The sequence below is a fragment of the Bolinopsis microptera genome, chromosome 8 (assembly GCF_026151205.1).
Source record: "Bolinopsis microptera isolate Bmic1 chromosome 8, MBARI_Bmic_1.0, whole genome shotgun sequence".
NCBI lineage: Eukaryota > Metazoa > Ctenophora > Tentaculata > Lobata > Bolinopsidae > Bolinopsis > Bolinopsis microptera.
The window spans coordinates 3,328,925-3,456,099 of NC_087079.1; the positions used below are offsets into that span (position 1 = coordinate 3,328,925).

At 38.5% G+C, this 127,175-nt stretch overlaps 4 protein-coding genes and 2 long non-coding RNA genes across 10 annotated transcripts; 4 read left to right on the forward strand and 2 right to left on the reverse strand.

Moving 5' to 3' along the window:
- The first annotated feature begins 4,520 nt into the window (after positions 1-4,520).
- LOC134819214 (dnaJ homolog subfamily C member 25-like) lies at positions 4,521-10,922 on the forward strand. Of its 2 annotated transcripts, XR_010160736.1 has the most exons (11): positions 4,521-4,639; positions 4,762-4,790; positions 6,463-6,570; positions 6,890-7,048; positions 7,275-7,346; positions 8,184-8,368; positions 8,489-8,627; positions 8,810-8,875; positions 9,108-9,178; positions 9,541-10,297; positions 10,362-10,922. XR_010160736.1 is itself a non-coding variant. In XM_063829025.1 (10 exons), the coding sequence occupies exons 1-10, from the start codon at positions 4,537-4,539 to the stop codon at positions 9,584-9,586; spliced, it is 978 nt and encodes a 325-aa protein (XP_063685095.1). In that variant the 5' UTR covers positions 4,521-4,536; the 3' UTR covers positions 9,587-10,922. The 2 variants fall into 2 exon arrangements, 1 of the variants encoding a protein (XP_063685095.1); XM_063829025.1 differs by having other exon boundaries at positions 9,541-10,922.
- A 3,594-nt stretch (positions 10,923-14,516) lies between these two features.
- On the forward strand, positions 14,517-15,080 carry LOC134819877 (circumsporozoite protein-like). Its single transcript, XM_063830029.1, has 2 exons — positions 14,517-14,534; positions 14,664-15,080. Exons 1-2 carry the CDS (start codon positions 14,517-14,519, stop codon positions 15,078-15,080), a joined length of 435 nt encoding a protein of 144 aa, XP_063686099.1.
- A 552-nt stretch (positions 15,081-15,632) lies between these two features.
- Positions 15,633-31,486, forward strand: LOC134819714 (putative sodium-coupled neutral amino acid transporter 11). 3 transcript variants are annotated; one of them, XM_063829807.1, is made up of 13 exons: positions 15,633-15,705; positions 23,609-23,677; positions 23,894-23,941; positions 26,503-26,642; positions 26,857-26,975; positions 27,129-27,223; positions 27,424-27,556; positions 28,864-29,058; positions 29,934-30,031; positions 30,285-30,390; positions 30,495-30,616; positions 30,868-30,953; positions 31,115-31,486. In XM_063829807.1, exons 1-13 carry the CDS (start codon positions 15,677-15,679, stop codon positions 31,294-31,296), a joined length of 1,422 nt encoding a protein of 473 aa, XP_063685877.1. In that variant the 5' UTR covers positions 15,633-15,676; the 3' UTR covers positions 31,297-31,486. The 3 variants fall into 3 exon arrangements, with proteins under 3 accessions (XP_063685877.1, XP_063685879.1, XP_063685878.1); XM_063829808.1 differs by lacking the exon at positions 15,633-15,705 and adding an exon at positions 22,729-22,809 and having other exon boundaries at positions 31,115-31,397; XM_063829809.1 differs by lacking the exons at positions 30,868-30,953; positions 31,115-31,486 and having other exon boundaries at positions 30,575-30,616.
- Positions 31,487-51,346: 19,860 nt separating this feature from the next.
- Positions 51,347-116,311, reverse strand: LOC134819497 (uncharacterized). 2 transcript variants are annotated; one of them, XM_063829452.1, is made up of 21 exons: positions 116,202-116,311; positions 115,930-116,070; positions 115,321-115,407; positions 114,953-115,153; positions 114,550-114,714; positions 113,430-114,303; positions 113,117-113,240; positions 112,670-112,972; positions 112,316-112,493; positions 110,607-112,203; positions 110,335-110,487; positions 110,031-110,183; positions 109,706-109,858; positions 66,814-66,966; positions 54,051-54,203; positions 53,734-53,886; positions 53,196-53,421; positions 52,861-53,076; positions 52,534-52,650; positions 52,155-52,336; positions 51,347-51,917 (listed from the first exon to the last, which is right to left on the reverse strand). In XM_063829452.1, exons 1-21 carry the CDS (start codon positions 116,202-116,204, stop codon positions 51,853-51,855), a joined length of 5,397 nt encoding a protein of 1,798 aa, XP_063685522.1. In that variant the 5' UTR covers positions 116,205-116,311; the 3' UTR covers positions 51,347-51,852. The 2 variants fall into 2 exon arrangements, with proteins under 2 accessions (XP_063685522.1, XP_063685523.1); XM_063829453.1 differs by lacking the exon at positions 66,814-66,966.
- Positions 78,265-83,329, reverse strand: LOC134819713 (uncharacterized). The gene is made up of 5 exons (XR_010160793.1): positions 82,831-83,329; positions 82,507-82,600; positions 82,255-82,391; positions 78,653-78,739; positions 78,265-78,495 (listed from the first exon to the last, which is right to left on the reverse strand). It is a non-coding gene; the product is annotated as an uncharacterized LOC134819713 (long non-coding RNA).
- Positions 101,141-106,536, forward strand: LOC134819097 (uncharacterized). The gene is made up of 5 exons (XR_010160725.1): positions 101,141-101,230; positions 101,368-101,455; positions 101,555-101,670; positions 104,513-104,594; positions 106,426-106,536. It is a non-coding gene; the product is annotated as an uncharacterized LOC134819097 (long non-coding RNA).
- Positions 116,312-127,175: the final 10,864 nt, after the last annotated feature.

Genomic DNA, 127,175 nt, shown 5'->3' on the forward strand with positions numbered 1-127,175 from the left:
ACTCTCCAGTTCCGACCAGGTTGAAGAGAATTGAGAAATCGTTTATAAGCGCTTTTTAATTCCGGGCACACCCCCGTTCCAAACAGGTTAGGGGCAGCATTGAAAAAACGCTTATAAGCGCTTTATAATTCTTGCCAACCAGGCCATGGGTGATAGAAAAAGCGGTAGAAAAGCGATCATAATGCTTTTTAATCCTGACTCTGCCGGTGCACCCCAGGTTGCTCAGAAAAGCACTTATAAGCGGGCACTCTGATTTCCAGTTCCGACCAGGTTAGGGGCACTCAGGGCAGCATTTAAAAAGCGCTTTTTTATTCCGGGCACTCCCCCGTTCCGACCAGGTAAGGGGCAGCATTGAAAAACGCTTATAAGCGCTTTATAATTCTTGCCAACCCATGCCATGGGTGATAGGAAAAGTGGTAGAAAAGCGATCATAAGCGCCTATAAGCGCTTTTAAATCCTGATTCTGCCGGTGCACCCCAGGTTGCTCAGAAAAGCACATGAAAGTTCCAACCAGGTTAAGGGGAATTGAGAAATCGCTTATAAGCGCTTTTAAATTCCGGGCACTACCCCGTTCCGACCAGGCTAGGGGCAGCATCGAAAAAGCGCTTATAAGCGCTTTTTAATTCCTGCTCACCTGGTCATGGATGATAGGAAAAGCGGTAAAAGCGGTGAAATAGCGATGAATTAGCCGTTATAAGCGATTTCTAAAAAAACGCTTATAATCGATTATAAGCGGTTATAAGATGTAATATAGCGTTTTCCTGACTCAATTTTAAAAGCGCTTATAAGCGCTTTATTTGCGCTTTACAAACAGCTAAATTGCACCCCAATTATAAGCGCTTATAATCGCTTATAAATGGTTCAAAAAAGCGCCTACGAATCGCTTATCCGGCCAACCGCTTATCCACCCGTTTTTGGCGCTAATCCTACTGGAAAACCGCTTTCAAATCGCTCAGCGACGCTAGTAAGCGCTTAAAAGCGCTTATAAGCGCTTTTAAATTCAAAAAAGCGCTTTTTTGAATTATGACACCAATTATAGTCGATTATAAGCGATTTTTTTTGAACCGTTTATAATCGTAAAAAAAGCGATTGTAAACGGTTTTTTTTTTAAAAAGCGCCGAAAAAGCGCTCAATAAGCGATTATCGGCGACGATCATAAAATATCGTTTATGGAAACTTGCCGATGAAGACTTACTGATAGGACCGCTAAATGGACTGTTTTTTATTGGATGGAGTGGACACACTGACAATGCACCCGAACCTACATTCACTGGCTGTATGCTGGAAAATGATGCAGCCAAAACAATTTTGCTAGCACTACCACGATTAAGTGATCGTAGTGATATTTATTGGGCAGTTTCTCTACTTACTTTATTCACATTGACCCAATTTGAAAACACGAGATTCTTTGAAAGAAGTGTAAAATGGAAAGATGATATTTTTTCTAATCTGCCATTACTTATTAGAGTCACAGAAAAATTGGATAGGAGTAAGAATGAGCGTGTTTATAACTCAATATTGGATATCCTTCAATATTATTTGATTAGACAAGACGATGAGGTGGCTTATTTTAGACCGGTCGTTCGGTCCTATATCCAGGATGGAACAATATGTAAGTTGGTGAAAATATTCAGGGATGGAAGTGACAGTGACGGTTTTGTCGAAACTTACCTTGTTGACATGATCCGAGCTGTATATAAAGTCACTCGATGTGATGTCAATACTGTCTACAACGGCTACAATTATGGAATCTTTTCTGAACTTCGAATCTTGAATAGAATTGCGATCGACAATCTCTCTGTTGTTGCTAAAAATAACATTGCTTTCGTGATATTCTTGAAAATGATTATTGCTCAACTTATAAAAGATGATAAAGAAGATCGAGACTATTTTGTGAAACAGAAACTTTTTCAGAAACTGACACTTTACTTGGTCATAGAACTCCGTTCCAAAAACATTCAATATGATAAGTTGATGTGTTTGCTTGATGCTCTAACACATCTACGTGTTCGGCTAGAACAACCTATTCTATATGAGATTTCCATTGGGTGATTAAATATCTACCCCACCTTATAGATCCACAGAGGCATTCAGCTGCTTATTCATTAACTGATTACCTGAAAAAAGCAATACATCTAACGAATTTTTTAGTTGCAGCCAGTGAATTGTTGAAAGAGGATAATCTTATTCAACTCAGAGCGTCTGGGTTTATTTCACTATTGGTTCAGAATGCAAAGATATTTCACACCGGACTAGAAGACAAACTAAACAGAATATATGTTTGGGAATCGATATGGGTCTGCTTATTATGCAATAAAGGAAAGTCTCATAACCTCTCCTTGACTGACATTGATCAGCTGCTACCTGGTATACCATTATATGTTTAGAGTTGATTTCACAAAAAGACACTGATAACTACCCCATAATCTATAGTATCACAGAAATCATTGGGAATATACTCTCGGTGTTAGTGAAAAATTTAAAGTCAATTAAAGATGATGGAAGGGGACAAATTTCTTCACAGCTGCAAGCTCTTGTAGAGTGTGATTTCGTTTGTGGGATTGGAACAGCTCTTATCCCCACTGAAGACCTGCAATTTATGTATCATCTGGTTGAAACATTAGATTTCACCTGTGATCTTATGGGAACAAAGGAAGTAATGGAAAAGTTTGTTGACTATTTACCAGATCTTGCTAACAAACAAAAGCATTATGTTGATATTAATGAGACGAATTCAACGATTAATGCAGATCTAAGAAATAACTTAACCGTTCGAACAAAATTCATTTTCATAAAAGCAGCTGCTTATGTATTGGATGATATTTCTCCAGCCCTTGTACCCCAAGTCATGGTTGCAAACGTTTTATATCTGTGGAAAGCCATTGTTTTAAAAGATAAGGAGATGTTTTTTATACCATATCCAGGCAAAACAGAGGAAGAATTTGAAATATTCATAGATGTTCTGAGAGCAACATGGAACATAACTTGCAAATTCCCTGACATCATCTATTTGCAATGCCGAAATTGATTCCTTCCTTGTTTGGCAAACCTCTAAACCGCGAGGACTCTAGTTTTACAATGTTTGCCTTGATAATCAAAGTTGTTATATCGTATCTTGATCATTCACAAGAATACAGTCTACCCTTTCTAATAAAGTTGACTACTTTCGTTAAAGACTTATCGGATGATGCAGTCAGTTCTGAAGAAAAGAAAGCTTTGTTTTATGACTTAAAGTCAGCTTGTCAACGTTTTCTGAAGAATAATAACAACAGAGTCATAGTTGAAAATGCCAACTATTTTGTTGAGTTTACAAAGAATGATTAGATATTATTAGGAAATGGAAGTAACGATATTGTCAAACTGGTTCTACCAGACATTGTATGTTTATTTTTAATGTCATCAAAAACGTTTTTGGTAGAGCCTTGATGATCAAAAGTTTTTATTAATATCTGAATCTCAAGTTCTGACAATTGTTGCATTATAACGTTACTGTAAAAGTTGATTATTGAATCGTAATCTTATCTTTGTAAGGAACTCTTTGCGCGGAACTCTCTTAATTGCATGGAACTCTCTTCCACTGATGTTGCGATGTATTACCAACACTAACTGCTTCAAGCGAATATTGAATGTTATACAATCCGTTTTGATGTCCTTCTTTTTCCCATTTGTTCTCATTTTAGTGAGACAGCTTTGATTTTATTTTTTCCGCACTCCTTTAGGTGTCATGTTCTACTTTTTTAGGATCTGTATTTTATGTTCTCAATTATCATTAATGTCACTACCTCTTATTTACCTGCATTAACTTGTACTGTTTCCGTTCAAGTTACTTATGGTTATCTTAGTGTGGTTTATAATAAGAGATGTTTTAATTTTGTTTTTGCCTTTTTTGAGTTACACTTTTGTTCAATTTTCTCATTTGCTCATATCACTCACAGCCAGCCGCTTTGACGACTGACATGGTTAACCACCTTCCTTGTGTTATTGGTTAATCATATGAGCGGGTTATAGATATCTCATTTCATAACCAATATCTATTACGTCTTATTCTTTACATTTTACATTTTCTAATTTTTCAAGATTATTTCACCACAATCACAATTTTGTATGATGAAAATTCCCTTGGCTTTACTTCTGTTATATTGTTAATTTTTCTGTTTATAAAATTAATTGGACTCATCTCTTTAAAACTCTAAATATAATTAAACTAACCGACAAAATTCAACAATCATGCAAAATATGAGAATTACCATATTTTATGCCTTGGTGCCGTTTATCTTAAAAATATTGCAAACTTAAGCATTGCAAACTGCAAAGCTTTAAAATGTTTTTTACTGAAGCACTAAGCATAATTTATATAATATGTCAAGTCATTCCAAACGTGTAATTGGATGACCTAGATTCATGGCATAAAATGTCAGTTTGGACAAAAATTTAAGCCATCTATGCCATTTTACATGTAATCTATGCCATTTTATGCCATTTTATGCGTCATTGCCCCCGTACTAACTAAGAACCCTCGGATAGGAAGTTGTCGTTATGTTAAGACTCTCAATTCTACTGCTGCTTTCTGCGACGGTGTGTTTGGTCCAGGCCGGAATATTCGACAGCATGTACTGCGGACGACACAATTGTTACGAGAGTAAGTTTAGTTGTTTATTTAGAAATAATTTTGTTTTGAATTATCTATTCTGTTGTTTTAAATAGTGAGCCTGATATTTGCTGTTTTTCTCTTATGTAACTCTAACATATGTTTTATTTCAGTTATGGATATTGAACCGACAGCGACAAAGGTTTGTGTATAAAGATGTTGTGAAATTTTTTGAAAACATCATTTTACGCTCAAAATCTTTGTTAAAAAGTTAAAACATACTAACAATGTTAAAATATTTTAACAATGCCCTAACTTCTCGTTAACCTCACCACACACTGTTCAACTAACTGGCCGTCAGTACTTATTGCACATTTAATTAGATTTTAAAACAGTCTCCAGCTGCTGCTACTGCTAGGGAGCTCTTTTTGTGACACGTGTTAATTCTGACACGTGTTGTAAAGCGCAACAGTGTTAACACTCTCGTAGGTTTGTTAGGTGCTCAATTGAAAAAGTCATAGTGTGCTAAGAATGCAAATGAATGCAAAATGCAAATGCCAAATTAAGAAATTTATTGGTGATAATCAGTAAATTTATTGGTGATAATCAGTATCATGGTAGCAAAGTTTGCTGTAGGCTGTAACGCTGTGGTTATCACAAGGAAAGATTATATTTGATATTATTATTACTAGTTAGAAGTCGTGCAAAAGGAGATGTTCAATGTGGGTTTGGACCCTTTCTATTCTCTAATCTGAGTTATAACACGTCATGATAAAGTAACGCGTGTGTAATAATTGGCTTACATTCTGTGTAGTTAAAGTCCAGGGGAGCTGGAGGGCTGAGTAATTGGCGGGTTTTAGTGGGGGAATCCTGTGAGATCATTATAGGATGTAATGGGAATTGTGATCTGGTTAATCTGTGATGTTCATTACATCACGTGTTATATTATAACGCGTGTCAGGTCACGTATAATATCGACCAGTGATTGTAGCTGCGCTGAGTTACTCGTTAGCTGCGGGAGGGGGAGGGTGATCAGGTACTAAATTCTGTACGTGACGTCGACTAAGTGTAATTTTGGAATTTTTCAAAAGACCCACCCACCCCCTTCGCAGTACTAACTGTTTTTTAGGATAATAATTAAGACACCCACCCCCTTTTGCCGGCTTTTGCGGTACTAACTGTTGAGAAATCTTGGTATATAAAATAAGATACCCACCCAGAAATTGTTTTAAAAAGCTCATTAAACATTGGGAAATGGGCAAATTATTTATTATACCCACTATTTAGGAGGAGTTTTGTTTTCAATGTATTCGAATTAGATAAAAAAGTTACAAAAAAAGGGAAGAAAATAAAAAATGTAACAAAAAAAAACTCAAAAAACCTCAAAACCCATTTACAAAATTGAAATTTGAGGTACATGGGGTTTTTTTGGGTTTTAGTACCATGTACTAACTATTTATCTGGGAAATGAGCAGCAGACCCACCACTTAGTACAAAAGTACTAACTGTGTTTTGGAAGAAAATATGACCCACCACTCCAACGTCATATACAGTAGTCAGTACTATGTGTATGACCCCCCGCCCCCCCCCCCCCCCCCCCCCCCCCTTTCGAGTTAATGTTAACGAGATACATTATAAAAGTGATGAATATTGAGCAATTGTTGCTTTGTTTGTCCATCTTATTGTATTATAGTGCTTTGTTCTACACTACAAAGTCTATTTTCTATATTATCTACATTTTAACACTTGTGTGACGTGTGTCCGTGAAACTTTACCCACACACAGGTGGCCCATAATAGCTTACACGTAATTCAGGAAATTACCCTAATTATGCAATAAATTATCCAATTAATAATTATGTGATTACTCCACAGAAAGAGATAAATAAACAGTACCGGAAATTAGCAAAGGATTTGCATCCTGACCATAATAAGGCGGAGGATGCCCACGAGAAGTTTGAATTGTTGGTGGCAGCGTACGAGGTATGTGTGTACAATTGTCACGTGATATTATCACGTGATATTTATCACGTGATTCTTAGCAGTTTGTAGGGAGTAGATCCCTGTCTAATCAGTTAGCGTGGACCCATGTCCCATAGCTTAGGGATTGCATTTCTAAATTTTAATTTGACCAGAATCATCTTCCCTTGTTTCTGTAATCTGTGCCTAAATTCATCTAATTATATACTTGATACAATCTCATCTATGACATTTGATATAATTTACTTTATAGCTCAATATGATAACTGTAAAAACTAATAACTTAAAACCCTCAATATAATACAAAGCTTTCCTAAAATAGACGTTAAGAAATGAAGTTTCCCGGACCAACTACGACTACCTACTCGAAAACCCTGACATCTACATGGAGCATTTTTACCGGTTCTTTTCTCATTCTACTCCCAAAGTTGATGTCACTCCCATTCTTATCATTTCCCTTATCGTCCTTTCTTTACTTCACGTTAGTTTCCTAATTTGATAAAATTTGAGTTAAATAATTAAATTGTTTTATCTTCTTCGCTGGTTCCTGTTATTTTGTTTCAAATATCATTGAACCACAGACACGCATGTAAATCTGTTATTCTGGACGCCTAATGGCTATTTGCATTTTGCAGTTCCAATTCAAGGAAAGGGTCGACAGAGCAGCTTAATGAAATGTGTGGGTCCCTCATCATATGTATTTTCAGTATTTCCACAAGCACAGCTCGTACAACAGAGCGATAGACTACGCACTCAACGTGCCACATATACGTAACCAGGTGAATATTGTAGTTATTTAAGCGTTTGTTGTTTTAACTGCATCCTATTTATACTTACTAATTGTTCTGTAGTTCATTATGTTGCTCAGTATTGAAATACATAAGTTATTGTCTTTTAGTTCCGGAAACTGTGTCCTCTAAAGTCGCGCCCTTAGTAACACGTCATATATACGCGTCATTTTCATGGTCTCAATGTTGAGCAACCCCAGATTTGACTTGGAGTAGCGCGCTCTGACATCCGACTAGAGAGCAGCGCGCAACACAGTCATCTATTTTTGTAAATTCGACCGAATTTGTCCGGTACGTGCTTATTTAATTGGAATGCATATAATAATAACGGCATACCACCCTTTTTGTGCAACAAGTTCGCCAAACTTTAACTTTTTAAAGGTTCTGAGAATTGATTGTTACTTAATGTTAGTCTATCAGAGGGGAATCACTCTGCCAAATTTTTTTACATGCATTTTTACGTGACATTTTCCTGCTTTGCGGTAAAATATGCAAATTCCCGCTTTTCTCGAGATTCGTTCGACGTAAAAGAAATATGTGGGTGTCTTTACAGCTTTCTGTGAACTGAAATGGTATACGGAAACTCTAGAACGCTGCCGGGGAATAAATTAAGGGCCACGAAACATTTGGGGGTGCCACAGTTCCAAGAAAATAGTTAATGAATTTCTCCCTTTCGAAGTAGGCCAGGATCAATGATAGAACTAAGTTTTCGTGTTCAGACCATCTTGCTCGACTTAGTAAAAAACCTTTAATGGATATGTAATACTGCTGCATTCTTGTAGTTTTATGTAGATAATCGAGAAAAACTCACAGCTCTCTTATTCTCAGGCGAAGCAGTTGGCTGAATCAGAGGGTCTTCTTGAAAAGAAATTCTTCAAAGGAATGTCAAAAGAGGAACAAAGATTGCTAGAAAAGAAAATCTTAAGAGACATAGTGGAATCCAAGCTGGACATCCAGGGAGGATACCAGAAACCAGAGTGGACGGATATCTTGGCTTTTCAACTTCTTATGTTGTAAGTTGGAAAGTAATATTCACTGATTTATTCGTTCAGACACCAACTAATTTACCAGCTTGCCTAGAAATTCCCACTTATAACCCTCTCACACATTAACCACTGATTTCATCGTTTCAGACCATTTGTATGGGGTAAACTGGCTTGGTTCCATACAAAACGCTTCTATAAATACAAGATAAGGAAAGAAGAATTTGACGAGGACGAAAAAGATTACCGAACAAGAATGTGTATAGGCCTAAACGAAGTTCAGTGGGAAGTAAGGAATTTAACTTACTTATCGTGTGTCATATAAGAAGTATTGCTACGTTTCTAAACACCGTGTGATTTTATAATCGGTATGATGGAACTGTTGAACAATGAACCCCTATTTTGCATTCGCTACAATATAATGATTGACAATTTCGTTTTTTTACAATGTTTAAAAATGATTTTTTTTAGGCTGTATCAGAAGAGAAGAAAGATTCGCTCTATAATAAGGAACTATGGTACGAGGCTAACGCAGAGGTAATTATACTTTTTATGAGTTTTTAGGAGTCGAGTGTTTGCTTTCTAAAGTTTAAACTTTGCCGACGAAATATTGTGATATCCTGGTTACTGGTTAGTGGTTAGGTGTTGACTTTCCGAAATTTGGTTCGTGCCATTTTAACATAGTATGTAATATGAATAGATAATAATTTTTACTATCGTTACTGAAGGTTACCATTATTGCAATTAATTATAATTGAACTTGTTGTAGGCTTATTTAGAAGAACGGAAGGACATGGAGAGAATGGCCAAGGCTACAAACAACAAATACAAACAACAGAAGTAAGCACTTAGCAGACCTTACCAATTTAATTTATCATGATCATTACCGGAACAGAAAAGTATTGGTAAAATAAAGATGCTAATTTTCTGTTTGATCCTTTTTTGCATCTATATTCTATAAGGACCGTTCACATATTATTATGTAATCAATTTTTGGCCAATTTTTAACCCACCCCCCTCCCCCTCCCTGATCAGTTTTACACATACCTATTGTGTCGAACCCCCGGCCCCTCCTCCCTCGGCTGATAACGTAATATGTGAATCGTGGCGACCCCTAATAGTCTATATCACGAGATTTGGCTCCAAATTAGACCAACTATCATCCAGTGTGCTGCAGGAATTTAACACATACTAATCTTCAGGAGAATGGCGAAGAAGGACAAAGTACCAGACAACTGGAACGACTAACTTTTTTCAGAGAAGAAGGCGAAAATTTTGGAAGATCAACCATCCACTGAACCCCGGTCTTCTGAATTGAGAGATTTTAAGAGCACGTTATTTAAAATGAAATGACACATTTCAGTCAACATAGGATATTAGGATTCTGTTTCGTTAGGCGTTCTTGTGAGAACTTTTAAATCCACCTGTATACATTAACATAGATACATGAATAAATAATGTTTTAATAATTTAAAATCGTTGTATGTATTTTATTATCATGCTCTCCAAGATTTTCTTTTTAGTTTCATATAGGAAGTGCCGTCTAGAGTTTGCCGCACCAACAATAGGTTCCAGCTCATTAAATATGTTTAATTTGTAAAATGGGCTGGGGAATAGTTATGATTTATAATCAGTATATAATAAATATATAATTAGTTCTTCAGTACGTAATAGTAGTCCTTCAGTAAAGGACCCTATGGATAATATGGAAATTAGAATACGATTTTTCAACTGAATATAAACGATAGTTCCATCTAGTCCTAGTTCTCAGTCTTAACATGAATAAAGGATGTCTTACATATTATATCTTTTTTTCAGAATTTCCATCTATAATGCCTTTGTAAACAAGAGCTTTGTCAACACACGGGAATATGTATATTTCAGCATCTTGAAGTAAGGGGTACTTCACATAGTAGGTAATCAGCTGAGGGGGCCGGGGGAGGGGGGGAGGGGGAGGGAGTTTCCAAGTGATTACGCTAGTGTGATTTTGACACAATAGCTCTATGTAAAACTAGTTAAGGAGGGGGGGGGGTCATTACGTAATATGTGAACGACCCCTATACAATAAGATGCATGTTCCTAGAGGGGCCTAGATTAAGATCTTTATATCGGAAATTCAATAATCAATATACCATGATGGTAGGCATATTGTATGGGGACTATGAGAAACCCTAGGAGAGTCACCGTCATAAGTACTGAACTTGACAAATGACAATGGAACCATTGCAAATTTTAATGTGATTTCTCTCATATTGAAAATTTCCATTTGATACCCCGTTGAGAAATTGAAGTGTTCAAGTTTTATTCTGTTTATTGACCATGGGGTCCTAAAAGGCGACGTTTGCAGTACATTGTACATTGTACATTTTATGGGGGTATTAGAGTGGTAGCTTATTTTAACGTTCCCGTCATGATACATAACCATACATAGAGTTAGCAGTAGTAGTTTGGGGTTACAAACTATCTTTTGTGTCATATAGTTCAGTTTGCAATTATGTACAAATCTCACAGATTTTCAACCTTCTGACAGATTATATGTATTTGTTCGATACTGTAGTTCTTATTTATTTCATGGTTTATCCGAGATTTGATTTATCCTTTTAGTTCGTTACGAGAATGACTTGTGCACTTATGAATAGAGAAAATAATGAAATTAATGCAAAAACTTAACGTCTCAATAAAATTGGAGAATGCGCCCGATAAGATTGGCAATTTTGTTCAAATCGTTCTAATACCCAATATGTATGATTACTAAGCTGTAATCACTGTATAACTTGTGCTTGATATGAGTCGCGATGCAAAGCGAGTTAAGATATGTTTAGGCTGGTCACTGCTGCTGCACAACAGAAGGGCCCCTCAGATATAACTAAACAATTATCAGACTAATGAGTGGCAGCCACTCAGTGGCTGATTGATCCGACACGTATTAACCAAGCAACTAGATCAATTAGAATTCCCGACAATAAGGTCCCTTGGTTAGCATGTATGATACATACTCTGCAGTCTCCGCTCATCAAAGTATTAACTACCTCGCTACCTCGCTACTACGCGACAAACTCAAAGATATTGTATCAGGTTAAATAACTAATAAATATAAACCTGTATATTTTGTTAACGCAGGTTTTGAAATAAAAAGCAGCTTACTTTCTGTAAGATTAAAGAAAACCTGCCGATTTAACTTTAACTCTGTCATAATCCATCCGGTCCGGTATGGATTAAACATGTTATACCAAATCCTGCCAAGTTAATTACACTTACAGCATTATCCATTAGCAAGAAGATGGCCAATATTGTATACAAAAATAGCTTATCCCAAAGAAAGTTCAGTTGTAAGGAACGGTACTCGGTACCTAGGGATCCTATTATATCACGTGACCGCTGATCCTATCACGTGTTAACGGGTGATACTCGTAAAATATTTGTTTCAAATATTAGGACCGTCGACGAGTCCAACTCGGCGGGATGATAATTAATCACTCTACACTCGACTGTCACGTGACTTTTTCAACCCGTTCTCCAGCTGGTCCTGAACGACTATTCGAAACCCTAACCCTCTTATCTGATCCCAACCCGAACCCTAACCCAATCCTTAACAAAAGCATATGCTGAAACCCTAACCCTAACGAGAAATTAGATTAACTTCCTTATACGGTCATATCACGTGATCGAGACAGTTTTTCGCCTATATCTCGTCAGGGGAGCATTTTAACCCTATGGCTATGTCATGGGGGTGATTCGGAATCAGCGTCCGAAATTACATCGATTGAAGTTGGTTTCAACTGTCGGGGGCCCTTTTAGAACAATCTCGAAGATCGACTGTAGAGTGATTTAGTACGCTCGAACTCGGCGCGCGTCTTGGTACTGGTAGGTTATAAACCTACAAATCACGTGACCAGGAACGGTTATTTTAATTACACTCCCGGAAAAGGTGGTTTTGGCAACCATAAATAGTTTTCAAAATCGTTTTTAAATTAAAAAATAGTAAAAATAAAAGAACTTGATAGATTTGTGTTACATTATATCCCAAGGACAATTCATGGAGTTCCTCATTCATTAATAATTGCACGTGATGAGGAGTAGTGATCCTTTTAATTTTATGCCATGGTTCAATTATTCAAATAAGCTCATGATCTTCGCAGTAACGAGTGATGTATCTGATATCCAGACAGCAAGTCGATCCAATTTGGCGGGGATTTTAGCAATCGCAGGCCCGTTCAAAAGGTAAGTCTTTAAAATTTGTATTTTTATTTGATCGCATACTTTTTTATTAAAATGGCCAAGGACACTGTGTTGAAATTTCGGTCAAGAAGACTGCAATAAGCTTCTATTCAAAAAACCTTCCAAAATGTGGTGATGTTCCGTTTATCAAAGCTTTCTTTGGTAATTTAACTTTCATTACCTTAATCGAGTCTTGTGCCATCCACAGTGACTTCATTAATTGGTCATTTAAGACACATTCAGTTAAAATAGTGAAAGTACCACGAGCCTTCTTTGAGGTGTACTTATTCATATTGTCCATCAACAGTCGTGTAGACTGTAGGTGGGTTCGTTTGAATTTATCGATAACAGATTCAATCTACATTTTAAACATATGGGATCTTCATGTCAATTTTAGCTTAACTATACTTATAAGACTTCCCCCCAGTCCATCGATTGGACCCCCAACAAAACTGCCAGCCAGCTCCCACGAGCCGCCTCTGTATGTAATCAGCTGAGATTTATCACATCAATCGGAAAATGTATGTGATATGATGCTCCAGAATTTGTGTTACTGATAAACATTGAGGAACAAATCTTCATCAGAAACCTGTCCAGTGTTCATTCTTAAAGCATTCTCAAAGCATTTCCTCCTCTATTTGATCTCCTAAGCTATGTTCAAAATATTCTCCCCCCCCCCCCCCCCCCCCCAACGTCGGCAATGACACTGTTTCTATCTACCCTGAATCTCCCGCTGCTCATCTCTTTCTGCTCACCTTGCCCGCTCATTATATATCTCTCCAACCCTCTGTTATGACACGGTTTCACTCTACCCTGCTATCTTCTCACTTCCTTCTGCCCATCTCGCCCGCACAATACTGTTTCTATCTACCCTGAATCTCCCGCTGCTCACCTCTTTCTGCTCACCTTGCCCGCTCATTATATATCTCCCCCTTCCCTCTATAATGACACAATTTATCTCCACTTTATCTCCTTCTGTTATTACACATGCTGAGTTTAGTTTTATAGCTGAAATGATTAATACAGAGATACAGGAAGTATAAAAACCCAAATAAATTAATTTAATTTAAATTTATCACAGATCATAGTAACATACTGAAGTGTAGCACAGTTTAACTACCATACTATAAGTTACATCTTGATGCAAGCTAGTAAAGCCAAAGTATCTTGATTCTTGATGCAAGCAAACTACAGTGGAATTCTTATTTAGAACGGCCTTTTTTCTTTTACTTGAACATTTACAAATTTAAATTTATCACATATCATAGTAACAGATTGAAGTGTACGAGACTACAAATATATATCTTGATACAAGTAAGCAGATATGGAGGAACGTTGAGACCAAATATGATGAGCACAGCTCTGCTTAAGCTACGAGACTACAGATACATATCTTGATACAAGTAAGCAGATATGGAGGAATGTTGAGACCAAATATGATGAGCACAGCTGTCCTTAAATAGCTGCTCCACTTCCAGTTCACTAACATTCAGTTCTCTTTAAGTTTAAGTTCTTTGTCTAAGACTCTGGGACGATATTTCAACGAATGGTTATCTTTTCATGACTCTCGCCCAGACTCAAGACTGTATCTATTAAAGGCATCCACTTCTTTGATTTACGATAATTATCGTGAAAAAAATTAGAGTCTGTTATTTTTCATAAATAGGTGTAGTTCTTCAAAATAGGGGCAAGGGATGTAAATTTCGTCACATACGTCATTTTAAAATTTAGATAGATTTTCTTTCATATCAACAGTCTTTATTATAGTTGAAATGGATTTATACAAGAAATGTAGAAACCCATGCCAATTTTTCGTCACATTGAAATTGTACTGTTGGGGCAGGAAAAGTGAATTTCGTTACATTTCAGTAACTTAGTAAAATTAAACTCAGCATTGTTAAACTTGAATTCTAATTAACCAATAATTCCTGGAAGAGCATTGAATTCTAACTGCCGAGGTATGGTTCTTCAAAATAGGGTCAACTATAAGTAGTCCGAAGTTAGAAAACTTCAGCAGTTCAAGAACCCCATCAACATTTACGTCTAATATTACAAATTACAAGGGGAAATCATTGACTTTCATAAGATCTTATATTGAAAATAATAGATCACCTTCAACAACAACCCTAACCACAACCCTAACCACAACCCTAACCACAACCCCAACCACAACCCTAACCACAACCCTAACCACATTGACATACCTAACCACAACCCTAACAACAACCCTAACCACAACCCTAACCACAACCCCAACCACAACCCTAACCACAACCCTAACCACATACCTAACTACAACCCTAACCACATACCTAACCACAACCCTAACCACAACCCTAACCACAACCCTAACCACAACCTTAACCACAAAGCTAACCACAACCCTAAAACCACAACCCTAACCACAACCCTAACCACAACCCTAACCACATACCTAACCACAACCCTAACCACAACCCTAACCACAACCCTAACCACAACCCTAACCACAACCCTAACCACAATCCAATTTGCGTTTTACTAGCCTGTCTCACGTGACCAAAACAGTTTTTGCTCATAACTCCCCAAGGAAGCATTTTTACCCTACGTCATAGGGGTGATTCGGAATGAGCAACGTTACTGTCATACCCTCTGGGCCTTTTCACAAGAATTTTTCAATTTGGGCGAGCGATTTAGTAGAAGCGGTCTCAATTATCACGTTATGATTTTTTCGTATAGAAATCCTAGTTTCCTGTGCTTAGACTCAGTGATGAGGACGTTCAAACAAAGGGAAGTAGATGTTCTATTACGACGTATAACATATCTATGATATTCGAAGAAATGCATGGTATTCGAAGAAACATGTTTCTTCGAAACGGCTAAGATTTCGAATCATAATTAAATTCCATCATTACATTTTTGATGTAGATGGTTTGCTTCGAATATAGTCATAATGTTAATGTTATTGTATAAGAAGTTTTATTGCTAAAGTTTTGTTGGGCTACTAAGTACTATAGCTATTAAAGAACTTGTGAAAATTGATAGTTTGCCTTGAATTAAATCAGTACTGTTTCTGTCTGGACCTACATCATTAACAAAAAAGTTGTAGCTAATTTTAAGGATACATACTCTGTATATACGATGAAGACTCTATATGGATCAATCAAAAGGTAACCTTCACCTACGTGTTTGTTGCATGTTTTATGATATACTTAATATATAATTGTTATGGGTTTATGATATGTTTGGTGATTACCTCGCGCTAGTGTACTCACCCACCTATTTAAAATGACAGCAATAATCCCCCACAATCGCCCCAATAAACACTCAACCAGGCGGCGATCATTAGAATTTATGTCGCACCCACCACATACACGAATAATTACCAACTTGGTAGTTCACTGCTGCAACCCAGAGCTAACTGCAAGTCATTAACACGCACCTGCCTATACTAATCACTAATACACCAAAGTAGGGTGAGCCATTCTGTCGTTTAGTGGTTACTGACAAGTTGTTAATTATTTGCCGCTCCCTGACGGTCTTTTACGATGTAATTACGTAACTTATTTCGTATATGATTCTCTCATGTGTGTTGTGAGGTCAATCATTTAAAATACCTTATTTAGGTAGAGTTTGGATTTAAAGTTCAGAGGACCTAGCTGTTTCGTTAAACGTTCCTATTATTAAAGCGTCTTGAATTCTCAATATGACGTCCCTCTATTTTCTGTGCATCTACATTTTCCACGTAGTTTGACATTCCCCGAGAGGCCAGGCAAATTGAGAATCTGCTGTAGCATGGTAGGATGTTCATGGAAGGAAGTTTACGGAAGGTTGAGTGACTTGTCTTAAGTATGAATCAGAATGTTCCTCTTAAAACCCATATCAACCCAACCACTCTAAACATTCGAATTTTTTGATGAAATTTGGTGTCCTGCGTCCTAAGGGGCTATCTTAGATATTGCAACAGTGATTTAAAAAAATTGTGTTTTGCTTATGACATTTTTATCCCGTCCATTTAAAAGGACACTGAATTCTGTCCCGTCCTTTAAAAAGGACAGTGTTTGGAAAAATTACTTAACGTCCTTTATAAAGGACAGCATTGCAAATAACTGTCATTTTAAAAGGACGGCTTTCAATTTTTACTTTAGCAAGATGCTATCATGTTGTTAAATTTTCAATTTTTATTCATGATTGGATTAAGCATCAATTTTTAATATCATTGAAATACAGAAGTAATTTTCCGCGAAAACATTCAATGAATTGTGGGGTGTTAGGGAAGCTAGAGAGCCAGGGAGGTGTAGTACTGGATTGAGGGGTGTTAGGGAGGCTGAAGGGAGGGGTACTACTGGATTGTGGGGTGTTAGGGAGGCTGGAGGGAGGGGTAGTACTGGATTGTGGGGTGTTAGGGAGGCTGGAAGGAGGGGTGGTACAGGATTTTGGGGTGTTAGGGAGGCTAGAGAGCCAGGGAGGTGTAGTACTGGATTGTGGGGTGTTAGGGAGGCTGGAGGGAGAGGTAGTACTGGATTGTGTGGTGTTAGGGAGGCTAGAAGGAGGGGTAGTACTGGATTGTGGGGTGTTAGGGAGGCTGGAAGGAGGAGAAGTACTGGATTGTGGGGTGATCGGGAGGCTGGAAGGAGGGGTAGTACTGGATTGTGGGGTGTTGGGGAGGCTAGAGAGCCAGGGAGGGGTAGTACTGGATGGGGGGAATGCAACGGCAATTAATGTCAATTAATGTCAATTAATGTCAATTAATGTCAATTAATGTCAATTAATGTCAATGTCAGTTTTGCAAAATTTTGGAATACTGACATTAATTGACACGATATTTTTCGACCAGAGATTATGTAGTTCTACCATATTTTTAGCACTTTAGAACGTTTATATCATCAATTTATTCACTACTATCACATATGGAAATGTGAAATGTGAAAAAATTCAGATCATTAAACAATAAAACAAAAATAATACGGTTTCCCGAAATTTAATTTTCTTAAATGGGCGTGGCCATCCAAGGGCGTGGTTCTCAACATCATCAGAACTTAAAACCCACATTAAACAAAATGCCTTCATGACATTTATACTTGAAAAACGAATCTTAAACAGCTAACATTACTCCTTCATACTAAAAAAGCCGATTCTAGATATTTTACGAGTATAAGAAACCAATAAAATATGGGCGTGGCCGGTGGGGACCGAAGGTGGAAGAGTTGGAAGCTGAAATTTTTTTCGGTGGTCTTTGAACCTAAGCATCAACAGATAAGAACATACTCATAATTATTCAAGGACATTTTGTTTTTTTGAACCGGTCTAACTTACATAGACGTGAATATCTTGAATATCTTGAATATTTATCGAATAATGATAATCTCAAATTTCAAGACATATTAATGTCAATTAATGTCAATTAATGTCAATTAATGTCAATGTCAGTTTGGGGTTTTTATGGAATACTGACATTAATTGACGTTGCATTCCCCCCTACTGGATTGTGGGGTGGTGGGGAGGCTAGAGCGCCAGGGAGAGGTAGTACTGGATTGTTGGGTGTTAGGGAGGCTAGAAGGAGGGGTAGTACTGGATTGTGGGGTGTTAGGGAGGCTGGAGGGAGAGGTAGTACTGGATTGTGGGGTGTTAGGGAGGCTGGAAGGAGGGGTAACCAGATTGTGGGTTGTTAGGGAAGCTGGAAGGAGGGGTAGTACTGGATTGTGGGGTGTTAGGGAGGCTGGAAGGAGGGGTGGTACAGAATTTTGTGGTGTTAGGGAGGCTGGAAGGAGGGGTGGTAATGGATTGTTGGGTGTTAGGGAGGCTGGAATGAGGGGTAGTACTGGATTGTGGGGTGTTAGGGAGGCTGGAAGGAGGGGTAGTACTGGATTCTGGGGTGTAAGGGAGGCTGGAAGGAGGGGGTGGTACAGGATTTTGGGGTGTTAGGGAGGCTGGAAGGAGGGGTAACCAGATTGTGGGGTGTTAGGGAGGCTGAAGGGAGGGGTACTACTGGATTGTGGGGTGTTAGGGAGGCTGGAGGGAGGGGTAGTACTGGATTGTGGGGTGTTAGGGAGGCTGGAAGGAGGGGTGGTACAGGATTTTGGGGTGTTAGGGAGGCTAGAGAGCCAGGGAGGTGTAGTACTGGATTGTGGGGTGTTAGGGAGGCTGGAGGGAGAGGTAGTACTGGATTGTGGGGTGTTAGGGAGGCTAGAAGGAGGGGTAGTACTGGATTGTGGGGTGTTAGGGAGGCTGGAAGGAGGAGAAGTACTGGATTGTGGGGTGATCGGGAGGCTGGAAGGAGGGGTAGTACTGGATTGTGGGGTGGTGGGGAGGCTAGAGAGCCAGGGAGGGGTAGTACTGGATTGTGGGGTGTTAGGGAGGCTGGAGGGAGAGGTAGTACTGGATTGTGGAGTGTTATGGAGGCTGGAAGGAGGGGTAACCAGATTGTGGGGTGTTAGGGAAGCTGGAAGGAGGGATAGTACTGGATTGTGGGGTGTTAGGGAGGCTGGAAGGAGGGGTGGTACAGGTTTTTGGGGTGTTAGGGAGGCTGGAAGGAGGGGTGGTAATGGATTGTTGGGTGTTAGGGAGGCTGGAAGGAGGGGTAGTACTGGATTGTGGGGTGTTAGGGAGGCTGGAAGGAGGGGTAGCACTGGATTGTGGGGTGTTAGGGAGGCTGGAAGGAGGGGTGGTACAGGATTTTGAGGTTAGGGAGGCTGGAAGGAGGGGTAACCAGATTGTGGGGTGTTAGGGAGGCTGAAGGGAGGGGTACTACTGGATTGTTGGGTGTTAGGGAGGCTGGAGGGAGGGGTGGTAATGGGTTGTTGGGTGTTAGGGAGGCTGGAAGGAGGGGTGGTACAGGATTTTGGGGTGTTAGGGAGGCTGGAAGGAGGGGTAACCAGATTGTGGGGTGTTAGGGAGGCTGAAGGGAGGTGTACTACTGGATTGTGTGGTGTTAGGGAGGCTGGAGGGAGGGGTGGTAATGGATTGTTGGGTGTTAGGGAGGCTGGAAGGAGGGGCAGTACTGGATTGTGGGGTGTTAGGGAGGTTGGAAGGAGGGGTAACCAGATTGTGGGGTGTTAGGGAGGCTGGAAGGAGGGGTGGTACTGGATTTTTGAGTGTTATGGAGGCTGGAGGGCCTGGGAGGTGTGGTAATGGATTGTTGTGTGTTGGGGAGGCTAGAGGGAGGGGTGGTAATGGATTGTTGTGTGGGGTGTTAGGGAAGCTGGAAGGAGGGGTAGTACTGGATTGTGGAGTGTTAGGGAGGCTGGAAGGAGGGGTGGTACTGGATTGTGGGGTGTTAGGGAGACTGGAAGGAGGGGTCCAGTACAGGATTTTGGGGTGTTATGGAGGCTAGAAGGCCAGGGAGGGATGGTACAGGATTTTGGGGTGTTATGGAGGCCATAGGGGATGGGGGGGGGGGGGGGTGGTAATGGATTGTTGGGTGTTAGGGAGGCTGGAAGGAGGGGTGGTACTGGATTGTGGGGTGTTATGGAGGCTGGAAGGAGGGGTGGTACAGGATTTTGGGGTGTTATGGAGGCTAGAGGGCCAGGGAGGGGTGGTAATGGATTGTTGGGTGTTAGGGAAGCTGGAAGGAGGGGTAGTACTGGATTGTGGGGTGTTAGGGAGGCTGGAAGGAGGGGTATTACTGGATTGTGGGGTATTAGGGAGGCTGGAAGGACCGTAAATAATTTATTCCAGTGTATAACGATGGCTTTCCGGTGGAAGCAATTACTGGCCAACCTGTAGGCTCATCACAAGACAGCACCTGCACAAGGCTGTCTTCAACACATGGCTGCACTCGCAGAGTGGAACACCGCCATCCACTGAGGAGTGGCCACTAGAATACGAGGTGGCCACACCTTAGCTTGTTTGCTGAAGAAGGAAAGCTATCCAGACTTATCAGTTATGCTAAAATATATCACTGTGGTTGAAATGTCCTTTAAAAAGGACATGTCAAACGTAGAATCATGTCATCTCAAATAGGCGTCCTTTTAAAAGGACGCCCTTCAAAAATACTGTCCTTTTAAAAGGACGTAATTTAAAAAGGACAGCGTTCACAGAAACACTGTCCTTTTCAAAGGACACCCAAAATCTACTTCATTTAATTCAATTTAAAGAAAGTCAGTATACCCCATGTCAGGGTTTATTGAATAGACAATCATTGGGGCAATTTATAGTATCCAAAGTTTTGATTTGCCAGGACTTAAAATTTTTCAAATTTTGCCTGAATTGAGCGACATTTGAAAGTACAATTTTTGACCATGTTTGGCTCTAGCCCATGAATTCTTTGACGGTCTAGATATTTTCAAAACATTGTCAAGTTACCTAGAAGACCTTTTCCCAACTAATACAGAAAACCAAATTAAAAAATATAAATACCTTCCGAAATTACACTGGTATTTAAAAGCCGTCCTTTTAAAAGGCCCATGGGTGAATATGGGTTAAATTCGTTTTAATTCCAATTTCATCCGGTTTCTGATTTGATTTTCGCATGCATTAAAGTTATATCTGACAACATCCTTCCGGTTTCAACTTTTATATAGTCATTATGAGAGGCCCAACTTCAAACTTATTTATTTGAAGCATTATGTCTGATTCTATTCTGATAATTATATTAAGATGATTCCTTTTATTTAAGACCAATAGAGGAGGCTGTTATAATATTTTAAGTATTTTTCTAGCACTGACCAGATTGAGTCTCACTCTCAGTCAGAGCGTTTGTCTAATTCTTATCCTAAACAGTCGGAAATTGTAACTAAAATAGTCATTATCAGACTTTCCTTCTTTACAACTCGTGCTGCATAAATATTATATGCAAGCAAGCTACGTCCACCGTGTGAAACTGCAGTCTGCACTGTGCAATATGCATATGAGCATAACTTTGAACCTTTTCGGTTGGTGATTCATTAGTTGATGGTACCCTCGAATACAACAGCTTCATCTCATTAATAAATGTTAGAAATATCCTGAGCAATTCTAATGTAAGATTAATGAACGAGCAAGTTAGGGGTATTACATTGGATATTGCGTGGGCATTTAATCAAAACTAGCTACACAGCAGCTCATTTATTTTTGTGTTTCTTGCCTAGTTTGCAGCAATTACATCAACCCTGTATATATTATTGTGCAACTTTCGTTAATCTTGGAGTAGGGTAGAAAACATTATTTTTGTCAGTAAATAGCAAATTTAACAAAACATTTATTGCATAAAATTTCTGTTCGCTAGTAACCACAGACCACTGACCCGCGACCTTACAATATTTGATGAGCTTATGCCCATGGCCCTGTGATTGGTGATATCTGATCACTATTGTGCAATGGACATTTCTGATCATTTATATTGAGCAATGATCGTACAATTTCTGATTTGACTATATCGGCCAACGAGTCATCTTGATGTTGAACTGTTCCTTTTTTACTGCACTGTGCTTCAAGTTGAAACTCTAAATTGGCCTTTTGTTTTAAATCAAATTATACCTTAAATAGCCATGTGAAGTCAGTCGCATAATGAATCTTCTTGACATTTTATTTTAAGTAAGTACGTCTATTGTTGTCCTTTCGGAACTGTTTAGAAAATCTTCAACGTCTAATTAATCAAAATGTGCTCCAGAAAGTTACTGCTCGGATTTGTATGTGGTTCACTACTTTTTTGTCTACATATGAATAAAATACTGAACAACGACGTCACGATTCATTAGCTTTTTGATATCAGTTCGTTTTAATGATGAATCAGTTTTTCCACTCCGCCCTTTAGAGCCGCTCTGATTTAGTTATTGTTAGTGACTGCCCCCTGTGCCAGCTGCTATCCATATGGATTATGGGCGGGATATAGGCACATTATTTCATTTTAAAAGATAAGTATTCTTATTCAATTTTCGTCTCGTTCGTGGGCAATAGGATTTGTGTCTTGTGAGTTTGAAAATGAAAATGTTTATGAAGGAGTAACTAAGCTCTGAAATAAGTGTTATGGCGGAAATTTTGAATGATATCTAATCGCTGTTTTTAATGATACTATTGTATCAAATGCCATCTCTTGAATCATTGATCGTGCCAGTAGATTTATTAACGAGGAAATTCAGAAGTGACCGTTAGAAATGGATTAGTAAAGACGTGTCTTCTTGTGAATTAATCGGATAGATCTGTGTTTTGATCCCTCAACCACCTTTAAACTGCACCTTCCAATGGCATTTTCTGCTTATTTCTGATAAATAACCAACGAGTCCAGATACTCCAACTCAATCACCAGAACTTCTTTGATATTTGAGGAAGCTTTTACCCATAATGGAGATGTCATCGTGAGTACGAGCTAAAGTTATTTGACTTTGAGTGGCTTAAAATGTAAACATGAGTTTAGACTACAGATCAAGTGTCCACAACTCAATCACAGTGGCGACAGCCGACCATGGCTTTTATCCATCGGCGACACTTAGTGACATTACAATTTCCCTTAAAAATGTATGTTAGGATTTTTTAAAGTAATTGTACAGTTTTGAAGAACTCTTTGTATGAGATGCCCAGGGAAGCATTGCAGTACATTTTATCTTATATTAACGCAAATGCAATAGGACCGCGTTATATTTTCAAAATTTTCAATGGTTCACTGAGCTCAATGACGTCATTGGAACTAAACTCAATGCCCAATGGCTCTAACAAATCATTGGGCCACGCATGAAATTATCGGTATCAACGAAACTGAAGGTTCGAACGATGCGCCACAATAACTATTTGATAGGTCCAAATTGCCATTTTCAATTTTAAGAGCGATGGTAATGGTATCGCCAGTCGTCACTAACTATACGTACGAATCGAACTATATTAAAATTAAGATGGTTTATAATATAGCCATTAGCCAATGAGTGATTGAATGATAAAGCCATTAAAGATATAACTATAAGCCGGATGCTATTACTGTCTAGAATCTAACTATTCAATCCGAAACGAATCCCGATACACGTTTTTAACCTCTTTCAACCCGTAAGTCGGTACTCAGTACGGACCATTGCGGCATTGCTGAAGTACAAACTCAGTTAATATAAAGACAAAGTAAAAACCAGACTTAAAAACCAGCACGAGTTCAACACATTTTTACTTCAGAGTCAAACTCGAAGCAAAGACTGTTTCAAAGAGTTCGCCTCTCCACCTGAAAAGCTCCTACGAATTCAGGTAAAAGTTCAAGAATTTTAAATTATTATCATAAGATATGAGCTCTCGTATGTCGATAAAGAGTAACTTTTGATTTAATCAGCGACGAAATAAATCAATTTTAAGTATCATTTAAGTTTCATGACAGAAGTAACTGGGACTTCTTAGTTCTTAATGACTCAATTGTAATTGTATTGACATCTTTCATAAATTTTTATTAAATCGTTTATTTTTCAGGCATTTGCTAGCTGATTGGTCGAACAGTGACGAGTTTAGCAGCGACGAGTGAGTTACTTAAATTCTTAATCAGTCAGCTTTACTTGTTAATTAAATCATCCAATACTTACAAAAATAATTTATTGTTTTTTGATGTTTTGCCGATCGACTTAAAAATTTTCAAATACAGATATACTCAACATTAAATTTGACAACTTCACGCGATGGACGTATCAAGTCACCAGCACATATTTTGATTATTGCAGCCGAGGACTCCTCAGTGAGGAGCTCATTTGAACTTCTCACGCCTATGTAATTTCTGGAACGTGAATTCAAATAAAATCAATGTCTTCCTTTTAGATTATAGATTATGTTGTGCTCTCTGTCTTGCTCTATTTGTAAAGATACGAGAGCTCTTTCGCAGTTTCCAGTGACGTCTCATAGTCTAATCTCTGTATATGCGAGCTGTTTAGTCATTAGTGTTTACTCTATTCATAGTCATACATTTTGAAGAAGTTCCCATTAAAATGTCATAGTTACAGGCGATCATTCGTCCTCAAATTAATGTAGATAGAGATAATGCCGAATTACTTATTTACGAGTGTACACTACGGATCGTAGTAAAGCAAATGCACGAGCCATAGAAAGGTACGGATCCGTTCAGGTTGCTAGATTCAATGCGGTATATATAATTAATTACTCTTATAAGGAACTTATCCCTCATGCAAATGTTGCGTTGAATAAACAAACAAAGACGTTTAGACCTTTGTTCGATATTGATGAGTTTAGTTAAAGTTGGACAATGTTTTGCTCGTAGTATACCTAGTATGAGGCAGTTGTTGCTGTTGAGCAACCCACTGGCCAGACTGATCGCTCATCAGTGGACCATTACGGTGCCAGCTGATTGTGAGGGAGAGTTTTTGTCTTCATTCTGGATGATCTTTGAGCCACCTTATGCCTATGGTTGCGAAAGGTAAGCAATAATTAAATTTGATAAGTACATACAATGATACACAGTGAGACTAAAGCTGAGAAGATCACATCAACATGTTTTCACGTCGATTACTGGTGTCTGTATAGTGTATACTAATATAGATTAGTCAAAGATCGCAAGTCCGATGCTATCGGCACTAGTGTACTGGTATGACTGTTATAGTACAGCATCATTGTATAATCATATAATAAAAACTAGTTCAATGATTGTTCTACTTTTTATATCATATTTCTACCGAGAATATCATATAAGTAAATAAACAAATTATATGACTCATAGCACGCTCCCCAAAAAGATATATTCAAGTGTGAATATGATACTATTTTATTGAAATTAAATTTTGATTGCGCTTTAAAGTTTAGCCAGAGAAAAATACAGATTACTCGTCAGTATCAGGTGTTGCTGATGTTTGATCATTGCCTGTATCGGCGTCCGGCGATTCGGCTTAGTTCATAATCCCACACAGCACTCAATTAATTACGGGTTGCTTGAATGGGTGCTTATTAGGAAAATCAACTCGTATAATGTGGACATATTTGGTATTCACCAACGTATTATAGTGCTTGTATTTCGCTTATAAAAGTATTTCAAATAATCTAACTACTGAAATTCACTGATTCGCACAACGATGCGACCTAAAAATGAATTGATCTGAACACTACTCAACTGTTATTTGAGGTGCGTGCAGGACTCGGTTGAGGTCGGAAACGCTTCTTTGACGTTGAAGGCTCACTTTATTTCAACAAGGAAGAGGATGTTCATATGTACTGCTACTATACTCACCTCTATATAAAGTCCCATGTTCACGGCCGGTTGATTACCCATATATCTTGCTGTGTATCTTGTATCGAGAAGTCTTCAGTCAGCGGTTTTTTTCCTTTTTTGCTGATACACTTACAGTTGTGTCCAGCTCTAATCCTAGTTCCTCAGGGTATGAACCCCCTGTTTCTAATAGGGAAACTAATAGTTTGACTATCTGGCTGATTTGCTTTGCAGTGTAGACTGTACACCAACCTAAGCTGAATGAACAATTCTTCAGTCATTCTTGCATGGAAAATAGGGAACAATTCCCAAATTTGCAGCATTAGGTACTCTTATAGGTCATGGATTACTCAACAGTGTTGTTTCATGTAAATACATGTTTTTATGTTATGTATAACGTTGCCTTACGCGATTATGTTGATTTTAATACAAAAAATAAATTACGACAAGTTTCATGACAATTCAAGATGTATAAATCTAGAGCTACCTCCATAACAGGTTTAACAATTATATGGATAGGATGCCTCAGCCTGGGACTAGATGAGTAGATTTATATCAGATTATAAGTAACTTTGCATCATTGTCCACACTGTATGTACAAGCTCACTTTATTTCAATAAGGAAGAGGATTTTCATATGTACTGCAAGTATAATCACCTTTATATAAAGCCCCATGTTCATGGGTTGATTACCCATATATCTTGCTATGTATCTTGTGACATCAAAGTTTTTTGACCAATGTGGAATTTCACCAACCAGCAAAATGTTTTAATCTGCGTCTCTCTCTCTGATAAATACATATTACATCGTGACTACCTAATTCTTTTCCAAAAACACCAACTACAAAACCATGCTCACCACCACCTCCAACCAGTGAGATGGGTTCTGAAGAGCGAACACAACTAACAGGAGCCTCTAAAGAAACAACAACTGTGTGTAAAGCTTACTTTAATCTGACGGTGTGTGTGGTGGCGTCTGCACTGCTCAGTATACCTTTCGGCTTCGATAAAACAGGTTTGAGAGGGTCGGTGCAGTTTTTATCATAATTCAGTCTTTACACTTTGTTGTTGTTTTATGTGAAGTGATTCCTGTTTAGTTGCTCTTAAATTGCTTTTTAATTACTTTTTAATTGCTGTTTAATTGCTGTTTAATTGCTTTTTAATTGCTGTTTAATTGCTTTTTAATTGCTGTTTAATTACTGTTAAACTCACCTCTAGTCTCTTACCAGGATGGTTGGGTGGTATTCCACTTCTAGCCTGTGTAGGATTACTAGTGGACTACACTTCTCTTTGTCTGGGTGAAACCTGTATGAAGCTGGACGTCTATGATTATCAGGAAATTTGCGAGGTACTTTAATTCTTTCTTCAATTTTCGACACTACGCGTAAAATTCCTGATTTCACGGTTTTATCATTTTTAATCATGCGATATGTTGACCAACCAGGCTGAGTAAAACGGCTAACTGCCATGTCTCAACGGTTGAATATTTTTACAATTTCAGATAAGTTTTGGAAAGTTTGGACGATACATTCAGGCGACCACCCAACTTTCTTTAAGTCTCAGCCTCATGATTTCTTACCAAATTATATCCGCCGAGTAAGTTTAATTAATTTTGTTTTGTGCCTTATATAATTATATATATATAGATTGGTCCTGAATTAAGTATTAACCTAAGTTTGGAGAGGAACAGCGCACACAAAATGTTTTATGCAAGTCGCACAGAATCTGCTTTGATTATAATAATACATTACATACTTTCTCTCTTAGCTTTCCTTTCTCAACCACTTTACTTTCAGTAATTTGATGGGTATTTTAAGGACGGACTGGGTTAAAAATGCCCTGATTTCAAGTATCCCCCTAAACACTGTACTAGTGTTACTTCTAACAACTGTTGTTATCCTACCTTTATCTTCATTCGCTACACTCAAGGTTAGCAATTTGTCACTGTGTCACTTTGTCACTTGGTCACTTGGTCACTTTGTCACTTGGACACTTTGTCACGGCCATTTACTTTACTTTTTTTTTAAATGTAAACAATTATTGAACAGAATAGCAATGTTGATTTTCGTAACTGGTTTGTTGCAAATACTGTTTTGATTTAACCACGTGATGCTACGGGGAACCGGTCACTGCGGCGGAAGTCACTGCGGCGGTGGGCGGTACAGCGGAGGACGGTACAGCGGAGGACGGTACGGCGGTAGTTTCCAAAAAGGTTGGACGGTACGGCGGATCACATGACACCCACTTTACTTTGGACAGTACGGCGGTACTACTAGAAACTGTACCTAAGACAGAACTTACACATTCAACTAGTTTCTAAGTTTTGTTCTAGATTCTCATTATAAGTTTTATTTTTTATTTTCTCTTTATCATTTTGTATAATTCTTGTTAGTTCAGTTGTTCATTTTTTTTATTCAGGGCTTTGCAGACAATGTAAATCGAGAATATTGAGTTGTTGAAAATCAAGAAGTTAATATAACTTGACACACACAATAGCAAGTTCTCCCTCTGACCACCTTCACCGTATCTTCATCGAACAATGAACATCGTTGTAGCTGTTGTACTCAAGTTGTAGTGTTGCAGTACTGGAGAGTGGAGATGGTAGTGCTAATGAGATAATCCCCTCAACTTTGATCCGCTTTATATACTGTTTGCCTCTATCATTATCTACGTTTCACTGAGCAACCTCTCTTCTTGGCTACGGTTGATCAGATTCCTGGATGCGATCCCTCGTGACGTGTTCTCATGCCCTTGTTATTACCCATTGCATCTCGGCGAAGTGATATGAGATCTCACCGTAACAAGCTCATCATGCACTCGCTTAACCACCGTTGTGCAGACCGGACGCGATCTGATACGAACCAGAAAGTGGAACAAGAACTGCTCTTAGTAATCACAATGTATATGTTAAACTTTATCCAATTTAATTTTAATTAAAATTAATTCGAAGTAACAAAGAAGAAAATAGAACTTTTTAAAGCTAATCGATTTTGTTATATTAGCAGTGCTAGGTCTATCTTATAGGTACAGTTTCTAGTAGTAGTACCGCCGTATTGTCCAAAGTAAAGTGGGTGTCATGTGATCCGCCGTACTGTCCAACCTTTTTGGAAACTACCGCCGTACCGTCCTCCGCTGTACCGTCCTCCGCTGTACCGTCCACCGCCGCAGTGACTTCCGCCGCAGCGTCCTATACCCGATGCTACGACACGATAAATTATTGATCGATATCTCTGCAGATGCTGGGATATTCCTCTATGATATCAATAGTTTCTATCCTGATCTTGGCTCTATCTCTCGTCTACTTCGACATCACCAGAGAACCAATCAATACCATAGATAGGTTCGGAGGGGAGGTATTGACTGGTTTGGGGGTGTTTGCGACGGGGTTCGTTTGTCATCAGATCATTACACCCACCCTTCAGAGTCTACCGGTGAGAAATCAGCTTTGTAACGATTTTGTGAAATGTGGTATATTGGGAATATCCCCCCCCCCCTTCGGACAACTCTGACATCAAGATCAATATTTCTTATGGTCACTCGTACCACTACAATCAAGATTAAGGGGGCCGGGGGGGGGGGGGGGGGTCTTCATCAAAATTCTCTCGAAATTGACTTTGTAGTTGTTTCTGATGGAGGGGAGTGATATCTATCAGCTGTTTTTGGTCCCATGGAAAAATATTGTTCCTAGCCGAAATTATTGCCGGTCAAAGATCAGCGCTTATGTGTAATTGTATTGCGCGAGCGATTATCAATCGCGCGCCCTGAAAATCGAGTCTAAAAATCTATCTTCTCCTACATTGTTTGAGCAATCACCCTGAAACTTTCAGGATATGTTCTAAGGACCATTTAGAAGAGATTGTCGGGCCAAAATTTTGAGATGGGCCTTAGAAATTTTTAAAAAAAATTTTTTTAAAAGATTTTCAAAATCGAATAAAAAATTTTCTAAGGCCTATCTCAAAATTCTGGCCCGACAATCTCTTCTAAATGGTCCTTAGAACATATCCTCAAAGTTTCAGGGTGATTGCTCAAAAAATGTAGGAGAAGATAGATTTTTAGACTCGATTTTCAGGGCGCGCAATTGAAAATCGCTCGCGCAATACAATTACACATAAGCGCTAACCTTTGACCGGCAATAATTTCGGCTAGGAACAATATTTTGCCATGGGACCAAAAACAGCTGATAGATATCACTCCCCTCCATCAGAAACAACTACAAAGTCAATTTCGAGATAATTTTGATGAAGACCCCCCCGGCCCCCTTAATATATTGTCAGACATGAGCATGAAGATCAACAATATATTGCAGGGGGACAATGTGATCGCGAAGAAAGGGAACTATCACAAGGTGGTCCATCTTGCTATCTCAACATCCTTCATTTTCTTTTTATTAGTCGGATTGACTGGGTAAGGAACCTTTTTTTAATAGCACAGTTTTATTTTAAGTTTGATAAGCCTCGTGATTTCAGTTTCAGTGCGCTCTCCTCAAGTGTCCAAATTGGGAAAGAAATGTACTAGACATTACGCATATTTTAGTGGGCTTTATAGCCAAGCTTCCCGTATTAAAAATTTCAAAAAAAGCATGGATATCATCAATGTTCGTTAGAAGCACATAATATGACTTCATTACTTAGTTTAGATAATATACTGATTCTTCCAGCTACTATCTGTGTCATGATGCGGAGGGAGTAAGGAACTGTCCTGGAAACATATTGTCATGGAATAACCCTGACGTCGGCTCCATTGCAGGGAATTGTTATGGGAAGGTGCGAAATATTTATAACTAATAATACTCATGTCAATTGTCAGTAAGGTTGTTTTTTGTGGTTTATGTCATCCTATGATTTCACATTTCTAAATTATTGTTCAGATTGCTATGGGGATGTTTTTGATAACAGCTTTGGTAGCTTACCCGCTGGAACATTTCTCCTGTTATAACACAATTTGCAGACTTCTCTACGGTGAATGGGGACAGCCGTCAAAATTATTGGGGTGAGATGAAAGTTAATGGCAAATAATGGCAATGTAACTGAGGGTCATAATTGATAACGTCATCAGTTAAAAGCAATTATTAAATTTGTGTTTAATAAATGCTTTGATTAGATCCAGGTAGGCTCATACTGCAAATAAACAACATCGTCCTCAAACATAGGCTAATAAACTGATTTAGATAAAATGAATTTAAATTATAATTTTGATAAAATTGATTAAAAATTATTTTGTAACCGCTCTTTAACCAACAGATTAACGATAAAGTTAATGCTAGTGGTGAGCACCACCGTACCAGCCATATATCTCGATAATATTGGCCCACTTCTGGCTTGGGCAGGTTCGTTCCCAGATATTGATAAGATCATGAGTTGTTGTGTAGATCGAAATTTTTACTTTTTGTTCAACTACATGCAGAATTCGCTATCAATCACCCATAATCATGATAATGATTTGTACTTTAGGTTACACGAAATCTTGTACCATTCAACTTTCCTCCAGGTAACCTAGCAGCATTTCCTCTGGGATTCATCATTCCTCTCTCCCTCGCGCTTAAAAACAGATCTGTCGGAGGTCAGACCTCTCTTTTTCAGACACTTCTCAGATCGGCACTTTTAGTGGTCTCTATTATTTTAATGATTTTACAAACTTTTCAGAATTGTTCTTCTTTTGAATTGCTATAACATATGGAAATTTTAAACTAAAATCGGTAAGATTATTACTGATTGCTTTTTTAAATATTACAAAATTACAATTTTGTTAAATTTCAGCTCGAATTTCAGAACAGCTGGGGAATTTCAATTATTTTCAGTTTTCGCAATGAATTTTGATGTAAATACTTAAATATGTTCAATTAATTTATTTATTTCATAGAACACTCGCATTTTTCTTTCTAGTCAACTACATGTATATTATTACTGATAAGCAATATTGAAATGACTTGCTCTTACCTTTGTAATAAGAGTGAGCTAAAGCTCCATGCTAAGATAAGTAACATCGTTAGTAACAATCATAACACTCCTCATATCTCAGATTCCACGTTATCTTCCAATGTATGTTACTAGACGTCTTTCCAAATGATACTTATTTGAATCGTTATCTATCTGCGTATCCTTTACATCCTTCCCAATCAATAAGCTGGATATTGACATTGGGGTAAAAGTCCAACGTGATAAAATATTATTATTCATGTAAATAATGTCCCTCATGATAATAATAGTGTCCGTTCATCACGTTATAACAAGATTCTTATCGTCAATAAAATATTATTAATCATGTAAATAACGTCCCTCATGATTATAATAATGTCTGTTCATCACGTTATAACAAGATTCTCATTGTCAATAATATATTATTAATCATGTAAATAATGTCCCTCATGATAATAATAATGTCCGTTCCTCGCGTTATAACAAAATGACGGTCATGAATTGACTGTCATGTATAATATAATATCGTTATGTATCATATTAATCCAATAGTCATGATAAATAGTATAACATATTTGTATCATTTCTATCATGTCCCAAATGTCCTATTACCCTCTGAAATACCCCAAATTCCATCAATCCTCATCTGCGTCTGTTTGTCCGCTGGCCTCTGCATCTTCGTACCGCTTCTTCTTCCCGTCCGCCTGCAGTAACCTCACTGGATTCCTAGTCCTCCCGGATCTCCGAACGGTTAGCGCCGCATCAGGTGGAGCTACCGGGGACTGTTCCATGACCTCCGGAACACCGTCGTTCACTTGAGGGTGTAGTTCATCTCGCTGGGGTTGTGTCATCGTAGGGCTGTCTGGCTCCGGAGCCACCTCACTGCTCACTACTCTCTTGTGCGTTTTCAAGTAGTTGAACCGTCTATCTTTACGCGTGCCTCTACTGTCCTTATCCACTGGCTCCATCGTGTAAGTATATCCGTCACCCTTGATCACTGTTACCCTGTACGGCTCCGAGTAGCGGGGGGATGTCTTCCCGCCTTTATTGCTCCTTGCTTCGTCCGTGAGCCTATAACGCACCAAGTCGCCTACTTCGTACGGGGTTTTGCAGGGTCCTTCTTTCTCTGCTGATTCCACTCTCTCCTCTTGATATTCGACCAGGTTTGTTCGTGCTTGCTCAGTCAACAGTCTGCATTCTTCGTCCCTCTCCTCCAATACAGTTGTTCCAGGCTTTTTCACCTTATCCCTCTCCTGAGCAATCATGTCGTCTGGTCGGTTAAAATCCCTGCCAAACAAAAGCCTAGCTGGAGTAAAACCTGTTGTAGCGTTGATCGAGTTGTTGTGGCTCCCTTGTACCAGGTATAAGGCCTCCGGCCACTTCTCCCCATCGTTCTCGCAAAGGCATCTGATCTGGTTCATTAACTGGTTCTGCCTCTCTACTTGCCCCTGGCTCTGGGGGTGTCCCGATGAACCCAACTTGTGTCTGATACCCACTCTTTTACACAGTTCCTCGAACACCTCTGCAATAAAATGTGGACCTCTATCCGATCTCATCTTTTCCGGGATCCCGAAAAGACTTATCCATCTTTCGACCACTGCATCTGCTGCCGTTTTTGCTCTTGCATCAATGGTCGGTACAAAGATTATGAATCGACTAAACACATCTTGCATTTGGAGGACGTACCTGTATGGATGCTCCCTCGCTGTCTGGAATGGACCAAGAAAATCAAGCATCATCTCCTCCAGAGGTTTTCCGGGTATACTCGTCTTGGACACTGGCGCCTTGTTCGGGTTGTTGACGTGTTTGTTCAGACCACACTCTTCACATGCCTGAACGTATTGTTCTATGTCTTGCCTCATGTTCGGCCACCAAAAGTTATCTCGTGCCCTCTTCCAGGTGCGTGTGTTCCCCATATGAGCCGCTGTAGCACTCCTATGAACAAGATTCATAATTTTGTCCCTGTACGTCTTAGGAACTATTATCCTGTTCTTTTCCACTGTTCCGAAGGGGTTGCTTTCCCGCTTCTTTCCCCCGTTGAACCGTAATCTTAATATCCCCTCTGAGTCGACGAAAATCCTGTCCCTATGCTTCCACATCGCTTTGACTTCCTCATCGTTGCTCCCGCTGGGCTTCCTCCACGATTCTGATTCGCTATTCCCGGGGTTCAGATCAGTTCCTTTAAAAACCGCCTTACGCATCGTTTGTACTGCTGCGTCATTGCTCTGCTCGCTCAGGATCTGTTCTCGACTGACAGTTATCGCCTCCTCGCCTCCAGCGGTCATCACGACAAACACTTCGCTACGGTCTTTCACAGCTACATTTCCGTCACATTTGACCCGTGAAAGGTAATCAGCTATTCTCATCTCTGGGCTTTTCCCTTTCTTATGAGTGACTTTCATGTCAAACTGCTGAATCAGGTCTAACCAACGTCCCCTTCTCCCCGTCTCATTCTCCGGTTCAAGTGAACGAAGCCAACTCAGTGCTTGGTGGTCCGTAATAAGGTTGAACTGCTTGCCTAGATACACTCTGAACTTCACTACCGCCTTAAACATCGCCAACAACTCCTTCTCGGTAGCTGAGTATCCCTGTTCTGCTTTGGATAACGCGTGGTGGTAGAATGCCACAGGCTTCAGGGTATCCGGTGCTTCCATGCACCTCTGTGCCAGCATGGCTCCCGCTGCCATTTGACTACAGTCCGTTACTAAGGTGAATGGCTTATCCATGTCGGGCAAACTCAACGACACTGCGTCCGCAATCAATTTCTTTATTGTTGAAAATGATTCATTCATTTCCTCCGTCCACTTTAGCCGGGCATACGGCTGGTCCGTGATCGCATTATACTATTATACAATGGCCTGGCAATCTGTGACAATCCTGGTAGCCACCTTTGCACGTAGCCAAACGCACCTAAAGCCCTTCTAAGCTCTTGTACATTATGAGGGCGCTCTATGCTCCTCAGTTGCTGCACTCTCTGTTCATTTATCTTCACCATGCCTTCTTTGATGGTGCATCCCAAGTAACTGACTTCCCTGACTCCAAACTGGCACTTCTTCGATGCCAAGGCCAGGCCTGCATCCTTCACCTTTTCCAGCACCTTCTTGAGCCGTTTCATGAATACCTCCCAAGTTTCCCCCCAGACTAGGATGTCGTCCAAATAGCACAGTGCATCGACGAAGTTTGAACTCCCCAAGATCACTGACATCATCCTTTGGAACGAATATCCCGCACCTTTCAAACCAAACGGGGTTCTTCCTGCAAACTCATAATGCCCCCATGGTACTACAAATGCCGTTGTCTCCGAATCTTCCTTTCGTAGTGGTAACTGGTGGTATCCCGACTTTGCATCAAGGACTGCAAAGTACTTAGCCTTCCCCAGCCTGTCCAAAAGATCGTCAATGAGCGGTATTGGATGTAAAGTCGCTGTATTTGACTTCTCATTGGTTATCCGATAATCAATCGCCATCCTCAGGCTCCCGTCTTTCTTGCGTGCACACACTATGGGTGATGCCCATTGGCTGTTAGATTCCCTGACTACTCCTTGTTTGAGTAGCTCATCGACGTGTTCCCGGACTTCATCGGCTAACTCTTTTGACAACCTCCTCGGCTTGCTCACTACTGGTGAGCTGTCCTCTTTCAGCCTTATGGTGTGTTCCACACCCACTCTAACAATAGGCAGCTCTCCTCTCTTATAGAACACACCTTCATATCTGTTTAAAAGTCCTATTAATTGACCCCTCTTGCTCGGCTCCAGCTCACTGCACACCAACTCGCTCAATTCCGTTGCTTTGCCTTTCTTTGTATCCCTGGTGAACGCTTTACCCGCATTGTGGTTTGATACCCATACGGTCCCGAGTTCAACTGTAGCAATGGGATCCCCTTCTGCCAGGGTCACTTCTTCCTCTCCTAGATTTGCTACCCTGATCTGTACCTTACCGCTCTTTGTTCCGTGAACAATCCCGTAAGGTGTGCTTACTAGCTTATCGTCAAACGTTATTGGTTGAACCATATATTCCTTACCCATCTCCATGTTGGGGATGTAACATGTCACTAACGCCTCACTCCTGGTAGGGATCTTACATTCGGCATCCACTACCACTTCCACTGAGTTCTCCTCCTCAATGGTCCCTGCGACGCTGTTCCTGCCTGCAGCTGGGTGGCATAGCAACTCTATCTCTTCACTGTTACCATTGATAGTCATCACACTCTTGTTGAAGTCAAATGATATGTTGGCTATCCTAGACCAGAAATCTATCCCCAATATCATCGAGCAGATCATCTTCTCAACCACAATGAATCGCTGGTGGGCAAAAGTCAGTCCACCCACAGAGACAGTTCTTCGTATCTCTCCCGTGACAGGTATTCTTTCGCCGGATACTCCTCTCCCACATAACGCCGATTTCTCCATTGTGGCCTTCTCCTGTTCTGTAAGTAAGTCCTCACATATTAATGACCACTGGGCCCCTGTATCGAACAGTGCAGTTTCCTCAACTCCATTCTCCCACTTAATCCTAATATATGGTGTCGAGTTCAGACCCTCTGAAGCGATCCCCTTCATCTGTTGTAACTGCTTCCGCCGTCCTTTACCACCCTTCTCAGGAGTAATGACCCGAAATTGGGCTCTGGCACATGCCCAAGGTTTCACGTCATGCTCCTCCCCTTCTCTGCTGCTAGGTTGCTCTCCAGTATTCTCCCCGCCCCCATCACTCTGCCCGTCTATAGGGGGTTCTACCGAAAATCCGTACCCCTTCCTCTTCCAGCCTTGTCACCTCTTCTTGCCGGTCTCCACGTAGGGTCCTCCTTCTTTCGCACTGTGCAGTGAAACCATCCCCCTCGGTGTTTCTTTTTACAGTAGAAGCATTCAAGGAATTCTAGTGGTAGCCCGTCTGATGATTCACCACTTCCTCTCGAACTGCTGCTCCTGTTTGACCGGCCTGACTCGCCGGACGATTGCTTCCTCCTGTCTCCAGCATGTGACGATGACTTTTGCTCCCACGCGCTAACCGAATATTCTTGTGCTGCGTTGATGCTGCCGGTCTCCTTACCCATGGCTTTTACTGCGTCGTCCGTCTTCTTTGCTATATCCGCTACCTTCAGGAGGTCCTCCAGGGGTTTCGCCTCTTGCCGTGATTTCATCCAGCCACCCTCTAGCAGCTTCCGCTTGATCCTCTCGTCCCCCAATCCACTAACAAACTTCCATGCTACCCTTCTGTCGAGGTCTAATTGGCTATCTCCGTCGTATGCCTCTTTCACCGTCATTTGCAGTCGGGTCATGTAGTCGCTGATTGTCTCCCTGGCCTCCTGGATACTCTTCTCAAACCCAAGAATGTTCAATTCGATTGCCTGTACATTCGTGAATTTATCCTTCAACTTACTTACAAGTAATTCGTCGTTACTTGTCCACGGATTCAGCATGGAGCTCGCAAAACTCACGTAATCAAATGCTTCCCCTTGCAGACAAAGCGTCAGCTTCCCAGCCCTGTACGATGGGGAGTCCCACCCTCTCAGTCGTGCCCGCATGTTCAGCTCTTTGACCACTTTATATCTCTCGATGAACCTTCTCATTGAAACTGCAGAGTAGTCCCCGTCGTGTCCGAAAGATAGGTCTATCCTCTCTTCCTTTCCCATCGCATCGTACGGCGTCCCCAGTACTTCTTCCTCTACTGGCTCCTGTTTCACCTTGGTGCTTCCTTGGGCCATTTCTCCGCCATAACTGCCCGTCAGCATTGTACAGGCTAGTACTGTTTCTGCGCAACTCTTCTGAAAGTACTCCGCCTCGACATTGTCATTCGCCAAGTCCTCTTGGGCCAATGTCATCCGCTGGAGCAACTCTACTGCTTCCTTGTTCATTTCCTCCCACTTCGCTTTATTCTCCTGGATCCGCTCCTGAACATTGCCAGCATTCTTCTTGATCTCCCGGTTCTCTACTTCCAGGGCTGCGATCTTTTCCGACATTTCCTTGTTGTTCTTCATCAACAAAGCCAAGCTGGCCTGGACCTCTTTCATCTGTTCATCCATAGCGTCGTTCGTATTCACTTCAGTCACCAATGAAATGACTTGCTCTTACCTTTGTAATAAGAGTGAGCTAAAGCTCCATGCTAAGATAAGTAACATCGTTAGTAACAATCATAACAATATCTCTAAAGCTCTAAATAGACAAAGTAAAAATTGCTCTGTCGTCATGTACTAAAGGTCACAGTGCTGGCAAGCACGACCGTTGCATTTATTGTGGGTATACTATGTACCCCATTTACTATTATACCCCCTTTACTATTATACCCCCTTTACTATTATACCCTCTTTGGTACACGTTACAAGCCTCTTTCGTGCACGCGAAGCGTGCACTCCGGCCGGAGGCGGCGGCCGAAGGCCGCCGCCTCCGGCAGGAGTTTTTCAGACATTAAGACTCATCGGAAGTCGTTCAGCAGATTTATTTTAGTTCAAAACATTCTAATTTGATGTCAAAGATGACAGGAATAAAAAATAGTTATGTTGAGATTTTTAAGAAATTTGCATAAAATACTCGCCAGCACTGTTATACGAAATTCGGTAAAAAACCCAAAATCGCCATATTCAGGTGCTTTAAAAACCATGTTAAAATTGAGTTCGAGATCTGAAATTTTTCAGGGCGTCTAGAAGTTGACCAAATCGACTGCAAAAAAAGTTTCAGGTTTCAGGAACATCGGGAAGTGGGTTTTCTAGAACCCCTGTTTTACGACAGATTGTCGTGATCACAGTGCTGGCAAGCACGACCGGTGCATTTATTGTGGGTATACTATGTACCCCCTTTACTATTATACCCCCTTTGGTACACGTTACAAGCCTCTTTCGTGCACGCGAAGCGTGCACTCCGCCCGGAGGCGGCGGCCGAAGGCCGCCGCCTCCGGCAGGAGTTTTTCAGGCATTAAGACTCATCGGAAGTCGTTCAGCAGATTTATTTTTAGTTCAAAACATTCTAATTTGATGTCAAAGATGACAGGAATAAAAAATAGTTATGTTGAGATTTTTAAGAAATTTGCATAAAATACTCGCCAGCACTGTTATACGAAATTCGGTAAAAAACCCAAAATCGCCATATTCAGGTGCCTTAAAAACCATGTTAAAATCGAGTTAGAGATCTGAAATTTTTCAGGGCGTCTAGACGTTGACCAAATCGACTGCAAAAAAAGTTTCAGGTTTCAGGAACATCGGGAAGTGGGTTTTCTAGAACCCCTGTTTTACGACAGATTGTCGTGATATCTATCTATATATATACATATATATATATATATTCAGGGATAGACGCTTTGCCAGTCAATTGTAGCCTGTATTTAATTGTCCATAGATTCAAAAGTATAAAAGATACAGCCATTTCCGACCACAGGTCTTGAAAATAATTGTTTACACTTTAGTTTACATTGTATAAACAAATTATTTGACGTCATGAACACCCCTTGATGACGTCATCAAGTTAACCGTTTTTAAAACTTGATTTTTGACAAAGTAATAACTTTTAAAAATGATTTTACACCATTAAAAAGTAATTGTATTCAAAATCTGAGGAAATTTTCATCTTAGATAATTGTTCAAGCATTCTGAAAATCTACCGGAAAGTTTTTCTAGCTTGCTCCTTCATAAAGATATTCGTCATTGAAGTTTGTGCTTTTTTGAAGAATTATTTTATAAAAACGTCAATTTTGCGATTTAGTATTCTCTGGTGTTGGGCCATGCCTTGGGTTGTGGAGCTCAGTTCTGCTTCCTATAGGTATAAATTGTGCATTAGGCTAGTTTTAAAGTTAAAAATCGAAAAGTTACACACGTGGGGACACGCCCAAATTGATAAAAAATTGCTAAAATCACTGAAAATTGCTGTTTTCGTCATTTTCTGTCAACTTTAGAGTGCCGTTGTGATTACAGTTCTTCTTGAAATACTTTGAAACTTTGCGTGCTTATCAAGCTATATATAAAACAATTACATGCAATAATTTACGGCGATTCAATATTGGATGCGCACGCAACGTCCGCTCAAAGTTTGCACGTGCGAAAGGTGAGAATTTTGCTCATTCGTGATTTCCAACAAATTCTGCTTTGCCACGACAGTTTAATGTCATTATAAATGAATTTAATGCCAACTTGAATGAGTATTAAGTGGCATATTCAGTCAGTGATCGACCGATATGCTTACCTAAACACAAGGAAATGTTTTTAAAGGAAAAATTTCGAAATTGTTGAAACTTCCTCCTTATTAATGAAGATATCAGTTTATATTTCGACTTTATAAAGTACCCTGACATTATAATCAAAAAGAGATGATATTTGACCAAAACCCATAATCATGGGTAGAGTGGACCGCTGCCAGTGTCTCTCTTTCCCAAACAAAAGGAAATGATATTAATTTGATTGACCGTTCTCAAATGCAAAATGATACCGAGAATGAAATCGGTCGCTCGCTTTTCCCATTCATTTACAATTGTAATAGATTAAGAAGAACTACCCAAAGGCAGCTGTACTCGGCAATAAAGATTCAATAAACTTCAGCTAATTCAATAAGTAATAACTACCAGTACCACCCTTACCCCGAAATACTAGGTATCGACCCGAACGCAACCCAAAGAGATTTTTACAGCATCTGATTGATGTACCTAATCAATCGAAACTTATTACAATTCGTAAGCCGTGAATGAATGGGAAAAGCGAGCGACCGATTTCATTCTCGGTATCATTTTGCATTTGAGAACGGTCAATCAAATTAATATCATTTCCTTTTGTTTGGGAAAGAGAGACACTGGCAGCGGTCCACTCTACCCATGATTATGGGTTTTGGTCAAATACATACATACATACATATACATAATATATATACATATATTCAGGGATAGACGCTTTGCCAGTCAATTGTAGCCTGTATTTAATTGTCCATAGATTGAAAAGTATAAAAGATACAGCCATTTCCGACCACAGGTCTTGAAAATAATTGTTTACACTTTAGTTTACATTGTATAAACAAATTATTTGACGTCATGAACACCCTTTGATGACGTCATCAAGTTAACCGTTTTTAAAACTTGATTTTTGACAAAGTAATAACTTTTAAAAATGATTTTACACCATTAAAAAGTAATTGTATTCAAAATCTGAGTAAATTTTTACCTTAGATAATTGTTCAAGCATTCTGAAAATCTACCGGAAAGTTTTTCTAGCTTGCTCCTTCATAAAGATATTCGTCATTGAAGTTTGTGCTTTTTTGAAGAATTATTTTATAAAAACGTCAATTTTGCGATTTAGTATTCTCTGGTGTTGGGCCATGCCTTGAGTTTTGGAGCTCAGTTCTGCTTCCTATAGGTATAAATTGTGCATTAGGCTAGTTTTAAAGTTGAAAATCGAAAAGTTGCACACGTGGGGACACGCCCAAATTGATAGAAAATCGCTAAAATCACTGAAAATTGCTGTTTTCGTCATTTTCTGTCAACTTTAGAGTGCCGTTGTGATTACAGTTCTTCTTGAAATACTTTGAAACTTTGCATGCTTATCAAACTATATATAAAACAATTACATGCAAAAATTTACGGCGATTCAATATTGGATGCGCACGCAACGTCCGCTCAAAGTTTGCACGCGCGAAAGGTGAGAATTTTGCTCATTCGTGATTTCCAACAAATTCTGCTTTGCCACGACAGTTTAATGTCATTATATATGAATTTAATGCCAACTTGAATGAGTATTAGGTGGCATATTCAGTCAGTGATCGACCGATATGCTTACCTAAACACAAGGAAATGTTTTTAAAGGAAAAATTTCGAAATCGTTGAAACTTCCTCCTTATTAATGAAGATATCAGTTTATATTTCGACTTTATAAAGTACCCTGACATTATAATCAAAAATAGATGATATTTGACCAAAACCCATAATCATGGGTAGAGTGGACCGCTGCCAGTGTCTCTCTTTCCTAAACAAAAGGAAATGATATTAATTTGATTGACCGTTCTCAAATGCAAAATGATACCGAGAATGAAATCGGTCGCTCGCTTTTCCCATTCATTTACAATTGTAATAGACTAAGAAAAACTACCCAAAGGCAGCTGTACTCGGCAATAAAGATTCAATAAACTTCAGCAGTAGTAACTACCACCCTTACCCCGAAATACTAGGTATCGACCCGAACGCAACCCAAAGAGATTTTTACAGCATCTGATTGATGGAATCAATCGAAACTTATTACAATTCGAAAGCCGTGAATGAATGGGAAAAGCGAGCGACCGATTTCATTCTCGGTATCATTTTGCATTTGAGAACGGTCAATCAAATTAATATCATTTCCTTTTGTTTAGGAAAGAGAGACACTGGCAGCGGTCCACTCTACCCATGATTATGGGTTTTGGTCAAATATGTAATACAAAAAGTAGAAACTGGAACAGAAAAGAACAAGGTTTGTGAAAGACACCATCATGACGTAGGTAAACGCTAAACACCCATTGGGGTAAACACCCTTTACAAGTACAAGTACACTTCCTCGTATCCTGCAATAAAAGGTAAAAGAAAAGGGTTCCCTCATTCTCATTATTTTGACTAATCTCGTTGTACTTGTTTGCTGATATAGCTCCTGCTGAATTGAGATGTGATTCTAAATTTGTTTCTTGAATTTTTGCCAAAGTATTAATCATTGTATGTTGCATTTCCACTTTCCTGATCTAATCAAATTTTAATTTCTCATCCTTTTTTTAGAATCAGTACGCCATTTTTAAACATTGAAATGAAAGTTTTTGGTCTATATCTCAAAAAGTGCCGATGTAATTCTAGGTTCATATAACAAATGATGTCAATAAAAGCATCATTGCAACCGCTCTTCCTTACAATATCTGTTTGTTTGTTTTTTATAGAACCTGTCCCCAATCTCGTATTGGAAAATGACTAAACTCAATACTGAGTGTGAGTACGGGTGATACCTGCAAGTGTATTCATTAAGCATTATAAGCATCCTTACAGTTACAATATTTGCGATCTTCAGTTACGAAGTTTCAAATATTTGATATCGAATTTTTGAATTGACATCAAAGTTTTGATTTTGGTCTCCTCCTTTATGACGATAAAAAGAACGTTATGAATCTAGTGATATGGCAACTAGTGAAGGTGACGATGAAAAGACCGTTATGAAGCTAGTGATATGGCAACTATATATCTCCTAAAGTGAAGGTGGCAGTAATTTAACTTATCCGTGGTGTGACCAGATTCGATACCTGCCCAAAACTTTTTTATGTGCAGCAAATTTGGACGATTTGTGATTTGGACAAAACACTGCAATTAGGCTAAAAAATTCGTGAATTCGCCAAATATGCTGCCTTTAAGTTCTCAGGTTGGATTCTTCAACAGCGTAGTATATAACGTATATATAATTTTAAATTTTCTGACAATTTTCAAGTGAGTAGTTTCGAAAGCATCTTTTGCTGCTGCTTTGGGAAAACTTTGTTGTTGTTTTTTCGAGAGGATGGCTTCCAGTTCCACGATGTTGGTTGATGGCAGCCAGATAGGGCAGTCATATGTATTCACTGGCTTGACTAAGCTATCAATGAGTTTTAGCATCGTGCTAGTGGTAAGGGCTCTCGTAGTCGTGTCAATAATTCGTCTCATATAGAAGAATGAACGAAGAGCTTTTTTCCTAAGCTTATCGATTGCTTGTTTGAATTATAAGGAACCGTTCAGAGATAATCAATAATTGGATTCCAAGGTATAGCAATATTTTCTGACTGGTGTGATGACGTGATGTCCAAGTTGCCTAGTTTGAACTTGAAGCCGTTAGCACATTTCAGTATTCGTGAGCTTGTGCTAGTCGTTGCTCGTATTAACTGTAAAACATCAATTTTGAGGGATAAGGAAGTGTTTGTGGCTTCTAAATCTAGTTAAGGGGGCAGTTATGAAATTTCTCTTGAAATTGATTCTATAGTTTTTTCTGATAGAAGGAGTAATATCTATTTGCTGCTTTTAGTCCCATGGAAGAATATTGTTCCTAGCCAAAGTTACTGCCGGTCAAAGGTCAGCGCTCATGCGTAATAAATTGAGTCTAAAAATATATTTTCTCCTACATTTTTTCAGCAATCACCTTGAAACGTTTAAGACATTTTTTAGATTCCATTTAGAAGATTCCATTCGATCAGAATTTTTAGATAGGCCTTAGAAATTTTTTATTCCATTTTTAAAATGTTGGACCTCGTTTTTTGACGACTTTTTCAGATAAATTTCATAAAGACCCCCTCCCCTCCCCCCTGCCCCCTTAAATCGATTTTTCGTGCAATTTTAGGTCAAGAACAGTCATAAAAATGAGTTAATAACAAGGTCAATTTTTCTCGGTTATTTTTACCTTCAATTCAAAGGGGGGTAACAAAAAGGAGTTACAAGTATGAAGTACAGTGTTACTGTTATAAGCGTTCCATAATACAAAATATGTGCATCACCCCTTTCTGACTTTCTCCTACTGAACAGGTATCAAGGTCAAAAGGAAATCGTGGCACGTGCGGAATCGCGATTTTTCCCATTCTCCGCGACAAATCGCGATTTTTGACTTTCGCCACGAAAATACGCAATTTTCTCAGATGCTAGCGACAATTGATGAACTCCTTCAATTTCATAAATCGTATTTTTCTCCGATAATAAATTGACATCAAGTCTTGAAAATTATTCGAGAACTGCAAACCCTAGCCATTGCTGAGCAAGGCCTTTATCTTTTCCGACGAGCGGGATCATCAATAATGAGGTCTGATCGTTATCTTCTTACAGTTACAGCGTTCGATGTCTGTGTGAAGGTAAAATGGTGACATCCTCTGGATCAGGCAGAGGTCGAGTGTTATCGGGATTACTTCTGTAGTAGTTGTTCAGCAATACTAAGGTAATGGGACTACTGCGGACCCTCTACCAGCCTCTTCCTCTATCGTTCTGTTGGGAGATATCTAATCTCAGTAATGCAGGATCAAACGAAGTTTTTCATTTTTAGGGCAGAATTTGAAAAGATCTTTAATGGACTGAGGGAGCATCAAATTTAAGGATTTTGAATAGTTCCATAACTAAAGGTAAATTTAGGGTTGCAATTAGAGTTTACTTAAAACCGTTTTGTTCGGCTGCAAAACCATAAAAACCAAAGTCAAGTGATACTTTTAAGGCGAGCGAATTAGCAAAAGCCGCTCCAGTGCCCCTCTCTTTTGGCTGGCATGACAATTGGCACCGTTTGACTTTGAGCAGGTAAAGATAAAAGACGCACTACGTTGTAATCTTACAACCAATTTAATTGCAGTCAGACACGTTGTTCAAATGTTGGTAGATTGTATAAACTTAAATTGTTATGTAGCCAATTAGAAGTACAATAACTAATTGTGACTAAAAATATATATAATTATATATAGACTATAAACTTAAAGTATATAATATATAGACTATAAAGTAACTCAATTTGAAGCTTTAATTGCCGTTGGGGAGTGCGTTGTTCGATCAACAATGATAAGTTCTTCATTCGCAGCCAAGTTTCACCCTCTTTTGTTGTTTTAAGTCGCCGCATTATCAGCTCACCGTGCAATTATATTGATAATGAACTTGTTAGATAATGGACTTTGTTAGGTATCTAACTCTTAATTTTTCATGTGCGTTGTCCATCCTTTTTGTTTTTATCGTTACATTATACGAATTATACAAATGAATAATATTGTGTTGATCATATAACTGATAACCAAGGACAAAAGAAAATCGAAATAATTTAGGCCAAAAATCGCGGCGCCGGCGAAAATCTCGAAAGTCTCGGCGAATTCGCAGAAATTTCCACGGTTCTTCAAGTGAACAAGTTGTTTTTAGGCACGTGGTTCTGGAACAAGGAGTTTTATGGCATATTATCATTATGGTTATCGGACAGAATGAGGTTTAAATCACTTAACATCTTTAATTATATTGAATAGTGGCAAAATTTTGCAGCTCAGTGGCTTTTTGTGGGCGACTTTGAGGTGGCGGCATGTTGTCAGCATTGAGGCATCCATTGTATAAGTTTTCCAATATCACTATAATGTTCGTAGAAATATTTCCTTTACCCTCATGAGGTTTTGTCCATATTGTTTTCACAAAGGTATGTTATAAAGTTATAATATAAATTAATCGTCTTAACAATTGGTCAATATTCTCATTGTTCCAAATCTCACTTAACAGATTAACTGCTAACTGACCTTATGCCTAACACATTTTACATCACATACGTATTATGTCATTTCCTCATCTTTGCCTTTGTTGATAAGAGGGCCTCCGGCCTCTATGTATCGTCTTCTGAATGTTTGCAGTTTTACAGTCATTAATTGGGGTGTATAGTGGTTAACTTTATGTCTAGTGGTAAACTTATGTCTAGTGGTATAAGTTTTTATGTCTAAGTTTTAGGGAAGTTGGGAAGTTTTTGACTAACAATGTTTCGTGAGCAGACGAGTGGGTTAAAAAACTCCATATACGATTTTGGAAGTTTTTCCTGAAACTACTTTTGTTCATGTTTCATGCTACTCTGATCATTATAAGCCTAACAGATTTTTTTTTCGTTTTTCTGACGTCCGTATCTAGTAGTACCTACTACCTACCACTCGATATACGATTTTGGAAGTTTTTCCATGTTTCATGCTACTCTTATCATTAAAGCCGAAAATATTCTAGCATCTTCCAGTTCTGTCTCAGGTCTCCAAACTCTACCAGAACGAACTTGGGGCTGGACTGCTTTAATCAGGTCATCCTTAGATGTCTGATAAGATTGCAACAGTCGACACTTCTATACCTTCCATGTATCTGTCAAGCTGCTCACCGGTAAGGCCACACTGGATGATTGACTGAAGTCTGAACAGACAAAGACCACTCAGAGTGTGCCCGACCCCTAACCACTTTCTGAGGAAACTATTGGTATTCTCCTCCCATCTGGTAAATGTTGTGATCGGAATATCATAGATGGCAGGAGGCCACTTCAATTTTGGAAGGACCATGTACTGATATCCCCAGCACTTCTGGAGTCCAGTTAGGGAACTTTCATCGAGTCTCCGAAGAAAAGTGTTAAGGTCGACCTTGGTTGAGTCAATGACTGACTTGTCATTTCCTTCCACTCTTATCCACCTCCCATGGAACTTTATCGGCTTCTCTGACACATTAGGAATCACCTCACCACCCAACTGTAAACACATCTCTTCTCTCTCCACCTCCTACTCTCCTACTGCTAGCTCCTCAACCCACCTCACAGCCACTCCCTTCTTCAATACCAGTGCTCTGGACTTGGAGGACTTTAACTTAAATCTGGACCACTTACTTCTGAAACATATTGAGTAACGTTTGCATGTCCTCTGCACGTGCAGTGGTCAGGCAGCTATCGTCCATAAACAGCTTCAGAGTTGGTATCGGTGTGCCATCCTTGATGTACTCAATGCTCCTCGGAACCTTTAACTTTAGATGTTCATGTCCAAGGTTCATGCACAAGACAAACAAGATGACTGACATCACATATCCCACGAAGATTCCTATCTCAAACTGCTGCCAGTCACCGTTCTTGAGGAGAACCTTCCGAATACCCCGGAGATGTATTGTAGGATAGTGTTGAAAGGGAGGGCCCTGGCAATCAGAACATGGGAACCACTCCGTAAGCGTTAGCCAGGTCAAGCCATATTACACTCAAATCCTTCTTCTTGACCTTTGCCTCCTTCAATACCTCCCACATGGCACCAAAATGCTCCGTGTACCCACGGACGCCTGGTACACCACCCGTATGTATAAGGGTGGTGGTCTAAATATCTATTCGAGACTACAAATCCTCTTCGCCAGGATCGCCAAATAGATATTCCCTTGAATGTTACCTAGGGAAATAGGGCGTCCTGAACTGGGCGAGAAGTCGCCATCAGCCTTTGGGATGTAGACACCCTCGAAATACCTACAGTTGTCTGGATATTCTTCTAACTTATATCCAGTTCTTTACAGGTCCCAGAAATTCTTGGCAATACCAGGACATCTCTTATACACTGTGTACGGGATCCCGTTGTTACCCGGGGCACTCTTGCTCCTCGCCTTCTTTACAAACTTAACCTCTCAAGAACTTAACAAACTTATTTTCTAGTTACCAGACAGTAGGCTGACTCATGAGTAGCATGTTCTTATTGTTATTTAATCAATTCTAAGATCATTAGCTTACCTATGGAAACAATAAGTTACACTAACACCATCTTGTCTTCGTAGAAATATTTCCTTATACCCTCATGAGCTGTTGTACCTATTGAGTTCGCTAAGGTTTGTTATAAAGTTATAATATAGATTACCTGATTTAACAATTGATCAATGTTCTCATGGTTCCAAATTTCATGACTTGATGTCACTTGACAAATTAACCCCCAACTAACCTTATGATCTGATGCCTAGCACATATTATTTTATTTCCTCATCTTTATAAGAGGTCAAATTTATATTATGTCTAGTGGTCAAGTTTTATATGTCTAGTGGTCAAGACTCAAGTTTATGTCAAGTGGTCAACTTTATGTCTAGCGGTCAAGTTTTAGGGACATTTTTTGGCTAACAATGTTACGTCAGCAGACGAGTGGGTAAAGAAATTCCAGTGAAAGTGGATTCCTGAAAACCAATTGTTTTCCATGATTCATGCTACCCTGATCATTATGAGCCTAACACATTTTTTTCGGTTTACTTTACTAAAGTCCGTACCTAGTAATAGTAGTATAAATGTATAATATATATGCAGATTCTCCGGATTCATATTTTTCTGCTCAGAAACAGTCAACAGTGGTTTAGTGTGTTCAAGACAGTAGTTCATGCTAGCCATAATATGCACATTTTAAGTAGTATTCTCTATGATCAAAATCAGGGATGTTACCGAATAGCAGTCTTATACATCGCTTTGCAATTGCACCAATTTTATTCTGCAATCTGACTGCCTGTTGTACGTGTAGTGTAAATAGTGTGGATATAATCATATGCGAATATATATTCTAATTTTTTTATTTTTTTAAATCTAAAACTTTTCAAACAATACATAATTATACAGAATTGAATGCTTCTAAATAAACCCAGTTATAAAAGGAAAAAACCGATATAGCCCTAATTTTCACTATCCCAGAATATCGAAACCCAAATTATGTATTGAAAGAGGGGTAACCAAAACACGGTAGTGTGCAGTAATACCACACCCGCAATAACATTGGGCCCTAGCAACAATTAATTAATCAATGAATCAAAAACATATAATATTGTACTTATAGAAATACCTTAGCATTTTCCAGGTTTAACCCCATTGGATCCAAATTAATCGAGATTTTACTTCGATCTGCTTCAAGGCAAACCCTTCACGCAAGCTTGGATGTTCTCGATGCAAAGGCGTTTGCAGGTTTTTCAACAGAGAGAAATTGTAAATCTTTATGACGCTGCATTTCCTTTCCAATCTCGTCATCCTTCATAAATAAATTCTCTGCAGATTCCTGATTTTGCCAAACTTTCTTCTTAAGAGTAACATCTCTTGATTCTATGATATTATTCGCAATCTATTATTCTTGAACACCTGTTGTCGTAGCTGTTTCTGTGGCAGATTGTAACAATGGACACATAATCGATCAGCGAACAGACACTGTCTCTACCATTCTTGATTAACCTCTCTCTAGACACATTTCTAAGTTCATTTGTCAAATGCACATCATCGATTGTGTTCGGCACGATTATTACTTCTAATCACCGTTGAAAAGACGTAGTTGCCATGTGTATCTGAAATAAAACTCTCAAGGCTCCTTCTCCGAGCTAATGACTCTAAAGTTCCTGATTACGTGAACTTTGTCCGGCTCTGCTGTCCTTTTATTGAGTAGCTGGACGACAACATTCTTATAGGCTATTCTGTCTGCAGCTGATCTATCAGGAGTAATGTAAACAGAACTAAACCCCTCTACATGTCTTAATAACTTAGTCTTGCTCAAGATGGTACGAGCTTGATCTGAGCTTGACAAAGTGAATTTAACTGGTCTGACTCGTTCACTTGTGTCCTTTCCAACTCTATTACATCTCAAAATTTTTGGTTTTTCGTTGAGATGGTCCAACAAAATACCAGATACCTTAGCATCCAGGTTTTCCTCAGTCTCTGGAATCCCAAAGATAATCAGACTTTTACTTCGATCGTCTTCTAGGGCAACCCTTTTCACTGCAGCTTGGATTTTCTTCGGTGCAAAGGCGTTTTGCACGTGTTTTTCAACAGAGACAAAAAGGTCTTAATCTCTTTCTGAGCTGCACTTTTCACAGTTCCAATCTCGTCATCCTTCTTCAAAGCTAACTTCTCCTGCAGATCACTGATTTTTGCCATATCTTCTTCTTGCTTAGAGAGTAACTTCTCTTGTAGTTCTATGATCTTAGTCGCATCTTCTATTTTTTCTTTAATGAACACCCTGTTGTCGTCAGCTGTTTCTGTGGCAGATTGTAACAATGGACCACAATAATCGTTCAGCAAACAGCACACTGTCTCTAGCCATTCTGATAACCTCTCTCTAGACACATTTCTCTGGTTCAGTTTGTCAAATTGCACATCATCGTTGTGTTCGGCACCGATTTTACTTCTAATCTCCTTGAAAATACTGTTAGTTGCCATGTGTATCTGATTCACATACTCCGTAAGGAACTGGCCATTCACAACCATAGCATCATCTACCATATCCAAGTGTTCATTCTGTAGCGACAAAGGCATCGTACACGTTGTACAGAAAATGTACAAACAATGTATACAAATCTACAAAGCCAGAGAGATCTGGCAATAACTTATAACTGACTGCCTTAAGTGCCTTTGTTTTGGGATTTTGATTCCACCCCAGCAACTTATACAATAGCTACTACAAGCTAAACATGAAAACAAGGTGCCGTTCTCACTTCTCTTGTGCAATAAGAGAATAAGTGCCGTTCTCCATGCGGTTCGGCTTTGTATTAGAGATTCCTTAAGGCACGCTGATCGAGAATAGACGACTTCAAGTCTCTGTAGTACTCCGTTTTATCGATCCACGTCTACCTGGATGTAATAGCTTAGTTATATAATTATTGTTTTGCTTATCGCTCCCTAATCTAGCTAAACTAATGCTGGTTAGTTTAACGAATATATGACATTTAACTTTATAGTTCTGCAAATACATTATCTTTCGCTGCGATTTTGCTTAGTTTGGCTTGTCGCGGCGCCGCGATTTTTGGCCAAAATAATCGCGATTTTTTTGTCCTTGACAGGTATTACTATTACTATTAAAGTAAACAAATGTCCCAATCCACATCTACTATAAGATGTATAAGTGATATTGATAAGCGACTAACATGATTAAAATTATATTATTAAGTGACTCAATCTCAATCTGTTGGATTACGATCCAGCTTGATAAGCTTATTTAGATGTTTATTTGCCAAGAATCGCCATCTTTTGTTTTTCATTAAATATCGATAGTATAATTACATATTAAAATATTAATATTAAAACGCATTATTAAATTGGTAATTTATGCAACTTGCAGACTTGCTATCTGATAATAATAATAATGAACTTTCTGTGTATGTTTTTAATCATATTTATGGGCACAGGGCATGCCGATCTTATTTCATTGTACACAGCGATACCAAGTTAAAGTACACAAATCTGATAAAACGAATAACAGCAGATTGTGCAAAAAAAGTGCGGTGATAGCGTCAATGGTGCGATACAGCTTCCACCGCACTTATACTTTATAGCTATAAGTTGCCTCTGTCCGTGGCTGGTATTTTATAATTTGATTAAATAACACACTGTCTCTGGTCTGTTACTTTCACTGTCGAAACAAAACACTACAACGTTTTCTAAAAATAAAATTGTATATCATTGAAAAAAATAAAAATTCGAAATCTGAAGTTATTCTATTTTACAAAACTTTCTTTAGATTAGGGTCAGGCTTGTATATTTCATAACAGTGAACAATTAATATTTAAAGTTTACATTCTACAGACATTGAGGTTCAACGAAATAAAACCATCTTACTACTTATTCAAAATAACTTTTGTCGTTTGATTATATAGTATGCGATCATTTGGTCATATCATCAATGATAGTGCATGGTTACCATATTATGAAAGTGATAGTTACTATTTGATCGCCATGACAACCATGTGATAGCCATAGTTACCATCTAGTAACCATGGTAACCATGTTTTAATCATGTGAAATTGAAGAGGTGGAACTTTTAATCAGTGCTAATCAATTTAATTTACTTTAACTATAGACGGTAACCACGTGATTGACTATCACATAGTTACTATGGTTACCGCATGGTTACCACATGGTGCGGGTATCACATATAACTTATTATTTATTTATATTATATGTTTCTACTCTTCTGAATTGTGTGTCTTTGTGTATTTGCGTATAACCTGAGAGTAGTCAAACTTATATGTCTGATACAATGTTTATTATACATCAATTAGAATGGAATGTTTTAAACGATTGTTTTGTATAAAAATGTAGGTTTTGATAGATTGAATGGTGCCGCCTCGTCCATCTGGCGGTCATTATGAAGTCAAATATTCCACGTGATTTCTATCCCATTTGGATGAAATCATATCAATGTGAGACGCATTAACAACAGCTGAAATAGACACAAAACTAACCAATCTTTAAAACATTTCTGCCCATTAAGTCCTTAATTTCACTTAAAATCTGCTGCTTGCCCAGTTTGCAATCGCCCGACAATGCTATGTCCATATGATCCGTGCCATCCATTAGAAGCAGGCATATGTAGCATCTGTCTATCGAGGAAAGGGGCTTGATGTATTTTCTCACTGACCAGTACCTGAAAGTGAAGTGGCAACTAACGAAATAATTTAACATTATTGGAAAATAATTTTGTCCATAAACCATTCTAAAAGTGTGGCAATGCATATAAAATAAAAAATGTAAGCCAATACGAAAACTTAAGATGTGAAAATTGAAAATCAAAAGTAGCAAAATGTTACAGATTCAAACGGACTGATATCAACAACAACTTACCCTCGTCTCGACCCCTTATAGTAAAGTTTGTCAGCTAAAACACTAATTTCACCATCGTTCTTCCTGTTGAGGGCCACGGCCAGTGCACTGTTGCCTAAGTCGAGCGTCATTCCGAATCTAAAAGAGATGAATTTAAACAGGGTTCATTCAACCAAACTTTTTCTGAACGGATATTGAATATACATTGTTCATGGTGCTCATTATTGCAATGGAACACCTAAAATACCTCGCGCTCGCACTCACATAGATCCTCTATGACACATAGCCTGCAGTAGACATTACCAATAAACGGTGAACAGAGTTTTCAACTGAAGAAACCATTCATACCTAGTCGCAGAGCCTGAGCATCTAAAGAATGCGTTGCCCCTTCTATGGACCCTGGCCATAAAATCAGTCACTGTTAACTGGAAAGGCTCATTGGAACAAGAGACTGAAGCCACTTCCCCTCCTATACAAGGCACTGAAGCGGAACTGTAAGGGGTAAAGCTGCAGTCTGATGGTGATGAGGCTCCGTCGGGACATTTCATGTTGGACACACCGTACCTGTGATGTGTGTTTCGTTAGACGTACATTTTTGGTTGCTGTTTTAAGTTCTTGTTTAGCAAATATACCTTGAATACAGTAATAGTATGTTTCTCAATATTATCTCTGATGGTTCTCACTTTGTTTCTGCAGAAATATCGTAGAACTCCTTGACATAAACATCAATGAGAGTGCCAGTCTTGTACCCCATACTTCTACACAAAGCATCCACCTCAGACCTCCCCATACCTGTCCGGCAAACTAACTTCCATTCTTCTTTCTCTAGACTTGTTGCCATGAGCAATCCAATACGGGGAAGGTTACCAGGCGAGATCGTTTTAAAGGAGTACTTTTGATCAATTTTATCTGGATAAGTTTTGTTCATTGTTAATCATAGTACTGGCAAACACGAGCGTTAGCTTTAAATATTTTATGAACCCAAAAACCAATATTGGGGAGAGTGGATAAGCTTTTCTCATTCGTTCACAATTGATGATAGGAAGCAGTCATGGGCACTTACGATGCGTTACAATTAGAGAACTAACTGAATTCGTTACACTTACAGTTTGCAGGCCGTGAATGAATTGGAAAAGCAACTGGCAGATTTCATTCTCGGTATCATTTTGCGTTTGGATACATGGTTCAGCTTTAAGGAACGTATTCCTACCAACTACTTACCAGAATAACAAGCATCCTTGGAAGTAGATCCAGCGGCTGAAATCATTCCATCAGGACATCCAATACAAGAAAAGGCTCCAGGACCACTGTACGTATTCTCCATGCATTCCTCGCATCTGTTGTTTGTCTTGTAGCTTCCAGCCGAGCAAGGAGCTGAAAAATTACATTTCTATACATAGCCAAAATAGTTCATTGAGAGTTCCATTTTGGCTCCAAAAAAGATGGTACCATTTCAATAATCAGAGGTGAAGTATTAAAGAATGCAAAATTTTCCCTTTACGTTATGATCAAGGATTTCAACTTGAGTTTAGTCTTACGGAAGTAGCAGTCATACACTGAAGTAGATCCGGCAGGGGAACGTTCTCCATCTGGACAACTAGTACAAGACAAGGCACCAGCGCCACTGTATGCGTTCTCTCCGCACTTCTGACATCCACTGTATGTCATGTAGTCTCCAGCCGTGCATGAAACTGAAAATTTTACGTCAATTCTGGCCTATTTTAGGGCCCTTCAAGGATGAAATAGGAAAAGCGAGCAACCGATTTCATTCTCGGTATCGTTTTGCATTTGAAAACGGTTATTCAAATTGATATCATTTCCTTTTTGGGAAAGGCCAAAGGGAGACAATGGCAACGGTCCACTCTACCCAATTATGGGTTTTGGTAAAATCTATTAAAGAAATGTACATTCACTCATTATCTTGAGAGAATCCTCATATAATATTTATCATAGATGTCACTTTTCAATAGCCTTCCCGATCCATTTTTTGAGGTCGCTTAATTTATCGATTGATGATATCACATATGGAATATGGGTCTGCTTGAATAACCACTAACTAGGCAGATAAAATAGATTCCAAGAAATTCATGTCTTTTACTATTTATTTCTAAATCCACCAAATGCCAATTCCTTGTGTAACTTTTATTTTGTTTTATGTATTTCATATGGTGATAATATGGTGAGTATTACATTCCCGATGATAATAATAATCACAGATAATGTCGCATAAAGTACAGACAATAGAACATGGGTTGGTGTAACACATTATCCAGTATCCCCTGCATATCTTAGTATCTTGGGTAAGGTAACCCACACATGATGATGCTCAAATGCTGGGAATATCAATTTCAATGAGACAAACAATAAACTACGATAGTTTCCCATTTTTACAATAATAGGGAGTGGCTTGAGTCTTCTTATTGGCTACATTATATTTGCTGATGAACTATCTGATGCTCATTCTCGTTTATATGTATTATTTATTGTGTATTTTTGCATATTAAAATGTTGAATGATTGTCAACTTTGTCATTTAAAATCATATTTTGACCTGGTAGATACGTCTAAAAATATTCGATCTACCGACAGATTAAAAAGCTTCCGAAGGATTTGTAACGTTTTTGAGTCCCACCTTTCTTGTTTGTCGAATATCTTTAGTTGTGAACATCGTAAAAGGTTGCGGATTAATCGAGGGTGTTCATCTTATCAGGAGGAAAAACGTTTGTAAAGACAATTTTTACGTCAGACAATTAGTTAATCGGATAATTATCAATTAGCTAATTAGCAAAAAGTGTTTGTATTGGCTCAAAATGATCGGAATAGCTTAAAACACGGAGAAAAGTAGTTTTTAGAATAACTTTGAAAATTTTTCAATGACATTGTTTTTCGAGACTTTTTTTGCCAAAAGTGATCAAAACGTGGAGAAAAATGCTTTTTATTTTATTTTTAAAAAACTCCATGAATTTTTCGTTTCAAGAATACTAAAATCACCAATATTTGTAGTTGGAGTTCAGTATATCTCGACAGATTTTGGTAATCAGGAATTACTTAGTGGAAAGGTCTGAAACTGAAAAACGTTAACCAAACGATATTAGAGTTTCATAGCCTTATCGATTTTCACAGAAACTGCACCAAAAACACAGTCAAGATCGAACCGATAGCCTGCTCTACTATCATTTTATTGATTTTAATGATGAATCAGTCACTTCAGTGGGGTTAAGATAATCACATTTGTAATAATTAAAACCTCTCTGTACTGTCAATCGTGCTAATCTAAACCGGCCTACCTGGATTACCAGACCTCTTCTTTTCCTCAACAATCAAACCGAGTTGTGCAAGAAATGTGATTTATCATAGTTCATATCGCATTTGGTGGGTGATGTAAGTACATATCGAGCTGTATTCAATCACAATACGACACAATACGTGTATATATATGGCCCTAATGCGGTATATGAAACGCTTTATACCGCGAGAGACCTGGTATAGAGACGTTTTACAGTTTATCACTTCACAACTTTTTAACTGTACAATGTAAGTAATTGTAAGATTCCAGCACATTGTTTGTATCTCCATAATAGCGACTAACTTGACAATCACAAAAGCTCCAAAGTGATAACACCCGATTCCCAATCATTGTCCACATTCAAGCCTAAAGACAAAGTGTTAAGTGACACGACTCCAATCTGTTAATTGAAGGATTATGATCCAACTTAACAAGTTACTCATTTGCCATGATTCACCCTTTTTTTGTTTTTCAATAAGATATCGGTAGTATTGAACTTTTTGGCCTCATTTGGCCTATCCTGTCTAACTGCAGTCCAACTTCACGATAGTTGCCGATTTATAAAATTCAGATGACATTGCAAGTTACTCTTTTGTACGGTGTTCAGTATCTTCAAGTAAGTTAGCAGAATACAATCCAGCTGTTAGCTGGCATGGTCAACCTAATAATTTATACTCCGCGATATTACATGTCAGGATTCATCAGAAGTTCAGAAGCCTAGCGATTATACAATTCAGATAACATTACTGATTACTTAAATTAGCAGGACACAGTTTGCCCCTTGTAGTCCAAATTTACATTACCTTATTACCTGTTTGCAGGCCCTAATATGCATTTAACATTGTATTATTTTAATCGTTCTTGAAACTGTGTTTCAGTTTAGAAATGATCTCTATTGCCAAATTGCTCAGCTAGGCCTTTTACAAATTTTGTTGCTTTTGAAATTCAGGCTGTGGCCAAAGCGCGTGCTGAATTTGAAAAACTCTAAGATTTTGGCCTCCTCATGAAGAAAATCATTCCTACACCCCAGCTTTGTAATTGTAAGTTGTTCTTGTTACGAATCGTTCTGTGATTTGTATGAGTAAAAGCAGCAGGTAACATGATCTTTTGTGAGTTCTATATCTAATTCTACCTCTAATTCTACCTCTAGTTCTACCTCTAATAATACCTCTAGTTCTACCTCTAATAATACCTCTAGTTCTACCTCTAGTTCTACCTCTAGTTCTACTTCTAGTTCTACCTCTAGTTTTACTTCTAGTTCTACCTCTGATTCTAATTCAATATTCGGGTCCTTTATGCAGGTGGTTTATTACAAATTCTTTATATGATACATCAACATGGTACAGTTCTAAGCAAAGTTAAGTGCGGTCAATCAACCGCATCGAGCATTACTAAAAGGTTTGTTATGTATATTATTTTACTTTGGGGACAAAGACAATCCGGCCGTGCAGTTAAGATTTGGATATTTGAGGCACCATTTACTGCGCAGGAATATTTTACAAATTATTTGTTGCCTCACCCAACAACGTGGCACTTAACTCTGGCAATGTTCTGTTGATTAATTGGTAAAGAATTTTGCTTAAAATTTCAGTTTTTTTAAATCGTTCATTTGTGCAAAAATTTGTTCGATAATTTAACAAAATTAGCCAACAATTTTTTTTATTTAGAAAACAATCCCAGTTCGGTCCCGGTCAAAATTCGGAATTTTAGCTGGGACCGGGATTCCTGGTCTCGGCAGATTTTTGACCGGGACCGGGATTAAGCCGGGATCCCGGTCGAACCTTGCTGACACTAAACCATTACACAGAAGAAGATTTGTCTTCTTCTGTAAAGCTTTGTGCTTATAAAGCTTTGAGCTATGTACTTACTCCCAAACACTTGCCTGAGACCCCCTGGAGCAGGGACAACAGGTACACTATTCCTGCTCAACTATTGTTTCCTACAATTTTATATAGATACACTCTCCAGATACTCTTTATTTTAGCAATACTATCGAGACTATATTATTATAATAATTATAAATATGTGCCCTTTAACACGTCTGCAGTCTGTTAGCAACAAAGCTTACCCGCGCCCGATACAGTTACACATGTACATGTAATATAACCAAATTACTATGAGGATATTATACAGGATTAAACAGGAATAGTTTATCAGAGATTGTATAACCGAGACCAGAGTGGAGACCAGTTTGGCAAACAGCACTGCTATACCATTTGATACAATTTTAGTTAAAACAATGTTTCTACAATTTTCTATTCACAATAATGTTTTCTCCTAACTCATTATACACAGGACTAGCATCCCAATACCAAAACAACAGTGCAAAAGCTCGTTTGGCTGGCAATGGCATCTGCTGACAATTTTCAATTTCGTGTGTGTAAAAGGGGCTGAATATCAAATAAGTATGTACTTACTTTGAGTACTTTGAGTAGGTTTGGCTGGGATCGCTTCAGGACAACAGTATCAAGTACGTCCTCCTATCACTCCACAGGGGTCTTTTTGTAAGTACCATTCCAAGAGTGAGTTGTTGTTAGTAGCGGTGTATCCTTTAGTCGGAGGTGTGTCGGGGAATTCTTTAAGGAATTTAGCCAGTGACGATTTTAACAGGTCCAAAGTAGAGATGGAATTAATTTCTTTGGGGAGAAGATTCCACAGCTGTGCCGCTTTCACTCCAAACGAGTTTTCATAGTGAGTTGCCACAGAACGCTGTGATTTGTTGTTCAGTGCTGGTACAGTAGCTTTTATTCCATGTCTGGGGTTGTTTTTGAACAGCATGCCAATATCATTTGGGGCCAGGCCATTGAGAATTTTCCATGTGTGGATCAAGATGTACCTTTCTCGACGTCTCTGCAATGATATGATATTGAGTTTCGTGAGACGTTCCCAGTAGTCTAAACCACTGCATCCGTTAATGCGTCGGGTAAATTGTCGTTGAACGTTTTCTATAGCCTCTATGTCCATGGTCTTGGCTGGATTCCAGACAGAGCAGCAATATTCTAGCTTACTCCGCACCATGGTTTTGAAGAGGGTAAGCATGAGAAATTGTGATCTATCTTTGAAGACGCTAAGAACCCAGGATGACATAGTGCTTGCTGATTGGATCATTTTCTGGATGTGGGGAGTCCAAGAGCAGTCGTTTGATAAAATCACCCCCAAGTCCCTGGCAGTTTCTGCTGGCTCAATTATTTGACCTGTTGTAAGAGTGTAACTGAGCAGATCATTTGTAAATGGCAGATTTCGTAGCAGAAGAGAATTATTGAGCGTATAATTGAGGATCTCAAATTTGGCTTCATTGAGCTGCATATTGTTTCTTCGAGCCCAGGCAATGACATTGAAGAGGTCTTCTTGTAGCGATGCTTTGGTGGCCAAGTCCAATATTTTACCGATGAGTTTAGTGTCATCAGCAAATATCTTTCCAAGAGAGGTAAGCAGTGCGTCCAATTGGTCATCGATGTAGAGAATGAACAGAATCGGTCCCAACACTGTACCTTGTGGCACTCCACTTATCACCAGCTGGAAGGATGACTTAGTTCCTTCAACGACCACTGTCTGGAGACGGTTTGTTAGGAATTCGCTTAACCACTGGAGCATGTTTCCATGAATTCCGTAACGTTTTGCTTTTGCAAGTAGTATGTTGTGATCCACCTTATCGAACGCCTTTGCGTAATTGAGGTATATGACATCTACTTCTTCGCCACTGTTCAGGCTTTTCAATATGGTATCTACATGGTCTAAGAGTTGAGTTAGGCAGCTCCTCTTTTTGCGAAATCCATGTTGATGCGGTGAAAGAAAGTTATTCGCTTCCATATGTTCGACAAGGTTGTTTCGTATCACTCTTTCGAAGATCTTGATGATATGCGATGTTATAGAAACAGGGCGGTAGTTGGCAGCCTCTGTGCGGTCACCCTTCTTGTAGACAGGGGTAATAAACTGCGTTTTCATGCTAAGAGGGATTACTCCAGTTTCAAAAGAATCTTGCCAGAGTAGAAATATGGGCTCGGACAATGTCTCTCTACATTTGGTCAGGATCCTAGCAGGGATATCACCATCAGGGGTCGATGAATACGGGTCCAGTTCCTTGATGGCTTCTGAGATATCGTTAACTGAGAATTGCATTTGATCGAGTTCCTTAACTGGCACAGGGTTCAATCCAGCAAGGCTTTCCTCGATGTGGGCTTCATTTGGGTCACTAAATACTTTCACATATTGGGCCTGGAGGAGCTCGGCCTTTTCCTTGGGGTCAGTGTGCAGTCGACCTTCTCTATCTCTGATGGGGGAGACAGAAGATTTGACTTTCGCAAACTTCTTTGCGTAGCTGTAGAAGTAACGTGGATTTGTCTTTATGGTAGTGACAGCTTTAGCCTCGCGTTCGTTGAGCTCGTTGATGATCAGCTCACTTATTTACATACTAGAGGTGAGAACCAAAAAGGTTTCACATATTACTGAATTTTCAAATGGTTTTGAACATTTATAAATAATATAAAGCGGCATCGAGTTTTGTGCTAAGTTGTGCGGAAATTATTGTGCGAAAATTGGAAAATTCTGCGGTTTCACACCGCAACTAGAATTAAATAGTGCCTATGATCGAAAATTCTGAACTATAATGCTTGGTGACAACTTCAAGTGCATACGTTCAATGATTGTATGTTAGATTAGTATCATATCCACAGTTCTAAGCAAATTCAAGAGGTTCCAAAGTTTTCTGGCCTAATGTTCTCCTGATCTTTTGTTTAAACGGAAACGTTAGGGCCGGTAAACTTGTGGCCGTTTAGACATATCTTGTGACAATGTAAAATTAAAATAGTTTGTAATAATACAATAACATAAATATTAAATATGTATTTATCGTAAGAGAATATTCCTACTATGATGAGTGTCTTTTAATCTTCATTATCTACAGCAAATGGATGACCAAGGAGAAGTGACCCCTTCTTGCAATTCTGAGCTATGTCCTTTGACGGAGAAATCGAAAAAGTGGAGAAAAAGCGACTACATCCTCCTAATTCTTGGATCTCTCATAAACTTCGGGGATGGGATAGAAATATTTCTGCCTGGAGTAATCACACAAAGAGTGTCCTGTGAACTGGGTGTGGACTCTTTTCAAGAGGGTATTTTGGGGAGTGTTTTCTACATGACTTTATCCTTCTCTACCATCATAGCTGGTCCTTTATCAGATAGGTTTGGTAGAAGAGCAGTTTGTCTCTTCTCTCTCTACACCAGTGTGCTAGTTAGCATATTCTGTGCCATAGTGGCTAACTTCTACACCCTACTCCTCTCCAGGGCCCTGGTTGGGTTCACTGTGGGTTTCAACCTGGTTATTCACTGTGTTCTGATCAGTGGCAAGGTATCCACTATCCAGCAAGGAGGTGCTGACCCAGATGTGGCTGGTGATTAAGATCGTGTACTCGTTGGGAGGCGTGTGGGTGAGTGTGTTGGGCTACCTGATTCTGGAGAAGCTAGGATGGAGGGTGTTTGTAGTCCTGACATCCCTGCCTGTCTTCATACCTCCCATCATCATCCTTCATTTCTACATATCCCCGGAGGATAAATACACGGAACTATCCAAGGAGGAGGACTGTGCTGAAAGAGTGGCTAAAAAAGAATTTGAGATGGAAGATTCTAAAGTCATTGCTAGGACCTGTAAAGCTGGTGTCTTCGTCGCGACCGGAATTTTCGGGAGCTGGTCAACAATTCTCCTTCTACCAATGTTTGTCCTCCTGGCATCGCTCATGACGGTGAGCTACATTGCAATACTGCTGGTACACACTTTACCCGTGGCAGTGCTCACCAACTTCCTGGTAAAGTTCGGGGTTGGAATGGTAATGATGCAGTTCGCCTGTTTTAACTACCACACGGACTACTACGGCACGAGGTGGCTAGCAGTTTGTTCCAGTTTATCTAAAGGGTGCGGGGTACTGTCAGGTGTCGTGGGGGTTGCCATGGCATCCTTTACAGCCCCTCGCGTGACAGTCATTACAGCGCTGGTTCTGAGTGTGGTGCAGGCGTGCGTTAACCTCACCATGACTGAGATCTAGTTCTAACTTTCTAGCTAGAATGTTAGTTAGTTAGTTTAGTTAGTTAGTTCTAGTTAGAATGTTGAGAAATAATCTAGTCAGCTCTAGTAATTTAGGACATAAGTTTTGGTTAACTGTTAGACCTGCTGGCTGTTTGGCTAACTGTTGAAATTGGACACATCGCAAAGGAAATGGAGATGGAGCTTTAACAACAGCTGCATTGACTGTTATTTCAATGAAATATCAAGTGCTTATTTTTCTTATACATGAAAGACAGGATCAAATATATAACTTTTGTGTGATATAATATATATAATAATATAATAATTTTTAATAAATCATGTTCAGATTATGGTGATAATGGATGTAAAGGTACTTCAACCGAATTAACAATCCAACCGTGTGTATGACGTGTCCCAGTAGCCAATCATAATATATGTATTTCTACCGGTGGCACATACTGGATGGCGGTTAGATGAGTACACTACTCTCACAAGCATCTCGAGTCTCTCGGTGATCCTGCCTCCACACCACACTCAGTCTGGACTCCCTTCCGGCCGACCGAACTATTTTCCTAATATCTCCTAATATAACTTTGATCGAACAAGCCTAAATTCATGATGCACTATAAACTTGATTTGAGACAGAAATTTTAGACAATTTATCTGCTTACGTGTAATTGCAAACTCTTATCAGTTACCATGTCTTTTATCTAATTTTTATCAGCAGATTTATAAATGATATTTTAATACAATTGATCAATGGTCCAACAGATCTAAATACTGGCGGCGAGTTCAACCATTAATGATAACAATGATTAACCAATCGGCTTCGAGCAAAGGCTTTTCAAAAGCCAATACCGGTTTGTTACATTTGTCATACTAAAAACTTGTTTTTTCATTTCATTGATGTCTCCACCGTAAAAAAACTTAAATTCACAATATTTTATTTTGCTAGTTGTTGCAGCAATTTGATGTCATTAATTTCACAATTTACAATGATGGTAATTTGTTTGAAAGATTCGTGATTACTTCAGTTCTGCAATCTGCACGATTATCTATAAAATTTATCGTAGCGGATCCTTCTTGATGTTCTTTAACGTACTGTTTGTTGAACAAAGTTAAGCTATTATTTAATCTGACTTACATATTCACAGTTATTCACCATGGATTTGTTTGTTATTAAATAGTTTTTCATAAATTTTTGGATTCGGATTAATTCTATGTATTGGATCCAAGTAATTGCGGATATAGTTCACTATGTGTTTACCCTGTTTGGGTGCCCATCATATTTTACAGATGGGGGCAATATTTTGAACGATTCTATTTTATATTCATTTATTGCTGTACTCTGTAAAATTTGAAAAGTATTTAATAAATAATTGTATTTAAGAACTGGCAACAAAATACAGTAGTAAAAAAAACTCTGTGGTTCACACATTGAAACATGTTAGTAGATGACTTAATTACCGCCAATTCTAGTAACGAGACTGTTAATATACATTATACAGGGAGGGGACCAAAAGTCAGTACCCATAAACGGATTAAACGTTTTTTTTTAAACGGATTAAACGTTAATTGGTCAAGAGAAGCCCTAACACTCCTGGCTTGACAATACAAGAATGAAATCATAACCTAGAAATCAGATACGAAAACCGTGAAGAAACAAATATCATAATTTAAGCTAAGTCTCTCGGGAAACGAAGTGCATCTATATTAACTAAGAATTTAGCAATCTCTTTTAAAAGCTTTGGTTGAGTGAATATGAGATCCATTCCCTCGAAGAGGTTGGTTTTAGCTTCAGGGCTAAGGCGGTCCCTGTTGTCTTGGTAGAGGGGGCAGGTTCTAAGCACATGAACCTCATCTTCAATTATGGGATCAAAGAATGGTAACTCTGCCATGTACTCCAGAGTGTTCTTGTCCTTAGTGGAACATGTAGGACAGATACGATTTAGGATATTGTTTCTTCTGACTTGTCCATGGCGTCCCGTTTCAATATTTAGGCGGTGAGAGCTAGTCCTTATTTGGGCTAGTCTTTTTGACTGGTTATATGGAAGATAGAGAGAGAGGTATTTTTCACAACCAAAACTTGATTTAATCGAATTGTAATATCCAAGTTTTCTGTTGAGCTGTCTCTCTTCATCCCATTGCGTTCTAAAGCAAGAACGGAGAACATCTCGTTTCTGAATGGGTGATAGTTGCCTTTCGTTCGTTTCTGCCAGAAATTGATTCTGCCAGAAATTGATTCATATGTTGGGTCTTAAACCACCTCTGTGTTTCATATTTAAGACCTGTAACTTTGCAGATGGTATACTGTAACTACTCATTCGAGGATTCCGTCACCAAAATTTGAGAATTCGATTTTCGGGGGCCACACCCAATCAACATTGAATTAATTATACTCGTGTTTGTGAACATGTTACAGACTTCTTTGTAACATATTGCCATAGGTCATTAAATCCGGAATATAATCTGAAAAGATGGTGCGAAATGGATTTAAAATGACGAAGTTATCAAGCAATTTGTTTATCTCGTTAGAAAAATCGATTGGGTAATCAATGATTACCCAATCACTAATCATGTGATAGTATGCTACGACACCGCAATTGGGCTCTCTGTACGATTCCCATAATGCAGATCTAGTTTCATCCCAATCACCTGATCACACGTAATGAACAAACTCGTTATGCTTTATATCTCGGTCATCTGAGAAGCTATAACTCTCATTTTTTTCAGGGTATGTAATTTGAATAGTCAAACACAATTCAATACAATTTGGCTAGATCTGATCATTTAATCTATCAAATAAATTCGAAAATGAATTACCTTCATTCGAAAAACATGAACACGAATATTCTTTAATTTGATGTATTCCTCGAATGAGTGGTGAAACTAGGTCCTACCAGAAAGAATTATCTCAATCGGGCACTCCGTGACTGAGCTATAAAGGCCAAATTTAAGTATGTTCACTAACTTTTGCCCCCCCCCCCCCCCCCCCCCTGTAATATGCAAGGATATTTACCCTACTGAGTTGGACATAGTAATAACAAATTATTAATTTGTCTACTACGTTCCTAGATTTAGATATTAATATTTTTAATACCCGTTTTTATACTAAATTATTTGAAAAAATATGTTACTTCAGTTTTAAAGTTGTTACTTTTCCTTTTGTAGGATTTTGTAGTGGGATTTTAAGTTTTCAGCTGTTCTTGCATGCTAGTTGCTACAGTACCTATATTCTAAATTATATTTTACAATTGAATGTGTCTAGTAACATAATACTTTATCATTATTTTTCATTTATCTGAGGTGTAGTATTGCCAGATCTCAGTTCCTTTTGCTACTTTGTATTGATGTTACAGAGTTTTATATAAACAGGAACAGATGTAACAGATTCAATATATTTTGCCACTTGCCATTGGGTGGCAAGTCCTATTTATCCCATCCTGATAGTTTTACAGACTCTCAAATAGTAGTATTGTTTTGATTACTAAAATAGATTTTATCTTTACTTTTAAATTTCAATCAGCCATTGGTTATAAAATTCAACTGTGGTTATAATGGATTTTGAGTCAAGTTCTATGGCCCCTACAATCTGCATGCACTGAATAAGGTACTAACAAGTAACCAATAACCATAGGTACCCAAAGAACTGATAAAAATTCTAAAATAATAAATGATATAAGAACCACAAAAAAGTTAAGCTAAGCCACAAAAATCCTATATCCATTAACATGAGTCATGACAACACCGTGTATGTAAACCTCAGTAGGGTGGTTCAGAAAACTGAAAGCTTTGAAGCTAAAGCGTTTGAATTTGGAGTTGGAGAGAGGCTGTGGGTCTAAATCTGTGTTGATAAACTTAAAGGTCGAGTCCTCGATGCATCCTTCCTTGACAAGGTCATAAGACAAGCTCCCTTCATCCTCAGTCTGACCGTCTGTTGCCTGCACGTTGACCACTACCAGAAAAAGATTTGGGTCTTTTGAATCCAACGAAACCTCCATATAGATATCATCGTTAATTAGAGGCATAAATTCAAACGGAAAGTTAACAAACTTTTCAGCAAAATTATCTTCTTTATAGAGATCTAGAAGGAACCGTAGCAAACCAGCACCCTCCACTCTTTCAACTACAGTTTCTCCAGCTACCTCCCAGGAGCCGTAGTCAGTCACTCCTATGCTGCTGTAGGAACACTCGAATCCTATTTTGAGATTTCTTCCTCTATGAATCCCGTTATTGTAATCAACTTTGTTTGGGATACCTGTCATCTGGTTTTTGTAAATGATGTGTGTGTTATTGAATGAGACCGTTGTACCGCATTTATCCAAGTCCGTTTTGATTTCTTGGGAGTCTCCCTCAAACTTGCAATCTTTGCCTTTAAGTCGTATTGTTTGAAAACTACCCTTATTTGCTAGGGACAACTTCATTGCGTTACCACCACAGTCCACTGTTGCGACTGAAGACAACAAAATGTAAGTCATCACTTACAGAAGGAAGAAGGAAGAAATCAGTTTTTAACTCGAGTGATTTCTAGAAAGAGATAGCGTTCAAATCCTGTCTGTTCTCTGAACTCTGATTCGTAAGACATATTGGAACAGTCTGTATTGGATCAGTCTGTTTGTCCAAATTTATTTAATTGTGCAGAGATACGCCTAGCATTGACATATCAATCCCGGATAATATGATTTCAATACTTGACGGGTGATACTCGTAAAATATTTGTTCCAAGACCGTCGACGAGTCCAACTCGGCGCGTGTCTTGGTAGGTTATAAACCTACAATACCATACCAGTTTAGATTTAGTACCGACGGTAATTCTTGGTAATATGATTATTAGACAATTGAAACACGGTTAACGAACAATGAACATGTAAAGTTTACTTAACACATATTTGATGCTCGGTTAAAGAAGGATATTTATGGCGCCAGATTTATAGCTCCAGTATGAAAAAGTGAAAAAGAAACTTGTAAGCGAAAGAGAAACTTGTAAGAATTCTTACTGTATTGACAGGCGTCTTGAGAAGTAGATCCGGCAGCAGAGATCTTCCTATCGGGACAATCAGTACACAAAGTAGCTTCAGGACCACTGTAGGTGTTCTCTCTACATTGACGACATCCGTATGTAGTCATGTAGTTTCCAGCCGTGCATGGAGCTGCAAAATTTTGTTTTGATGCTTCTGGCTTCTATTAAACATAAAACATATCACAATGCTGGCAAGCATTACCGTTGCCATTATATTCACAATACTATTTACCCCCTATACTATTATATCCCCTTTATTGTTTTCCAGGCATTAAGACTCATCGAAAGTAGTTCAGCAGGTATATTTAAATTCAAAACATTCTAATTCAATGTTAAAGATGACAGGAATAAAAAATAGTTATGTGGAGGTTTTTAAGAAATTTGCGCAAAATACGCGCCAGCATGTTATACGAAATTAGGTAAAAAACCCAGATCGCCATATTCAGGTGCCTTAAAATCACAATGATGGCAAGCATTACCGTTGCCATTATATTCACAATACTATTGACCCCCTATACTGTTATATCCCCTTTATTGTTTTCCAGGCATTAAGACTCATCGAAAGTAGTTCAGCAGGTATATTTAAGTTCAAAACATTCTAATTCAATGTTAAAGATGACAGGAATAAAATATAGTTATGTGGAGGTTTTTTGAGAAATTTGCGCAAAATACGCGCCAGCATGTTTGATGTTATACGAAATTAGGTAAAAACCCCAAAATCGCCATATTCAGGTGCCTTAAAAACCATGTTAAAATTGAGTTAGAGATCTGAAACTTTGCAGGGCGTCTAGACCTTGTCCAAATCGGCTGTAAAAAATGTTATGTTTCAGGAGTATCGGGAAGTGGGTTTTCTGGAACCCTTGTTTTACAACAGATTGTCGTGAAGTAAATCGCTCTTTCTAAATCGCTCGCCCAAATTTTAAGAAATTCTTGTGAAAAGGCCCTTTGGTTGTGAAATTAATCTTAATCGGTGTATTTTTGGACGCTGATTCCGAATCACCCCCGGCCATGACGTAGGGTAAAAATGCTTCGGCCCTGGAGAGTTATGGGCAAGGGCTAGGATAGCTTATGAATAGTTTCGGGGTTAAGTTACAGTTAGGCTAATTTAAAGTCTATCTAAAACTATTTTGTTCGTCTGCAAAACTGTAAAAACCAACGTCACGTGATAATTTTTGGGCGAGCGGATAAGTAAAACTAAAACTAAAAACCGTACTTTGTACCAAAATTTAAAAACTTATTTTCTTTTCTATTTTGTTAATATAAAGACGATAAGATCGCGCGATACCAGATACGTGAGCGATTGGCCTTACTATCAATTATTTAACGGGTGATACTTGTAGGTTTACAACCTAGAAGTAGGTCGCCCAAAAATTATCACGTGACTTTGGTTTTTATGGTTTTGCACCCGAACAAAACGGTTTTAGATAAACCCTTATATTTATAATCCCAACCCTAACCCTAACCCTAACCATAACCCCAAAGCCATTTATAACCACAACCCTATATAACCGTAACCCGAGCCCTAAACAATCAAATTCGTGTTTTACTAGCCTGTCACGGGATTGTAGGTTTATAACCTACCAGGACGCGCGCCGAGTTGGACTCGTCGACGGTCCAATATATGGAACAGATATTTTACGAGTATCACCCGTTAATCACGTGACCAAAACAGTTGTTTGCCCATAACTCTCCAGGGAAGAATTTTTACCCTACGTCATAGCAATACGCCAATGGGGGATGATTCGGAATCACCGTCCATAAATACACCCAATAATATTACTATCAGTATCATATATATCATTTATATCATTTTAAACTAATTACAACACTACAAATCTTTGATTCACGATGTCAATCCTTCGCAGCTCGGTGAGGCACAGTGGTGCATCTTGCCGATCTACCGATGTGGTTGCGAGAAGCATTATTTGATGCGCGCGCGACCCAGTAGTGCATTGCGCTACAATACAAATCTATTACATTTATTGATAGGCGGTGCACGATAAAAATAAACTTGCTCGGATTTTCAAAATTTTTGTACCATCGTTTTCTAGAGACTGTGAGAATTTTCACAGTACCAAATTTATCATACCTTTTTGGAATGATCAGTGAGTTTCGCCTAGGTGCCATATTTGATGGTGCGCGGCTTTTGGAGCAAAATTAGGTGTAAAATGTAAAAGTCGCGTAATTTGACGAAATTCATTGATTTTTGTCGTATTATTCTGTCATATCTTCGGTTCCTGAACATGAATCATGCTGAAAATTTGTCAGAACCTTCCAATCATACTTAACTACCGAACCTAATTTAGTTGGGAGAGATTGGCCTTGATTTTTTTTTTTTTTTTTTGAAACTTTTACAAAATAGCAAGTATACAAATGTACAGCAATTCGAACAAACATATAAAATGGGCCGAAATGTATAAATGCTATAAAGCGTGGGTCAGTGAAACAAGTACAGAGGACAACTTTCAGAACAAAAGTTTTTTGGCCGCCCAAAGTCTCAATAACATCACCTCCACCTAGTAATTATGAAATGTGAAAAGTGTGAAACAATCAAATAATAATAAATCAGGGTGAGAATCCCTGCCACGTTTTTGGTCAGCTTCGCCGGGGCTCATGTCTTTCCTCGAGGGAGCATTAGTGTCTACAGAAAAACTGACAAATCCTAGCGAAGTCCAATCCGAACCACATCTTCCATCAGAGGTGGTGCGGGGTCAGCTGGTTACTGAACGGATTGGCCTGGAGAAAAGCATAGTCCTGTTATTCTAAAGTTAACCATAGAGGGGGTCAGGCGCTGTTCGCTCACGGCTGGTTCTTGGAGCCAACACCCTCGGCCCCACAGAAGTGGGAGCACTGTCGGTGGTGGCACACCCAGATAACGGACAGTGTCTCTCCTTCTTTCTTCTTGGACTTGCATTGTTGCTGGTGAGTCAGCTGGCAACAGTGTACCATACTTTCATATTCATGTTTTCTTCCCCACTTCTCCTACACCTCACTTTTACTCACTCATTCACTCACATGCCGCCTTAGGGCCGCTACCAGTTAGAGGGGATCTAACAATCAGACAAACTGCCAGCCTTAAGGCCGCTACCAGTTAGAGGGGATCTAACAATCAGACAAACTGCCAGCTATTGGAGATATAGCACTTAGATTATTACCAGCAAACGTAAAATTAGCAATAATTACGTGAACAAAGAAATTGCCAAATTGCGACAAAAAAAGGGTCTACTCAAAATTCAAATATCGCATGTAAACTCGTGAATCAGCACTTTAGTATAGCGCGGAAATTGAGCCGCGCAAAGACAAAGATATAACACAAAAACAACAAAGATATGGGAGAATTACATCGGAGGCTCAGGCATGCCTGGTAGGTTCCTGTCAGCCCACCAGAATGACAGGGGGCAGCCTGTTCTATCGAGTACCCGGGAGAACATCCAGGCATGGGTGGTGTTCTCCCGTGAACGAGCATTATGACAGTTTCCCTTACGGGAAACGTCGCTCACCAGGCTTTATCCTCTGGAGGGGCGGGATCACTAGCCCATGCCAAGTGACCCAAACCTACTGACACCTACAACCAGAGGAACCCCAATAGACGTTAGTCACTAACTGACGGACGTAGCCTCCCAATAGGGAGGTAAAGTGGGTGCCCCAACATTAAAAAAAAAAAAATCAAATAATAATGTATGTATATAATATAATTGCCTCTCAAATACAGATAACGTCCGTTAACTCTTAAAATACCCCTACAAGTGCATATTATACTGATCGGTGGTGTCCGAGAAACATGAATTACGTCATCATGGTGTCTTCTTAACCCGGCTACAGACCTTTCCGTTACGGATGTAGTGGTCGAGATGAGTCTGTTCAGCCCTCTTCTTCTTCAGGTCAGTTACCACGTTCTTCCTTGCTGCACGCTCTTCACTGGATCTATCAGGACAGATCCATACATTTTTGTGTGCATCAGCCATCTTCAGTCTCCCTGTTTTCATCAGAATCTGATGAACTGCTGTTGAGCTTGGGACGGTGATCTTGACTGGTCGGATAGCCGTACCTGGCCTCTTCCAGCCGACTCTAGTCGCTTCAAAATGAGGTTTCTCCCCGATCTCCTCCAATAGTGCGGTAACCAGAGCTGGTAGCTGTTCTTCATCCTCTTCTTTCAGACCAAACACTATCAGATTCTTGCTCCTGTCCTCCTCTGCAGCCACACTCTTCATTACATTCTTCAGAATTTTACTGTTGCAGACTGCGCCACTTGTGCTGTTCTTTTGTACAGCTGCACTGTAGCTCTTAATCCCTGTCTCCACCGTTGTTTGTACTGTCTCTTCAACTGACGTCTTAAACAACTGTAGTTGTTCGTCCTTCTGCACTAGCAACTGGTCCTGCAACCTGACCATCTTTTCCTTGTCTGCTAGTGCTTCCGTCTTGAGGCACTCAACGATTTCCATCATAGCGCTCATCTGACTACTCTGCCGTCGTACGAGGTCTGCTGCTTGCATAACCCAGTTTGCCATATACCTTTTATAGATAGACGGAGACATGAGTATTTCCTGGTCCATATTTCCACGAATTTCGAAGTTTTCTAATTTCAGTTCTCTTGCCATCGAAGTGAACCATCTTTCAGCACAGCCCTCTACATCTTCCTTTTCTTCGTAGTTGAAATCCTTGATTTTCTTCTGAGATCGGGTCAAATTCAGATCATCCTCCATGGTGTACTCGTATAATAATGTACAATTACACACGCAAAGGCTAACTACGCGGTGGCAGCAAACTGAACTTATCGCTAAGTTACAAAAGATAAGGGAGCTCGATAATTGCAACGTAAGCTACACACACTACACACACTACGATTAAGGGGTCTAAAAATGACAAAATAGGCATAAATTCGTTGATAACTCAAATTCTGAGCATCGAAATTGCTCAAACTAAATTAGGTTCAGTAGAACATAAGTGTTTACGTAAGCTGACCAAATTTCAACAAAATTGTTATATGGGAAGTATCATAACTTTTCGATTGTTTCCAAAATAATGTGCTGGCCGAAATAAGAGCTAAAAACCATTCAATGGTCAGCGCGCGCGTTTTATTGTCGATGGCGCACTGCCTAATATTGAGAAAATTATGTAATGTAACGTGATGGAGGTTCTTTAAGCGGGCAATTCCAGTCCAAACCCTGGAAACATGACATAAAGGATTTGTTTTACTTGTTGCATGAAAAGCACTAATATATACCCTCAGGGCCTTTTCACAAGAATGTTCTTAAAATTTGGGCGCGCGATTTGGTGGGAGCGCCTAAAATGACTCGTCCAGATCCTGTCTTAACCTTCTTAAATTGGACATAACTCACTAGCTGAAGTAGCTCCGATACGTCCGTCAGAATAGAACCTAGGTAAGACTGGCCTCCAGCTCGCCATTTTCGAGATTCATGCAAATCGAGGTTGTTCAAAGGGTGTTGGATGTTTAGTTCGACAAAATACCGGTGAAAATTATTTCGTAGGCCCTAAAATTACATATTCAGATCAATTTTAAGTTACCCTGAAAACCACATAATATTGAACGCAGGTGCATCAAAGAAGGAATATATTAGAACTTGTTGTTTTAACTATTTAAAATTTGTTGTTTTTAAATGATTCTTGAAGTGGAGCTATGAGTACCGTGACGCTGATTTAAATCGCTAGGTAATTTTTGGGCCCCCTTTTTCTCCACCAATAAAACTTTAAAGACCCATACCGTTTGGAAGACTGTATAAATAAATAACTCATTACATTTTCACTTAAATTTTAGCTTTTGTAGTGTGCTTCCTGCTCAACGATGATATCGACTAATTTTTGTTAAACGTTTGATACAGTCCTGAATTGTTCATGTGCAGTACCACATGATATATATATATAATACCAGTAGCGAGCATTTTGCGTATATTCGTACATTGAACGCATACCAGACGATCATCCGATTTCATACTTATTTGATAGTTTTTATTTTGATTTCGCTTCCATATTTTTCCTACTGTATAGTATAGTATAGTACTATGTTTTACAGTATGCACTGTATCCTAGGAAGTTTCTTGAACTTTTAACAGGTACCCCTCCTCATTTAACCCTCAATTAAGTTTCCTATCATTCGGCTGAGTCGACCGATGACATCGCATAGATCGCATAGATCCAATGGATCCTTAGCTACTCCCTAGACTAGGTGACACTGGGATTCGAACCCTGAACCTTCTGCGCAGAAGGCGGATGCTCTAACCACTAGGCCACCTAGCCCCTTAGATATACTGTGTCAAACACTTTTTTGTTCTTCTTTATTGAAATTATGGTGTTACAATTGCAATTTAATTAAGAATAGGAATTATATTCAGGAGGTTCTGAAATTTCATGGAAACTTTTAGTTTCTTAATATATCACCTATATTTATAATCACCTAATATTATTTTGTAATTTGTATCGACAAATATCGTTTTATAGTTATAAAGTTACATATTATCTATTAATTGTTTTAGTATTTGTGATTAATTTGTATTGATTTATTATTTGTGACTTATAAATTAGTAACCATTATATTACCGTCTAAAAATTATTGTCAAAAATTAATTTTATGAAGGAGTAGGTTTTCAGTGGATGCGAATTTGTATATTCATTCATTGCTTGTTTAATTTGTTTTTTGTGTTTAATTTACGATTATTTGTATTTGAGATTCTGCGATTAAATTTATTTTGTTGATTGTAATGTTGTGATATTGCATAATTTATTGTAAATATAATATATGTAGTATTGCTGTTCCACTACTACAGAAATAATCCCGATAACACTCGACCTCTGCCTGATCCAGAGGATATCACCATTTTACCTTCACACAGACATCGAACGCTGTACGAAGATGACGATCAGACCTCATTAAATATAATATATGTTTCAGAATTATGTGATGTAACGCGATGTAAGTATTTTAAGCGGGCATATCCTGTCCAAACCCAGGATGCACGACATAAGGAATTTGTTTTAACTTGTTTGTATGAAAAGCATTAAAGGACCAGTTAACTGAAAAAAAAGTTATCGTCATGTAGTAGTAGTAGTAAGTAGTAGTAAACCCGCGATGGGGTGGCATGTGCCTCAATAAAAATATTACAATCATTTATTATTATATCAATTTATCGTTAAATATTTCAAAAATATCAATAACGTATGGTTGATCCTTCACACTTGGTAAAATATATAAAAATAAAGTTAATCTACACTAAAGAATAAATAATCTATATTATATAAATCAACAATATTAACTCCCCATCTTCTTGTAGTCATTTATCAAAGCGGTAGAAATCCAAGTAATTTTAGTACGCGGTGCGCAAGGAATTTCGTTTAAAAAATGTGTGGCAGTGAAAATTGAAAAATAAGTTGCAGAATAAATTGCAGTGACTGACTGTCAAATGCATTATCGCAGTTCATTTATTTGACTGCACTAACGTTTAGGATTCTTACAGCTGTTATATTTTGCTAATATTTTGTTTAAAAGTTGTAAAGGACAAAGTTCTTGTCCGTCCACGAAAGGTTTTCTAGGTCAAGTTTTTGTTTGTCCTGTAAGTAACGTACAATGTTGTCCTTGTATGAATTAATAAACTTATCTTGTAACTTAGGTACGTTGAAGGGAAGGATTTTATTTATTTCGTTTATCGTGTTGTTATATAATCGTGGTCCTACGTTAGAGATGCTATAATCGGTGATCCGTAATCTGTTGAACTTAATTTCAAAATACTTTGGATTTCTCCTTTCCGTTTGTCTAAGCGGTGATTTTTCAAATATACTACAGATACTCGATGGTGCTACTCCCATATAAACCTTGTGCATCAAAGTTAGACAGCTTTTAGCAATGAGATTAGGAAGAGCTAAAATTCCTATTTTGTTGAAGATGGATTTTGTGTGAGATGGTAGTTTACGTTTTTCTTTGTCGTAAAAATAGTTATGATATTCTGAATCAGTGGCGCGAATAGCTTTCTTTTGAGCAGAGAATAAAGACTGAATGGAATTTAAAGATTTAGTACCCCAAACAGTAGCGCAGTAATACAGGTGAGATTGAATTAAACTATTGTATAGCATTTTTTGAGCTTTATTCGGAATGGAACTTTTAAGTTTCATCATTACGCCTGCATTTCTGGATATTTTAGTCTTTAACTGTTTAATGTGCTGGCTCCAGCTAAGTTTTGAGTCAATAATGACACCTAAAAATCGTTCATGTTCACTTTTCACTAGTCGCTGTCCTTCTATACTAATATTTATATCCTCTGGTAATCTGTTAGTGAATATCATGTATTTAGTTTTTCCTACATTAAGTTTAAGACCGTTGTTTTTAACCCATGTCTGTACAGTATTTAAAACTCTGTTTGCACGCATGTTCAGTTCAGTGTACGTGTCGGCAGAAACGATGATGTTTGCATCATCAGCGAAGAAAATATAATGGGCTATATCGCTTACATTTGCAAGGTCGTTTATGTAAATAATGAACAATATAGGACCAAGAATGGACCCTTGAGGAACTCCATGTTCCAATCCCATTTTTTCTGAACTGCAACCGTTGACGTGAACATACTGTTTCCGGTTAGTTAGATAAGACTCCAACCAGGATAAGCTAAGGCCTCTTACACCATAGTGCTCCATCTTATGTAGCAGTATCTCACTGTCTACTAGGTCAAACGCCTTGGAGAAGTCAAGAAGCAGTAATGCTGACACTTGCTTCCTTTCATATTTTGACAGATTGTGACAAATAGCAAACTAAGCAACGAGTCGAAATTCCTAAATCTCTAACTGCTCTCTAACGCGTGTAAATAGCGTTTGTATTATTTTGGCGATGACGTCCCTCTTGCGCGCAGAGTAGCTCGTGAGACTGTATTTTACAGGTAAAAAATGAACATAATACAATCTTTTCCCCCGAATAACTCGAAAAGTAAGTAATTTAGGGTACATGTTGCTTCATAAGTTGTATATAAACATGGCCATTCTGCACAATTTGCACACATTCGAAAACCTTTAGGGCCTTCATAGCCCAATTAACCAGATACCCATAGTTTTGCATGATTTCTGGAACCGAAAATCAGTTTTTCGCCAATAACTGAAAAAGTAAGCACTTTAAGGCATATGTTTGTTCGTAAGTCATATATTAATATGCTAATTGCGGTTCTTTTGCATCCTGTCTGAAGACTCCATCACGATCATATCGAAAATGGGCTTAGCACCACGCCCAAAATGGTTTTTGGCGAATTTATCGAAAAGTAAGGATTTTAGGCCATGTGTTGCTCAATAACTCCTATATAAACATGCATATGCGGCTTCGTTCAAGCCTATTTTGAAGTCTCTACGACCTTCAGAAGCAAGGGGTCGGTTACGTTATTGGGTCAATATGGGCGTGGCCCTCCTGGGTTTTCTCCACGGTCAAAAAAATGTCTCCAAACGAAAATCGTTTCATCATAACTTCGGGAAGGTCTGTGCAAAGTTTCGTGAGTATTAGAACATTTGCAGGTTCATTTCCATAAATGTCCATAAATGACTGGACTACACAACTTTAGAGTTAACTTTAGAGAAACTCATAAGTCATTTATCTCAAATTAAGCTGTTAGTGTCCATGATCAACCTCTGGCGACAATGTTTTGCGTGAAATGTAAAAATCAGGAGTAATATAAAAAAGGTATTTTTAGATTAAAGTGCTAGCTCATAGTTTTAGAATTGTATAGATTAACGTTGGTCATTTAGCCATCTAACAATCGATCGTGCCGTAATATATGGCCAGAGAATAATAGGGTCTTGCCCTACAAAAAATCTAAGACAGCTAGCGCGCTCTAGCTGTCTTAGGAGGCAATTTCTAAGACAGCTAGAAATGAGGGTTGATGCGCGCTAGCTGTCGTAGGTAGCTGTCTTAAAAAACTGAGCTAGCTACGACAGCTAGCAATGACAGTTTAACCCCCATTATAATGAGGGTTTATAGATTTTGCGTCGCGCAAATAATGCCACGTAAATTGTTGTCATTATCACGTTTATTTATAAAATACAGGTTCGGTTTCCGCGCGCAGAGAATTAATCCGAAATTTTGGCCTAGTTTTCGAAAAAAATTTGTCAATTTTTAAGGCCCGATATCCTTTATTTTGTTTATAAACTGAGTTGAATTTGCTTTGGTATGATAGGTGGCATATGAACTAACCTTTCCAGCCAGTTTTGAATGATTCTAGGTCTCTTTGCCTAACTGGACTAGCGCCTAAATCCATGAATTAGGCCATAAGACCAGTTAGTTCAGGCGACCGTTTGGGGTCTAATACTACTTTAAATTGAAGTTTAACAGACCAACAGTCCACCTTTAGTCGCTTGGCCTAACTGGACTGACGGGCTACAGTGTGATGAGACCCGTACGTGCACCGTTTTACTCACCATGAGCTGACAAAGCATGCTATATGAGCCCGATGACGTGCTTCGACGAGTAAGTGGCCATGCTGACGTGATCCATGCCTATATCTCTCATCAATAAAGAGCTCGTTAGCTCACACATACACAAGGGAATCAGCTGTTTTCAGGGGGATCACCAATATTTCTGGACGCTGCGCTGGATCCAAAAGGACCCTTTCCTCAACGGCTATATACTTATATAATATGTACTTGACTAATTAATTTGGTCCATGTCATCGAGCTAGGATATAGCATGCCCTGTCAGCTCATGTTAAGAGCAATACAGTGCACTTACGGGTCACATCACTCATGCAGTTAGGCCAGGTGACCTCAAGTAGACTATCGGCCTAAAATCTGCCCTAAGTTAGGAATAGGCCATCCGTCCGTTTGTTCAGTATACTATTACTTGTTAGGCCATTAGTCAAGTTAGGCCAAGCGTCCAGTTAAGCCAACAGACCCGGTACCCTCTCTACCATGCCAGATCGATTACAAGTCAGCCCTGGCATACCTATTGCCTCAAATTTCTGTCCCAAATTTGTCTCAATGTGCCAAAATCCGGGATTCATGAGTGCGGCAAAAATTGCGACAGAAAGTGGCCGCCAGTCACCGTTGAAATAGTAACACGGTTTCAAATACCTGACTGCATGAATTATACTTCTTTTTGTAAATCAGATACAAGCCACTTTCCATCTATTCATTACTTCCGATACAGTTACCCAAATGATGGAATACAAATTAAAATAACAATCAAATTATATGAAATAATATGAGGGCATTTAAGTTTCAACCAATCCGACAACCAACTATGCTGTCATAATCAGTTTCTGTATTATATGCCATGATTTGAGGATATAGTGTAAAAACCAATCCGAGGCCGATGATAATAATACGACATTCTTGCTCGTTGCGAAGCTAATTTTCAGTCTTTTGATATTTTGTAATGCTTTAACGAAAACGCTTTTATATTTCAATTTTCAAAGTGAATGTTATTTATAAAGAAGTACACAGAAGTTCCGAATCTCAAAATGTCAAACTTTAAATATTATACGTTCTGCAGATATCGCCAGTCTTGTAATTGGCTCTTAAAAATTGACTGATATTCAAAATATCCAATATAATGTAACTCATTTTTTGTTTTTAAATAATAGTCCTTTTATCCTAATAACACAATTTCAGCTGTCGTCGGCGACCATTTGTTCAGAAGATAATCACGTTTCTTGGCTGCCACTCTTTGTAACTTCGTAACCTGGATAAAAAGGTGGATTAATTGTGGTTTATCTGATTCTGTTCTATCCGCGATTGTTTTATATCAAGACAAGGTGGACACTGAGGTTGATCCAGCGACCAATCAAATATGGAGGGCAAGAGCCAAGAGGAAGCAAATGTAAGTAATATTGACAAACCAGTTGTGTCGCTGTCCAGTGTCTTTGCTGCGTGGATTTATCTTGTCGACACAGCGGTTCGTGTCAAATTGACCACATTTGTGAACGCTGAGGAAGGGAATTCGGATTACAAATTTATAATAGGGGAAGTACGGCTCTTTATAAAGATATGATTTAGTAAAAGTAATTGCTGAATCATTAACACAATGAAAATGTGCATTGTATTGTAGATTGTATTTAACTGCAGTCAATGAATAAAAAAGTCTGGTTCGTAGCTGAAACTTTTTCCGCCACAGTAAATGTTTTTAAATCGGATAGAATATTTAAAGGGGAAGCCAAGGGGTATTTTTGGGTACTTTGGGGGATTTCATTCTGGGGGATTTCGAAGGCGTTCATAGGCTATCGCTATCCATTATCGGTATGAAATCTTTTATCTAGATAAACAGATAAAGATTTAGGTTTTATCTAGACAAAACCGATCATTTTTCTGCTGAAGGCTAAAGCCAAAATGTTATCCAAATTTCATAAAAAACTAATTGTCGACTTTAAACATTGTTTTACCAGTAATCTTGGCAAATAAAAGTACCACTTCCTTTCTTTTGAAAATAGTAAAGCACCAGTTTTCTTCTCCTAAGAAAAGTAGTGCACCATGACCATTTCTCCTCAAAACAATAGACCAACGGTTTCCTTCTCCCGAGAACATGAACAGTAGTGCACCAGTTCTCTTCAAAATAGTAGACCAACGGTTTCCTTCTCCCGAGAACAGTAGTGCACCAGTTCTCTTCAAAACAGTTAAGCATTAAATAATTCAGTAAACCGTTTCCTTATCCTGTGGATAACTTGGAGCAACAGATTCCTTCTCCTGGGAACAATGTTTCACGCCCAGAACACTTACGGAATACAATTGAGTGCCCTGCCGGTATTTTTGACTCTCGTTAACAGTAACATGCTCGTGCCCATGCCCGTCTCCAGAATGGTTACAAAGGTAAAACGCCAGCACCCTCAAGAGAACAATACCAATAACCTTCTCTGGATTTCTACAGTTCATACAGTTCTACAGTTCCATAGGTATACAAATGTAAATAAAGCCTCTTAAGCACACATCCAAGTAAAATGACATCCAAGGAATGACATAAAGATCTCTTCTCTGTGGGGTAGTCAAACAATATGATGACCCTATTAAAGCTGAACGAATAACAACATAGTTGAAGGAATTACAACATGAGTTGGGTAGGGCAAAATGTCAAAGTTACACCCCTCTCATCCTGAGCTGTATTTTACTAAACTAACAGTCACACCCTGCTCCTGTTACACTAAGCTAACAGTTACACCCCGGCCCCTGTGTTACAATAAGCTAACAGTAACACCCCGCCCCCTTTGTAACACTAAGCTAACAGTTACATCCTGCCCCCTGTGTTATACCAAGCTAACAGTTATCAGGTGTGCGCAGGATTTTTGAAAGGGCAAAGCGCCGGCTCTGAGGTTACCGTTGCGAGCAGCCCCCGGAAAATTGTTCGACTGGATTATATACTAAACCAATAGGATATCAATACAGAAGGTTCAAAGCAGCAGTTGATTAGACAATTTGTTATTAGTAATATTTTGAATTTAAAACATTGGACAAATTAAAATTAAAGATAGCACGAGTTTTAAGTTATTCTGGATATCTCCAGTCTGAAAAGATGCCGTATGGCTTAGCGTACGCTTTTTGGTACTGGATCGTGATGTCCCATGATTCTGAAATAATGATGTTTTTTGACCCTTCTGATTAAGACTGAGGCTGATCCTCAGTGCTTTCCAATTATATTAATCTGCCTATCTCAAATCTCTTTTGAGCCTCATCATACCCACTCAACTATGAGGATTGGCTTCCTAGATTTAGGAGCAGCCAACCCATGGAAATTATATATGCACAAGGCATGTGTATCGACCTAATTAATTCGAACCTACTATATTCGTTTAAAAATAAAACTTTTGCATCATGTCATTAACGCAAATGTTTGTGAAAATGTTTATAAAATTGTTTATAAAATTATTTTGTTGCTCTGTAGAAGGCAATTAAAAAAAATTCTGGGTCAGCATTTCAAAAAGAGCCAGGGGCGGGGGCCGGCGCGGGGGGCGATCGCCTACATCGCCACCCGCCTGCGAACCAGGCCTCCCACCCTCAAATTCCCTAAAATTCTAGGTTTTAAAGGTGGTTTTCTTGGTTTTCAAACCCTTAATTCAAGGTTTTCAGATAGCCATTTTCAAGGTTTTCAAGGTTTTTTAAGACGAATATGTATGTTTGCACTACGAAAACTTGTTAATTTTATCTATTTTCTCAAAACTAATGAATGAAATAATATAACCTGGACTAGGTTAGGATTGCTCAAAACATAAATGAGGGGACTGGTGGGGCAAAGGATATGATTTTAAGCAAGAAAACTGCCGGAGGCGAAATTTATAGTTGAAATTCAAGGTTTTCAAGCGTTTTTGTGAAAATCCAAGGTTTGCAAGGTTTTTGATTCAAAATATCAGAAATCAAGGTTCTCAAGGGTTTCAAGGTTGGCTGCTGCACACGCCCATGACAGTTACACCCCGGCATCTATGTTACAGTTAGCTAACAGTTTCACCCCGGCCCCTGTGTTTCAGATAGCTGTATGCAATGTCTCTCAAAATTGATTTTATAGCTGTTCCTGATAGAATGATATCTATCAGGAGCTCCCATGGAAAATATTGTTCCTAGCCAAAGTTGCCCCATAAAGTTATCAGCTTTTCAAATAAAATAATCAAAAAAAGGCCTATTTTAAAATTTTGATGAGACATAATTTTTCTAAATGGTCCTTAGAACATATCCTGAAAGTTTCAAGGTGATTGCTCAAAAAATGTAGGAGAAGATGGAATTTTAGTTTTCAAGGCGCGCTATTGAAAACCGCTTGCGCAATACAATTACATGTAATGAGCGATGACCTTTGACCGGTCATACCCTTGACTAGGAACAATAATTTTCCTTAGCAGCAATGATTCTAAACATTTCAATGCTCACGTTTGACTAATTAAGCTAATGATTGATCTGAAAAGAAACATATTGTATAAAGTAAAGTCACTGGTAATTTGAACAGCTAAGAGCGTAAAAATGGGGTTTGGCTAATTAACTCAACAACCAGAAGCCTGAGGACTTAAAAACCAAGCTCTACCCCACTAATAATCTGAATTTTGAACATCCAGTTACCCAAGTTTAGATTATATTCCTAACTATAATCAGCAGTAGAGTTATTTTCATTTTCTCTATTATCACCACAGGCTAGAGCATAATTTAAGTAGGTTTTGGTCTATTAAATCGACAGCCCAGCATGATGCCTGAGGAAGTTTAACCTAGGCTTTACCCCACTTAATATGATCATTTTACTACTCAATTTAAGCCCCTAACTTCAATCAGAAACCGAGTCATTTTGATTTTAAGTGCAGTGGTCGCAACATGCATCAAACTGCAGCATAATTTTGGGTAATTATGAGGACCTTTTTCACAGATGATTTCCAATGCCCATTAAGGCATTCCCAATAATACCCCTTGGCTTCCCCCATAGTTCTAACCATATAATGGCCAAACCATATGTTCTAACATAATTATTTTAATGACAAACCTTAGTTGATTTCATCTTTCAATCCGAATTGAAGCTTGACAGGATATTCCGCCTTTTTTCTGCTGCTGAAATTCTTGTCTACTCCTTCGAAGTTGCAAAGCGTGTATATGTCACTTTGTGTCTAAAGTTCCTGGTCCCTGAAGGATTTTGATTGAGCAGCAGTTAAATACGAATTTTTTAGAATCTAAAGTCCAAATGTATTCACAGATAATTAAGAAAACAGAATTACAAGTAAAAAGCAGTTATTTAGACCTTTATGAAGCTGTGAATGTTGTGCAATACATCTTTGTGATGTTCTTATCATAATCTCCATTCTAACACTCCTCAGCATATCAACTCTTTCAACCTGAACAGAAATGTAAAATAAAAAGCTTTTTCGTGGCACACCTGTGCATTTTGAGTTTTGTGCCACAATATTATAAAAGTTAAAATTATTATTTATATTTCATATGTAACAATCAAAGCGAGATATTACTTTTAGGTAATTAGTGGTTATCCTCCCAAAAGGATTCTCACCAGTATATAATTTGAATAATCAAATTGAATAATCAAATCTGAAATCAAACAACAAAATACCTTTCTTTTACAGAGCAAATGTGTGACTTTCGTGGTGAATCATATGAAAACTTTCCCGAGTCTGCTATCCTTGTTACCAACTGATCATATCATAGCATAGACAACCGTATGAAACATCCTAGATTATTGTAGTTTGAGAAGTCAAAACATGAATAATTAGCTCACACCTCTGAAGAGGCAATGAAGGAATAAGAATATCACGCATCGAATGGACCAAAGTGCATCAACTTTATATCAAAAGTGTATCAAAGTATCAACTTACTGCCACAAGAATACCACTGCAAACGATACAGTAGTTCTTTACAAAAAAATTCGTTTTTCGATAGAAGGTAATTCTTGGCAGACGACATTGCAAAACTAGACAAGAAAACCAAAACTTTCATGATAACTACTATTTACTGGCCAGTCTGAACTAACAAAATAGTCTGAACTAACAAAATAAACCTCGCTGGTCGATTAGGAGGATGAGAGAGACAACAATAACATGCACCTGAGAAAACAGCAGGTTTGTGGCAGGTAAAATGAGTGGCGAGAAGGTTAGCGCTCGATTCATAGGTGATTTTAAATTATATTATAGTTGGTGAGCCGCGCGCCAAATGAAAAAAAAAATGAAAAATAGTTCATATTCATAAATCATGAATATTAAATATGAATTGCAAATTGAATTGTATTCATTTTTAAGAATATTAAAATTCAAATAAATAAACAACAATATTATTTTTAATAAATGCAACTGCATACTGCAGCATGGCTCATCGTTTATTTTGCCTTTTTTCAATTTTTATATTATATCATATAATATTGCTAAACAATTTAAACGGAGCTGTCACATGTCAATTTTTTCAAGCAAAATTGAAAACTCTCAAAATCAACCCCGCTAGTTTAAGAAAAGTTTATAGTTGTCATTGAAATGATTTTGCTATCAAACATTTTTTATATGATTATATTGCAAGCCATGCCATTTTAAAATAATATTATCTGAGCCACACGAAAACAAATGTACAAGCTGAGTTTAGTTAATTCGAAAACGAATTCGGCAATTATTTTTTCATTTTACAAAATCATTGTTAATTCATTTCATACAATTACTTTTATGTTTTTTAAATATAAATGTAATGTGGATTAATATATTATTTTAGATTTGCTAAATTATTTTTCATTTTTGGCACTATGTTTATGTGATTTTTATTATGTCTGTCAACTTCCTAAACAATAGGGGGGGGGGGGGGGGGGGGGGCTTATTTTAGATTAAAAATTTCGAATTTATCTTGAATGACCGCCGCGAAAAATTGTTTAGCCTTTAAATTTATTTTAAGTTAATAAAGTAAGCTGCAGGCTCAAAAATCAAAAGTTTAGTTTAGATGATTTTAAAATGATTTCCGTTGTACTTGGGTTAAGTACAAATTTTGATTTGTTTGTTTAATTTTATTTCTAATACTCTGTGACAGTATTTGGTATTTTCAAATGACTTATGAATATAACTAAATTTAGATTTTGGATTTATCATTTATGAAATTTTTTTTCATTTGGCGCGCGGCTCACCAACTATAATATAATTTAAAATCACCTATGAATCGAGCGCTAACCTTCTCGCCACTCATTATACCTGCCACAAACCTGCTGTTTTCTCAGGTGCATGTTATTGTTGTCTCTCTCATCCTCCTAATCGACCGGCGAGGTTTATTTTGTTAGTTCAGACTATTTTGTTAGTTCAGACTGGCCAGTAAATAGTAGTTATCATGAAAGTTTTGGTTTTCTTGTCTAGTTTTGCAATGTCGTCTGCCAAGAATTACCTTCTATCTAAAAACGAATTTTTTTGTAAAGAACTACTGTATCGTTTGCAGTGGTATTCTTGTGGCAGTAAGTTGATACTTTGATACACTTTTGATATAAAGTTGATGCACTTTGGTCCATTCGATGCGTGATATTCTTATTCCTTCATTGCCTCTTCAGAGGTGTGAGCTAATTATTCATGTTTTGACTTCTCAAACTACAATAATCTAGGATGTTTCATACGGTTGTCTATGCTATGATATGATCAGTTGGTAACAAGGATAGCAGACTCGGGAAAGTTTTCATATGATTCACCACGAAAGTCACACATTTGCTCTGTAAAAGAAAGGTATTTTGTTGTTTGATTTCAGATTTGATTATTCAATTTGATTATTCAAATTATATACTGGTGAGAATCCTTTTGGGAGGATAACCACTAATTACCTAAAAGTAATATCTCGCTTTGATTGTTACATATGAAATATAAATAATAATTTTAACTTTTATAATATCGTGGCACAAAACTCAAAATGCACAGGTGTGCCACGAAAAAGCTTTTTATTTTACATTTCTGTTCAGGTTGAAAGAGTTGATATGCTGAGGAGTGTTAGAATGGAGATTATGATAAGAACATCACAAAGATGTATTGCACAACATTCACAGCTTCATAAAGGTCTAAATAACTGCTTTTTACTTGTAATTCTGTTTTCTTAATTATCTGTGAACACAGTGGGCTGTGAGTGGGGGTCATGCTAGCATAGGGTATTTTAGACCATCACGCATGCCCCTAACTTTGTTTATTAGGTAATTTGGGTACAAAAATACGATTCCAATCATTTACAGGGCCGAAAATGTCTCAGAAAAATTTTTGGGCCGATTTTGAGCAATCTTGTAGTCCAAAAATAGGAGGCTGATCCCAGGAAAAGTTGTTTTTTTAGAGGTTTAATCAATTTTAAAGCTCTTTTATGAACTGTAAACAAAGGACAGCTATCTTAGGAACTCGAATCTTTTTTAATTATGAAAAAATATTGATCAGAACAAAAGTTGTGCCCATTTATATGACCAAAATTTTCTGAAACACCAAAATTGTTCCTGTTATTTTCAAAAATTTCGTTTAAAATCACGATTTTTTGGATTTTTATCAATTTTAACTATAATAATTGTGATATTTTGATTTTTCATCCATATGCATCTGGTCTAGGATGCAAAAAATGCCACAAACATGGAGAATAACTAAAATATGTCAATTTAATAGCAAAATTGAGCTCATAAATTATCTAAAAATGCAGCAAATTTTACCCAATTTTTGAGTTTCTTAATTTTGTAAACAGAGTTGCCCAAAGTTGCCCAAAGTGATTCTTATTGCATCTGATAGGGAATTGTCTAAGCTTTCTGATGATACCATGCATTATACCGAACTATTGCAAACCAACAACGATTTCTGTCGTTAAATACCCCAAAAATTGCCTAAAATACACGCCATAAAAAAGGCGCGGTCAAAAATCAGGTGAAAATGTTAAAGTCACACAGTTTTTTTTAGATGGCTGAGTATTCTTAAGTACTATACTATATTTCAATTATTAAAAACTGCCTTGATCAGGCATTTTAGCCCAAAATAATAAATATTAGGCAATTTTAGGCTAAAAAAGGCAAAATTTCTTGACAGTGAAAAATGCTATTTTTTCACGCGACGACATTATGGCATCTTGCAAAGTTTTTAATTACGGTTTCTTGCATGAAATCGGGCTAGCGTTTTACAATAAGGAAAGCTTATTTTCAAAGAAATTTAAGAAAGTCGATTTTAGGCCTATGCTAGCATGGTAGCCCACTGTGGTGAATACATTTGGACTTTAGATTCTAAAAAATTCGTATTTAACTGCTGCTCAATCAAAATCCTTCAGGGACCAGGAACTTTAGACACAAAGTGACATATACACGCTTTGCAACTTCGAAGGAGTAGACAAGAATTTCAGCAGCAGAAAAAAGGCGGAATATCCTGTCAAGCTTCAATTCGGATTGAAAGATGAAATCAACTAAGGTTTGTCATTAAAATAATTATGTTAGAACATATGGTTTGGCCATTATATGGTTAGAACTATGGGGGAAGCCAAGGGGTATTATTGGGAATGCCTTAATGGGCATTGGAAATCATCTGTGAAAAAGGTCCTCATAATTACCCAAAATTATGCTGCAGTTTGATGCATGTTGCGACCACTGCACTTAAAATCAAAATGACTCGGTTTCTGATTGAAGTTAGGGGCTTAAATTGAGTAGTAAAATGATCATTCATATTAAGTGGGGTAAAGCCTAGGTTAAACTTCCTCAGGCATCATGCTGGGCTGTCGATTTAATAGACCAAAACCTACTTAAATTATGCTCTAGCCTGTGGTGATAATAGAGAAAATGAAAATAACTCTACTGCTGATTATAGTTAGGAATATAATCTAAACTTGGGTAACTGGATGTTCAAAATTCAGATTATTAGTGGGGTAGAGCTTGGTTTTTAAGTCCTCAGGCTTCTGGTTGTTGAGTTAATTAGCCAAACCCCATTTTTACGCTCTTAGCTGTTCAAATTACCAGTGACTTTACTTTATACAATATGTTTCTTTTCAGATCAATCATTAGCTTAATTAGTCAAACGTGAGCATTGAAATGTTTAGAATCATTGCTGCTAAGGAAAATTATTGTTCCTAGTCAAGGGTATGACCGGTCAAAGGTCATCGCTCATTACATGTAATTGTATTGCGCAAGCGGTTTTCAATAGCGCGCCTTGAAAACTAAAATTCCATCTTCTCCTACATTTTTTGAGCAATCACCTTGAAACTTTCAGGATATGTTCTAAGGACCATTTAGAAAAATTATGTCTCATCAAAATTTTAAAATAGGCCTTTTTTTGATTATTTTATTTGAAAAGCTGATAACTTTATGGGGCAACTTTGGCTAGGAACAATATTTTCCATGGGAGCTTCTGATAGATATCATTCTATCAGGAACAGCTATAAAATCAATTTTGAGAGACATTGCATACAGCTATCTGAAACACAGGGGCCGGGGTGAAACTGTTAGCTAACTGTAACATAGATGCTGGGGTGTAACTGTCATGGGCGTGTGCAGCAGCCAACCTTGAAACCCTTGAGAACCTTGATTTCTGATATTTTGAATCAAAAACCTTGCAAACCTTGGATTTTCACAAAAACGCTTGAAAACCTTGAATTTCAACTATAAATTTCGCCTCCGGCAGTTTTCTTGCTTAAAATCATATCCTTTGCCCCACCAGTCCCCTCATTTATGTTTTGAGCAATCCTAACCTAGTCCAGGTTATATTATTTCATTCATTAGTTTTGAGAAAATAGATAAAATTAACAAGTTTTCGTAGTGCAAACATACATATTCGTCTTAAAAAACCTTGAAAACCTTGAAAATGGCTATCTGAAAACCTTGAATTAAGGGTTTGAAAACCAAGAAAACCACCTTTAAAACCTAGAATTTTAGGGAATTTGAGGGTGGGAGGCCTGGTTCGCAGGCGGGTGGCGATGTAGGCGATCGCCCCCCGCGCCGGCCCCCGCCCCTGGCTCTTTTTGAAATGCTGACCCAGAATTTTTTTTAATTGCCTTCTACAGAGCAACAAAATAATTTTATAAACAATTTTATAAACATTTTCACAAACATTTGCGTTAATGACATGATGCAAAAGTTTTATTTTTAAACGAATATAGTAGGTTCGAATTAATTAGGTCGATACACATGCCTTGTGCATATATAATTTCCATGGGTTGGCTGCTCCTAAATCTAGGAAGCCAATCCTCATAGTTGAGTGGGTATGATGAGGCTCAAAAGAGATTTGAGATAGGCAGATTAATATAATTGGAAAGCACTGAGGATCAGCCTCAGTCTTAATCAGAAGGGTCAAAAAACATCATTATTTCAGAATCATGGGACATCACGATCCAGTACCAAAAAGCGTACGCTAAGCCATACGGCATCTTTTCAGACTGGAGATATCCAGAATAACTTAAAACTCGTGCTATCTTTAATTTTAATTTGTCCAATGTTTTAAATTCAAAATATTACTAATAACAAATTGTCTAATCAACTGCTGCTTTGAACCTTCTGTATTGATATCCTATTGGTTTAGTATATAATCCAGTCGAACAATTTTCCGGGGGCTGCTCGCAACGGTAACCTCAGAGCCGGCGCTTTGCCCTTTCAAAAATCCTGCGCACACCTGATAACTGTTAGCTTGGTATAACACAGGGGGCAGGATGTAACTGTTAGCTTAGTGTTACAAAGGGGGCGGGGTGTTACTGTTAGCTTATTGTAACACAGGGGCCGGGGTGTAACTGTTAGCTTAGTGTAACAGGAGCAGGGTGTGACTGTTAGTTTAGTAAAATACAGCTCAGGATGAGAGGGGTGTAACTTTGACATTTTGCCCTACCCAACTCATGTTGTAATTCCTTCAACTATGTTGTTATTCGTTCAGCTTTAATAGGGTCATCATATTGTTTGACTACCCCACAGAGAAGAGATCTTTATGTCATTCCTTGGATGTCATTTTACTTGGATGTGTGCTTAAGAGCTTTATTTACATTTGTATACCTATGGAACTGTAGAACTGTATGAACTGTAGAAATCCAGAGAAGGTTATTGGTATTGTTCTCTTGAGGGTGCTGGCGTTTTACCTTTGTAACCATTCTGGAGACGGGCATGGGCACGAGCATGTTACTGTTAACGAGAGTCAAAAATACCGGCAGGGCACTCAATTGTATTCCGTAAGTGTTCTGGGCGTGAAACATTGTTCCCAGGAGAAGGAATCTGTTGCTCCAAGTTATCCACAGGATAAGGAAACGGTTTACTGAATTATTTAATGCTTAACTGTTTTGAAGAGAACTGGTGCACTACTGTTCTCGGGAGAAGGAAACCGTTGGTCTACTATTTTGAAGAGAACTGGTGCACTACTGTTCATGTTCTCGGGAGAAGGAAACCGTTGGTCTATTGTTTTGAGGAGAAATGGTCATGGTGCACTACTTTTCTTAGGAGAAGAAAACTGGTGCTTTACTATTTTCAAAAGAAAGGAAGTGGTACTTTTATTTGCCAAGATTACTGGTAAAACAATGTTTAAAGTCGACAATTAGTTTTTTATGAAATTTGGATAACATTTTGGCTTTAGCCTTCAGCAGAAAAATGATCGGTTTTGTCTAGATAAAACCTAAATCTTTATCTGTTTATCTAGATAAAAGATTTCATACCGATAATGGATAGCGATAGCCTATGAACGCCTTCGAAATCCCCCAGAATGAAATCCCCCAAAGTACCCAAAAATACCCCTTGGCTTCCCCTTTAAATATTCTATCCGATTTAAAAACATTTACTGTGGCGGAAAAAGTTTCAGCTACGAACCAGACTTTTTTATTCATTGACTGCAGTTAAATACAATCTACAATACAATGCACATTTTCATTGTGTTAATGATTCAGCAATTACTTTTACTAAATCATATCTTTATAAAGAGCCGTACTTCCCCTATTATAAATTTGTAATCCGAATTCCCTTCCTCAGCGTTCACAAATGTGGTCAATTTGACACGAACCGCTGTGTCGACAAGATAAATCCACACAGCAAAGACACTGGACAGCGACACAACTGGTTTGTCAATATTACTTACATTTGCTTCCTCTTGGCTCTTGCCCTCCATATTTGATTGGTCGCTGGATCAACCTCAGTGTCCACCTTGTCTTGATATAAAACAATCGCGGATAGAACAGAATCAGATAAACCACAATTAATCCACCTTTTTATCCAGGTTACGAAGTTACAAAGAGTGGCAGCCAAGAAACGTGATTATCTTCTGAACAAATGGTCGCCGACGACAGCTGAAATTGTGTTATTAGGATAAAAGGACTATTATTTAAAAACAAAAAATGAGTTACATTATATTGGATATTTTGAATATCAGTCAATTTTTAAGAGCCAATTACAAGACTGGCGATATCTGCAGAACGTATAATATTTAAAGTTTGACATTTTGAGATTCGGAACTTCTGTGTACTTCTTTATAAATAACATTCACTTTGAAAATTGAAATATAAAAGCGTTTTCGTTAAAGCATTACAAAATATCAAAAGACTGAAAATTAGCTTCGCAACGAGCAAGAATGTCGTATTATTATCATCGGCCTCGGATTGGTTTTTACACTATATCCTCAAATCATGGCATATAATACAGAAACTGATTATGACAGCATAGTTGGTTGTCGGATTGGTTGAAACTTAAATGCCCTCATATTATTTCATATAATTTGATTGTTATTTTAATTTGTATTCCATCATTTGGGTAACTGTATCGGAAGTAATGAATAGATGGAAAGTGGCTTGTATCTGATTTACAAAAAGAAGTATAATTCATGCAGTCAGGTATTTGAAACCGTGTTACTATTTCAACGGTGACTGGCGGCCACTTTCTGTCGCAATTTTTGCCGCACTCATGAATCCCGGATTTTGGCACATTGAGACAAATTTGGGACAGAAATTTGAGGCAATAGGTATGCCAGGGCTGACTTGTAATCGATCTGGCATGGTAGAGAGGGTACCGGGTCTGTTGGCTTAACTGGACGCTTGGCCTAACTTGACTAATGGCCTAACAAGTAATAGTATACTGAACAAACGGACGGATGGCCTATTCCTAACTTAGGGCAGATTTTAGGCCGATAGTCTACTTGAGGTCACCTGGCCTAACTGCATGAGTGATGTGACCCGTAAGTGCACTGTATTGCTCTTAACATGAGCTGACAGGGCATGCTATATCCTAGCTCGATGACATGGACCAAATTAATTAGTCAAGTACATATTATATAAGTATATAGCCGTTGAGGAAAGGGTCCTTTTGGATCCAGCGCAGCGTCCAGAAATATTGGTGATCCCCCTGAAAACAGCTGATTCCCTTGTGTATGTGTGAGCTAACGAGCTCTTTATTGATGAGAGATATAGGCATGGATCACGTCAGCATGGCCACTTACTCGTCGAAGCACGTCATCGGGCTCATATAGCATGCTTTGTCAGCTCATGGTGAGTAAAACAGTGCACGTACGGGTCTCATCACACTGTAGCCCGTCAGTCCAGTTAGGCCAAGCGACTAAAGGTGGACTGTTGGTCTGTTAAACTTCAATTTAAAGTAGTATTAGACCCCAAACGGTCGCCTGAACTAACTGGTCTTATGGCCTAATTCATGGATTTAGGCGCTAGTCCAGTTAGGCAAAGAGACCTAGAATCATTCAAAACTGGCTGGAAAGGTTAGTTCATATGCCACCTATCATACCAAAGCAAATTCAACTCAGTTTATAAACAAAATAAAGGATATCGGGCCTTAAAAATTGACAAATTTTTTTCGAAAACTAGGCCAAAATTTCGGATTAATTCTCTGCGCGCGGAAACCGAACCTGTATTTTATAAATAAACGTGATAATGACAACAATTTACGTGGCATTATTTGCGCGACGCAAAATCTATAAACCCTCATTATAATGGGGGTTAAACTGTCATTGCTAGCTGTCGTAGCTAGCTCAGTTTTTTAAGACAGCTACCTACGACAGCTAGCGCGCATCAACCCTCATTTCTAGCTGTCTTAGAAATTGCCTCCTAAGACAGCTAGAGCGCGCTAGCTGTCTTAGATTTTTTGTAGGGTGGAAATTCTATAGTTGTTCAGTGGGTCGATCGACTGAACACGTTTGCACTTGGTATTTAAACTTACCAGTAGTTTATTTATGTTATGCACCAGAGGCGGCTCGTGGGAGCTGGCTGGCAGTTTTGTTGGGGGTCCAATCGATGGACTGGGGGGAGGGGGGCTTGGGAGCCGGCTCAAGCTGATCCCTCCAAACTACCGATCACATTACACACAGGGCCTTGTAAATGTAATGTGTAACACTTTACAGGCGACAGTAAACAAAAACAAAAACTTATAACATGAGTGAAACAGGACACCACACGTGTACGATCTCAGCCGCGCAGTATCATAAGGCAGTCAAATTGCAAAGGGTCCTGGACCCCCAAATCGAGGCAAATCATAATAGATTACCTGTAGTGGGATGCGCACGATGTGCTTTGTAACGTTTACAATTAACTATGTGTTAAAACTGCGCGGCTGAGTAGTCCAGAGGTAGGATTGGACTCCCTACAACACAAAATTTCACGAAGATCATGCGTGCGAAAACATTAAAACGTATGATAGTAAATGAAGACCTTTATATTGCGATTTGTTATTTCCTAACACTATTACTAATTACTATTTCTATTTTAAGCACCAGCTAGTAATTTAAGCACTAGATAATAATTTTAAGGCGTCCACGGACGCCTGGACGCCCTCAATAGCCGCCTCTGTTATGCACCGATGATAATGCAATTAGGATAACAACTAGGTAAGCCGGAAGTCTAATTCAAAACACACCTCACACCGTACACACCTCCAATCAGTAATTTTACTATTTGGTAGACCGGGTATTTTGGCGGGAATTCTGTTCCCACGGCACTGTTCTGATAGAAGCTACTTCTACTAATGGTCCCAGAGGAACGGCCGTAAAGTAGCCAGACTTCTTGTCTCATGTACTGGCAGACACTTGCAGATTAAAGTTAGAAATTTCGCTATGCTATAAATATAATTGCTCTCGGAATTGAACAAACTCCTACTTATCTGTATCCTTTCTAAATTCGTTAGAGTTTCATGGACTGGGTGAAAATAATCGGTACAGTCTCCCTGCTTGTGTAATTAAGCAATGAAAACAATCCAAAATTATCACATATGACATAAGTTGTAATAGCAGAAACTTTCTAACCGTACATTCACCCGCCACTGTTCAAGAACCTATATCACTGTTTAAAATCATGACGTGAGCACTGTACATCCAATCAGCTATTCCTTTACTTAGGATGATAGCCAAAACTATAAGGATTTTGGAGAACTAGGGTAATAGTCATAATTCTAAAATTTGAGTGAGTTACACGTGTTTTATTGACGATGATAAACATTTGTAATGTAAATTACGCTATGCAAGCGCGCACTGAGGGACTTTATGACGTCACGAGGCTACAGCTTATTATTGCAATAACACGCGTTACACGTACGCTAGAGAGTTGGTTCTTTCGGCGATACGATTCTTTACCAGTTTGTCACAGCTGATTTAAATCTTAGCCAAATTGGAGACTACAAATTTTTCAGTTAACTGGTCCTTTAATACCATTTTTATATAAACCAACTTTTACAGGGAAATCGTCAGATCGCTGTTACTACTAGCCAGTTTAGTGGCACTGAGCTATGGGTTAAACTGTACATCATGCTCCAGTATGATCGTGGAAATAGATGGTAACCAGTTTGTTAACCCGTTTTCCTCAGAAGAAGAGAAGTGTGTCACGAAAACATGCGAATATGACGAAGATTTCTGCGTATACGGATACGGTACTATCGGCTCTAAAGATCCTTCCCCTCCGGAGGAAGGCGCTCCAAAGGTCGATAGGAATATAACAATAGACTGGATGAAAGGTTGTGGAAAGTATGCCGAAGTCAAGTGTGAGAACGTAAAGGATATAATGAAAATAGATGATGCATATAGCAAATTATCATGTGACGTGAACATGAAGACCTGCAACACCGATGACTGTAATGATAAAACGGTTGCAGAAATAAAAAGCATGAGCAGTGGAACAACTCATGTTTTGAGCTGTTTCTTGGCTTCCTTACTCGTCAACTTCTGGGTTTAGGGACTTTAGCATATAAAACCGTGTGTACGTGGTAGATACTTAAGATTCTACCATCTTCACATAGCATAATAACTATAATAATGTTTTATAATTATTCCGAAACTGAATCCTTAACAAAAAAATGGTTATTGCTTTTTAAATTTTACCTAGCCAATCAAAGCTGCTTTGCAATTTTTTAGAATTCCCGAAAATAATCTTATTTTTTCTAATGTTGGAAGGTATAAGTAGTATATGATGCATTTTTCAATAGCCATTTTGGGAAAAAGTGAGGTACACATAATGAAAGTAAGCATATTACGTAATGTTACCGGCGGCGTCCTTGTAACTAGTGTGATATCATGTTCCATGTGGAAGCTATACTGGATGTAACTTGATTATTACGTCATGTTCATTACTCACGGTACTTTTGTGATATTATCGTACATATTAAGTGTAACGATCTTACCAAATTATAGAGTGGGTCAAAATGGAGTAATAATGTGCCACCTGCAGCACGCTGTCCTTATCCTATAAATCACTTCAGTGACTCATTTAATCGTTTCTAGTGATTAATTTACACCTAATAATCGGGAGAGTGTAAACAGCATCGTGTTGTTTGACGGATGAAAGAATTTTAGTTCATCTGAAGTCCTGTCCTTGAGAATAAATCCAAACGCCACATTAACTTTGAACTTCTCGTTGTATTTTGCAACAACTTCTTCAAAAGGCTAAAATTTTGACTCTATCCAGCGCAAATACACCCATTTTTCAGTGCTTTAATCTATTTTTAGTAACACTATTATAGATGTCTACTCAAGTTACGACATGAACCCAGTGCAAACTGCACACCTGTTTCAAATACGTCTGCAGCTAAGAATTCTATAATAGTGTTACTAAAAATAGATTAAAGCACTGAAAAATGGGTGTATTTGCGCTGGATAGAGTCAAAATTTTAGCCTTTTGAAGTGGAATTATTATCTAGCTTTCTTTCTGATTCTGACTGATCAATTTCACTAATATTAGAATCCGATGAGTACTGTTCTTCTTCCTCGTCTGATGCCGTTTCAGATTCTGACTGAATTATTATTAATAATGACGGGTATTATTATTAATGACGGGTATTATTATTATTAATGACGGGTATTATTATTAATGACGGGTAATATTATTATTAGTGACGGTATCATTATTATTGATAATGACGGGTATTTTCATCAATGACGGGTATTATTATTATTAATGACGGGTATTATTATTAATGACGGGTATTATTATAATTATTAATGACGGGTATTATTATTATTAATGATGGGTATTATTATTAATGACGGGTATTATTATTATTAATGACGGGTATTATTATTATTAATGACGGGTATTATTATTAATGACAGGTATTATTATCAATGACGGGTATCATTATTATTAATGACGGGTATTATTATTAATGACGGGTATTATTATTATTAATGACGGGTATTATTATTAATGACGGGTATTATTATTAATGACGGGTATTATTATTAGTAGTGACGGTATCATTATTATTTATAATAACGGGTACTAACTTAACAATAATACCCGTCATTAATAATAATAATACCCGTCATTAATAATAATACCCGTCATTAATAATAATACCCGTCATTAATAATAATAATACCCGTCATTATTAATAATAATTATACCGTCACTAATAATAATAATACCCGTCATTAATAATAATACCCGTCATTAATAATAATACCCGTCATTAGTAATAATAATACCCGTCATTAATAATAATACCCGTCATTAATAATAATAATACCCGTCATTGATAATAATACCTGTCATTAATAATAATACCCGTCATTAATAATAATAATACCCGTCATTAATAATAATAATACCCGTCATTAATAATAATACCCGACATTAATAATAATAATACCCGTCATTAATAATTATAATACCCGTCATTGATGATAATACCCGTCATTATCAATAATAATGATACCGTCACTAATAATAATATTACCCGTCATTAATAATAATACCCGTCATTAATAATAATAATACCCGTCATTAATAATAATACCCGTCATTATTAATAATAATTCAGTCAGAATCTGAAACGGCATCAGACGAGGAAGAAGAACAGTACTCATCGGATTCTAATATTAGTGAAATTGATCAGTCAGAATCAGAAAGAAAGCTAGATAATAATTCCACTTCACAATCTGAGGATCAAAGCTTGACTGAAATTAATGAAAATAATTGACCTCCAGAACAAAGACTATAAAAGCATCTGGGGAAACTGGTTTTCAAAATTAATATTCTGCTGTCAATATTATTAGTTATGGACCGCTCCACACTTACACAAATTCCTGGAGAATATCAGGATATTTACAAAAGGAGTTGGAACACAATTAAAACGAGTGTGAGACAGGGTCGATTGAAAGATGTTTACCATTTTCCTATAATTACCACTGATAATAGTGCGGTCTTGAGAAAAGCTGAAGAAGTTGTTGCAAAATACAACGAGAAGTTCAAAGTTAATGTGGCGTTTGGATTTATTCTCAAGGACAGGACTTCAGATGAACTAAAATTCTTTCATCCGTCAAACAACACGATGCTGTTTACACTCTCCCGATTATTAGGTGTAAATTAATCACTAGAAACGATTAAATGAGTCACTCAAGTGATTTATAGGATAAGGACAGCGTGCTGCAGGTGGCACATTATTACTCCATTTTGACCCACTCTATAATTTGGTAAGATCGTTACACTTAATATGTACGATAATATCACAAAAGTACCGTGAGTAATGAACATGACGTAATTATCAAGTTACATCCAGTATAGCTTCCACATGGAACATGATATCACACTAGTTACAAGGACGCCGCCGGTAACATTACGTAATATGCTTACTTTCATTATGTGTACCTCACTTTTTCCCAAAATGGCTATTGAAAAATGCATCATATACTACTCGTATAATTAGTGATGTGATCCATGGATTGAACATAATTGACATGAATCTCGAAAATGGTTGTATCACGTCGTCGCGTGACCCCCATTGTCGTTTTACTAAGTGGCAAAGATACAGCCGCGCACTCGTTTGCGGCAGGTCTACAACGTATGACAAGAAAATGGCGAGCTGGAGGCCAGTCTTACCTAGGTTCTATTCTGATGTATCAAAGTTTTTCATTCACATTATATATGCTGAGCCCCATTTGGGGAAATGAAATGGTTACGGTATAACAGGGTTTGCAGTGAATCGGGGCGAGGTAAATCAGGGTTCCGTTTTACTAGATTGTATTACTTTTTTATGCTAAATTTCTATTGTTCCATAATTTTGTGTTTGATCACTTAATTTAAGACATTTCAGCTTTTGACCATAAATTCGGTGACAAATAAAAGGCGTTAAATGGTCTGCAAATAAAGTGCATGGCATGATTATACTACATCCATTAACAAATACACAAGTAAATATATAACGTAACTTAAACTAGTAATCTAGACTTAATTATATTTTGTCTTATATAAACTCAGACTAGTTATGACTTTATCATACCCTACAACATTTTGAACGTGATGTATATACCAGTAGTATATGATGCATTTTTCAATAGCCATTTTGGGAAAAAGTGGGGCACACACAATGAAAGTAAGCATATTACGTAATGTTACCGGCGGCGTCCTTGTAATTAGTATGATATCAAGTTCCATGTGGAAGCTATATTGGATGTAACTTGATTATTACGTCATGTTCAATGTTCATTGCTCACAGTATAAGTACTTTTGTGATCTTATCGTGTCTCGATCTTACCAGATTAGAGTGGGCCACAGTTAAGTTATAATGTGCCATTATTAATGACGGGTATTATTATTAATGACGGGTATTATTATTATTAATGACGGGTATTATTATTATTAATAATGGGTATTATTAATAATGACGGGTATTGATATCAATGACGGGTATTATTATTAAGACGGGTATCATTATTAATGACGGGTATTATTATTATTAATAATGGGTATTATTAATAATGACGGGTATTGATATCAATGACGGGTATTATTATTAAGACGGGTATCATTATTAATGACGGGTATTATTATTATTAATAATGGGTATTATTAATAATGACGGGTATTATTATTGATGACGGGTATTATTATTATTAAGACGGGTATCATTATTAATGACGGGTATTATTATTAATGACGGGTATTATTATTATTAATGACGGGTATTGTTATTAATGACGGGTATTATTATTATTAATAACGGGTATTATTATTATTAATAATGGGTATTATTAATAATGACAGGTATTATTATCAATGACGGGTATTATTATTAAGACGGGTATCATTATTAATGACGGGTATTATTATTAATGACGGGTATTATTATTATTAATGACGGGTATTATTATTAATGACGGGTATTATTATTATTAATGACGGGTATTATTATTATTAATAATGGGTATTATTAATAATGACAGGTATTATTATCAATGACGGGTATTATTATTAAGACGGGTATCATTATTAATGACGGGTATTATTATTAATGACGGGTATTATTATTATTAATGACGGGTATTATTATTATTAATAATGGGTATTATTAATAATGACAGGTATTATTATCAATGACGGGTATTATTATTAAGACGGGTATCATTATTAATGACGGGTATTATTATTAATGACGGGTATTATTATTATTAATGACGGGTATTATTATTAATGACGGTATTATTAATAATGATGGTTATTATTATCAATGACGGGTATTATTATTAAGACGGGTATTATTATTAATGACGGGTATTATTATTAATGACGGGTATTATTATTATTAATGACGGGTATTATTATTATTAATGACGGGTATTATTATTATTAATGACGGGTATTATTATTAATGACGGTATTGTTAATAATGACGGGTATTTTTATAAATGACGGATATTCTTGTTAATGACGGGTATTATTATTATTAATGACGGGTAATATCATTTTACCGTCATTAATAATAATACCTGTCATTAATAATAATAATACCCGTCATTAATAATAATAATACCCGTCATTAATAATAATAATACCCGTCATTAATAATAATACCCGTCATTAATAATAATACCCGTCATTAATAATAATATCCGTCATTAATAATAATATCCGTCATTAATAATAATACCGTCATTAATAATAATACCCGTCATTAATAATAATAATACCCGTCATTAATAATAATACCCGTCATTAATAATGATACCCGTCTTAATAATAATACCCGTCATTGATAATAATATCCGTCATTAATAATAATACCAGTCTTAATAATAATACCCGTCATTGATAATAATAACCATCATTATTAATAATACCGTCATTAATAATAATACCCGTCATTAATAATAATAATACCCGTCATTAATAATAATAATACCCGTCATTAATAATGATACCCGTCTTAATAATAATACCTGTCATTGATAATAATACCTGTCATTATTAATAATACCCATTATTAATAATAATAATACCCGTCATTAATAATAATAATACCCGTCATTAATAATAATACCCGTCATTAATAATAATAATACCTGTCATTAATAATAATACCCGTCATTAATAATGATACCCGTCTTAATAATAATACCCGTCATTGATAATAATACCTGTCATTATTAATAATACCCATTATTAATAATAATAATACCCGTCATTAATAATAATAATACCCGTCATTAATAATAATACCCGTCATTAATAATAATACCCGTCATTAATAATAATAATACCCGTCATTAATAATAATACCCGTTATTAATAATGATACCCGTCTTAATATTAATACCCGTCATTGATAATAATACCCGTCATTATTAATAATACCCATTATTAATAATAATAATACCCGTCATTAATAATGATACCCGTCGTAATAATAATACCCGTCATTGATATCAATACCCGTCATTATTAATAATACCCATTATTAATAATAATAATACCCGTCATTAATAATAATAATACCCGTCATTAATAATAATACCCGTCATTAATAATGGCACATTATAACTTAACTGTGGCCCACTCTAATCTGGTAAGATCGAGACACGATAAGATCACAAAAGTACTTCCCTGCAGTTTCTTCGCGTTTAAATCGTAAATTCGCGCGCAAAAATTACACTGGCGCGCCTTCCATTAATGATGCATTAGACGCATACATTATTAGCAGCGAGTGTGTTGAACGAACAGTCACTCGCGCCGCGCGCAATGCAACAACGACTAATTTCAAATTATATTTCAATATTAATTTAAACTTCAGTTTTGCAAATTTGGCAATAATTGTTATTTAAATATACAAGTGGTCATTTCATAAACGATTATATTGTTTTATTTAATGGAGCCGACTGTTTGTAATTAATGATTCACGGTAGTTTGTTCTATTTGCTTTTGACAAATATTACGCGTTCAGTATTGATAATTATGGTATTGGCATGATTAATATATTAATATAATTCTTACGCTACACTAGTATATATGGTAGACTAAATAAAGTTTTGGTCACTAACATTGATTGGAAAAATTCCAAAAAATTGAAATAAGACATTTGAAATTTTATTTTTAAATGTAATTCTAGTCAAGTAGTCAAGCCGTGCATCCAAGCTTTATCCAAATTGCAAACTTTGTAAATGTTTGCGGAGTAAATATTTTCGTTTTGAGTATCGAAACTGAGTTTAAGGTAACCACTACCAGTATGTCGAGTCATGCAATGCACTTAAGCTGGTATCTTTCATTAACATTGTTCAATTGCAATTGGATACCGCTGGCACTCGCTGACTTTAAAAAATGTTCAACCAACTCGCAACCAGAAAATAGAGGTAAGACCTTTCGTCTAGACACTTGATGATATTTGTTGTAGCTATCTCCTTTGATACGTGATAATAACAATCTTTCATTCATCGAATAATTTTTGCAGTGAAGACAGGGTAACTACTCGATTATTATTTTTGTCCAGGTGAATTGATCTGAAAAAGAATGCCGTCCAGGATGCATCATTCTCAAAATATGGTTGCTAAAATATGGACTTATGATCTACGGCAGTGGTAAGGGCTCCTAATTTGCTCATGAAACATGACCCGTTCAAATCAAAACAGAAGTCTGCTGTGTAATTATACTATATATCAATGAATAATATTTTTCAGAATGTGATGAAGAGTAGTGGAAATATTTTCTTCTCAAGATGAACTACATTCTGACGTCATGGGATATAGATAATAATACAACAGTTCTGTTCGCCCTCTCCGATCCCTTTGGCTAGGTGAGTTAGTTTAATCTGAGTACAGAGTATTAAATTGTGGGCGATTGTACTATTAATAATAATAATTCTATACAGTTTCATAATTGAAACAATTATGGCCCCTTATTGTGGGCAGAGTATGTGTCTTTGTTGATATGTCCTGGTATAAACTTATCTGAGTGACTGCATTAAAATAATTTTTTGTAATTGCAATTGTACTAGAAACTAGTCGAAAGCATTCAAAATGTAATATCAGCTATAATATCCATGTAATCAAATTGAGGAAGCATAAGAGCGTTTAAAAATATTTTTCTATATTTCTGTGGAAGTAGTTTTTTAAAACCTATATAATGCTCCTATTCTCCGATCCTAGTAACATGATCTTACATAATCAATATGGTCCTGAAAGTTTGATAGGTTGTCTATCACCAGACCTAGGTATTTCTGGGATTTGGTTTCTTCTATGTGAAGACTGCCATCTTCCAAATCAAGAGGGATTGACAGTTTATCAAGATTAGTACATTTGTCGAATACCATGAATGAGGATTTTGAAACATTTCGTCTCAGCTTGTTAATTCTAAGCCATTCATATATGACATCTTTATACTACTTCTACTACATTGTCAGACGAGCCTCAAGTGATATTATCAAAATATAGTGCACTGTCATCTGCAAATAATAAGCCTGTTCTGCTAATCACTAATCTATTGTTATGTAGTAAATTGACATAAATTTGTAAAATAGATACATGAGATCACAACTCAATATAGGATGATAATCATTAATCTTTTTGATGAATAGCATTAAACTTTTCCTTGATAATAGATAAAATAGTCAGATTTTCCTTTTACGGGATAGTTAAGTAACAGTTCATTATTCATATGCAATGATTGATCAATACCTAAATATTCTTAGGAAATATATGAAATTAGTCTTTGTTAGCCTTTTTATTTCTTGACGGTTTCAATGGCTGCTTTCTCTTAGAGTGTTAGGTTGAGTTAGGTGGGCCTGATCTGTCTTTGACTGTGTTGCAACAGATCAGTTTTGGCAGACACAATAAGCATAGCTAAGCACACCTTTCTTTGAGAATTTACATCTCCCGCCACATCTGTTGTCGATATCTTTGTTCTTACAGAAACATGTGACCAACATATTGGACTGGTCTTTGACGAAAGTCGAAAGACCAGTAATCTGGGGATGTGGCCCTTTGGGGATGTGTCGTCTTAGCCAGTGCAATGTTGGTGGCAAGTCAAATATATAATCATTATTTCTTTATTGATAGGCTCTTAACATGTCAAATGTGACAAACTCTGTTGTAAGCTTGAAAAACTTTCACCAAGTATTCCTCAAATTTCTTGATCTGAGCTTCATTTAGTTCTCCTCAAAGCCTGTATGTATATTGTGCTTGTATACATTGGTAAAAATGGGGTCTGACCTAATTATAACTCAAAAACCTGAAGTCTGTAGACATTAAAATCGTGCTCTACCTCACTCAATATGATGATTCTGACCATTTTTATGGCCAAGATGAGCGCTTAGCTAACATTAGAAGCTGAGATATCTTGTAATAAATAAATTAACTACTACTCGCAAGAGCCTAAAATTACGTTTTTATCTTATAACTCCACAACTTAAGGTCTGTAGACTTTAAAACCATGATCTATCCCACTCAATGTGATGATTCTGACCATTTGTATGCCCAAGATGAGCCCTTCACTCTAATCAGAAGCTGAGATATCATGAAATAAGTGTGATAATTGTTACTCGCGAGAGCGTACGCGTAGAAGGGCGTGGTCACATAACTCATCAACCTTAAGCGTGAGGACTTTGAAACCAGGTTCTACCCCCTTAATGTGATGATTCTGATCATTTTCATACCCATGTTGCATTGATCCTCTTTCTCCAATCAGAAATTGAGATATTTGGGTTTATATATTGCCAAGCCAAATTTTATCCTTAGCGGTCCCTTGAGCCGTTCCAGGTCTCTCGGGCGGAAAAATATTCTCAGATCCTTGATTATTCCTGTATCTAAACTGATGGTTGGTGAGCAGTTTATTTGTTTCTCCAGTATAATTAGTATCAGACGCAAAATAGTCGTCATCTTCTCTGCCTCGAGTATAACTCTGGTTATAATTAAACTCAGTTCGTTGTTTTGCGAAGGCTTCAGCGTCTTAAATTTTAAAAGCTTTATCGTCTTTAATTCATCGCAACCCGTCTTTAAATTTGCTGGTAGAAGTAAGGTCAGTGTGAGAAATGTGCTTTATTAACAGTGATGTTAGTTCACCATTTTCTCAAGTAAGTCTTTAAGTTCATTACCGAAGGTTTCCTATTAACAATCTACTCTGCCGTTATTTATATTTATGGGCCATTATTTGTGAGCCCCAAGTGTTTTGGTCCCTCATTCCTGCCACTTCAGCATTGCCTACTGTAAAGTAGAAATTTTTCTAAGACAATATAGAAACTGACCTTGTCTCACTGAATTTCCCTAAATTCAACCACTTGCACTTGCCATAATAAAAATACTAACAACCAAATAAAGTTTTTTAAATAATTATATACAATCACCAACGAACATTTCCTCAAGTTTACCTCTAGTTAACTAATTCGTGGTTTAAGCTCTTATTTTATTTAGGGTATTTATGATTAAAAGAATGTAAAATAAAACTTATTGTTTCATTGTATTATTAAATAGCTCTGCTCCGATATTAAACTTGCGCCTAATTTACATCTAGTTCTTCCCAAGCTTGTTTCTTTGATTGAAGGCAAGTTAGTTTAATAACCCAATAAGATACTAGATTTTATTAAGCGCCATTATTTCGAATCTAATGAGTTTAAATTAATCCTTTCCTTACATGGTTCTCAGGTTATAAATGGTAGTACAGTGTATGGCGACACATTCTGGCGGTATTGGAATACTCCAACAGTTCTTGCTGTCTCCCTCTTGGGTGAGTTATTACTTATTACACAATACACATGTAGGAAACAAGGATACTGAAGTGATAATAACCGTATTGAATACACAATAGCAATATTTTTGAGATAGTTGAGTGTTAAAAGTGCAAAGAATCACCGGTTAAATGTGGAGTTACGATGCAATTATCACACACAGGGTTAATTCTGACTAAGTATTTTAGAATGATGAATGTTATATGAATATCAACGGAATGATTGTAACAATGAACTCTATCAATCACAATTATATCATGCTAACTAATATTTAGAGAATTTAGATGGTTAAGGGTGCCATAATGAGTCAAAAGTCACATAAATGAGCATGTATTGAAATTATGCTGTATCAGGGGAATGTATCACTTTTTGGCTCTATATCAGGTTGGTATTCATAGTAAATCTGCAGTAATTTGTTGTGACACTTGTTTATGGTCATGGAGAAGTTCGTTATTAGAGTAATAGTGGAATCAATAATCACAAAACACTGATTTTAAACGGAGTAAACTAGGCAAGTACTTCAGTTCATCCATTGCGCTTCTTTTCAGCTGTTCAAAATAGGAACCACCATTAAGGGTTACACTTGTCCTAGATCAGAGATGCAGTGATTCACTAACTTGGTTTGAGTGGTGCTATAGGACCAATATTAACTCTTTCCGACCAATTTTGAACTGTTCTGAGCACTTTTAGGAAAATATTCATTTTAGTTCATTTCGGTTCATTCCATGAACCTGGTTAATTTTACGCGACTTCAGATGACTAATAAGCCTAGCTTGTAACTACATCTATCTTAGAAAACCGAATGGAGGCTTAACTGATTACTTCCCAGCACTCCGATACAGCCAACACTCCGATGTCCCAATGTCCCAAATTGATGGATTTATCTTCTGAAACTAGCAAATTTCTCAATTTCGTGTTGAAAATAAATTTTTTTAGCCACACTTTGACAGAAAGGCTGGCGCGAGCGCGCCATTTACATGTACAACTGCACACGCGCGTTCGCTTGATCAAATCTAGACAGAGCATCTTAACCCCCCGTATGCTATTTATGTTCCCGGGTAGGTGGTACATGTTTAAGTGGTTGAATAACTAGTACCTGTCCCAAAGCATCACTAAAATCAAGTTTGAACCTCTCAACCCACTCAGGCCACTCCTAGGAGCCACGCCCATCCCAAAATAGCTGAAATCCAGGTCAAATCAAGCCTGAGCATCTTGACTCCCGTATGCGATTTATGTTCCGGGGTAGGTGGCACATGTTTAGGTGGTTAAATAGTTAGTACCTGTCCCAAACCATCATAAAAACCAAGTTTCGATCTCACAACCCACTCTGTCCACTCCTAGGAGCCACGCCCATCCCAAAATAGCTGAAATCCAGGTCAAATCAAAACTGAGCATCTTGACTCCCGTATGCGATTTATGTTCCGGGGTAGGTGGCATATGTTAAGGTGGTTAAATAATTAGTACCTGTCCAAAACCATCATAAAAACCAAGTTTCGATCTCACAACCCACTCAGGCCACTCCTAGGAGCCACGCCCATCATGAAATAGCTGAAATCCAGGTCAAATCAAGACTGAGCATCTTTACCCCAATATGCGATTTATGTTCCGGGGTAGGTGGCATATGTTTAGGTGGTTAAATAGTTAGTACATGTCCCAAACCATCATAAAAACCAAGTTTTGACTTCTCAACCCACTAAGGCCGGAAGCGACGCCCATCCCAAAATTACTGAAATCAGGTAATCAAGGTTAAATCAAAATAGCTAAAATCTGGAAACCCCTGTACTAATCATTTTAATATGAGACTTTATAAGACAATTCAATTTCTTTCAGGGAGTTGCAGTCAAGTTGTACCAAGGATTTTCTACGATGAGATGAGAATACCTTACCTCTGATATTCTCTGATATCATATCAAAATGTTAATCTGTTTTTATGTGAGACAATGTTTTATTTTTCAAAGAATGCGTTTATTTGTAAAGTACAAAATGAATTACAATTAGTAAAATGTTATCTCCATATGGTTGCTTCTAACTAGTTATCCTACGGTTAACCATTTTTTATTGTATTATCACTAGAAAGTTGTTTAAATACTTGTTTCGGATAAGAAAATGTGAATTTGGGTCAGGGTCGGATTCGAACTCTAGTGATCATGTGAAGATATTACGCTTAGCGAACTTAGCTGTTAAGTAGATGAAGCAAATACAATTTTAACTATCACATTAACGTGCACGCGCATTCCCTACGCAAAGTTATTCTATGACGGTGCACATTTTTAGCCATTTTGGGGCCACTGCGCGGCACGAAAGCTCTAAACCTTCATAACTCTGTCCAGGAACAGACCCCAGAGCTGATTAATGTTGCGATGTCCGAGTCTGAGTGTGTACTTTAAGATGTTATATGATTTGTCATACCTGCGTTCACACAGTGGCATCGCAAATGGGTATAGTCGCGAACGCAAAGAAACCGCAGGGTTATACTGTGAGCAATGAACATTGAACATGACGTAATAATCAAGTTACATCCAATATAGCTTCCACATGGAACTTGATATCACACTAATTACAAGGACGCCGCCGGTAACATTACGTAATATGCTTACTTTCATTGTGTGTGCCCCACTTTTTCCCAAAATGGCTATTGAAAAATGCATCATATACTACTTATACGTCGCTAATTGGTGACCTCTTGGGGGCTAGATCAGTTTCCTTACCCAAAGTCTCCCAGTGGCCGCATGCAGCGCGCGAGGGTTGCTTGCGGAGATGTGATACAATCTCAATATAGCAGCAAAATGTTTATTATATATATAAATGTGTATATAATAAATAGTTGTCGTTTGGTTTCCCAAAGAGAGTGCTCGACTGCAGTTAAGCAGGAGCATTATAATTCGAACAATTGAAACAAATCAAATTGGCGGGCAAACGATCCGTTTCATGATATGTATAAAAAACAATACCAATCATCGGTGCCAAATAGAATTATGAATTGTAGCGCTATGACATGTTGCTCCTTTATAAAATAATTTGTATCGATCATGAAACATTTTCAAAATTATCAAAATATACAACATTTCCAAAAAACAGTTTATTGTGTCCGTCCAAATTTTAAAATTGTCTATGAAGTAAGGTAGTAAGATATCTTTGGCTTTTAAAGTTGTAAACTGCGTTGGTCTTCGTGTAGTGGTAGAGGAAAATTCTAATAATAATGCTCCTGCTTAACTGCAGTCGAGCACTCTCTTTGAGAAACCAAACAACAACTATTTATTAGCTATGCTCCTTCGACTCGTCGTTGTTGAGCACTCTCGTTTGATAACCAGAATCAACAATTAACTCTCAAATACGGATCCTAATTTTACCAGCATCACGGAACTCAGTAAAGAATTTTCCTCTACCACTACACGAAGACCAACGCAGTTTACAACTTTAAAAGCCAAAGATATCTTACTACCTTACTTCATAGACAATTTTAAAATTTGGACGGACACAATAAACTGTTTTTTTGGAAATTTTGTAAATTTTGATAATTTTGAAAATGTTTCATGATCGATAAAAATTATTTTATAAAGGAGCAACATGTCATAGCGCTACAATTCATTATTCTATTTGGCACTGATGATTGGTATTGTTTTTTATACATATCATGAAACGGATCGTTTGCCCGCCAATTTGATTTGTTTCAATTGTTCGAATTAAGGGGGGGGGGGTTCACCCTGATTTTTTTGTGAAACTTGGTTTCGAGATAGCAGTTGACCAACAAACTAGGACCAGTGACCGAACTTTTGAGGGGGTCCCGGACCCCAACCGCCAAACGGTGCCCGCGGGACAGCCACGCCCATATTTGGTCCAAATTAGGCCCAATTTAGCCAAATACCCTGAACATGCCCAAAATCCAGATTTTAGGTGCTCTACTTGTAGCTAGTGGTTCCTTGAGCTCGTATATCAATTTTCATCAAGATCGGACAAAAAATGACTGAGTTATGAGCAAAAAACCATATGACCATATTTGGGCATACGCACCAAATTTGATCGATTTTGGCCCATAAATTGGTCAAATTTCAACATTTTTGAATGAAACCAACTTTATATGGAAGGTAAGCCTATACTACACATTATCTATGATTATCAGCTCAGTATCTACCTAATTGTGGATTCTATGTTCAAATAATCGCAAAAAATGAACAAAATTGCCCATATCTCAGTTCGCGATATTTGCAAAACTGACTTCGCTCAAAACAATAGAACTCAATAGGGTTTCAAAATTTTTTCATGAAATTTTCAGAATCAACGTAGAATTGTCTCATGACCTTAAGTTTTGGGACAGAATTTTGAGTTAGGCCTTTAAAAATATTTGGCGGCCAAATTCCAAAATTTACACTGCTAAATTTAGAATTTGGCCGCCAAATTTTTTTAAAGGCCTAACTCAAAATTCTGTCCCAAAACTTAAGGTCATGAGACAATTCTACGTTGATTCTGAAAATTTCATGAAAAAATTTTGAAACCCTATTGAGTTCTATTGTTTTGAGCGAAGTCAGTTTTGCAAATATCGCGAACTGAGATATGGGCAATTTTGTTCATTTTTTGCGATTATTTGAACATAGAATCCACAATTAGGTAGATACTGAGCTGATAATCATAGATAATGTGTAGTATAGGCTTACCTTCCATATAAAGTTGGTTTCATTCAAAAATGTTGAAATTTGACCAATTTATGGGCCAAAATCGATCAAATTTGGTGCGTATGCCCAAATATGGTCATATGGTTTTTTGCTCATAACTCAGTCATTTTTTGTCCGATCTTGATGAAAATTGATATACGAGCTCAAGGAACCACTAGCTACAAGTAGAGCACCTAAAATCTGGATTTTGGGCATGTTCAGGGTATTTGGCTAAATTGGGCCTAATTTGGACCAAATATGGGCGTGGCTGTCCCGCGGGCACCGTTTGGCGGTTGGGGTCCGGGACCCCCTCAAAAGTTCGGTCACTGGTCCTAGTTTGTTGGTCAACTGCTATCTCGAAACCAAGTTTCACAAAAAAATCAGGGTGAACCCCCCCCCCTTAAATGTGTATATATATATATATTAAAGTTTATCTTCCTATTAATTATGTTACGACTCACCATAGTTACAGTCATTTTCCGCAGTAGATCCAGCAGACGAAATCTTGTCACCAGGGCAACTAGTACAAAAGGAAGCTCCAGCGCCACTGAAAGTGTTCTCTTTGCATTGCTGACATCCACTGCCTGTCATGTAGTTTCCAGCCGTGCATGGTGCTGAAAAAGTTGTTTTGTGCTTCCATTAAAAAATTTTCGTTAAATCAATTTGGACCTGACTTAAATTTCATTATAAACCATAGCGTAGGTCGGGCTCACAATACGATTCTTTAACATTGTTCGTAAATCTTGAGTGGATTTTAATCTTGATATTAATTATGTTGTGACTCACCATAATAACAGTAATTTTCTGAAGTAGATCCGGCGAGCGAAATCTTATTGCCAGAGCAACTAGTGCATGAAGAAGCTCCAGCGCCACTGAAAGTATTCTCTCTGCATTCTTGGCATCCACTGTCTGTCATGTAGCTTCCAGACGTGCATGGAGCTGTAAAACAAATCGAATATTCACACTTTCGTGGACGATGAAAGATGTTGTATGAATGTGACAGGAGATTATTTGAAATCTGAGAAAGCGTTTCGTTTTTCTTTGCGCAAAATTAGCTTTTAAAACATCAATAAAATTAAAGTTTTCTTACCATAATAACAAGCATTTTCTGAAATAGATCCAACAGGTGATACCTTTCCATCAGGACAACTTGTGCAAGAAGATGCTCCAGCATCACTGAAAGTGTTCTCTTCGCATTCCTCGCATCCACTATCTGTCGAGTAGCTTCCAGCCGAGCATAGACCTGCAAAATTAGCTAATCTATAATAATTGAACAATAATCGGATTTATTTTGTTAATTAAGAACGAAGAAGAAAAGATGAACACTTCGACAATCAAAAGTTTATGTTCTATTAAACTTACCACAATCATCGTTGTCAAGGCACAGGATCCTGTAAGATATCGGCATAGCTGATCTCATCTGAACACTTTTAACCTTCTCCCCAAATATTTCATCACAAGTTTCCAGTATCAGGCTGCTTCCTTTCACAATTCTCCCTAATTCGACCCCATTGCAACGTAGCACAATCATATCCTGACCGGTCTCAATTGTCCAAATTCTGGTGGATTCTGTGTTTTCTTGCGCCTTGGGAATGCTCATAAGGATAGCACCCTCGTGACATGGCGTTATGAAGAAAAAAGCAGTAACCTCCCAAACTCCAATGGCTATGTCCCCAATCTCTTCTCCGTCCAAATTCAGTAGAGCGAGGGAAAAATTGCTTTTTTCTGGCATGTCAAATACAGTTTTAAGTTGAAGTGGTGCCCCAATAAAGTCAAATGCAAGAGGGTCTGTTGAAAACTTTTCGAACTTCTGATCATCAAACTTAGAAAAATCCTTAAAATCTGGCTCTGGTTTTAGCAGGTCTGTGTCATTTGCTATTCTGGGCACTAATCTAAACTTGTCAGTACTGCTTGGGTTCATTTCGCCACTGTAATAAAAGAATGCGTTCTTAAAATATCTTTCAACCGTTGGTCTGCACAGATCCATGGCAATGTCTGAATCATACTGGAAGCTCAACAAATGTTCCCCATTCCTGAGCACGGATGCATAATCCTTGTGGAATGTTAAAGTAGCCGAAAAATAATTCTCTGATTCATCGTAAGAGGAATGGTAGGGGAGAGGGATCCAGTATTCGGTACAATTTCTTATCCACACCCAAAACTGTGTCTTGCCATGATAAAGCACTACCCGCTGAAACTCATCAAACTTTTCCTCACTTTCATAAAACCCGATTATATTCATCAGATCACTGTTTCTGCCATCTTCAGTTGTAAATTGCATGGACAACTCAGTTACATCCCACTGGAACTCGGTGTAGTAGCTCTCTATAGGCCTCCACAGATCAATATCCACACACTCATCCAGACATAGAACCCTGAACCCATCAGAAGCAGTATCGTACTGTGAAGGGAACTTTATCCTGTCCAACTTGCCATTTCCCAGGACGGAACTGCACCCAGTTTTCACAGCACTGCTGCCTGCTACTACTCTACCAAACTCCTTACCATTACAACGGAATATAACCCTGTTTGCAGTGTCGAAGTCAAATGTCCACACCCTATCCCCGTTAACATCTGCGTCAGGGAGCGGGAACAAGATAACATTCTCAGTACACCCGTCCAGGTAGTAGTAAGGTGCAGACTCGAAAAAGTAGATCTCGATGTAGGAGTATGCTACATTTGAATTTCTTTTGTAGATGTCCAGAACTATACCAGATTTAATGGCCCTTTCCCCGCGGGTGATTATCTGTAGGGATGTCTGTAGCACGTCGTAGTGTATAGCTGTGTCCCTCACCATAGCAGAAAAAGATAGTTTATCATATTGGGAATAATCCTTAACGTAGGTAGAATCGGGTTCTTTGTCAAGTTTGTCATTTTTGGGTGATGGCATTATCTTAAACTTGTCAGTTGCTGTGTCCTCAGCTGCAAACTTTCCCGTTGACGAAATTCCTTTTACTGCCTGTGAAGTAAAATGTTAAGATCTGATTTTTACTTTTAATACAAATCTAAGAAACACGTAATATAAGGTTCAGCTGTCATTGATGAAAAACATTATGCAAACGTATATTTACATCGAGGCAGGAGTCCATTGTGATCCCTCCTTTATACTCTAAATTCCAAAGAATCTCTTCATTCCCAACAACAGACATGTAATCATCATTGAAAGTGATCATGTATTCAGTGTCTTGCGTCGACGTATATGAAGAAGGGTAATTCATACCAACGTAATACTCTGTGCAGTTGTGCACCCTGAGGTAAGAAGAGCTTTAGTCTGATGAATACTTCGAGGTGATAAAATTAAACAATAAGTCGATGGTTAAAACTGCAACCAGTCGGTGTGTATTATTGTCACCTAAGTTCAAGGTCTATTAACTTTATATTCTGGTATTTTACTCATATATATTACATAAAGCACCAAGACTAACCTAATATACACCTCGACAGCTCCGAATCTCATTTCAAACCACATCGGCTCTCCAGCAGTCTTGTGACTTAACTCAACGTACACCGAATACCAACTCCCCTTGAAGCCAGCTGCCTGTACTACAAGGGACGAGTCCGTGTAGTCCCACGAGAAGGATGTGCTGCCAGGGACGACACTGATCCAGCCTTTATCATCGGGAGTGTCATCATCCTCCTCCTCCTTTTCTTTACATCCCTCGTCTTCGTCAGAAGCATCACGGCACTCTCCAGTGCTCCCTTGCACGTTGTCGCACACATCATCCTCCCTGGGAAAACACATTTATTTTGATGTTTGTCTTTTAGACTGCAGTAAGGTTCGGATATAATGAGACTAGCAATCGTTAAATGGTTGGATTTGTCATCATTCAGTAAATATTAAATAATGAAGCTAAAGAGGGAACAAGACTTACCTGATGCAGTACAGCTCGTCCTCACAGGCCCAGAACCCATACGGGCACCTCAAGCTAGTGGAGACCACGTCGGAAGGAGGAAGGATAGCACTGTACCGGATATCAACACTTCCGAACAAATCACCTGTGAAGATTATCAGTGTCGAAATATAATGTGCAACTAGAGTGCGTCGTGGATCCATCAATACAAATTTTCTTCTAATTATGTACTTATCTTTCATTGCTATGTATTGATTATATTCCTTTATGTTCAATTAAGGTGCATGCCAGTCTCTACTCAGAAAGGTTTCAACCATCCTAGATGTTAACTCACCTCTATCATTAGTCTGCATAACCACTGTCAGTCCCTCAAAGGAGGAGGACACTATCCCTGTTAGCTCCTCATCTCTCGTTAACATGGCTATCATCTTATCCTCCTCTATATCCGCTCCATCGTACACAAGAACAAAGTGGTTATTGGGTATGTTGTTGAGGGTGACATCCGCTTGAACCTTGAGGTAGGATGATGAGGTGTAGAGGTTAGCTCTCCTAAACAGGAAGTGCCTCATGTCCTTAAACTCCAGATCTCGGTACGCATTGTAGTAAGCCCTGGATCTCTGTAGGTAGGTGGACTCCATCATGCCCATGTGCTCCCTGATCCAGTCTCTGTAGTAGAACACGTTAGTGTGGATGTCGGGTCCAGCCACCTGCTCCTGAGAACTTGACCAGCTCACCAGGGCTAGCTGCGTGAAGCTGCCGTCAGTGTTCTTTTTAAAGAGTGCACTGCCAGAGTCTCCACTCCATATATGGGCATACTTATCTCCTCCCTCTAACAGTACCCTATCAGTACACGCCATACCATCAGTGATGTCCATACGGCGGTAGTACCAGAACCTCTTACACATCACTCTGTTGGAGAACTTAGATTCCATCTTCCGTAGTACATTAGCTGATGCTCCACCCTCAATACTCCCCCATCCTGCTACAGTCACTGTTTTCCCCTCGTTCATCAACTCCGCATCCCCTGATTCTGGCACCTTGATTACCCCCACACCGTTACCAAAGTCAATGTCTTCTGCGAGCACCACCATGGCGATGTCGTTAGCGAGGGTGTCCCCGTTGTCGTAGTCAGGATGGACGATGACTCCTTCAGCTCTGTACGTTCTTTCGTTTCTGTTAGTGCTGCTTGAGTGGTCTCCGACTTTTATCTGCGGGAGTGTTACTGTGCTGATTTAATGAGAACAATGTTATTAATCAAATATTTCATTGATGTTATATTTCATGGACATGAGGATTGCGAAAAAATGTGGGTATGTTTTAAGTTTCTCATCGAGATAATTAATTTCCTTATTAGGTTAAAGATACAGAGCCGAACATCTTATTCTAACTTTCCAAGATTTACGAAAGAGAAGATAAAACAAGGTCACATAATTATATTGCAGGATTATAATGACCTCATATCGATAGGGATTCTCGAGTTCGTGCCAGTTTTCTCTGCCGACTACCACGCAATGAGCAGCTGTGAGAATGAGTCTTTTAGAGATGATAGACCCTCCACACATACCATAGCTGGCTCTACTACCGGAAGAGTAGTACTTCTTGTTTACGCTCACTCTCGCCTGGTAAAGGGGGGTGTGAGCATTGACTGTATAGCAAGATAAATAGGGAATTGGCCGGGTGGTATACTGTAATACGGGGGAGGGAGGGGATTAACCTGGTATCATCTGAACTTTCTCGTCCCAATTGATGGAGCTCTTATTTGTATTCTTACCCATCATGGATTATCTTAATTTAACCCGGACGCTGTATTGGGTATAAATCAACACTTTTGATCGAGCAAATAATTTTGATGCTCACCATGAAAGGGAATTCTCCCTCGGTAGCATCGTCTCCGTACCAAATCCTCGATGAAGCGTCATCACCCTTCTCCACGTCATCACCCCCCTCCACGTTGTTCATGTCGTCGAACTTACTCGTATCTCCGAACCCAATAGCAGGAAGTCTCGAGGGCACGTATATTTCGTTCATATTGCCTCTCTCAATTGACTCTTTGTGTTCCTGATATGAGTCGTTGGTAACGAGTAACAAGTAATTTAATTAACTGTAATCACGTTATAACTTTAGTTTAAGATATGTCAATAACCCGATCATTTCGAGTAATTATAGAGAATCAGAAATGTGTAAGTGATTAAGAAAATGAATCTCTTATCATTTCAGATACTTACCATCATTGTGATATTTATGGCTGATGAAACTGGAGCACGCTCAGCTTGTAATTTTGCCAACGACTTTGGTTCATTTTTCAAGAGGGTCTGAAATTAGCATAAATACAGATTCTACCGAAACGATTACCTAAATCATCAACTATCATTTATTTGAATTTGCAAACAGTTCCATTTGTTTGATAACATCTATTTATCTTCCAACGGTTTTGTTAGACTAACATTGTACATGCTTTTCCTAAAGATCCAGCTACAGTACACATGCTCACCGCTTAGCTGCCACTATCTCAGGGTACAATCTCAGTATATTGGCTGTTATCATAGAACCAGACACCAGTACCGCTGTATACTGTATTACTGTATAGTGTATACTGTAATATACCTACTGTACTGTAAACACAGAACGCCCCCAGTTGTATTTCCTTGTTTAGGTAAGTAACTAGACGTACAGCAAACATTTCACTTCCCTTTACCTAACTGCAGGTTCAACAACCTGACTAAACCAAACCTGCTTAAACCAATTACCAACCTGACTAAAACTGTTGGACCCAACATTATAACAAACAGTTCTCCTAACCTCCCCAGAACAAGCAGCTGAGTGTCAATAACTACCTGATGAGCTGGCCCATTGTATCTATCCGTTTCCTCTTTGATCTTCCTATTTATGTCATCTAGGTCTGGGAGGTTCTCACTATTCAGGAGAACTATCTGGAACAGAACTAGAAAACTGGATCTTAACAGTGCGCTGTTTACCTGGGAAGATTTACAGTTTCGAAACTAAGATGTTTGTTGAAACTTGAATGCCCCTCTATCATTTATCAAGTTCACTATCGGTAAAAGTCCTAGTTCACTTGTTAGGGATTGTTTAATTGAATTGTACTTACCATTCAGATAGTAAGATGGGTCAATTGAAATACACTTTTCGGAATTGTGTTAGTAGATTAACTTAAAGCGAGTAAGTTCCTTTTCTATTCTTTACCCTATTCAGACAGCTGTGATGGCGAATAAAATTAATTTAACTTTCAAACCTTAACAGGATTCAGGTCTGTAAATGTACAAGATTTGTAAATTAAATTAAAAATAGGAACCAAATACATGACACATTATACGGAGTAAAATGGATAAAGAAAGAGAAGTCAACCGAAATATTTTAAAGTGTAGAACTAGACTGAATAGAACAATGTAAAATGAAAAATATATCGCAGTGCAGTGGGAGATACGGGAGCATTAATCATATCATTATGACATTAATAATGATATGATTAATGCTTACACGTGACAAGGACGATATTAAGCTGAACTATGAAAGAAGTGTCAAATAAAGGGAGAATTTAAGAGATAACTGAATCTTAGAGACGACTGGCATTACTGTCAATCTCGAAGTCTGAATTGTGCAAGTGCAATTTAAACAAACCCTAGAAATACTGTAAGTTTCTCACAATGCTGAATTCCACGAACCTAGATTCAAGTGTGACGCACCTTATATACTCAGCAATTTGCACAATACAGGCTGGTGAGCGCTAAATTAACTGAAAAAGTGGAGAAACGAACTACAAATCAACAAAAAGGACTGAGAGGAGAAATGTACAAAATGTTCTGCCTAAAGTGGAGCAGACTTCAGACGAGTATTTGATGTTTTAATTCTGGCCCAACCTGTTTCAGTTGCATGGTGAAAAGCGTACGCTGGAAAGCATTTATATTCAACCGACAATAGTTATGAACGCAATATTGGAGGAGTACGTGAAACGAGGACAGTGATCAAGAGCTCAACCGACGAAAACAAAATTATCCTAGTGTTTATAGACTAAAATAGGAAGCCAATTTAGAAATTCCTTGTTTTATGTGTCGTCATGATTAGTCATAGGAACGTCGTAAATGAAATTTGTTGTCATTGAAACGTCACAAAGTTATGCGTTATGACTTATGATTTGTGTGCTGGATTGATGATGATTCCGATTAATGCTGTATTTGCGCTTGTTTCCACTACCCTAAGATAAATCGTATATTAATCTAAAGCAAATTAAAGATTGAATTATTGCAACTGAATAATATCCACAAAGACTAATATTATTCTTGATCCTTGTAACACTATGGTCCTATCATTGTAGAAATAGATTTTCGAATATACTTGCCCACAGTACTGCAGGATGGCCTGAAAGTTATCTTCTCTAACCCTAATGACTTAACGAGGCCTTGATACTGATTCTACATAAAGATTTCAAGTAGAAGACACAAAACGATAAACTTGATTACCTGAATAAACACTAAACAGTGCCAGTATGTGACCCGGACTAAGGAATTCTCTAACAATATATTTCTTGTCAGTAACAAGTTATAATGAACAAGCTTTTCTCAGTAAAGAGTGTTTGATCAACTCGAACACAAGACGTGCACATAACATTTGATTAGACTATTTGATTAGAATATAACCGATGACCGATAACAGTGTTTACAATGATAAAATAGTAGTAATATGTTGAATGGAATCGGACGAGATTTAGAATCCTCCAAAGTGCAAAAAAAACTGAAGTAAAATAGTACGTGAGAGCAATCAACTGATTTTATAAAATAGTACATGCTTATCGACACGCGAAATGTTTTGTATCGCCGTGTTATTTGTTAACTCATGTTGGCATTATTAAAATTAACTAATCGCTGTCTTTCGGTTACCGATGACCTTTGTTCAGCGGACTCAAAAGCGGAAGGAGCTAACGACGATGTGATTTGACGGAAAGATGAGATCATAAAAAGCATGAGCTCCATCCTAATCTTTCACTTTCGCAATATCGTCAAATTGTCATGCTTGCAAAAATGCAGCTAATATTTGATATGTATATCAATTATTTAAAATGTTCGCTCACGTCGGATGTCCGCAAATAAAAAGTATCGACAATTATTATGTTTCGTTATTAAAGCTTTCACAGAAACATTCAAAATTTGCAGTACTAACATTATTCATTAATAGTATTGGAAACAGAGTTGTGGTTGGGGTCGGGGTCAGGGTCGGGATCAAGGTCGGGGGTAATTCGTGCACCAATGTTTGTCCTATGCGCGGCGACGAAAAGGAGACTGTCTCACACTTTCTTGGACAGTGCCCGGCTATTGCCCAAATAAGAGGGCAATATTTCCAGGACTATTAACTTTCCGTCAATGACATATTTGAAAACCAACACATCTCCACTATTGTCAATTTTTTGCAAGCCGCACCGGGAAGAGGAGCTGGACCAGACCGGTGTGACATATAGTAATCATATAGACTACTCACATGTTGTCTTAGCTCATCTTCCTTTTCCACACCCAGCTGGCACTTTCTTTGTGATTCATTTCTCCTCATAACACAGTAACACCATCCTCCACTATTCACTTTGATTTCTCCGGCAACCTCCACCAGGGCTGCCGTACCCCAGGGTCAGGCAGAGCATCCACATGCTATCCTCTCGTGGGCCATCCAGGCCAAGCCTCTCTTCAACAACAAAAAAGGGTCGGCGGTCCGGGTCGGCGGTCCGGGTCGGCGGTCCTGGTCCTGGTCCTGGTCCTGGTCCTGGTCCTGGTCCTGGTCCTGGTCCTGGTCCTGGTCCTGGTCCTGGTCCTGGTCCTGGTCCTGGTCCTGGTCCTGGTCCTGGTCCTGGTCCTGGTCCTGGTCCTGGTCCTGGTCCTGGTCCTGGTCCTGGTCCTGGTCCTGGTCCTGGTCCTGGTCCTGGTCCTGGTCCTGGTCCTGGTCCTGGTCCTGGTCCTGGTCCTGGTCCTGGTCCTGGTCCTGGTCCTGGTCCTGGTCCTGGTCCTGGTCCTGGTCCTGGTCCTGGTCCTGGTCCTGGTCCTGGTCCTGGTCCTGGTCCTGGTCCTGGTCCTGGTCCTGGTCCTGGTCCTGGTCCTGGTCCTGGTCCTGGTCCTGGTCCTGGTCCTGGTCCTGGTCCTGGTCCTGGTCCTGGTCCTGGTCCTGGTCCTGGTCCTGGTCCTGGTCCTGGTCCTGGTCCTGGTCCTGGTCCTGGTCCTGGTCCTGGTCCTGGTCCTGGTCCTGGTCCTGGTCCTGGTCCTGGTCCTGGTCCTGGTCCTGGTCCTGGTCCTGGTCCTGGTCCTGGTCCTGGTCCTGGTCCTGGTCCTGGTCCTGGTCCTGGTCCTGGTCCTGGTCCTGGTCCTGGTCCTGGTCCTGGTCCTGGTCCTGGTCCTGGTCCTGGTCCTGGCCCTGGTCCTGGTCCTGGTCCTGGTCCTGGTCCTGGTCCTGGTCCTGGTCCTGGTCCTGGTCCTAAAACTGCAGATACAATTGTGCTAGAGTATTTTTAGTATATACGATCGATATCAGGTCTAAATCCCTACATGCTTCCAAAATTTTTTAATCTCCTACTTTCTGCACAATGTACTGGAATGTTTTGGAAAAAAAAAGAAAGTGATATAATATGTAAAATCAACGTTTTAATGTTAGGAAGGTAAAATTAATTCTTTGGTTTCTTAATTCAGCTTTAAAGAAAATCAAAGTATGTAGGGTTGATACCAAACCGATTATTGAGCGATGATAGCTAAATAGTTGGTTCCTGGGATACAGAGTCCTCCTGATTCCTCAGTCAATGAGTGTGGTTGTTGTTCTTGTTCAGTTCTGTCCATATTTCCTCGTGTTATGTTCAAAGTTTTGGAGTGTCATTTTGTCCTAAAATTATTTGTTATTATAATAGGTATGGTAACTATTAATTTGTACAGCTAAGAGCGTAAAATAGGGTCGGGCTAATTAACTCAACAACCAGATGTCTGAGGACTTTGAAACCATACTTTACCCAACTAATACTTAATAGTCTGGATTTTGGACATCAAGTTGTCCAAGTTTAGCACCTAAGTCCTAACTGTAATCAGTAGTCGAGTTATTTTGATTTTCTCTAATATCGCTACAGGCGAGAGCGTAAAAATAGCTTTTGGTCTATTCTTCTTCTGATTGGTCAACGTCGACTGTAAGCCTTCCTTACGGTGCCTTTCACAACGCATCCCTATGTCTCCAACTCCTGCTGCTAGAGAGAAATGCTCCCAAGGTATATATTACCATATTCATATTAAACATAGATATCGACAACAGACTCCGAGAGTCTTGAAGTTCTGTTACCACCACACCTGGTGCAACCCCGTCAGGTTAAAGACGGAGAGACAGGGACTTCCAGGGGAGGTCATGGCCTGCTACGTGCCACTCGTAGGAGTATGCAGTGTTCCTGTAACGTCACTGTAGACTGCAGCTCCTTTATCGTTGTTTTAAGAGGCCGCGATCCAAAACCAAATCCTGGAGTTACATGCGACGTGGAAGCCTGTGAGCGTGTAGACCGCTCCTCTATCGTTGTTTTGAATGTCCAATCCAAAACCGGATCCTATGGTTACAAGAGACGTGGAATCCTATGAGCGTGTTAGATTCCTGCGGTTACACGAGACGTGGAAGCCTGTGAGTGTGTTAATATTCTAAAATGAGCGTTGAATATTCAGTTTGCAGTTGTAAAATCCGTATACGAGCCACCAAATTGTTCAAAATTATCTGGTGTTCTAGGCTAATCCAAGAACTCGTGAGGCCAGGAAATGTGCGAAACAAAAGGTTTGAAGGCAAGGAAGGTTGCTGACCGCCCTCTTTACGTTTTCTATCCTTCTAAGAGCCCTAGGGGATTAGCATAATAAAGTAATAATTTCATAGCCTCGCCTACCCAAGCTGCGAGATTACTCGCATTGCATTATTGAAAACGCCAACTTGGAGCTGTTACTTCGACAAAAACTGGCTTTTCTAGATGGTGAAAGTTGCAAGCCTTTGGTCTATTTGTAAGCTTTTGGTTTATTAACTCGACAGCCTGATGCCTGATGACGTTGAAACTAGGCTCTACCCAACTCAGTATGATCATTTTACTGCCCAATCGCAACACGCGACAGTGTAAAAATAGGTTTTGGCCTAATATTGTATTGTATCAGATGCCATCGTGAGTAGGTGGTCTCCTGCACCTTTTCCGTCTCGACATAAAAGAAAAAACCTAGACATGTAACCTGCAATCCGAAGGTGATTGCAGCCCGATTGGGCGACATCTGTCCGAAAGCGACATCTGTCCGAAAGCTGAATTAGGGATTTCGGACAGATGTCGTTGTCGGACAGGAGTCGTTTTTGGCGACATCTGTCCGAATTTCGGATCATATTGTAATTTACGTTCACATTCGCATTTCACAAGCTTACAGGTAATCTCGTGACGTTCTAAAGCTGATGTGATCCCTTAAGATCTGATCCATCGATACGTGATTGACTAGTTGAGAACAGGATCGTGCTAGCCGTACCCTAACAAGCTGTCGATCACATCACAGGACATGAGCAAAGCTTGGCTGCCAGCTGTCATCCCTCAACAGAATGGTACAGAGAAGCAGAAAAGCAGCTAACAGACACCCTTCTAACCCGAGAGATCTGGAAACGCTCTCCATTCCTGCAAACTACATCCTCTCTACCGACAACGAACCAATGATGCTCTGGGACTCTGGATGGGACGAACGGACTCGTCGATCTTTCCTTTGGGGGACTCCTAAGAACGCAGATCATATGGTGGACGCGGAGCATTGGGTAGTCGACGGTACCTTCAAATCCGCACCTAATCTCTTCCATCAGCTCTTCACAGTCCATGGCCTCTTCCCTGACGGCTGGCACCTCCCCCTCTTCTATGGACTCCTTCCTGGAAAAACGACGACCCTCTACCGCAACCTGTTCCCACAATTTGGAAATTCCTTGATTGCCTTAAAGCAGAACAAGCCCTTACAGACGTGAAGAAAACCAAAAGAGACGGGCGGTTTAATTAATTTATAACATTTAAATAACATTGAAACTATTGTCCAATTTATCGACATCAAATTAAAATAAACTGTGGTAGTAAACTATGGCTCAGATCATATCTCAAATTGGACATGTTACGTATACAATTTAGCAAGTAACAGTTTAGATCATGTCTCTAATTGGAAATGTGTCGTATTGAAATCAGGTCACAATTTCGGACAGATGTCGTTTTTTTCTGGTACTCTGATTCGGACAGATGTCGCTTTCGGACAGATGTCGCGGACAGGAGTCGTGTTACCTTGCAGCCCTTACGGAAGACTATACACTAAACGGAATTAAACGGAATTAAACGGAATTAAACGTAAAGTTGTCGGAGATGGCACTAACACCATCGTCTCGACTATACATGAATGAATAACATATCTAGAGTAAGTAAAATTCGAGATTCAAGAATCATGAGAATTTAAAACAAAATCACTTAAAATTTAACTCCCGTACAAACAACCGAAATAGAAATAATTGCTGAAATAATAATTTAACAATAGAGGAAGTAGTAAAAGGCAACTTCAATGGTCACTAAACTGCGATATTAGTATTCGAGTCCACAAAAGACACATTCATACTCAAACAGTCCTCCCACTCACAGTCACAACGTACTGGAGACAGTAATCACTAGTGTTCCATGCTCGTACAACAGATCGTGAAATCTGCATAATGATGGTTGGTCTGTATTATGTCTGTTGAGTTGGTAGTCCTGATGGGGTGACAGGCAGTATTGGCGTCTTTTTCGGGTTCCTGATGCGGTGACAGTTGCAAAGGAATTTGCCCAGTTCTTGCACATGGGCAGAATTCATGATAGCTCCGTATTCCTTGAGCAGCAAAAGACTCTTAAGGTTTTCCGACAGTGAGAGTCTCGCTGAGTGGTACATTGGACATTCAGTGAGGCAGTGTTCTTCATTTTCAATGATTGCTCCTTCGAAAAAGGGGAGATATTCTAAGCCTTGAACGTTATCCTTGTTGCAGCAGAATCTGCAGGCTCTCGTCCACGTTCCAGTTTCTTTTGTGTATCTCCCTCTCTCAATAAGAAGGTCATGGCTACTGGAGCGGATTTTTGCTATGTGCATGCGACATTGACTATTCTTTAGATTGAGATACTGCTCCTCTCCGAATACCTGTTTGATAGTGCAGTAAAATTGCATTTTCTTTTGGGATGCTAAATCTGTTCTCCAATCTTTTACAAAGTGATCAACCAAATTTCCATGTGCAGTTGAGGTCGTTCCTTTTGCTCTGTGTTGGTCGGATCGAGCGAATTTGGCCGCTTTGGATTCAGACTGAGCGATCGAGTTCCAGGTCTTATACCAAGAGAGGTTTAGATTCTTCTGCTCTTGGAATGTCTGATGTACAAGAAAGTTTACGCTGCTCACGTCGGGTGATGTCTGAGACAATCTGTCGAAGTATCTCAGGCATTGTGGTAGTACCGACAGGGCCCATGGTAACCTGCCCGTATCTCCGTAACAGAAGTTGTTGTTAGCTTTCTTGTGTAAGCCGAGCACCCATTTCAGCATTTTCAGGTGTGTTGTCTCAAGTGCGTCCTTTGTTGCAGCTCTAGCAAGGTTCTGTCTTGAACCATCAGCGCAAGCCATCTCCTTTGCCATTTTTGTACACGGTAGCCATATCTGACAGGCATACGTAGCGACTGGTTTAACGAGGCTGTCTATAAGCTTGAGCATGGTTTTTGTTGTTAATGCTCGAGTGTCGACCATGCGTCTGATCGAGAAAAATGCTCTTAGTGCTTTTTTCCTCAGTTCGTTCATGGCACCTTTAAATGAACCGTTGAGACTGAATTGGATGCCTAGATAGCAGTAAGATTTGGCCGATGAGATGTCCAGGTTCCCTAGTTTGAACCCGTAGGAGCACTTCAGCAAACGAGAGCTCGAGTTGAATACCATGATTTTGGTTTTGTCGATGTTAATTGACAGTTCCCATTTACTTGCAAATTCGTGCAGGCAATCAAGTTGTTTCTGCAGGCTTTTGGCGTCGAGTGCCAAAAGTATCAGGTCGTCTGCCCACAGAAGATGGCTGACCGGGAAGCCGTTCAGTTCTGGAATTGACAAGTCCTCAAGAGCTGCTAGTCTAATGGAGAGGTCATAAATGTATACCTTGAAGAGCTCCGGCGACATTGGATGCCCCTGTTCGGTACCAATGGTGACATCGATGGTGTCCGACAGCTTCTTGCTCAGTTTGATACGGGTAACTGAGTTGCTGTACATGTTCTGGAGGCAAGAGAAGAAGCTTCCTCCGATACCAAGTCTACTGAGTTTGTACATGAGAGCCTCCCTGCAGACTGTGTCGAACGCCTTACGATAGTCCACGAAGCAAGCGAATATTTTCTTCTTCAGCTTCTTTGTATACTTCTCGATGATCGTTGTAAGGGTCAGGATATGGTCAGAGCACTGGGCACCAGCTCTGAATCCGAGTTGGTGAGGGAAGTCGGGACAGACGACTTTACGGAATTCGATCAGCCTATCAAGGAGGAGGGATGCAAAGAGTTTTCCAAGGCAACTTCCGACTGTGATTGCTCTATAGTTATCGGGGTTCTGCTTGTCCCCCTTTTTGTGTAGGGGGGTAGTTATTGAGCAGTTCCAGGGGTAGATTCCTTGCGTTAGGCAACCATTGAATAGTTTCAGAAGGACTTTTTGGAGACCGAGTTTGGAGCTCTTGAGCATCTCGTTGGAGATAAGATCACATGAAACGCTTTTGTTATTCTGGAGCTTATTGGTGACTTTCTCCAGTTCTTGGATAGTAAACTCTGTGTTGAGTTTTTCAAGTTCGACTGATGGCTCGAGGTGGTACTCGGTTCCCTGTTCACCAGCTTCGTTGGTCGAAGTGTTCGTTTGTAGTCCACCGTGCGAGGGGTCCTTGCACTTCTGATTGTATAGGTCGTTGAAGAACTTGTGAAATGCGATCAGGTCATATATGTCGAATGTATCGGGGTCCTTGCAAGCGGACGAGAGGTCTTTTAAAGCAGCCCAGTTGATGTTGTTGCTGAGGTTGATTTTCTCGTTAAGTTTGTATAGGTAAGCTCCCTTTCTAGCTCGTGTTTGTGCCCTGTATTCTTTCTTACGGAGGTAAAATCTTGCTCGGTTGGATTCCACGAGCATAGGATCGATGTGGGTGTTATTCTTGGCTCTTTCGTCTCTACAGACTAATCGTTTAGCATGCCTACAACTCCAATCAAACCATTTGTTTTTGTTAGTACTGGGCTTTCCACTTTTCTGGGTGGTAACTTGACTTGCCAGGTTAGTAAAGGTGGCAATCACAATTTCATTGAAACTGCGAATGTCGTCAGGGGAGGAAATATCAGTTTGAAGAAGAGAATCAACTTTTTCTTTGAATTGAGCGGTGTTCTGGGCTGACTTGAATTTTTCTGTGGTACCAAGTCCAGAGCAGGCATCTTTGGTCCACTTGAATGGCTTCGGGATCGATGCGAATTTGAGCTCCATTTCGTTCGAGATGTCGCCAGCCATCACAATGTTCCTTATGTTAGTGGTTAAAGTGGTGGATATTGGTCTGTGGTCAGAATAAGGGGTGAGGTCACCAACTTTGAAGAACCTTGCCCGATGAAGGAGGCTGTGGGACACGCAAATGTAGTCGACCGTACTTACTCCATTTCTTTGAATGCAAGTTGGACTGCCAAATATGTCCCCAATTGTCCTTCCGTTTAGGATTATCATTCCAGTTGTCTGGAGTAGCTCAATGAAGGGTTTGCCGTTGGAGTTGAGAATCCGATCTTGGTTGTTTCTAGAGGCTACCTCAGTAGGAGATATAGAATGCTGGGGAGGATCGAGTTCAACTTGAAGGTCCCTAGACTCGCATGGTATAAGGAAGTCGTTCAATGTGCCGGTCCGCGCGTTCATGTCACCAAGTATGGCAGCATCTTCGGAGTCGGGGATATTTGATAGACACTCTTCTAAGTGCTCACAAGTGGTTGTATATTGTTCACTATATACTACACTATAACTGCAGTGGCCGGTGGCGTAACGTTGCCTGTTGGCGCCCCCGCCGAAAAATCGCCCCCCTGTTGGCGCCCCCTCCCCTTTTGGTGCCCCTCCCTAAAATTGAACAAATTAGGTGATTTTACTTTTAGAGGATACGCCGGTAAAATCTCTAAAAAAGTGTGTATCTAGAGCAAAACGCGCAGTTTTGCTAGTACTTTTGAAACTGTCCCACATTTCAGTATGAATCGTGATGTGAAGTAATATGGTGTAAAAAGTGCATAATATAATAACGTAGTTCATAAAACAATTATAGAAGACGTGTTGTTGTCACGTGGAAGATAGAGTGGAATTAGTAAGGGGTAATTACCGATTAGTACCGAGGGTGTCTCTTAAGTGGTAGGACAAGATAATATAATCGGGTAGAAATCGAAAAAAACGGAAATTATAATTACCAAAAGTGGTGCTGCATAATGATTTAATTCTCCCCGATAGAGAATTTAAAATGTGTTTAAAATAAAGTGACACGGAAAAATAAATAGAAAAAGATATACTATGTCAAGATTAACATGAGAAAACAGATGATTACAGGCAAACAAGAATAGAAAAGAAGATGGGGTAACATCACGTGTTTTAGTCACGTGGAAGATAGAGTGGAGATAATAAGGGTTAATTACCGAATCAACGTTTCAAACTGCTCAAACTGACTTTCAAATAATAACAGAATTCTCAATTTATATTTGAAGTTGAAAGTACACAGTAGGTAGGAAACGCTGTCAGCTGTGTCCGAAGCCATATTTTGGTGCCCATTTTGCTTGAGCCATATTATAAGCATGGATGTTTCATTTACTAGAGTGTACCGTTTTGTATCATACATCTTGATCTAGACCCTTTCTAACGCGGTTCTACGTATTTGAGAAAATTAAGTCCGTTTTAAATGGTTCTTTTGTTTGAAACAGACCAACCATTTATAAAGCGGTTAGGGGCCCTCTTGAAACCAGGTACTTCTTTATGATGCAGATTTAATGTAACTTGCTAGAGCTGTGTAATAGAAACAGAGGGTTCGTGGGTGAAGAACAGACCACTTTGGTATAAGCTCG

Excerpts from the sequence above, each read along its gene's own strand:
- LOC134819497 (XM_063829452.1), bottom strand. Across the intron at positions 114,304-114,549 it reads AGAATCCCTATCGATATGAG|ATAAAAGTCGGAGACCACTC; the intron begins GTCATTATAATC and ends ACACTCCCGCAG. Across the intron at positions 51,918-52,154 it reads CAGAAATGTTTTAAAGATTG|GTTATACGCAAATACACAAA; the intron begins GTTAGTTTTGTG and ends GACTACTCTCAG.
- LOC134819214 (XM_063829025.1), top strand. The coding sequence starts at position 4,537 with ATGTTAAGACTCTCAATTCTACTGCTGCTTTCTGCGACGGTGTGTTTG. Across the intron at positions 7,347-8,183 it reads TGCCACATATACGTAACCAG|GCGAAGCAGTTGGCTGAATC; the intron begins GTGAATATTGTA and ends TCTTATTCTCAG. Across the intron at positions 8,876-9,107 it reads GGTACGAGGCTAACGCAGAG|GCTTATTTAGAAGAACGGAA; the intron begins GTAATTATACTT and ends AACTTGTTGTAG.
- LOC134819714 (XM_063829807.1), top strand. The coding sequence starts at position 15,677 with ATGAAGACTCTATATGGATCAATCAAAAG. Across the intron at positions 30,391-30,494 it reads CAGGGAATTGTTATGGGAAG|ATTGCTATGGGGATGTTTTT; the intron begins GTGCGAAATATT and ends ATTATTGTTCAG. Across the intron at positions 30,954-31,114 it reads CCCACTTCTGGCTTGGGCAG|GTAACCTAGCAGCATTTCCT; the intron begins GTTCGTTCCCAG and ends ACTTTCCTCCAG.